Here is a 108,436-nt window from a genome sequence, read left to right as displayed (position 1 = left end):
AAGAGGTAGGCCTCTTGCTTATCCAACTTTGGGAACTAGTGAAGTTGCAGGGCTTTTTTAAGATTCAGTTTACTGATAGCAACTCCACCGCAGCCCCGAGTACAAAATGAATTGCTAATCTGATGAAGCCACCGGGATGTGGGGATTTTGGACAAGAAACCACAGCACTGGCAACAGAGACAAGGAAGGCAAAAGTTGTTTTCTTCATATTATAGCTTAATTCAGAGCTTAGGGTAGAAACATATACCAGGCCATTGTAACATTTTAAAAGGCACACAGTTTTCTAGCCATACAGGCACCTGCTTTTCCAAGCCCTTTGAAACAGAAGCTTCTTCCATGGCCAGAGCCCAGGCCAAATATCCCATTTGCCCAATGGCACCTCGAGAACAGCAACTGAACACTGCTGGGTTCTTCTTTTCCAGACTATGGATAAACACACCATACCATGAAAGCACATGAAACGCATATGGCTTTCACACACAAACAACATTGGGAACTATAGTTTGCCCCTCGGCAGTGCTACAATGTCCAGCAGAAGAAGAGTTTGGATTTGATATCCCACCTTTCACTCCCTTTTAAGGAGTCTCAAAGCGGCTAACATTCTCCTTTCCCTTCTTCCCCCACAACAAATACTCTGTGAGGTGAGTAGGGCTGAGAGACTTCAAAGAAGTGTGACTGGCCCAAGGTTACCCAGCAGCTGCATGTGGAGGAGGGGAGACGCGAACCCGGTTCCCCAGATTACGAGACTACCGCTCTTAACCACTACACCACACTGGCACCCTTAACAAACCTCAGTTCCTAGGATTCCTTGATGGGGGTGGGGATCCCATGTGCTTGAAATGTTTGGTGTGGCTCTGACCTAAGTTTTAGGACAAATCTTTCATTTCCCTGACAGATGGGGAAACCCTGATATTGTAAGCCTATAAGCTAGGAGCTTCTTTCCACCGATGCAGCAATTCTCCAGCTCCCTAAGACGCCCTCTGCAGACTCTCCAGGAGGGATATTTCGGTGCACAGCAGCAGCAGCGGCCCAGCCTGGTGAGGTTCAATTGTTTGAAGCCAGCAAGCAGATGGGAAGGGAGTATTCCCGCGGCAGGGCGTTTGGCCTACTTTATCTCTGCTCTCAGGAAGCAAAAGCGCAGCCCAGGGCTGAGCCTGCCTGAATAAAACATGGAACAGCAGAAGCTGGCAGGATGCCTCCGCTCATCTGATGCGGCGGGAGGGCCACCCTTCAAAGGCTTCCCATCATCGCCATCACCCCCCACTCCTCCCGCATCCCTGGCTGGGGGTCCACTTTTTGTCTTTGGCCAAGAAGGTGCAGGTAACTCCGGGAGGGGCTCAGTTCCTAGGCAGTTTCTCGTGGCAGGCAGGCAGTATGCTTAGCAAACAGCCTTGGCGGTGTGAAAACTCTTAACTGCGTAGGAAGCAATGATGGCAGGTGATCTGATAGGGTGGAAAGCAAGGGGGCCAACAGCAGGGGGCACCGCAGAGCCAATGACAGGCACTGCCAAACAAGGGTGTGTTCACACTACCACTGACCCTGTTAAGGTGTGGGTGAACATATCAGAGGACACAGCGATTATTCAAACAGCTCTTGTTTATTCACAGGCCAGAACAGAACTGAACTAAAGGGTTCAGCCAGCCTGCTTATATAGAGCTCCACTACAACGTAACAGTAATCACTTTCTGTAACTATCCAATCACTGAACGTCACTTTCAATCCCTTATTTGCATATGTAGACCTGAGTGAAAACTATCTACAGTAACCCCATGCTGGCCCAGGGTGAGGACTTCAGTACATAACAGACCCTACACCCAGTGTGCTGCCATGGCTAGTTTTTAAAGCCACATTCACACGGTGTTTGCCACAGTCCACATCGGTCCTGTACTTTCTTGACAAATACTGTTGTCGGATTTGTGTGTTTTCCCTTAGACCAGCTTCAATCCAGCTGGAAAATTTAAGCCCCGCTCACTTTGGGTTTCCTCACAGTGTGAATGTTTATTTGAGACGGCCGTTGTGCATGCACAGACGACAGCTTCCTTTGTGCAGTGCATCCCAAACACCTGAAAGCAAGCCTGGTGGGCGTGGTTTGGAGTAAATGGCCAAACTGGGACCCATGCTGGGCCAAATTTGGCCCATGGGCTTGGGGGAGGGGTCCTACCCTAGGTTGACCCATTGGCCTGACTGTAAAAGGCAGCACCTTATGTTCTAGCTAAGAACAGGCTAGAGTGACAAAGAGCTGTCTCTTCTTGTTCTAGAGAAACCTCAGTTTGTGGGGAAGGAGGATGATTCACATAGAGAAAGACAGTCTGATCCTACATTTGCCTGGCATTAGTCACCACCACCAAAATGGCTACTTTCAGTTAGAAACAGGACATTCCGCCTTAGCGTCATTGTGACGAGGGTACCTTGGTTCCATGGCAACTGGTGTAAGCAGAAAATGAAGACCTCTGGGCGAATATAGGAAGTGGCCAAACGCTCAAACACAAATGTTAAGAATGGCCAGCAAGGCTGCTTTTAGGAACTAACAAGGAATTTCTAGAGCTGCCCAGCTACAGCCGCCTAGAAAAGTGTTCCTTAAAGAGATACCCAAGGTGAAAGAGAGTTCATAGATTTCTCCCAGGTCAGTCCTGAGTTCGCCTAAATTTCTGTATTTCCCAACAAAATAAGTTTGTTTCTCTGCTCTTTTTTGACCCTAGCCATGGTGGAAATTCAGGACAGCCTTTAGGCGGCTATCCTACACATTCACCTTGGAGCAAGCAGCCTTTAACTAAATAGGACTAACTTCTGAGTAGGCCTTCATAGGATTGTACTATTAGTATATTTGTAATAAATGATTGGCAACGTCTCCTAAATCTTCGCGTACGTAAATAAACAGGGGTGCACAGCTATATACACATACTGTATTTTTCGCTCTATAAGACGGAACAGACCACAAGATGCACCTAATTTTTGGAGGAGGAAAACAAGAAATAAAATAATCTGAATCTCAGAAGCCAGAACAGCAAGAGGGATTGCTACGCAGTGAAAGCAGCAATCCCTCTTGCTGTTCTGGCTTCTGGGATAGCTGTGCAGCCTGCATTCGCTCCATAAGACGCACACACATTTCCCCTTACTTTTTAGGAGGGAAAAAGTGAGGCTTATAGAGCAAAAAATACGGCAGGTCGGCTTGTTGTCTAATCTAGGTTGACTGGGCCTCACCTCTTAGCAACTACAACCTGGTTTGCACGTAACATTAAACCCTGGTTTAAATCAACCTTAGTGAGTGAGTTAGTCTTACATCCGAATCCAGGCCATGGTTTATTAATTATAGTTTGTTAAGGAAAATAAGAACAAAGAAATGTAGAATTGGAGGGACCACTAAGATCATCTAATCCAACCCCCTGCAATGAAAGAAAAAATTCCCCAGTGTGGGCTTGCACTCACAACCCTGGAATCCAGAGTCTTAAGCTCTACCAACTGAGCTATCCCAGAAGCTTGTTGTTGGCTTACTTGATCTTAGCTATGGGTTTATATGTGAACCTGGACTATGCCACACCAGGCAAATACAGTTTTATGCTTCCTGTGACACAGCAGGACAACTCACATTTCAGATTCTCAGGATGGCCCCGTTCCGTGGACGTTGTTCCTTAACCATGATCATTCCTAAGAACAGATCCCAGAAGCAAAACCAGTCCTGCAGCAACATCAAGAGTGACAAAACAACCGTGGGCTTCCTGCTTGCTTGCTTGCTAGCTCCCCGAAGCCATCTGGCTGAGCTCTGAAGAAACAGGAAGCTGCAGTAGATGGGCCTTTTGGTCTGATGCAGGAGGGCTGTTCTTATGTTCCTACATAATGGAGGCATAAGCATTTGTCAAGAATGAGTTGACCAGTGAAGACAAACTCTAGGGGGGGAGAGAGTATTTTGTCAAGCGAAATACTCCCCTCTGAAGAGTATTTTCAGCGACCAATCTCAAGTCCTCAGCCTTTGGGTCAAGATATGCTCGAAATGGTAAATAAACAGCTTGCCTCAGCTCACAGCCTCCACCATGGCTTTATTAAAAAACATCATGTAATAATTATAGATTCTTTCCTTAAGGTTCTGTGATTAATGGGAGTAATTGACTCACTAAGAGGCCCCTGATGTAACAGCAGGCTCCAAGACTAGGCAGCTCAAATGAAGATCAGGTTGTTTTTCCTACTTTTGCTGACATGGAAATAGGAAGATTTATTTTTTTTTGCAGCACTTGAGTGACGATACAAGATTTTATTACTTATTTTTTTCTTAGGAACATAGGAATGCTTTATTCTGAGTCAGGTCACCATTGGTCCAGCAATTACCTACATGGTTTGGCTCCAGGTCTCCGAGATTTCAGACAGCGGAATGCCAGTCACTGAACCTGGAGCCCGCTCCCCCCCCCCATGTACAGTGGTGCCTCGCAAGATGAAATTAATCCGTTCCGCGAGTCTCTTCGTCTTGCGGTTTTTTTCGTCTTGCGAAGCACAGCTATTAGCGGCTTAGCGGCTATTAGTGGCTTAGCGGCTTTAAGAAAAAGGAAACAAACTCGCAAGAACTCGCAAGAACTTGCGAAGCAAGCCCATAGGGAAATTCGTCTTGCGGAACGACTCAAAAAACGGAAAACTCTTTCGTCTTGCGTGTTTTTCGTCTTGCGAGGCAGTCGTCTTGCAAGGTACCACTGTATACAAAACATGAAATCACCACCCATTATGAGATCCCCAATTAACACACTGTCAGGAAACAACAATAGACTCTGCTGCAAACAAAATAAGAGGCTGCTCGATCGGGCCAATGGCCCATCTTAGCACAGCATCCTGTTGTCACAGTGGTCACCCAGGTCCCTGTAGGAAACCCACAAGACCCAAGCACAAGAGCCCTTTCCCGTCCTGTGGTTTCCAGCAACTGACATTCAGAAGCATTGCAGCCCAAGACCAATGAGGCAGAGCATAATCATCACGGCTAGTAGCCATTGATAGCTTCCCACCCCCCGCCCCCAAATTTGTCCATTCCTCTCTTAAAGGTAAAGGGGACCCCTGACCATTAGGTCCAGTCATGGCCGACTCTGGGGTTGCGGCGCTCATCTTGCTTTATTGGCTGAGGGAGCCAGCGTACAGCTTCCGGGTCATGTGGCCAGCATGACTAAGCCGCTTCTGGCGAACCAGAGCAGTGCACGGAAACGCCGTTTACCTTCCCGCCGGAGCGGTACCTATTTATCTACTTGCACTTTGACGTGCTTTCGAACTGCTAGGTTGGCAGAAGCAGGGACAGAGCAGCGGGAGCTCACCCCGTCGCAGGGATTCGAACCACCGACCTTCTGACCGGCAAGTCCTAGGCTCTGTGGTTAAACCCACAGCGCCACCTGCGTCCCTCTCTTAGTCACTGACTCCTGTGGGAGCAGGTCCCGTGGTTCAGTTACACGCTGCTGAAATGTAAACAAAATATAAAGTTTTCCCCAAGGCCAAAGATGCCTCTTGTAAATATCAGTAACTTGTTGTTGTTGTTTGTTTGTTTGTTTGTTTATTATTTATACCCCGCCCATCCTGCTGGGTTTCCCCAGCTACTCTGGGTGGCTTCCAACCAAATATTAAAAACAATACAGCATCAGACATTAAAAACTTACCTAAGCAGGGCCGCCTTCAGTTGTCTTTTAAAGGTAAAATAGTTGTTTATTGCCTTGACATCTGCTGGGCAGGCGCCACTATCGAGAAGGCCCTCTGACTGGTTCCCTGTAACCTCACTTCTCACAGCGAGGGAACCGCCAGAAGAAGGCCCTCGGCACTGGACCTCAGTGCTAGACGATGGGGGTGGAGATGCTCCTTCAGGTATACTGGACTTCAGGTATACTGGACCGAGGCTGTTTAGAGCTTTAAAGGTTAGCACCAACACTTTGAATTGTGCTCGGAAACGTACTGGGAGCCAATGAAGATCCAGTTATATGGTCTTGGCGGCCACTCCCAGTCACCAGTCTAGCTGCCGCATTCTGGAAGCAGCCTAAGCAAACAGAAATTATTTATTGGACAGTAGACAGCCCATGAATTTATATGAATTATATGGATTTGTATAAAAGTGTACAAAAGAGATAAAGGGACAAAACTGGGTTTCTTCCTATTTTTATTGGTTAGTTTCTTTGAGGTATGTTGATTGCCTGACCTTTAAATATTTTGGTGGGACTTCGCAGGGTGTGTTCTGCTTGGTTTAGCCATGTTTTGGCTGGAGACAGTTATCATTTGAATTAATTTTTTTGGTTTATAATTTAGAATACTCCTTTAAACATCCTTAAAATATCAGTGACTTCCCTTCTTCTCTTTCCATGGTTCATTTTGCATATCATAAATCCCTGCATATTTTACATAAACTACAGTTCTTACCCGATACGGGTAGTTTGGACTAAATGAGCCCAAAATATTTAGAATACCCTCTAACAGAAGTGGCTTTAGAAAAGAGTAGGTACGTTCATGTCCCACACTGAAGCAGCAAGGCTGAATGACAAGGCCTCACCCAACACCATGATTCTATAAAGGACAGGTCTATCGATGACCACTACCCATGAGAATAATATTGTTTCTCCTGTGTCGGTTTTTAGACTGCAAGCTCCTCAGGGCAGGGACCTATCCTCGCGTAATCTGGCAAGTGAATGGACACCAATACCACTATATACAGCGCCAGAAAGGGAGTATCAGAGGTAAGCTGCCTCTGATTTCAAGATACTAGGGACTAACGCCTGAGGGTTAGCTGGTTTCATCAGCCTCAGTGGTGATGAGAGCAAGCCCTGAGCTCAGTGGACTTTGATGCTAAGCTCCTTCCAGATTCCATGATTATTCACATTTTCTTTATCCCCTGGATTTTGTTCACTCAACAGCTTGAGGCAGAGAAAGATCCTGTGGTTCCTGGCTACCAATTTTTATTTTTATTTTGTTTATTGCATCCTGCATCTCAGAAGAATAATCTTCCACCCTCATTACATCACTTGTGTCAAAGTGTTGTTTCTTTTGAAGTTGCTGTTTTAAATCTCAGATGTACAGCTTCTTTGACTTGCGGTCTCTCTCTAGAGAAAGACAAGATTATAATGAAAAGCTGGCAGCTGGCAACAGAGGTACATCTGCTACCTTTTCCATCTCAGGGAGGCCCTTTCCCGCTTGGGGCCCTAGCAGCAAATGCACCCAGGGTTAGCTGATGTCACAGCGCCACCTCTCGGCCATTTTACTTTCGGCGGTTCCTTGGGTTTTAAAATCAGAATCTGTTTTTTATTTTTTAAGGAATACGTGTTCCTGTTTTTATGGGCCTGGGATAGTTTAATGCCTTTAAATTGGCCCCTTAAAAGCTCTTAATTGTCATTTCATGTTCACAGGGATTGAACAGCAGTGAAAGGTCAGCTCACTGCCTCTCCCGGTATGCCCCACGGAGGACCTTAAGGTCCATAAATAGCAACACCCTAGAGGTCCCGGGCCCTAAGGAAGTCAGATTAGCCTCAACCAGAGCCAGGGCCTTTTCAACACTGGCGGAACGCTCTGCCTCATGAGACCAGGGCCCTGCAGGATCTAATTTCTTTCCACAGCGCCTGTAAGACAGAGTTGTTCCGCCTGGCCTTTGGCTTGGAATCAACTTGATCCCCTTGCCCTCTTTACTTTTTCCTTTCTCTTTCTGTGATGGAACTCCTATTTGGGAACTTCCCTGGCTTTTTTCTGGCCCACGTAAGACCAGTCTGGATAGTTGGCCTTGGTGAAGATTTGACATTTTCATCCCCAAAAAGTTTTTTATTTCAGTTTCTACTGAAATGAGGCTGCATTTTAATGTTGTTTTTAAGTTGTATTGTAATCGTTTATATACCTGGTGTTAGCCACCCTGAGCCCGGTCTTGGCTGGGGAGGGCAGGGTATAAATAATAATAATAATAATAATAATAATAATAATAATAATAATATACCCAATGGTTGACTATACTCTGCAGGCAAGCGCCTTGTCAGAAGGCCTAGCCTGCAAAATGTGGGAATGAGGCCTTTAGTGTTGCTGCACAGCAGCCTTGGGAATCCCCTTCTCCTGATTCATAGGCAGGCCTAGTCTCTGCTAACTTTTCAGCACTTCCACTTTCAAACAGGCTTTCAAGTTGGGAATATTGGAAGTCTGATTTTACAAACCTTTCGATTAGTTGAAGGAGCTGTCTATTTAAAGTTCCAGAAATGAGATGCTAGCCGCTGCTTGTAAACTGTTAACGACTGGGGGGGGACGGGACAATCTCCTTTGTTAGAGGAACTGAAAAGAAATAGGTTACTTTGGGGGGAAGGGTTATATAAAAAAAAATTATAATAAATTTAAGGGAGGAAGCAGAACTCAAAGACGCTTTTTGGAATGCTGGTATAATTACATACAATATTGGAATGAAAAAACATTAATCACCAAAAGGTTGAAAACAATGCTATGTTGAAATAAATGAGGGATTCTTCTAAAATTATTTTGAAAAAGCTGGTGTTTTACCTTCCCTGCCTCCTCTTAACTCCCCCTGACTGCACGTATTTTATTTAACAATAGCAATAAGAGCAGCAATGTGCACGTGGAACTTAAAACTACAATCCTGCACACCAAGGGTGAGGGACCTCAGGCCTGGAGGCTCTCAAGGCCTCTCTCTCTAGCCCCCAAAGGTCTCCCCACATCTCACTCCTCACTGGCTTTCCTCCCTACCCAGACAGTGCACTGAGCTTCTGCTGGATGGAGATGGGTGTATAAACTTGAAGCTTTTGCATGGCTGGAATGTAGCCCACTGTACAGAGGCAACAGTCAATTACATTTCCCCACTCACTTTTCACCTTTGAACCTGCCACTGGCATGTCCTTCCCCACCCAGAAGGTTGCCTTTGTTATGAGAAAAAACTGCTCCTTTTCCCTTATGGGAATAGAGTCCTTTTGTAGGTTCTCTATCCGTAGGAGAAAAATAACAGAGACCAACCAGAGAATATTGAGAAGCAAAGCAGCTAGTAAGCCTGATCTTTGTTAACTGTTGCAACAGGGTGCTCCCACACACTCAGAGGGAAGGAGGGACCCAGAACAAAGGTGTGCTCACCCTTATATGGTTGTTGTTGTTTAGTCATGTCCGACTCTTCGTGACCCCATGGACCAGAGCACGCCAGGCATGCCTGTCTTCCACTGCCTCCCGCAGTTTGGTCAAACTCATGCTGGTAGCTTCGAGAACACTGTCCAACCATCTCGTCCTTAGTCGTCCCCTTCTCCTTGTGCCCTCCATCTTTCCCAACATCAGGGTCTTTTCCAGGGAGTCTTCTCTTCTCATGAGGTGGCCAAAATATTGGAGCCTCAGCTTCAGGATCTGCCCTTATATAGACTTTTTAAATTGCCCATCATTCATACATACATACATACATCATACATACATCACAGGGGGTGTTCTAAAACAGATTCCTGAATGTGTTGTTTATCTCCTGTCTGCCATTTACCTGATTGCATTATCTGGCTTTTGGCCATTCTTTTGTTATTATAACTACTTAATTCCTGAATCCAGGTCACAGGTCACAGGCTCACCCTATTCACGCCTTAAATGTGCTCTTAAGGCAGAGAGACAATGGGGAGATTTCCCATTTCCTTCAACCTTGCAGAGAAATATTTGAGGTCATTTTGGAAGAGAGAAAATGGTTTCAAGACTTTTCTGTCACACAATGCACAGTAAAAGTATGGACCCACAGAATGCAGTGATGGCCACCCATTTGGATGGCTTTAAAAGAGGAATAGATAAGTTCATGGAGAGCAGGCTCTCAGTGGCCACGGAAGCGTTTCTGGGTACCAGTTGTTGGAAACTGCAGGAGGGACATGTTTTTGTGCTCGGGTCCTGCTTGCAGGTTTTCACAGGCATTTGGGCGCAGGCCTTTTGTTGAAGGTGCAGGCCTTTTTATGGTGGGGGGGAGAACCTCAGTTTGCTATGTATTTTATTGATTTGGGGGCTGCTCCTCTCTGCACCAGGGACGCGGGTGGCGCTGTGGGTTAAACCACAGAGCCTAGGACTTGCCGATCAGAAGGTTCGAATCGCGACGGGGTGAGCTCCCGTTGTTCAGTCCCTGCTCCTGCCAACCTAGCAGTCCGAAAGCACGCCAGTGCAAGTAGATAAATAGGTACCACTCCGGTGGGAAGGTAAACGGAGTTTCCGTGCGCTGCTCTGGTTCGCCAGAAGCGGCTTAGTCATGCTGGCCACATGACCCGGAAGCTATACGCCAGCTCCCTCGGCCTATAGAGCGAGATGAGCACCACAACCCCAGAGTCGGCCACGACTGGACCTAATGGTCAGGGGTCCCTCTCTGCACCTCCTTGGCTACACCCATGTCTGGGTGGCCATGGTGAGAACAGGATGCTAGACTGCATATATGGACCGCAGGCCTGATCCAAGAAGCCTTTCTTATGTTCTTATGATCCGGACTAAGAAAAAGAACGACCTGGCTGCATTTTAAGCTAGCGATAGGGCCTACTTCTGCACACTCTATGAGAACTGAGCCTAGGTTCATATGTTGCCTCTGCCAGCCCCTGCATGAATACCTGCATAACAGTCACCTTTCTTGCAAAGCAGCGCACGGGAACTTATGGTCTTCCCATGACAGCAGGCTGGGGCAACTGCGGTCCCCTAGATGTTGCTGGATTTCAGCTCCAGCCGGCATAGCCAGTGACGGAAGTTGCAGCTCAGCAACCCGTTTCCCTATCCCTGCTCAAAAGCAATGATGGTGAGCACCAGCAGTATTATTATTGTCGTGGAAAGCGACATTTGCTATTGTTACACATCCCTGAATGAATGGCTAACACCTAGAAGGTCTTCCAGGCCGGAAGCTTTGCGCCTCTCGTTTTATAATTTCCCTTTGGAGCCTCAGCAGCAACCTCTCCTCTCTTTTCCTGGGGAAAGCTGTCAAGACAGAGAGGGGGCTCCACTCCCCAGCCCCCTACTCCTGCCTGGATGCCCTGGGAGTTGGGGTGTGGTGTGGTGGGGGGTGTAAGAAAGTCCCAGTCCAAACCCCCGTGGCACGGAAACGGGGCTCCCCCTCCTCCTCCTCCTCCCGGAGCTGGACCGGAGAGGGACCCAGGAGTCCTGAGCGGGAGACCCCTCCACGCTCCCCCCCCCTTCACTCTCGACTACAGCACAGCCTTGACATTGGCGGCAGCAGATTCGCCCACGGCCGCCGGCCGGGAAGTCTGACCTTGCAAATTGGAAGACGACGGTGGGGGGGGTGGAAACACCGGGGTGCGTGTGCGGCGAGGCGGGGGGGGATCGGCAGGTGCCCCCCACATACACAAACACGGCGGGCGAGCTGGGTGGCGAAAGTGCGGTTGCCAAGGAGCGGCTTTACCCAGCGGGGCCTCCCCGCGCAGGAGCTGCTGCTGCCGCCGCCGCCGCCGCCGGAGCCTCCTCCTCCTTCTCCATTGTCCGGGCCGGGCCGGGCTGGGCCCATGGGCCCTGCCGCCACGAGAGCCGCCCAGCAGCCGCCCAGCAGCCGCGGGCGGGGGGCCTGAGGCCGAGCGCGGTGAGAGAGCCTGCGGGCGGGGAGGAGGGGGGGAGCCGCGAGCGGCGAGGGGAAGCCGCCCGGCAGGCAGGCAGGCAGGCGGGCGGGAGGACGGGCGGGCGGGCTTCTCCCGCGGAAACAGCGAGGAAACGGGGGCTGCCGCTGCTTCTGCGTGGGTCTCTGTGTGCCTTGCAAAGCGGGGGAGAAGGCGGCGGGCAAAGCATTGCCGGGCAGGCTGGCATTTCCTCCGATATCCCCCCCCCACCGCTCCTGCCCCGCCAACCCACAAGCCGCCGCCTTCTCCTGCCCCACATCCGACCCACACTCCCCCCCCCCACACACCTCCGATGCATGCAGGAAGTGCGCGCGCGTGGGAATGAGAGAGAGAGAGAGCGCGCGCTTGACAGCCCCCTCTCCCTACCATTGCAGCAGGTATCCGTGCAGCCCCCCCCCCCAGGGGTGATGGGTTTGCTGTGAGCCGCCCTGAGATCTACGGGCGAAGGGCGGTCTACAAATCCAGCACATCAGAATAAGAATAATAATAATAATGGGAGCAGCGTTGTTGTCCAGCAACATCTAGGGAGGGCAGCAGCTCTCCCTTTCTTTAGTGCCCACTGGGACAATGTGCCCAACAGCAGGGCAGCAGGGGATGTGGCATGCAGACTTCTCTGTGCCCCCCCCCCCCGCCGCTCTCTCACCAGCACCATGAAGATAGAGAGAAACGCCTTGGAGGTGGCTTGACAGCTGCTTTGCCCAAGTTGCCCCCTCCCATAACAGCTGCTGCCTTGCTGTTGGGGGAGGTGGCATGGGGTTTGCATGAACCAAGGGCACGAGTCTGCTCTTTTGCCCTGCCCACCTATGCTTTAAGATGCCACAAAGGTAAAGAAGGTCCGGGGAGCGAAAGGTGGGTAGCCTGATGGCCGCCACCCGTTGCCTTCCTGGTACACCACAGGGTTACTTGGACAAAGGTGGTGGCATACTGGGTTGCCGTCTTTCTCTGCCTTCTCTGCTACCCACTCATTCTCCCATTATCTCTCTGTGGCAGAGGGTGCCTTGGAGATAGGGAAGGTGGTGTGTGATGGGAGCAGCTTCATGGCCACCTGCCCTCCCTCGTTCTTCTCCTGTAGTTATCGTTCTCCTTATCGCTGCTGGCACAGCGTGGGGTGAGAGAGGTAATGTAAGGTTTGCAGTGTGTAAAGCAAGGTCAAGCCTCTCTATCTGCTTTCCTATCCTTTCTGTGCTAATTCTTCTTCCTTGCTCCTTGCTCCTTGCTCCAAGCAGAGGATGCCGCAGGTGAGAAAGACAAAGTGGGAGTTATCAGGGCCAAAAGGTGTGTTGGGCTGATTGGCGTCCTTCAGTGTTCTCTTTCAGCCCTTTTCTGTTTATTCCTGGTGCTACAACAACAGCACGTGCACAAACAAACACAGAGTGTACTACTAAAGGGAAAGAGCAGTTGGGGGATATTGTTTTTGTTTGCACATTTTTGTGTTTTTATATTGTAAATTGTGATCCTTTGGATGGAGGGCGGTATAGAAAAGTAGTAAACAACAACAACAACAGGTGCAAAGAGTGGTTGGAGGCTGCACACACAGGCAAAGCTTGGGATTTTCATTCCTAGTACAGTCTGATTCCTGTTGTAGAAAGGAAGTCAGTGCAAGCTGGGTTGCCTGACACCTTTCCCATTATTTTTCATTTCCTCTCCAGCTAGGGGACAGCATGGCATGACAGAGGCAATGTGTGAAACAGAGCCTGAGCAAGAAGTGGCAAGTGACAGGCTTTCACTTCACTTTTTGATGTTGCTCTCAGTTGTACAACTGTGGGTAGTATTAAGTCGAGGGCCATTCCATGTTGCTAGCCAGGCTTTCCTTGTCTTAGTTGTCATTCTCTGCAGCTAAGGTAAAGGTAAAGGGACCCCTGACCATTAGATCCAGTCATGGCCGACTCTGGGGTCGCTTTATTGGCCGAGGGAGCCAGCATACAGCTTCTGGGTCATGTGGCCAGCATGACTAAGCCGCTTCTGGCGAACCAGAGCAGCGCACGGAAACGCCGGTATCTTCCCGCCAGAGCGGTACCTATTTATCTACTTGCACTTTGACGTGCTTTCGAACTGCTAGGTTGGCAGGAGCAGGGACCGAGCAACGGGAGCTCACCCCGTCGCGGGGATTCGAACTGCCGACCTTCTGATTGGCAAGCCCTAGGCTCTGTGGTTTAACCCACAGCGCCACCCGCGTCCCTGCAGCTAGTTTACATTAAAAGCTGGGGTGAACAAAAGCCTTCAGCTGGTGCTGAAAAGGAAGAGCATTCTACATTGTGGTGCTTTGCCATCTACCCCACTTCAGAGTGGGCCTTGGAAGGGGGATATGTTCATGGGGAGAAAAAGGTAGCCCTTTAGATACCTGGCTATTCAGAGCTTTAAAGCCGAGAACTAGAAATAGATTGGGGCTGGTCGAGTTGTTTCAGAACTTCTGATACATGTTTCATTCTGCCAGTTGCTGTTAACATTCTAAGCCACTGTATTTCATCCCAGCTGAAATTCCAGAGTAGTCTTCAAGGGCAGTCCAGCATGTAACACATTTCAGTAGCCCACATGGAATGTTACCAGAGCCTGGATAACTGTGGCCCAGCTTGTCTCTTACACAGCTGGGGGGTAGTGGGAGGATACCATGAGTAGTTTGGTTAATGCTAATACCCTCAAACTCTTTCCCGTCCCCGCCACTGCCAGACTCCTGCTGCTTTAAAATTTAGTGGTAGCAGCGTGCCTAGCAGAGAACAGAAAATACAAGTGAGAAGGATCCCTGTCTAGAGGGCTTACAGCCTGCCTTGGATGGCGTGGAGAGAAAAGACGGGAACGGATAATGGGGTAAAAATGGCTTTGAATGTTGCAGGACCTCACAGGCGTGAAGGTCACAAAAAACAAAATACGAAGGGAAGGAAACTGGCCCCATGCCTTAGAAATAGAGGTGGACACAACAGAGACTTGCTACATGGTTGTGGCTTATTGGTGCAGCCAATTGGTGGTATTTTTGGAGCTCCGTGCCTTACCTTTGCAATTTGCATGTTTACCATGCCAAGCACTATTAGAAGTCCCCTGCCGACAATGCTATGTTAGTTGACTCTGTGAGGCTGGAATATAGAGAAGTCAGCTGGCAAGAAAGTGAAGAGGTTCAGGAAAAGCTTTGCTGAAAAAGTGGGCTTTGAGGAGTAATTTGTAGGAGGAGTGGAGAACAGCTAGACCAGGGATGAGAACCTCAAGGCTCTCCAAATGTTCGACTGCAGCTCCCATCAGCTGCAGCCAGCATGGCCGTCTGTCAGGGGATGATGGGAGTTATAGTCCGGCAACATCTTGAGGGCCACAGGTTTCCTGTCCCTGAGCTAGACAGACAGAAAACCGGAACCTCTTCTGCTCCCTGCACAACCAGCAGAAATTCCTTAGATGGGCAGCATCAGGCAGGGTAAGTAGAATAACATCCCACGTCCCTAGTGCCCAGATGGCTGCTGCCCACATTTTTCCTTGCGTGCTTTAGCAATAACCCTGGAGAAAGAGGACGAGGTGTAATACCTGGTTAGGGAAAAGAAGCAGTACAGTTCTGTGCAAAATTTTGCACAACAGTCTCTGATGTGGTTGTCACGTTCGTGCCAGTCTGCCTCTGGGAATTGGCCTGGTCCCCATGTGCATTTTGTGCTAGATCAGTCTGGGAGTGGAGCAGGTCCTGTTACGACGTGCTAGAAGCCTGTTTGCGAAGCTCCTGGCTCCTCCCGGCGCAGGAGTTTTGGGTCGGGGAGGGGGAACAAACCGTTGGTAGGTATCCGGGTGGGGCACCAGACCTGACCTCTCCGCTCTTGGTTCCCCCTTCCCTACAGAGCTAGCAGGCGCCATGGGGGTGGACTTTGATGTGAAGACGTTCTGCCACAACCTGCGGGCCACCAAGCCGCCGTACGAGTGCCCCGTGGACACCTGCCGCAAGATCTACAAGAGCTACAGCGGCATCGAGTACCACCTCTACCACTACGACCATGACAACCCCCCGCCCCCGCAGAGTGCCCCTCTGCGCAAGCACAAGAAGAAGGGCCGGCACGGCCGGGCGGCCAACAAGCAGTCGCCCAGCCCCTCCGAGACCTCGCAGTCGCCGGGCCGAGAGGTCATGACCTACGCGCAGGCCCAGCGCATGGTGGAAGTGGACCTGCACGGCCGCGTGCACCGCATCAGCATCTTCGACAACCTGGACGTGGTGTCCGAGGACGACGAGGCGCCCGAGGAGGTCCCGGAGAACAACAGCAACAAGGAGAACACGGAGACGCCGTCTGTGGCCCCCAAAGCCGGCAAGCATAAGAATAAGGAGAAGCGTAAGGACTCCAACCATCACCACCACAGTGCCTCGGCGGGCAACATGCCCAAGCTCCCAGAGGCCGTGTACCGGGAGCTGGACCAGGACACACCTGACGCCCCTCCTCGCCCCTCCTCGTATTACAGGTACCACCTGTGGGTTGGGGGCACCCTGTGGAGCTGTGGTTCGGAGGGCTTTGCGGGGTCGTGTTTGGGTTTTGATTGTGTCCTATGTAAGCAACTTCAGAGATTCTTCTTCTTCTTATATTATGTGGTATGTTGTTGGCATCCATCTGTCTCGAGAGACAATGGAGTTCGCCTCCTGGGGTGAAGTCAAACCACTAACCCTAACCCTAAACATTGTGATATACTGACCTATCACAATGTCTGAAATAAGGATGGAGCTATGTACAGGCATTGTCCGGCTTCACCGTTTCACCCACATTGTGATTTTTTCATAGCACACACATCATGATTTGCAGTATTTTGTACCGGGTTAAAAAACTATGGAACCGATATCACGATATGGACTTCAAACTTGTTTTGGGCAATGTATCGATATATCACCCAGCCCTGCTGGAAAATCACAGCGCCTGCTGTGACTGCGGAGAGTGGTAACTCATAGCTGCTATCTCGCGTGTTGTTTTTGCTACATTAACAGTATTGAAGTGACCTCCCTGATCTGGTCCAAAGGAAAGCAGAGCAGTATGTTTGACACCAGCGTGGCTGCAGGAGTTGCAGTAAGGAGGTGTATAGGGTGCCATCCAACCGCCTTAGGGACCCCACTCAGGATTTGTGTGGGTTTACTCCATGGGTAGGCAAACCAAGGCCCGGGGGCTGGATCCAGCCCAATCGCCTTCTCAGTCCGGCCCGCAGACAGTCCAGCAATCAGCATGTTTTTACATGAGTAGAATGTGTCTTTTTATTTAAAATGCATGTCTGGGTTATTTGTGGGGCATAGGAATTCATTCATTCCTCCCCCCTTCAAAATAGAGTCTGGCCCCCCACAAGGTCTGAGGGACAGTGGACTGGCCCCCTGCTGAAAACGTTTGCTGACCCCTGGTTTACTCCTTAGCCTTTTCTTCTCCTGATGGTATCCTGCAAGGCAGTGGTGGTTTAGGATCAGAGTTTTCCTTCTCCTAGATGGGCTAGGTGCCCCCTTAAGTGGTGTAGTAAGGGTAAAGGGACCCCTGACCATTAGGTCCAGTCGTGGGCGACTCTGGTGTTGCGGCGCTCATCCCCACCACGGGGATTTGAACCGCCGACCTTCTGATCGGCAAGTCCTAGGCTCTGTGGTTTAACACAGCGCCCTTCTTAAGTGGTATACAATATTATTAATCCTCTCCATCCAAGCTGAGGTTCTCAAATGGGGAGGAGAGCACTTTAAGGAGGTGCTGCTGAGCATTTCTCAGGGGGCCTCTGCACTTCCCTCTCGGAGGGCATCTCTTGGCTGCGCCTTCTTGCAGCTTGGAGACCGAGGCAGCCTGTGTCCCTTGGGCAAAGGAAGAGTTCCTCCCTTCCTAACAGGAGCAAGGGGTTGCACCTCGGGAGGAGAATCTGGAACAGCAGTATTCCTACCCGGTGGCCACAGAATTCCCTGGCATCAGGGGGCAGGGTAGAAAAAAAGTGCTCTTGCCTGGAGAGACGCCTTAACTCCCCAACACCACCTCCCTACCCCTGGCTTTTGAGAGGTACATTATGCCGAAGTTGGAAGACTTTGTCTGATTGCAGCGGTGTTTCACCCAGTCTGGTTCACTCACCTGTAAGTAGTGTGGAGGCTTGCATGAAAGGATTTTCACAGAGTGACGTGATAGGTTTCTCTCCGCACTCCCCAGGTCAAAGAAAAAAAGGGCTTGGATGGCTGTGACCAGAATTCTCAGCATAGAGGAAGAGGGATGGCAAGCAGAGCTCATGCTGGTACTCACCTGATTCTGCCAGGAAGAGAGCACTGAAGCAGCCAGTCGTGGCTCAGTCAGTAGAGCACGAGACTCTTAATCTCAGGGTTGTGGGTTCGAGGCCCACATTGAGGAAAAGATTCCTGCATTGCAAGGGGCTGGCCTAGATGACCCTTGTGGTCCCTTCCAACTCTAGAATTCTCTGCATAAAATGGTGGAAGTGAACAAATGACAAGTGACTCTCAAGGTGGAACAAACTGGCAACACTTAGTATTAAGCTGCCAGTCAAAACCTGTCCTGTTGTGCTCCTGCTTTCAGGCCTAGGGGTAACAGGTCTCCCTCTGTAGGTCAAAGCAACCAAACCTTAATGTTTTTTAAACAGACTATGTAGCTTCACAACTGGGCCAGATGCAGGTCAACACCATAGCTGTCAACCTTCCCTTTTTTTGCGGAAAATTCCCTTATTTCCAGCACCGTTTCCTGCTGCTTCCCGCTGCTATCCCAGATTGTTAGATATCCCGTAGACTGTCCCCGGGACAGGTGAGGCTGCTGATCCCTTATTTTCGAGGCTGCTGATCCCTTATTTTCAAATCTGAAAGTTGACAGCTATGGTCAACACACAAGTTGCAGAGTTAGGCAGTGTAGTTAATTCTTGATTTGAGAAAACGGCACACAGCTCAGCGACACATCCTGACAGGACTAACAGAGCAGTTGCCAGGGCTGATAGTCAACTTCTTTACCCCATCTTAGTCTCCTCCCTCTGCCAGACCTTTCCCAAGCAGCCTCAAACTATGTTGGGGCACCTGCAAAAACTCTTCCGCCCTATGCATCGCCCTGTGTCTCCTTGGAGACAACGAGGGAGAGGAGCTCGTTGCAGCAGGAGAGGCAGATCCCTGGGATTCTCCTGCAGCCTCTTGTTCCCTCTGTGCTTCAGCCTCTGAGTCTGAGCTGCTCCCTGTCACAGGCTCTCCTTGCTCACTAAAGCCTGTTGCTTCTTCAGCATCCAACCATTCCTCCCTCCCATTCTCCCTCGGACCTCTCCTCTGTGTCCCACCACCAATCCCCAGGCTCGGAGCCTTTCTCCTCTGGGGCTTCCCTTGGGGGTGGGGGCGTCTCCCAGCTGGTGCCTCCCACCTCTCCTCATCATCTAGCCAGTCCCTGACATCTGGCACTTAAAGGGCAGGCCCGGGTGGAAAGATGCAAGTCACAGCCAACAACCCTATAGTCGCTGTTCTCAGTTGTAAAGGCGCTCAGTCGTTCCCGGTCACTGAGCTGTGTGCTTTTGTCGCTTTCCTTCCCCGCTCGCCCCAGATACATTGAGAAGTCGGCTGAGGAGCTGGACGAGGAGGTCGAGTACGACATGGACGAGGAGGATTACATCTGGCTAGACATTATGAACGAGCGCCGGAAGACGGAGGGCGTGAGCCCCATCCCCCAGGAGATCTTTGAGTACCTGATGGACCGGCTGGAGAAGGAGTCCTACTTTGAGAGCCACAACAAGGGGGACCCCAACGCCCTGGTGGACGAGGACGCTGTCTGCTGCATCTGCAACGACGGCGAGTGCCAGAACAGCAACGTCATCCTCTTCTGCGACATGTGCAACCTGGCCGTGCACCAGGAGTGCTACGGCGTCCCCTACATCCCCGAAGGCCAGTGGCTGTGCCGCCGCTGCCTGCAGTCCCCCTCGCGGGCCGTGGACTGCGCCCTGTGCCCCAACAAAGGGGGGGCCTTCAAGCAGACGGACGACGGGCGCTGGGCCCACGTGGTGTGCGCCCTCTGGATCCCGGAGGTGTGCTTCGCCAACACGGTCTTCCTGGAGCCCATCGACAGCATCGAGCACATCCCGCCCGCCCGCTGGAAGCTGACCTGCTACATCTGCAAGCAGCGAGGCTCGGGCGCCTGCATCCAGTGCCACAAAGCCAACTGCTACACCGCCTTCCACGTCACCTGCGCCCAGCAGGCTGGGCTCTACATGAAAATGGAGCCCGTCCGCGAGACGGGGGCCAACGGGACCTCCTTCAGCGTCCGCAAGACGGCCTACTGCGACATCCACACGCCGCCTGGCTCCATGCGCCGCCTGCCCGCCCTCTCGCACAGCGAGGGGGAGGAGGAAGAGGAGGAGGAGGAGGACGGGAAAGGCTGGAGCTCGGAGAAAGTGAAGAAGGCCAAGGCCAAGTCCCGGATTAAGATGAAGAAGGCGAGGAAGATCCTGGCCGAGAAGAGAGCGGCTGCGCCGGTGGTTTCGGTGCCCTGCATTCCTCCCCACAGGTAGGGTGCCCTCTCTCCCCCCCCCTCCAGCCGCTCGTTCCACATCCTTAATGAGTTGGAACCACATCACAAAGCGGCGAGGTTGTTGTCTGGGTTACTTGGGGCTTTGCAGGCTGGTCTGTACAGCGCAGGCAAAAAATAATCCCTGGGTTTTTATTATATGTTATTATTTGTATATTTTCCCTATATGTGTAGATCCCAGGGCGGTTCATGGCATGAAAGTACAATATAAAAAAAACACAAAATACATAATAAAATAAGAACAGGAGCAAACCAATAATACCCCACCCATTTAAAGGGGCATCGGATGTCAATCAGTATTTGGGGCGCCTAATCTAGAGGCGTGCTATGTACAAAGTGTCTTGGGCCGCATCCGCTTGAGACCAAAACGTGTTTGGTGCTTTTGAAAGGGCTGCTTTTTTATTTACTACGTTTGCAGTTCGTCTACGTTCAAGGTAGTGTTTTAGCCTCAGAATAACCTGTGGGATAATCTCCAGAGAGGCTGGCCTGTCCAAGGTCGCTGTGCAAGCTCCACATCTGATCAGGGGCTTAAACTGGGCTTTTCTGAGACCCTGCATACATTGCTGGACTCCGGCTCCCATCATCCCTGACCCTTAGCCATGCCGGCTGATGGGAATTGGAGTCCGGCTTTTTCTGGAGGGCCACAGGTTCCCCGTTCGCTTCTCAAGCTACTGCGCACATGTCTCTGTACGAGGGTGCAAGTTATTTTATTTTTTACCATCATGGGAGTTATGTTCAGTAAGTTTGCATGCGACTGTTCAAGATTTAATTTTTTAAAATAATTTAATATATCTTTTTCTGCTAAAGGAGATGCACTTTGGGAATAAGTGGAGAAGGGCTACTGCTAATGTTGCCATGGACAAACATTTCAGGAGTTAGGGGCTGTGCTTTTTTTCTGGGGCTACTCAAGGGTACCTTATATTTCTTTTAAAAAAACACACACTGTTTAGGGGTGTGTATTTATTTTATCCATTTTACGAAAATTCATATACCGCTCCGCCGTCATGAAACCCCTGTTCGGATTACTATCAATAAAACAACAATTTAAAAACATTTTAGAAACTGTCCATAAACAGCACCCCGTTTTTTTAAGCGGTAAGGTGGTGCTCCTCTTTCTTCCGTCCTTTTCAACTCCTCTCTCTGTAAGTAAATAATAATAATAATAATAATAATAATAATAATAATAATAATAATAATAATATGTTATTTAAACCCCGCCCATCTGGCTGAGTTTCCCCAGCCACTCTGGGCGGCTTCCAATCAAGTGTTAAAAGCAACACAGCATCAAATATTAAAAACTTCCCTAAACAGGGCTGCGTTCAGATGTCTTTTAAAGATAAGATAGCTGCTTATTTCCTTCACATCTGGTGGGAGGGCATTCCACAGGGCGGGTGCCACTACCGAGAAGGCCCTCTGTCTGGTTCCCTGTAACCTCACTTCTTTCAATGAGGGCACCACCAAAAGGCCCTCCGAGCTGGACCTCAGTGTCCAGGCAGAACGATGGAGGTGGAGATGCTCCTTCAGGTATACCGGGCTGAGGCCGTTTAGGGCTTTAAAGGTCAGCACCAACACTTTGAATTGTGCTCGGAAACGTACAGAAGATTGTTTATGGCCAAAGAAACTGTTCACCCAACGGTTTGACGACAAGGTCGGGCAGGACTCCATTCTGTGTTCCCTTGGGACCCCGTTTTTGAATTTGTCTCCCCGCTGCGGGCAAAACGGCAAGGCAGCAAATTACGCCAGGCTGAACGTTGCTTTCGCTGCATGGTGAAAAATGCTCTCCTGCTGGACGGCGGTTCTGCGATCCTGTCCGTTGGGAGCAGGAAACAAGCCCGGCAGTGGTGGGTGTTTCCTCCACTGTGTGTCACCACATCCCCGTGGGGGAAAGCCTCCCCCTTGTTGCTTTGCTTGTAGGTTTCTCAAGAGTTACGAGGGCGGCTGCGGCTGTTAACAGAACGCTGGTCTTGATGGATGCCGGTCTGTTTTGCCGACAAGGCAAATCTTTAAATTAATTTGTTGCTGCATACTTCTTGAGCACCTTTTCCAGTGTACAAAATGCTTTCAAATATGCAGAATTCCATCCCACCACAGCTAATGAAACCAGCCTTGTAGCAAAGGCAAATTGCCCGCAGATCTGTACCTTAAGGTTCCTTGGAGGATAAGGCTGTCAATAGCTACAAGCCTTACTGGCTAGATGCTCCCTTCACGTTCGGAAGCAACATGCTTCTGAGTCCCAGTTGCACCAGCAGCTAAGAAAGCTGTTGCCCTGATGTTCTGCTTTGCAGGCTTCCTGTAAGAGAGCCAAACGTGGCGTCGTGGCTGGGGTGTTTGACTAGGAGCTGGGAGGTAAAGGTAAAGGTAAAGGTAAAGGGACCCCTGACCATTAGGTCCAGTCGTGGCCGACTCTGGGGTTGCGGCGCTCATCTCGCTTTATTGGCTGAGGGAGCCAGCGTACAGCTTCCAGGTCATGTTGCCAACATGACTAAGCTGCTTCTGGCCAACCAGAGCAGTGCATGGAAACGCCGTTTACCTACCCGCCGGTGTGGTACCTATTTATCTACTTGCACTTTGACATACTTTCGAACTGCTGGGTTGGCAGGAGCTGGGACCGAGCAATGGGAGCTCATTCCGTAGCGGGGATTCGAACCGCCGACCTTCTGATCGGCGAGCCCTAGGCTCTGTGGTTTAACCCACAGTGCCACCCGCGTCCCTAGGAGCTGGGAGACCAGGGTTCAAATCCCTACTTGGCCGTCAAGCCCGCTGGGTGGCCTTGGGCCAATCACAGCCTCTCAGCTTAACTTAACTCATAGGGTTGATGTGAGGATAAAATGGGGAGGCAGAGAACACCTGTGCCCCCTTGAGCTCTGCGGAGAGGAAAGGTGAGATGTAAATGTCATAATCAATCAATCAATAGAATAACATTACTATTTTCCAGGGCAGGGGCTCCCAGTGGTTCTGTTGCTGCAGCCACCAGCCACTCGTCTTCCTGACTGCAGAGAAGTGCTCTTGTCCCATGCAGGGGCGAAGAGGCAAGTGGCAACTGTGGCTCGGGGTTAAGCAGAGAGACAGTGAATTGGCGGCTTAGGAGAGATTTGAGGCCAGGTCAGATCCAAAAAGTTGTCCACTAAACCTCAGTCATCCCATGTGCATCCTGGCGCTTTAGTTGGCGGTGTGATGTATTCAGGAAAGGAGTTCCACACCACCAGATTCTTGATTTTTTTCACTCTCAGACTTTGGAGGCCAACGATGGGATGCCAAGCAGGCTATTTTAGCCATGGAGAAAGTTGGTGGGTGGATATTGCCCCCTGTTCAGGATCTAACTGGGCGCCACATCCATTTCACAAGCTGCCCCAGGCTTGGGCAAACCAATTTAACCTCATCCTTCACCTAGCTCAGGGCTGTGGGACCTTTGGCCGTCCAGATATTTTGCAGGACTACAACTCCCATCAGCCCCAGGCGTCATAGTTGATGGCGACAGATGATGGGAACTTGTAGTCCAGCAGCGTCAGGAAGGCCAAAGTTTCCCTGCTCGTGACCTAGTTCCTTGGCTGCCCTTCCTCTGGTCTCCTAGCAGTGCACGGATGGACGAATTCTGAAGCAGGGCAGAGTGAAAAGGCCACTGCAGAACTCTCATTCACCAGCAACATAGCAACAATAACATTAGCGCCACATCTCTGACGTTTATAGTTGATGAAAGTGGTGGAAAAGGCTGAGATCTAGCAACATGGCCGAGGCTGCTCCACGACCTTCCAGTTGCGTAGGAGATTTGAACCCAGGTTTCCTTTTCCCCCGTCTCCAAACCCCGCTGTCGGTGTGTTCTGTAATACAGTAACGCCGCTTAACTATTTTCCTTAGGCCTGTGGTATTTTCCTACAGGCCTGTGGAACCGCTGTGCCTCTCTGGCCTTGCGACACGACCGCTTGACCCTCCCCGCTCTGCCCCTTCTCCCCCTGCAGGCTCAGTAAGATCACCAACCGCTTGACCCTCCAGAGGAAGAGCCAGTTCATGCAGAGATTGCACAGCTACTGGACCCTGAAGAGGCAGTCCCGCAATGGAGTGCCCTTGCTGCGCCGGCTCCAAACACACCTGCAGTCGCATAGGAACTGCGAGCCCGGGAGGCCGGCCCCTCCTCCTCCTGTGTCCAAGGCTGAGCAGGTATGTCTTGCCTTGAGGTTGGGGGCCAGGGCGAACGTGTGGGGAGGAGGAAGAGTGGGGCGTGACTGCCAGGTGCCTGCAGGGCCAAGAGCAAGGCCTCTGGTGCCTGGCCACCCGCTTGCCATCGTTTGTTGGACTTGAAGGAGCATGGGGTTGTGCGGGAGAAGCTTAGGCTGATTTCGCGGCAAGGCCGGGCAATGCGCTCCCCAGTTTGCATGCAGGAAGGAAGGCCTCGGCTGCCGCAGCAAGACATGGTGGGTGCAGGGACCTACGGATTTCCTCTGGCCAAGGGCGAAGCTAGCATGAGCTTAACCCATGGGTAAGCAAACTAAGAACTGGGGGCCGGATCTGGCCCAATCGCCTTCTCAATCCGGCCCGCGGACAGTCGAGGAATCAGCGTGTTTTTACATGCATAGAATGTGTCCTTTTATTTAAAATGCATTTCTGGGTTATTTGTGGGGCATAGGAATTCATTCAATTTCTTCCCCAAAATATAGTCCGGCCCCCCACAAGGTCTGAGGGACAGTGGACCGGCCCCCTACTGAAAAAGTTTGCTGACCCCTGGCTTAACCCAAAAGGACCAGCTTAGCATGCAAAAAGTCCCAGGCTCACTGGGCAGGCGGGAGGGTGGAAAGCCCTCTTCCATGACCATAGAGTTGCCGCCATTCAGGGTAGACAGTCCATGCAGGGCGCTCTGACTCTGTGCAAGGCAGCTCCGTGCATCTTCCTTCCTTCTGCCAGGAGGGAGAGAGAAGGCACCGGGCCTCCTCTTGCAACCCTGCCAAAGGGGTCTCTGCCCTCGCCGTGCCCCGTTCCGCTCTGGCATTTGCCACTGCCCCCCCTCCCCTCAGCTCCTGGCAGCAACCCAGGGCGGAGCCAGCTGCCGCTCTTCTTTCGAGAGCCGTGGAAACCTGGCAGGGGGCAGGGATGCCCCTTCCTCTCATAGACTCTGATGTTCCTGCAGCGAGATAACACAGAGGATAAGAACTGGGCCCTGAAAGAGCAGCTGAAATCCTGGCAGCGCCTCCGCCACGACCTGGAACGAGCGCGCTTGCTGGTGGAGTTAATACGCAAGCGGGAGAAGCTCAAGAGAGAGACGGTAACCGCGGCGGGAAAGGGAGATTGGGGCGTCCTTTTCTGGGGAGGGGAGGGAGGGAGACACGCTTGGCACGGACTGGCGAGAGGGAAGCGTTGGACCTCTGCAATGTAGCCAAGCGGCATGACAAGAGGGGAGCACAGGGCTTTCCTAGGGGAGTTGCAGGATGGGGTGGTAGAACCTTTCCTGAAGGGGTTGTCTGAGGGGTGTTTGGGGAGGAGGTGTCAAGCTTCTCCAGATAATAATAATTGTATTATTTATACGCCACTCATCTGGCTGGGTTGCTCCAGGCACTCTGGGCAGCTCCCAACGAAATATAAAAAAATGCAACAAAACATCAGCCGTTAAAAACTTCCTGTGCAGATGTGACTTGTCGGCTCTAGTGCGAATTCTGCTCCCCTCTTGTTCGTGCCTAGTTCCCGTTGTCCCCAGAGCTCGCTCCCAGGCCGTGTTCCGACATGGCAGGAGCGAAGCAGCGCCAGGATTGCCCATGATGCACCTCTGCATTCCCCGGGAGGAGTGGGGGGGGTGGTAAGGGTGTATTACAGCAGCGTATTAGGGGGTTCCACAAGATCCACAATGGCAGGCCAACGGTCGCCCCATAAGTGAAATTCTCTTACAGCGCAGAGTTTGAGGGGGACTCCCAACTTCTAGCAAGCCCCAACCAGCACAGCCGGTGGTCAGCGACTTGGTGGGGTGGGTGGGGAGTTGTAGCACCTGGAGGGTCACCGGTTGCCCCTCCCCCCAGCCCCTCTGCCCTGGGAGCTGGTGCTTTCTAACCCCATGCTACTTCAGAGGTCCCCGGCTGAGGCGCAGCGGACTGTCCCAGGGACCCGAGAGCTCAGTGTCTCCTCCCGCTCTGTGTTTCAGATCAAAATGCAGCAGGTGGCCCTTGAGATGCAGCTGACCCCTTTCCTCATCCTCCTGCGCCGGACGCTGGAGCAGCTCCAGGAGAAGGACACGGGCAACATCTTCAGCCAGCCGGTCCCGCTGTCTGAGGTAACAGAACTCTACGAAGTAAGAACCCCTCCACCCCCAATTTATACTTTGCTCTGTTCCCATCCAGCCCTGGCGCTGGGCCTGTCCTGTCCTGTGCCCCCAACAACCCCGACCCTTCCTTCGCACGCCCACAGGGTTGGGCCGTTGTATGTGCGAAAGGCACCAGAGGCCCCGCTGGCTGGGCAAGTAGCTCAAATGTACTATGGTCCAAAGCTTCCTGACAGGGTTAGACGCCGTTTCCAGGCCTGGCGTCAGTAGATGGCCTCCTTGCACCTCCGTGCTCTGGGACGGCCCGCTGCTGGCACCTGCCCTGGGCCCTCTTTTTCAAAACAAAACAAAACCACCCCCGCCCACTCCAGTTGGCCGCCATCTTTGTTTTTGGTAACAAATGAGAAGGTAAATTCTAACGCCACCGTGAGAGGGGTGGGTTGCAGTCACTGTCACCACCGAAAATTGCTTCGGGAATTGTCCGTTTTGCAGGGTGAGGAGTGGAGGGAGGCCGGTGTGTTGAGTCACCCAGGTCGCCAAGATAAAAGCCCCGAGGGTTTCCCGTGAAGGTGCAGGGAGGGGGTTACAGGTTGGCAATTTGACAAGGGCCGTCTAGACTCAAGCTGGACTGTTCTATTCCTTTTGATTTTGTATGGGGTTATGTGACTTCTCTTATAGAAGAGGATATATTTGCCCTACAGGCTGGTCACCACCAGGGGAAATAATGACACCATTGCCCAGCTAGATGTGGCCAGACCGCTTTTAGAGCTTCTACACACACTCAAACTGGAGATAGAGGTTCGCAAAGTCCTCGTTCTGGTCATGCAGAAGGCAGTGAACGAGTTCAAGTCTCACTGTTGCTTGTTTAAGTAGGACCAAGTCATGGTTTAGCGTTACATTCCTAACGTGGCCGGTCCTTCATACTTTTCCTCTGAAAGCCGTGCTGCTATCTAAGGTCAATGCATCATTCGTTTTAAGGAATTAAGAAGATCGGAGTACAGATCTTTGTTGTTTTTAATTTCAATAAATACAGAAAGTAGAAAAGCTACGAAGGAGCAAAACTCAGCCTTCAAGGGATACAGTGGTGCCTCGCAAGACGAACGCCTCGCAAGACGGAAAACCCGCTAGACGAAAGGGTTTTCCGTTTTGGAGGCGCTTCGCAAAACGAATTTCCCTATGGGCTTGCTTCGCAAGACGAAAATGTCTTGCGAGTTCCTGCGGGTTTTTTTTCCTCCCCCCCTTTTCTAAGCCGCTAAGCCGCTTATCAGCTGATCCGATAATCCGCTAAGCCGCTAAAAGGCGCTAATAGCGCTAATCCGCTAAGCCGTCAGTGGGCTTGCTTCGCGAGACGAAAAAACCGCTAGACAAAGAGAATCGCGGAACGGATTCTTTTCGTCTTGCGAGGCACCACTGTACATTGTCTTCATCAGAAAGAGGGAACAATTCAGTCCAGATTTAGATTCTGCTTCTAGGTTGGGCAATTGGGAAGGCAAAAATACGCAAAATCAGCACCACTCCATCAAAGTGAATTATCTACTCTGCAGCCAAAGTGGTTTTTTGTTGTTGTTTTTAAAGTTTCATTTTACATTTCCCTTCTGACTGTTGATGAAAAACAAGTTGTTTGAATAGATCACTGCAAATAGCTTACTGAAAATGTCTGGTTATCAGCCCCCTTTTTTTGCGGACACTCTCTTATTTTATTTTTTTACTGACCCACCTCTTAGCAGTACAAACTTACCATCAGACCAGGCTTGCTCTATTCCGTCCAGTACAGCATAATTATATTAAAACACCCTGTTTTTCTGTCACACGGCTTTGTTATATATGGGAGGAGGATGCAGGAACTGTCTTTGCCTAGGAAGAGGAAGAGGTTTGTCCCCAGCCCTTAGTCAGGGTGGTGCCGGGCCTGGCAATAGGGTTTTTGGAGAACCTCCTGTGATGCAGAGAGAGTTGTATGTTGAGATTGAGGCCTATTGAGAAAGGAAATTGAGAGGTAATAGGTGGGGTAACCAGGTATGGCGAGGAAGACTGCAGGCAGACATTTTTAGGGGACTTGCAGCACATGCAGAGGAGCAGAAGTTGGGAACAAGGTCCCAAACCTCTGCCAGCTTTGCTTTTGCTTCCCCTTGCAAGCCACCCGCCTTTCTAAATGTTCGCTCTTCTTTTTTCGGAAGGTGGGGGTGGGAGAACGCCGTTCATGGACCCTTCGGGGAGGGTGCCCGACTTTGTGTGCCCGCGCTGAATGGCAGTGCCCCTTTCTCCGTGGGGAAATTGCTCCAGATTGGGCGAGAGGCTTTCGGGACTGCTTCTAACTTTTGTTTCGTCTTCTCTTGGAGCAGGGAATCCCCCACCCCGGGGCGGCGCTCTCCCCCATCTCTTAGCCATTCTGCTCTCTCTCTCTCTCTGCCCGCTGCAGGTCCCTGACTACCTGGACCACATCAAGAAGCCGATGGACTTCTACACCATGAAGCAGAAGCTGGAGGGCTATCGCTACCTGAACCTGGACGAGTTCGAAGAGGACTTCAACCTGATCGTCAGCAACTGCTTGAAGTACAACGCCAAAGACACCATCTTCTACCGGGCAGCCATCCGCTTGCGGGAGCAAGGGGATGCCGTGCTGCGGCAGGCGCGCCGGCAAGCGGAGAAGATGGGCATCGACTTCGAGACGGGCATGCACTTCCCCATGGCCGCGGACGAGGCCCCTCTGCGAAGCACCGAGAACGGTCGGTATAAGAAACATCCTCGGCTAATGCCCAGAGATTAGGATGGTGGCTGCCCGGGTAGGGGAAGGAGTGCCAGAGCTGAAAGCTGCCTGGGCAGAAGCTAGCATTGACTCGGATTAGATCCACCGGGAAGAAAGGGGTGTCTGAAGAGAAAGCCCCTGCCTTCTCTCCCCAGTGAGGTTGCATCCGTTGCCGAGATGCCTTTATCGCAAAGCACAAAAAGGGTTTTGTGGGAGGGCTGGAGCTTCTGGCAGTGTTGGCTGCCTGCCCTAAGGACATGTAGAGGGAGGGACCCGGCTGGTACCATCTGAGCTGCTGCGATTTTAGAAAGAGGCAGGCCTCCTGGGGAGGAAGTGTGGCGAAAGGAGGGGCTGAGCAAGGAGAGCCTCACAGAGGAAGATGGAAGTGGTCCGAGTGCGAGAGGAGGGGTCACAGGGGTCACAGGCTAACCAAAGGAGACTTTTCCAGAGCTGCAGGGGCTAAGAAAGTGGGAGCTTGGGCCAAAACTTCCCCTTTGCAGCAGCCCACCAGCTTTCAAAAATTGCGGTTTGGTATATTGACAAGCTGCCAGAGGTGGCTTGCAGAATTTCAACTACTAGAATCCCTCTTGGCAACTTTCCTCTTCCTCTCCCGTGCAGGAAAAGCCCCAAGACAAGAGGTTGCCTAGTGGCATTTGGCTCACTTCTTTCTTCCTTTTACGGGGCACAAGCAGTAAACAATGCTCCAATGTGTATCTAGGCCAACAAACAAGGGGGTGGGGGTGGGATTCATTTTCCTCCAGGAAGGAAAACGTTGTGATGTGCTTTCTTTAAACAAACCATCCTCCAGCGGTCTCTCCTCTCTCCCATCTATCCTCTCACCCAGCAACTTACAATTACCCTGAGCCTCTACGGTTGTTTGTTTGCTACCTTGGCTTTTAGCCAAAAGGACCCTATGTTGTCTTGAATCCTTTTAGCACTGAGCCCTTTGTATTATAGGTTAGACTCAAGAAACTGCCCTCCTCTTTGCTTTGTGACAAAGAGGATGCAAAGATGATGATGATGATAATTTATTTATACCCCACCCATCCGGCTAGGTTTCCCCAGCCACTCTGTGCGGCTCCCAACAGATTAAAAACTGAATAAAACATCAAACTTTAAAAATTTCCCTAAACAGGGCTGCCTTCAGATGTCTTCTAAAAGTCAGATAGTTGTTTATCTCCTTGACATCTGAGGGCTTCTTTAAGAGCTGTTGGTACTGGTCTTGTCTTTCGGTCTTTAACACCCCTGTCTGAAAGATCTCTTTGGTCTGTCCCCTAAAGGAAGTATGCAGACGACCGTGTTTTTCATAAATATCTTCATTGTTTGTTTGCTTTTAAATGGCAATATTTAAATTATTCCTTTTTTCAAGAATTACGGACCAGTCTATTTCCAGTCCATATCAGTTTCAGCCTTTCCTAACACCCCAGATGTTGATGGACTACAACTCCCATCATCCCTGGCCATTGGCCATGCATGCTGGGACTGTTGGGACTTGGAGCCCAAAACATCTGAAAAGCACCGGGCTGAGGAAGGCTGGTTTTCATGTGTTCAGCAGTAAATTCCTTCCTTCCCATCTCCATGCAGATCTGCATTTTTTAAAAAAAGATCCCTATCAACACGTGTACTTCAGATGTAGCTTTGAATGCATTTTCTCACACACTATTCTAAACATATTTTGTCTCAAAGGGACATATTTCTACATGTATTTATTTATTTATTTTAAAAAGCACTTTTATCTGTATCTTGGTACTTTTTCAAGTCGAGAACTGTGCTGCAAAATTCATAAAAGTGCAAAATCTGAAGGATCTAGTCAGATCTGCACATCAGAGAGGTTAACCACCAAAGTCTGGTATATCTGTTCCTTACAACTTCATATGTTCCTCACTTTTCCACATCATTGAAACTATTGGTGAGGCTTTCACCATGCCTTAAGATATTGGCAGCCAGGAGCCAGATAAGAATTATGTATGGGGCAGTGGTGGGTAGCTACAGTCCACAGCGGCCATCCTTATAGCTAGGCTGTTAACAGTTGGACTCGCTCATGCCAGAGTGCCCCAGAGACAGATGGTCCAACAAGCTACCGTATTTTTTGCTCTATAAGACTCACTTTTTCCCTCCTAAAAAGTAAGGGGAAATGTGTGTGCGTCTTAAGGAGCGAATGCAGGCTGCGCAGCTATCCCAGAAGCCAGAACAGCAAGAGGGATTGCTGCCTTCACTATGCAGCGATCCCTCTTGCTGTTCTGGCTTCTGAGATTCAGAATCTTTTTTTTCCTTGTTTTCCTCCTCCAAAAACTAGGTGCGTCTTATGGTCTGGTGCGTCTTATAGAGCGAAAAATACGGTACTTTTCCATGTGCTTGGCTGCTGGAGAGGAGGAGGAAACCGAACACATCTTAAGATTTATAATCAGAAATCTGGAACCTAACAAACTTCCAACAAAAGGAGGCAGGGATAGAAGCTACTTCAATTCCCAAGGATTTGAAATGCACTTAAAACTGCATGCATATGGAATTGTGGAAGGCAACCACCCTTATCCATGATACTTTCCTGCTCTCCGTTTTGCCCCCTTTTAGGGACTGAGATGCTGCATAACAATGTCAGGCCTGGAGAACCTGTGGTCCTCTAGCTGTTGTCCCACCCCAATTCCCAATATCCCTGACCGCAGGGGCTGATGGGAGTTGTAGTCCTGTAATGGCCAGAGAACTACAGGTTCCCCCATCCCTGCCTCCTTTCTTTGCCTTCCGGGTTCTGGTCTCTCCTGGGTCCATCGGCGGAAGCCTCCTTCTTATCCTGGGCTTTGTTTCCTTGTTGGCGCAGATGAGGAGCGGATGCTGCTGTCTGAGAAGCAGAAGCACCTGCCCCTGGAAGACCAGCTGGGCCTGCTGGTGGAACGCCTGGCCGAGGTGAGCGCCGGGAAGCAGAGCGTGGGCCGCTGCCGGCGGGCCAAGATGATCAAGAAGGAGATTGCGGCCTTGCGGCGCAAACTGGCGCACCAGCGGGAGTCGGGGAGGGATGGGCACGGCCCCCTGACCCGCATCATCCTGCCGGCCCATAACCCCTGCGAGAAGGACACGCAAACCGACAGTGCCGCCGAGGAGAGCAGCAGCCAGGAGACCGGCAAAGGTGGGTGGCAGGGCCTGGGACCGCATGGAGCAGCCAGTTCCCAGCCAGCCAGGGGTTGCTTGTACCACAAGCAGGGTCCTCCACGAGTGGGAGGGGCTTGGCCAGGGGAGCAGTGCAGCACCTCCTCCTCATGAGGATTCCCAGAAAATATTGCACTTCAGTTGATGATCTCTCGGGTCTGTGGAAAGGGGCACGGCAAGCAGACCTGGGCTGAGGTTCAAGGTATAACACCTAGGGCTGGGCGATATCTTGTTTTCATCATGATACAGTGGTACCTCAGGTTACATATGCTTCAGGTTACATACGCTTCAGGTTACAGACTCCGCTAATCCAGAAATAGTACCTCGGGTTCAGAACTTTGCTTCAGGATGAGAACAGAAATCACGCCACGGCGGCAGGAGACCCCATTAGCTAAAGTGGTGCTTTAGGTTAAGAACAGTTTCAGGTTAAGAACGGACCTCCGGAACGAATTAAGTACTTAACCCGAGGTACCACTATATTGGGCTTGCCAATCAGAAGGTTGGCGGTTTGAATCCTTGCGACGGGCTGAGCTCCCATTACTCTGTCCCTTCTCCTGTCAACCTAGCAGTTCGAAAGCACATCAGTGCAAGTAGATAAATAGGTACCGCTGTGACAGGAAGGTAAATGGTGTTTCCCTTCTGTTCAGCAGCTGCTGTGGGTGACTCCCATCACACTAGAGGGGGCTGCTCAGTGTATAGGGGGAGCAATCCCTTCGAATGAACCCATTCAGCTTCCAAGGACGGGCGGTGGGGATACTGAAGGGAAGTGCTCATGTTCATCTTCTGAGTAATATCACTGCTTGCCCTTCCAGGCCTTGGCCCCAACTCATCCTCCACGCCTGCGCATGAAGTCGGCAGGAGAACGTCGGTGCTTTTCTCCAAGAAGAACCCCAAAACGGCCGGGCCCCCGAAGCGTCCAGGGCGCCCGCCCAAGAACCGCGACAGCCAACTGGCTCCGGGTCACGGGAACAGCCCCGTGGGCCCCCCTCAGCTGCCAATCATGGTGTCCCGGCGGCCGCGCAAGAGGAGCCCGCGGCCCAGCTCCACCTCGGACAGCGACAGCGACAAATCGGCAGATGACGCTCCAATTGGTGAGTGAGGAATGGGGCCAAGCTGAGATAGTGTGTGGTGTTGGGATGCGTCCGGGGAGACGGGGGCATTTGGCAGGCCCCCAGCTGACTCCAGCCACCGGCCGGCAGCCGGTCGAACTCTGGTTTCCCTTGGAACAGCATCAAACAGCGACACAAACCTCAGAAACCTTTAGAGACTTGAGCACGCTCTAATCAGCAGAGTGAATAACTCTTCACAACAGAAGTGGCGGACAGAAGCATATGCAAGCGTTTATTCAGCATTAGAACAGGACAAAGAAAACATGTCTGCTCCCTTTCGTGTCCAAGCAAAAAGCAGCACAGGCAAAAGCTATATACAATGGAAGTTCCCAGCAGACTGTGCTGGAAGTAAACAGACATGTGACATACAACAACTCCACATGCCTGTTCTAAAGGTGGAATGGAACTATATCCTAACACATGGACGGTCTTCTTTCCACAAGTCCCCTGTTACGAGTGTAGATACTTAGATTGGAAGGGAGGTGTGATTTGCCTCAAACTTGGCATATGTGCAAGGAAGGAATTAAATAACGCAAGCCGTTTTTGTTAGATTGCGCCCTGCAGGTTTCATTCAGTGCCACATAAAGTGGCCACAGTTTGATACGAGAGTATTGCCTGTGTCAAGTTAGCATCTTGTCCCAGTTAACAAAGTGGTAAAAGTAATGTCAGCGGTGAAAAGAGAGGGGCTGGGTCTTCTGGGAAGCCGATGGGGCACAGAGGCTGAAAGTATATGCACCGAAAGATATAAAAAACATGACGGAGGAACAGGGGAGGGGACAGAATAGATAAAAAGAAAAGCTTGTAATGCAGTGTTTCCAAACTTGGGTCTCCAGCTGTTTTCGGACTACAGTTCCCATCATCCTTGACCAATGAGCTTGCTATGTAGGGATGATGGGAGTTGTAGTCCAAAAACAGCTGGAGACCCAAGTTTGGGAAACACTGCTGTAATGGATCCATCTGTGCTTGAATCCAGCTTTCACAAATTGTAGTGTAACGGTTGGCCAGGTAGAAAGCCATTGCATTTGTCAGCTGGAGAATTCAGTTATAGGCATTATATCGGAGCCTGTTGTGATTTGCCATCCCCTCCCCACCCTCTGCAGACCTGCCGGCCAACGGCTTCAGCAGCGGCAATCAGCCGGTCAAGAAGAGCTTCCTAGTTTATCGCAATGACTACAACCTTCCACGCAGCAGCTCTGAATCTGAGTCCAGCAGCACAACCAGCAGCAGCGCCGCCTCGGACCGTACCAGGTACCAGGAGATCCTTCCCATTGCATGCAGTGGTGAAGCTGGGCCTCTTTCATCTCTTAGCCTAGGTGCACAGTGCAGAATAATGGATAGTCACAGGCCAGGCAGTTTCCCAGGTGGCAAGTGTGAACTTTGTAAACTGCCCTTCCAGTTTTGAAGGGAATCTTGTCAGACACATGCACCACCATGCCACAAGGTCTTAGCACAACCGCTCGCCGGGTATACATTGATATGTTCCGGATAATGGTGGGCCAAACGCAGAAGAACTGTGCCACAAGAAAATGGCTGATTTAGCAAAAGTAGTGGCTTTGACAAGGTTCTAGGCACTAGTCATTGTGGTGTAGTGGTTAAGACAGTGTGGTGTAGTGGTTAAGAGCGGTGGTCTCGTAATCTGGGGAACCGGGTTCACTTCTCCGCTCGTCCACATGCAGCTTCTGGGTGACCTTGGGCCAGTCACACTTCCGTGAAGTCTCTCAGCCCCACTCACCTCACAGAGTGTTTGTTGTGGGGGAGGAAGGGAAAGGAGAATGTGAGCCGCTTTGAGACTCCTTCGGGTAGTGATAAAGCGGGATATCAAATCCAAACTCTTCTTCTTCTTCTTCATGGCCATGCATCAGGCACTGTTTCAAATGAAGCAGTGTACACAACACACCTTTCAATGCTGCTTGCGTTGTATGCCTCTATAAAAAGAAATTTACGCACATTTCAAAGCTATGAGCGACTAGTAGTCAAGTTGCCTGCATGCTGTTTCCAGTATCTGGATGGCCGCGGCAAGAAACCGGATGTGGGATTAGGTAGGCATGTGGTCTGCTCCACGAGGGCTTCTCTGACGTATGCCGCAATGAGAGGCTGAGGACATTTTCCTCACTTGCCATGCTTGCCCAAAGTTCTAGTGGCGAGATCAATCCTGGCATCGAACGCAAGAGGTTCCTGCAGTACAGTCATATCTCGGGTTGAAGTAGCTTCGGGATGAGTATTTTCGAGTTGCTCTCTGCAGCGACCCAGAAGTAATGGAGCGTGTTACGTTTGGGTTTCGCCGCTCGCGCATGCGCAGACGCTCAAAATGACGTCATGCGCATGCGCAGAGGCACAGACATGGGTTGCGTTCGCTTCAGGATGTGAACGGGGCTCCGGAACGGATCCCGTTTGCACCAGAGGTACCACTGTACATCCTTCTTGGACTTCCCAGGGAACGGGTCTCATTCCTTCCCCCTTCCGCATTTAATGCGGAGGTAGCAGTCACCCAGGCTTCTGCAGAACATGGAAAGTTATCGCTGCTTCTGCTTCCTCCCATTTAGCACAACTCCTTCCAAACAAGGCAGAGGGAAGCCCTCTTTCTCCCGCGTCAATTTCCCGGAGGACAGCAGCGAAGACACGTCGGGAACAGAAAATGAGTCCTACTCAGTGGGAACCGGCCGAGGGGTGGGCCATGGCAGTGAGTATTCGGGGCAGCGTTTCCTCTGCTTTCCTCTCTGGAGATGGGGCTGGTGAGAAGGATGGCAATTACACCCTCTCCCCTCTCGTTCTGTCTTTCTGCAGTGGTGCGGAAGAGCATCAGCCGATCGGCCGGCTGGCTGTCTGAGGATGAGGACTCTCCTCTGGATGCCCTGGACCTGGTGTGGGCCAAGTGCAGGGGTTACCCCTCTTATCCGGCACTGGTGGGTTTGATGAGCACGCCTACATACGCACTGAGGAGGGCAACTGGAAACCTTAGTAGGGGTGATGCACCTTTTGAAACAATAGTAGAAAATGAGGTTATGAACCAAGCAAAGCTTCAACGACAGGTCTTGTGAAACAGGAAGTTTATGCAGAATAGAAAATGCTACTTAGTGTAGAAACCAACAGAAACACAATATTCAGTTGTTTTTTAATGAACTTTTCTAATTCTTGCGGAGAAAAAAGAGGGTAATTTTGTGTGTATAAGAGAGAGAAAAAACTCTGACTCCCATCAGCCCCAGCCGACATGGCCAATAGTCAGGGGTGATGGGAGTTGTAGTCCAGCAACATCTGGATGAGCAAGGGTCCCCCAGCTTCTGCCTTACTACCTTCTGTCAGTGCTTTTTTTGTTGAAATTTGAACTCAAGATTTCAGCCTCCACATCCTTAAACCCTAAGCTGTGCAACCATACAACCAGTTTGTTAGCAATGATATACAGTGGTGCCCCGCAAGACGAACGCCTCGCAAGATGGAAAACCCGCTAGACGAAAGGGTTTTCCGTTTTGGAGGTGCTTCACAAAACGAATTTCCCTATGGGCTTGCTTCGCAAGACGAAATGTCTTGCGAGTTCCTGCGGGTTTTTTCCCCTTTCCCCCCCTTTTCCTAAGCTACTAAGCCGCTTATCAGCTGATCCGCTGATAAGCCGCTTAACAGCTGATCCGCTAAAAGCCGCTAAACCGCTAATAGCGCTAATCCGCTAAGCTATCAATGGGCTTGCTTCGCAAGACGAAAAAACCGCTATACGAAGAGCCTCACGGAACGGATTAATTTCGTCTTGCGAGGCACCACTGTAGATGGACTACTTGCCTAATCAGTACCTTTTAGCATAAGCCTGGTGTTAACGGAGACATTAAATGGTTGTTGCATTAGTAATTTATTCTAAACGCAACAGTTAAGTTTTAAGATTGCACACTTCTCTAATGTCTCATCATGTTACTACGCACGACACAGAGCCTTTGAAATGTTTCTTCAATACCCATAAAAGACAGAAACCTGTTTTAAGGGGAGAAGGGGCAGGAAGAATTGCGGACAGCAAAGGTTTTGGGGGAATCCCAGTTCTGTGACTGCCAGCAGCATACGTGTGCAATTGCGAGCGGTGAACAACTCCGGCTGTGTAACGTGTAAAGGCCATATTGGTCCTTAAAGCCTCAATGCTGAGTTGCCCAATCTGTTTACTTGTCACATTTCCATCTCCTCCAAGCAGCTCAGGGCAGTCAATTTGCATGCTGTGCGGGTTAGGCTGAAATATAGACTTGCACATGGCCAGCTGGTGAGTTTCACAGTTAAACTGGGGCTTGAACCTGGGAGTTTCCCCACTCCAGCACTCTACATAGCAGCCTTTCCTTGTCTGGTGTGTGTGTGTGTGTTCACGCTCAACGATTTCTCTATTGCAACATCTGTGAAGTTGCATTTCTCTTGATGTCTGATCTTCCCCTGTTGGCAGATCATTGACCCCAAGATGCCACGGGAAGGGATGTTCCACCATGGCGTCCCTATCCCCGTACCCCCCTTGGAGGTGCTGAAGCTGGGAGAGCAGATGACTCAGGAAGCCCGGGAGCATCTCTACCTGGTCCTCTTCTTCGACAACAAGCGTACCTGGTAAGGGCCCACGACGGAAGTTTGCAGAGATGGGGGGCTGTCATGTCTGGACCGAAACCTGGTGGATAAAGTTGGGGGGTCTGCCCCATACCAAGAAAGGATGAGGGGGGCAAGACTTGGGAGAACGTGGAAGCCCTCTCCCTCCAGGGGTGGCAAGCACCCCTAGTGACTTTGGGTCGCTCCGTTTCCTTTGCAGGCAGTGGTTGCCCCGCACCAAACTCGTGCCCCTGGGTGTGAACCAGGACCTGGACAAGGAGAAGATGCTGGAGGGCCGCAAGTCCAACATCCGCAAGTCTGTCCAGATCGCCTACCACCGGGCCATGCAGCACCGCAACAAGGTGCAAGGGGAGCAGAGCAGCGACTCCAGCGAGAGCGACTGACCCTTACCGGGGCTCCCGCCCAGGCTGCTCGCTCGGTGCAGCTGGACTGTACGGGAGGAGAGGGGAGCAGGGAGCTCCAGCCTCGAGAAGCCCGGGCCCTTGGTGGCCAGGCTGCGGGAGCTTGCGTAGAGCAACCAACGGCCCCTCCAGTGTGCTGAGCACACCCACAGAGCACTGTGCCCTCCGTGTGGGCAAGCCTACCTCTTGTGCCAGCCTGCCGTTCCTTCTTCCATGCCTGGAATTGCCCTGACCAGCTGCGTGAGCGACACCCAGCTGCCTGTATAGCTCCCAAGGACAATACCCCACTGTCTGGGTCCTGAGGTCCCCTGGGCCTTTGTAAAATACTGTACAATAGTGGGAGAATGTAAATTATTTGGGCTGCTCCATAAACACTCACCAACACACAGACCCTGGCCCCTCCTTTCCCTGCATCATAGTACCTGCCCTGGTCCATTAGCCTTTCCTCGGCCCAGTCCTTCCGACACTCTGCAGAGCAGGGCCGCTGTCTTCTCACTCGCACATTTTGATACTATAGCTTTTTGGAACCTGGCTCTGCCTGATCCCACCCCCCCTTGCCCTGTAGGCCCCCGGCTCTTCTTTCTGCTGCAGCCGGGTGGGCATTTGTACTTGTATTTATTTTGGAGGAAGAAGATCTCTATCAATTCTTAGAAAATAAAATGGCTCTTTTGGAACCAACGGTGTCTGTTTTCTCTTACTTACTTACTTACTTACTTACTTACTTACTTACCAGAAGAGATGAGGGAAAGAGTTTTGCTTTTACATGTTCTCCTGCCTCCTGCCTTTTCTATACTTTTGTCCATTCTTGATCTGAAAGCATGGAGTTGTGTAGCTGCAGATTCAACTCTACTGCCAGGGTAAAAACACCACTGCTGCCATTATTTTCTGTTCATTTAGCACTAACAATATGTGCCCAAGTGCTGATGTGATTTTGGTAACCTCATTTGCTTTTTAAAAAGTGATTTCGGTAACCTCATTTGCTTTTTGAGAGCCAGTGTGGTGCAGTGGTTAAGAGCGGTAGTCTTGCAATCTGGGGAACCGGGTTCGCGTCTCCGCTCCTCCACATGCAGCTGCTGGGTGACCTTGGGCCAGTCACACTTCTCTGAAGTCTCTCAGCCCCACTCACCTCACAGACTGTTTGTTGTGGGGGAGGAAGGGAAAAGGAGATGTTTGCCACTTTGAGACTCTTTAGGGTAGTGATAAAGTGGGATATCAAATCCAAACTCTTCTTATTCTGTTTTGAATATTGTGTTGTGAGTCGCCCAGAGTGTTTGGGGAAACCCAGCCAGATGGGCGAGGTATAAATAACAAATTATTATTATTATTATTATTATTATTATTATTATTATCTCCACTGCGGGACTTTAATATAATGTATTGAATGGGGTAAGCAGAGAGAAAGGACTTCCCCAATCATCTGTCCATGTTGTGGCCATATGGATAAAATATATCCATTATCTCAAACTACAGATAAGTACATATAGTGTAACAGGCAGAGTGCAATGTCTATAGATATTACTATAGTGTTGAACTAGGCGGGAGGGGGCAGAAAGCAACCTCTCCTCCCTTCCATTTTGTGGCCGTTTCTCCTGAGAGGCCTAGCTCGCGGCGCCCGCCCAACTCCCAGGCGCAGGAACGGGGCGCCTCCCGGGCCAGTACTTCCGCCCACTCGAGCCACAGAGTATACCCCAGCGGCCTAGAGCGGGCAGCGCCGGAGCTCCGTCTACCCCTGCGCGATCCCTCCTCCGAACTTGGCGGAGCGCGAGGGGGGCGGGGAGGCGGGGGGGGGAGGGGAGGGAAACCAACAGCAACTCTATGGTGATTTTGCGGGCTTCTTCGGAGCTGCTCTGGTCTGGCGCTCGGCTGCAGCAGCTGCAACGGCGGCGGCAGGAGCGGCATCCCCGCGTCCACCCCGAAGGCGGCGGCGGCGGCGGCGGCAGCTGCAGCAGCAGCAGAAGGAGGAACGGCATGGACTCCCGCCCGGCGCCGCTGCCTCGCGCTACCCCCTGGCGCTCCCTGCCTTGCCCGCGCGCCCAACTCCGCCTCGACCTGGTGCTCTGTGGCGGGCAGACCTTCCGGTTAGTGCGCCCCCTGGCGGCTCCCGAGCGCGGAATGGCAGCCTGTTAAGAAAGGGTGTCCCGTCCCCCCCCCGCCGCCAATGTCTTGCTCCCTCCCTTGTATTGTTATCTCCAAGGTGCCGCTGTCCCGCTGCCCCCCCCCATGCCTGTTCTCCCTCTCTCTGGTTGCCACCTTCTCTTTCTCTCTCTCCTCTTTCTGCAAGGCTCTTGTGCAGTGCAGTCCCCCCCCCCCCCTCGTTGGCATGGAGATGGAGATGAAGCTGCGCGTCCGAAAGGCACAAAAAATCCTCCATATATGTATAAATATGGCCAGCTCTGCCCTCTTGCCGATGGCTCTGCATTGCGCTTTCAGCAAAGCACCATTGTGTCTCCCCCACGGAACCTCACCTGCAAATTCTATGCATCCTGGCCACAGGCTTGCAAGGATGGGTTGCTTACTTATTATGGCAGCTGCTCTTTTTTTAATAATTCGGAAGGGCAGAGATAATCCGCTTTGGATTATTTAGACTGGCGGGCTACAGCACAATTCTAACCAGGGCTGTTTTTTTCTAGAAAAGGGTGCCGGAACTCACCATGAACGGCAAGGAATGGCGCCCACCTGAGAGGTGCCAGAACTGAGCTCCTGTGAGTTCTCCCTGGGGAAAAAGCCTTGATTCCAACAGTGTCTACTCAGAAGTACGACCTATTGAATTCAGTGGGGCTTACTCCCGGGTAGGTGAGGTTAGGATTGCAGCTTTAACTCCACTTCTCTCCTGCTCCCCACAACCATCTGTGGAAAGCAGCTGTGATCAGCGTTAAAACGGCCGTACCTTGGTTTTCGAACAGAATGTGTTCAGGAAGTCCGTCCGATTGACTTCCAATTGCGCAGGTGCCCAGAAACAATAGTGGAAGCCACACCATATGTTCGGCTTCCAAAAAAATGTTCAGAAACCGGAACACTCACTTCCGGTTTTCAGTCGTTTGGGAGCCGAAACGTATGAGTACCAAGGTGTCCGACAACCAAGGTACAACTATACAATATATAAAAACTAGGCACCAGGGTTAAACCAGGGTTGCAGTCGCTGAAACGAAATGCCTAGTTGCCATTTGGGGGCCAAACGGCTTGAAAGTCGTATTTTTCAATACGACTTTTTGCTTCCTGACATTCATCTATCTGACTGCACAGATAGAATTCTACAGGATGTGTTGCTAGTGTGTGAAAACCATCAAGATCCAAGGATCCCCAGGCATGCATCTTCAGGTGGTGGAAACATCAGGCACCATCCCGGCACCTGAGCGTCTTTGCTTGGTTGTGAGTGGCTGATAGCCAGATGCAAAATGTGCCTGGCGCCTGGTGAATTTCGAATGCTGGCTGTGATATGTCAGAGGGGTATATCTGTCTGTGTGGCAGAGTGCATGCAATGCTTGAGGAAGTTTGCAAGTTCAAATCTTGCTAACCGTGATGGCTCCGCTCTCCCTCCACTGTGGGAGGCAGTAAGTCACCAAATACTAGTTGTTTGGGAATCACAAGTAGGAACAGTGCTATGGGCTAGGGACCTGCTTGTGGGCTTCCAGTGGACATCTGGCTGTTAGTGGCAGCCCCCAACTTGGATGACTCTGAAAAAGGATTGGAGGAGAGGGCTATCAGCAGCTACTAGCTACAGTGGAAATGTTCTACCTCCATTGTTGGGCAGTGGTGCTTCTGAATATCAGTTGGTGGAAGCCACAGGAGGGGAGAGTGCTTCTGGTTGGCCACAGTGTGAACAGGATACTGGACTAGATGGGCCTTTGGCCTGATCCAATAGACCTCTTGTTGTGTTTTTATCCTCCAGCATCTCCAGGTAGAAGCTGGGAAACTGTGAACCGTTTGTGAAACGGTGGGAAGCTACAGCCTACCACTACAGAGCCAGATGGTCTCAGTACGTAGCTTCCAAAAGTCTGCATTATTGATCAATAGTGTTTTGATCCAGTTCTTTTAAAAAACCGCAGACATCCTGCTTCTAATCAAATGCACGACTTCATAAAGTAGAATAAGCAAATCTTTCTCAGTTCTTTAAATTCCTTTGTGAAGGATCACAGGAGCCCAGAACATCACCCATCTAGGATGTTTTTATCCCTTTGGGCTGCTACAACTGGGAGGATACATTGCTGAATAGAAAGTTAATAAGGGAGCCATTTTTTTGCAGTTTGGGGGGACGTATTTCATGTCAGAAGAGCGTGCGTGTGAAACAAGGTGTCGTGTACAGTAGTACCTCGGGTTACAGACGCTTCAGGTTACATACGCTTCAGGTTACAGACTCCGCTAACCCAGAAATAGTACCTTGGGTTAAGAACTTTGCTTCAGGATGAGAACAGAAATCGCACGGCAGCAGTGCTGCGGCAGCGAGAGGCCCTGTTAGCTAAAATGGTGCTTCAGGTTAAGAACAGTTTCAGGTTAAGAACGGACCTCCAGAACAAATTAAGTTCTTAACCTGAGGTACCACTGTAGTTGGTGGAAGTGTACTGTAGGATAATGAAGCATGGCTCTATGGTTCTGTGGCTGTGAGGTTGTGACGGGCCTTGTGACTCCAAAGATACAGGTCTTGCCACCTTCTGGAGCATAAAGGGAAAGGCAGAGGAAGGCCTAGGTTAGCTTCTCCAAACCAGTCGGTCTGTCCCTGCTGCTAATTAGCCTTGCGTTCCTCTCAGGTGGTCCGAAACCAGCCCTGGCTACTGGACTGGTGTGTTGGCAGGCCGTGTCTGGACCCTCACCCAGTCAGAAGAACAGCTCTGGTACACGCTTCATGAAGAGGAGAAGGAGGATGGCAGCAGAGAAGAAGACGGCCTCTCTGAGCCACCACTGAAGAAAGGCAGGAAGCAGGCACAGCCCGAAGCCATCCGGGCTGGTACCAGCGAGCGTCCGGGCGGCCATTTGTCAGGAGAGCTGGTCCGGGGGATGGATGGGCTGACTCCCTCGCAGATCCTCCAGGATTATTTCCAGCTGCACGTCAACTTGTCTGCGTTGTACCAGGGCTGGTCCTATGTGGACTCTCACTTCCGAGAAGTGGCCATCAAGTTCCCAGGTAGGTGAGGTTCAGGGCAGCATTGCAACTCAATTAGCTGTGATGGCACGAGCGAAGGATAACTTATGTGATGGAAGAGAGAGATGAGAGGGGGCAGTTTTCCCAGTTAGTTCACTAGCACATCTCAGGATTTGGAGGTAGGTGGCCTGGGTCTTTTTGCTGTTTCCTTTACCTGGGACTAGGAATGCGGGTGGCGCTGTTGGGTAAACCACAGAGCCTAGGACTTGCCGATCATAAGGTCGGCGGTTTGAATCCCCGCAACGGGCTGAGCTCCCGTTGCATGGTCCCTGCTCCTGCCAACCTAACAGTTCGAAAGCACGTCAGAGTGCAAGTAGATAAATAGGTACCGCTCTGGCGGGAAGGTACACAGACACAGGGGCCAGAAGCCAACATTAAGGCAGCAATTAAAGTAAAGGGACACGGGTGGTGCTGTGGGTTAAACCACAGAGCCTAGGACTTGCCGATCAGAAGGTCGGTGGTTCAAATCCCCGCGACGGGGTGAGCTCCCGTTGCTCGGTCCCTGCTCCTGCCCACCTAGCAGTTCGAAAGCACGCCAGTGCAAGTAGATAAATAGGTACCACTCTGGCAGGAAGGTAAACGGCGTTTCCGTGCGCTGCTCTGGTTTGCCAGAAGCGGCTTAGTCATGCTGGCCACATGACCCGGAAGCCTCCCTCAGCCAGTAAAGCGAGATGAGCGCCGCAACCCCAGAGTCGGCCACGAGTGGACCTAATGGTCAGGGTCCCTTTACCTTTACCTTACCTGGGGCTAATAGAGCTACGTCAGGATTGCATCGCACGGTACCAAATGCACACATTTTCACACAGAAGCAGGTGTGAGGCTTGGACTCACAGTCATTTTAGCTTCATTTCCCCCTTCTTATTTTAAGGGAATAACATGTCTTGTCCTTCTGGCTGCAGCAAGGTCTTTGGATACATGCAGACAAGCACTGCTAAAGAGGGGATCTATTGTTCTGATCGCTATATGTAGCCCTAGTGTTTGCAACGGCGACTTTCCACTGCTGCATTTGAAAAGTCCAGAAATCTTGTGTAATAATAATAATAATAATAATAATAATAATAATAATAATAATAATAAATTATTTATTTATATGCCGCCCATCTGGCTGGGTTTCCCCAGCCGCTCTGGGTGGCTTCCAACCGAATATTTAAAACAATACAGCGTCAGACATTAAAAATTTCCCTAAACAGGGCCGCCTTCAGTTGTCTTTTAAAAGTAAAATAGTTTTTTATTGCCTTGACATCTGCTGGGAGGGCGTTTCACAGGGCGGGCGCCACTACCAAGAAGACCCTCTGCCTGGTTCCCTGTAACCTCACTTGTCACAGCGAGGGAACCGCCAGAAGACCCTCGGCGCTGGATCTCAGTGTCCGGGCTGGATGATGGGGTGGAGACACTCCTTCAGGTATACAGGACCGAGGCCGTTTAGGGCTTTAAGGGTCAGCACCAACACTTTGAATTGTGCTGCAAAGTCACACTCTTTCCAGCGCCAAAAAAAAAAGTTAAATCACATTACTTGTATAAATAATGCCAACTAGGTACGTTTGCTCAGTTTGCTAATTTGAGAGTCTTCTGCTTTTAATGGAAGATTGGAAGGAGGTCCCGGATTCCCGTTTCAGGCCAACAAACCACAAGCCTACTTGGCCTCATTTTCCCTCTCCGCAAGGTATATGCCTCTTGTATTTCACAATTTGTCGCCTACATGTCTTCAACCCTAGTTTGTTGCCTCAGGGACTAGAAACTTGGGGGGGGGGTTGGGGGGTTAAAACACACTGTACCTGATAATGAATTTGACAGGGTTGTTGAGTGCATACAGCCCTTAGCCACCGAGAGCCATCAGTCTGGGGACACCCTTTTATATGAAGTGTGTGTGTGTGTGTGTGTGTGTGTGTGTTTCAAGCTCTATCAGTTAGGTGGGTGTTTGTTATAATAAATAAATAAATATTTATTTATTTATTTATACCCCACCCTTCCCGGTTCAGAAAACCAGGCTCAGGGCGGCTAACAACAAATTTAAAACACTTAAATTGATGCAACAAAAAACAGCATAAAATACAGTATAAAACGTGAATAATAAATTCCTAATTCAAAAATCAATTTAGGGGGAAAATCCATCCAATAAACATTAGATGATCACCAGGGGTAGCTGGCTAAATTAGTCCTATTTGCACCAGCGAGGAGACCAGGGGAGAATTAGCTGTGGGATCCCAAAGTGGGTAATCTTCATAAAAGGGGAGGGGGAGGGAAGGAAGGGGAATAAAAGATCAGGCTAAGTTCAAATTGAAATCCAGGCGGAATATCTCTGTCTTAAAGGCCCCACAGAAGGAAGTTAAATCCTGCAGGGCCCTGGTCTCATGGGACAGAGCATTCCACCAGGTCGGAGCCATCACTGAGAAGGCCCTGGCCCTGGTGGAGGATGATCTGACTTCCTTAGGGCCCAGGACCTCTAAACTATGATTATTCATGGACCTGAAGGTCCTCTGCGGGGCAGACCAGGAGAGGTGGTCCCATAGATATGATGCTGCCTCCCTCCCTCCCACCCTCTTTTCTTCTCAGGGGTGCGGGTGCTGCGACAGGACCCCGTAGAATGCCTCTTCTCCTTCATCTGCACCTCCAACAACCACTTGTCGCGCATCACCAACATGATCCAGCATCTGTGCCAGGTCTTTGGGCGCCGCCTCTGTCAGCTGGACACCAAGACGTACCACGCATTCCCTTCTCTGCAGGCAATGGCAGGTAAGGATGCTCTCCAAGAGGAATCTGGACTCAAACTGCATGTTAACAACTGAGCATGGAATATGGTGAAATGCTATGAAATCTTTGCCTCAAGTAGCTTTTACCCGCTGCCTTTGTTGGTGCTGCTTCTTGAGTATCTGGAACAATGAAAGATGGCGAATTTATTGACGGCTGCAGAAACTGAGGTCACTAATGTATGGAATTAACCAAAGGGGCCTTCTGTGGAGGATTGACTGACATTCTTTTGAGAGACTAAAAGGGGAGCGGGTGGTGCTATGGTCTAAACCACGCAGCCTCTTGGGCTTGCCGATCTGAAGGTCAGCAGTTCGTGAGCTCCCGTTGCTCTGTCCCAACTCTCGCGAGATCTCGCTGGAAGCCGCCATTGCCATCATGTGACCCCACCGGCAGATGCTTCAGCCCACCTCATGGGTGGGCCAGCACTTGGGAGGCAAAGTGTAGCATGGTATTAACACCTAGATCAATCTGAAGAGGAACAAAATTTCCCGTTTCAAAAAATGTGGGCGCTCCGAAATCCATAGATCAAATTTCAGGGCTGATTATTCTGTGAGAGACTGAAGCTTCCTGGGATAGCTCAGTCAGTAGAACATGAGACTGTTGATTTCAGGGTTGTGGGTTCGAGCCCCGTGTTGGGCAAAAGATTCCTGCTGGACTAGATGACCCTCGTGATCCCTTCCAACTCTACAATTCTGTGATTCTATGATTGATCAATTACATTTTCACCACTGAACCTGGGGTACACAGGGATCCTGGGAGCAGGTGGCGCTGTGGTCTAAGCCACTGAGCCTCTTGGGCTTGCCAATCGGAAGGTTGGCAGTTCGAATCCCTGCGATGGGTTGAGCTCCTGTTGCTCTGTCCCAGCTCCTGCCAACCTAGCAGTTTGAAAGCACGCCAGTGCAAGTAGATAAATGGGTACTGCTGCGGCAGGAAGGTAAATGGCATTTCAGTGCGCTCTAGCTTCCGTCACGGTGTTCTGTTGCCCCGGAAGCGGTTTAGTCCTGCTGGACACATGACCCGGAAAGCTGTCTGCGGACAAACATCTGCTCCCTCAACCTGAAAAGTGAGACAAGCACCACACCCATAGTCGCCTTTGACTGGACGTAACAGTCCAGGGGTCCTTTGCCTTTTTGCCATATTGTTGATTTAAGCAGGATAAATCTCCTGAGGGTCAGGAAAGGATAGCCTATAACAAATTCCAGCTGGATACACAGAATTAATTTTGTTTGTTTATTTGTGTTTTATTGAGAGTATTACAGTGAGTTAAAGTAAATAAGAAAGAAAAGAGAAGAGAAGAAGAAAAAAATACATTGAAAGCATTAAAAAGGGAAAAAAAACAATAACAAAATAACAAAAATATAAAATTAAGTTTGCAGACTTATGTAGTATATATGTAAATAGATAAACTTATTGTTTCCCTCAAGTATACGTTGGTTCATCAGTCATTATGGTGTCAATAAATAGGTTCCAAAGATACAAGGGATTAATATACAGTGGTACCTCGGGTTACATATGTTGGGATACTGCCAGGGAGACAGAGTCCATCATGACCCCACGTCGTCTCCGTTGCGATCCATCGACCTCCTGTAGACACGCAGTATCATTCAATTAGCAACACGAGCTCCAGAAATAGCTTGCCACATTCCAGAGCTGATGCACGCTCTATCAGCAGAATTCGCACAGCGAAAGATGCACGCAGGAGAGCATTATTTACAACTTTATTCAGCGTTGGTCAGAACAAAGAGAAAACATGACTGCCTGCTTCAATGTCTCAGGCACAGAGAGAGAAACGAAAGCAAAGACACAACAGAAACATCCTGTGAACAGGAAATACACAGGCTGTGACACAAACATCCTGCTCCCTTTTAAGGTGGAACGGAAATATCCTAACAACATATGCTTCAGGTTACATAAGCTTCAGGTTACGGACTCCGCTAACCCAGAAATAGTACCTCAGGTTAAGAACTTTGCTTCAGGATGAGAACAGAAATTGTGCTCCGGCGGCGCGGCGGCAGCAGGAGGCCCCATTAGTTAAAGTGGTGCTTCAGGTTTAGAACAGTTTCAGGTTAAGAACGGACCTCCGGAACGAATTAAGTACTTAACCCGAGGTACCACTGTATTTGTTTTTGGGATGTGGAGCCTGCATGTTACAGTGGCATCGCTTCGTAGCTGACCTGTAAGCTGTGTGCTCATCTTTTCTTTTAGAGGACTGGTTAATTGACCAATGTTGTGTTAGCCATTTCTTTTAGGAAATAATAATGGCTGCCGGACATTCGTCTTTCTCTAGACGACCGTAGCGTTTCTTCAAAAGGCTGCCATCCTTCTTTGGGTGTCCTGTTGCAGGAGCAGACACAGAAGCCCGGCTGCGGGACCTTGGTTTCGGATATCGGGCGAGGTTTGTTAGCGAGAGTGCCCGCGCTGTTCTGAAGACGCTTGGTGGAGCTGCCGGCTTGCACCAGTTGAGAGCCGTTCCCTATGAACAGGCTCGACACGCCTTGTGTACACTACCTGGAGTGGGAGCCAAGGTGAGTACAAATTAGGCACCTTATCCCTCTGTTATTATTGCCCACCTAGTGCCTCCGTTAACATCTTTTGGGTGCCAGGTAAAGAATTGGGGATTCCCCTGCAATAGGATGTTGTTTAGCTACTAAGCGTGCTACCAAAGGTTCCCGTGGCTTTTACAGGGTTTGCTTCATTCTGCTTTTATGGCGTATTGTATTTTTATGTTGGTTTTTTTAACCAATAATTTTTTATTATTTTCATCAAACATACACTTATAATACACATACGTCACATAATTACCTTTAGCTCTGCTGAGCTTCTGACCTCCCTCCACCCCTTCGGCAAGTATCTTGTGTTTTCTTACATCACATATTCTATTTATTTAACTTTATATTTACCATACATTGTAAGAGTTATTCCAGTCCTGCCAGTGCCTTTAAGGTTTTACAGTTATCTCTTATGTACACCATAAATTTACTCCAACTTTCTTGAAACTTCTGTTCATCCTGGTCTCCAATTCTTCCCGACAATCTGGCCAGTTCTGCGTAACTCGCCATTCCACAATGGTAGGTATTACTTTTGTTTTCCAATTCTGGGCCAGCATAGTTCTTACTGCCACTGCGGCATACATAATTTTTTTTTATCCTTTTTTAAAATTTCCTTCTCCATCAACCCCAGTAGAAAGGCTTCGGGCTTTTTTGGAAAAGTATATTTGAAAATTTTATTGAGTTCATTGTAAATTAATTCCCAGAAATTTTTCACTTTATCACAGGTCCACCACATGTATTTTTATGTTTTCAATGCATTGTAAGTCAATTGGAGACCTTCATGTAACCAGCAAACGAACAAGTTTGAAGATGGTGTTGATAATTTTAACAATAGTTGTATTTTATTTTATTTTATTTTATTTTATTTTATTTTATTGTTCTTTCCGAATGTTGTTCCTGATTTGTGTTATAGTAGGGAAGGAGAACTGGTGGAGGAGGGGGGCCACACATCTGGCAACCAATGTGCCCCTTTGGTTTCATATAATACATGGGTAGACGAGTCTAAAAAGCCCAGGATGCAAAGTTTCACAGCCCTCTAGCAGCTATGGTGGCTCATTTACCAGAAGTAATGTACAGTATTTAGCCTTAATTCTGGAAGCGTATAAAGTATTATTTATTTATTTATTTATTTATATATACATACATACATACATACATACATACATACATACCCCACCCATCTGGCTGGGCTTCCCCAGCCACTCTGAGTGGCTTCCAACAAAATATTAAAATACAGTAATGCATCAAGCATTAAAAGCTTCCCTAAACAGGGCTGCCTTCAGATGTCTTATAAAAGTCTGGTAGTTGTTGTTCTCTTTGACATCTGGTGGGAAGGTGTTCCTCAGGGCGGGTGCCACTACCGAGGTTTCAGGGCGGGTGCCACTACCGAGAAGGCCCTCTGCCTGGTTCCCTGTAACTTGGCTACTCACAGTGAGAGAACCGCCAGAAGGCCCTCTGCACTGGACCTCAGTGTCTGGGCCGAACGATGGGGGTGGAGACGCTCCTTCAGATATACTGGATTCTGACCAAACTAAGCCTCCCAGAGTTGAATATTAATATATTTGAAATTTGCTTCTCATTCTTGTGCTGATGTATTAAAATGATAGGCCTTAAGGATACTTCATTTCGCTGATTAAAGGGGAACAGAATTAAAGTTTTATGGCCATATTGGGGGGAGTCGTACTGATGTATATCTTGGCATTGGTTGCCAGCTGTGAAATATATTGGTATTATTTTCAAGTTCTCCTACCCCACTTATTACTGCTGGTTCTTGCTGTGTGCTAATGTTGTGACGTGGTTTTCAATTTATTATGAATGGCACATTGTGAATTTATACGCTGGGGAACTCCTTGGGCAGGTTTGATCCTAAAAGGCAGCTTACAACATTTTGAAGGGAGTGAACGAATGAATACATAAATATGGCACAAGGGCTGTAGCGTGGGAGGGCAGGGGACTGTTTGAACTTTGACACACAGCTGCCTGTTTGTAGCTGTGTGTCCTCCAGCAGTGGCAAACAAGAGCCGCTATCGTGGTGCAATTTTCTTCGCTTCCCTTTGCAGGTGGCCGACTGCGTGTGTCTCATGTCTCTGGACAAGGCGGAGGCCGTGCCGGTGGACACCCATATATGGCAGGTTGCCAAGCGCTACTACGGCCAAGAGCTCGGCATGGGAGCCCGCAGTGTGACTGAGCGGGTACACCGAGAGATCGGTGAGGGCCAGTGGGGTCAGGTGCCTGCCTCTAGTGAACCCTTCCTGGATTTCGGTTCAGAATGCAACCTCAGACTTGCATTCCACATTGGGACCCTTGCCACAGCGGGTGGCGCTGTGGTCTAAACCACTGAGCCTCTTGGGCTTGCTGATTGGAAGGTCGGCAGTTCGAATCCCCACAACAGAGTGAGCTCCCGTTGTTCTGTCTCAGCTCCTGCCAACCTAGCAGTTCAAAAGCACACCAGTTCAAGTAGATAAATAGGTACCGCTGTGGCAGGAAGGTAAACGGAGTTTCTGTGCGCTCTGGCTTCCGTCACAGAGTCTCATTGAGCCGGAAGCTGTTTAGTTCTGCTGGCCACATGACCCGGAATGCTGTCTGTGGACAAACGCCGGCTCCCTTGGCCTGAAAGTGAGATGAGCACAGCAACCTCATAGTCTCCTTTGACTGGACTTAACCGTCCAGGGGTCCTTTACCTTTACCTTTAGGTCCCACTGCTTGCTGCTGTATACTGCCGGCATAACTTTAAAACAAGGTGACGATGACAAAGTGGGCAGCAATACCCACTACTTCAGAAAAGCGCCAGAAAATACACAATTTGCTCGCTCGAGGCCCAGAGGCTTGCAGAGGCTCCATCAAATAGAGGGGTTAATGGTTTGCTGAGATGCCACTCAACTGTGGCTGCTCAGTTGCAACTTCTCAAACTCACTCTCGCCTTCCTCCCAAAAAGCAGTGGGCAGCAGAGCCCTTTCAGTTATGGAACAAGTTAGAACCAATCATTGCCAATTGCTGCAAGTGCTCACTATGGTCTGTCAGGGAACTCCTCTCCTAATAATAATAATAAAAAAATTTTATTTATATCCTGCCCTCCCCAGCCGAAGCGGGGCTCAGAGCAGCTAACAACAATAAAAGTAACACAGCATTCTAAAATTAATTCATTTTAAAATCAATTCAAAATCAAATTAATGGCAACCATTGGGCTAGAGTTCTGTGAGGATTACCAAAGGAGGGGGTCAGACTGCCCTGGCCAAAGGCCTGGTGGAACAGCTGTGTCTTGCAGGCCCTGCGGAAAGATGTCAAGTCCCGCAGGGCCCTAGTCTCTTGTGACAGAGTGTTCCACCAGATCGGGGCCACAGCCGAAAAAGCCCTGGCTCTGGTTGAGGCCAGCCTAACCTCTCTGTGGCCCGGGACCTCCAAGATATTTTTGTTTGAAGACCGTAAGGTCCTCCGTGGGACATACCAGGAGAGGCAGTAAAGAGATTAGGGCTCTAATCTTCAGAATGGGGGTGGGAACATCCGTGTAGATAGGAAGCATTCTGGCCAATGCGAGCCAAGGGAGAGACATCACCATGTTTTGGCGGTAAAACACCTGCTTTGAGTGCAGAAAGTCCCATGTTTTATCCAATCCTGGAGAGGCAAGGAAGACAGTACGCAGCTAGATGGACCCAGTGGGTCTTGCTTGGTATAAGGGAGCTTCCTTTGAAGAATTGGTTGTGTGAATCCACTCCCTTGTCAAGGCAGCTTGTTGCCTTCCAACTCACTAAGGCTGCCCTCTTGATTGCTCTGCCTTCAGGGAATTTCTTCCGGAGCCTGTGGGGACCATATGCTGGATGGGCACAAGCGGTGAGTAAATGAGTGGAAAATCCTCTTCTTTTTCTTCTGCGGCTTTGTGCAAGGCCATGCGTGAGAAGGGAACACACAAGAACAGCTAGATCGTCCAACTGCAGGAATTGGCTTTAAAGTAATTCAGAATTGTAAGAATCTTAGCTTTCGTTGATTTTTTTTAAGGGCATCAGAGAGAATGGTCAGTGTCTGGGGATTATCTCAGAAGCAGAAACAGTTAAGTAAATCTGATCCAGCTTTTCTTGCCACAGCGACTTGTAGGGGAATAGTTACTTCATGTAGGCCAGGGGTCAGCAAACTTACCGCGCCTCGGGCCGGTGTCTCCAGTGCCGATCACACGGCAGGCCGGAGGGCGGGGGGAGTGCGTGCCCATATGCATGTGCATATGCTATTTCCGGCGCATTTCCAGGTCGGAGGAGCACCAGAAATAGCTTGTGCACATGTGAACGGGCCTCCTCCAACCTGGATGTGCACCGGAAATAACGCTTGCGCATACGCAGATAACTCTTGCGCATGCGCACAAGCTATTTCCAGTGCTCCTCCGACCTGGAAGTGGGCAGCTGCACAGCGCCGGTAGGAGCAGGTGGTGGCAGTGGGTGGCAGGGGTTGCTGCGGGCCAGATAAACGAGTCCCTCAGGCCTTATTCTGGGCTATGTTAAAACATAATAATAATAATAATAATAATAATAATAATTTTTTATTTATATCCCGCCCTCCACAGCCGAAGCCGGGCTCAGAGCGGCTAACAACAGTAAAATAATACAACATTCTAAAATCATTTCATTATAAAAATAATTCAAACCTTTGGGCTAGAGTTCTGTGCGGATTGCCAAAGGAGGGAGTCAGGCTGTGCCCTGGCCAAAGGCCTGGTGGAAGAGCTCTGTCTTGCAGGCCCTGCGGAAAGATGTCAAGTCCCACAGGGCCCTAGTCTCTTGTGACAGAGCCTTCCACCAGATTGGAGCCACATAAGAAGAGACCTGCTGGACCAGACCCAATGTCCACCTGGTTTAGCATCTTCCTTCCCGTAATGGCCAGCCAGGTGCTCCTAGAAAGCTCGCAAGCAGGGCTTGGAGGCGATAGCTCTCCCCGCTCCTTCCCAGCGGAGGAAGAGGGGTGCAGGGGAGCACACCGCCCCCGGCAGCGTGATCCCAGTGGGGTGCCATCACGGCTGCCCTGCCGCCCGCACTGGGTGCCATGCCCCCGCAGGTGGCATGCCACACCCCTGGGATGCGCGGCAGCCCCTTTCCTTCCTGATCTCCTCCCCCCCCCCCCGCAGTGCTCCGCCACTGCTCCCCAGTCATTGGTATTTTTGTGGAATACTTCCTCTGAACATTAGCCAACATGGAGAACAGCCATTGACAACTGGGACCAGCAAGTTTTTGTCCCATGTTTTTGCTGTTCCAGGTTCCTCTCCCTGCATGTCACCTTCTTCCCGACTCTTCTCTGCCTCCTCTATTCCTCGCTTTCCCCACCTCCCCCAAGTTGTCTTTCCCCTTTTATCCACGCGTGCGGGAGAGATGTGGTGGCTGTCTCTTTTTCCTGTGTGCCTCTGCAAGTCCAAGGATTCTCTGGAGCCTGCAGTGGACCTCCCTCTTGTTTCCGAGTGGAACGGTTCGCCATCCATAGCGATCAGAACACCTTGCTTGAATTGGCCATTAGAAGGAACAATAGACCCACCCTCCCAAATTACCCGTTTCCCTTTTCAAGCCTTCTGACTCAGGTGGCCATCCCTCGGTTTTGTGTCAGTATGGTCTCCAAATTAATCAACATGTTGCGTGAAGAAGTTTCTTCTTTCAGTCTGTATATACAGACAAAATAATACACAGCCCAGTAGATGCTAATCTAAGGTATGCTTACCTGCCCTGTTTTAAACTGGTCTGAATGGTGCATTTGTGCACACAGCCTTTTTGCCTCTAGGCCTGTTTTTGTTTTGTCTTGGCCTCAGTGTAAAATTGCGAATTTGTGTATACCGTATTTTTTGCTCTGTAAGACTCACTTTTTCCCTCCTAAAAAGTAAGGGGAAATGTGTGTGCGTCTTATGGAGCAAATGTAGGCTGCGCAGCTATAACAGAAGCCAGAACAGCAAGAGGGATCGCTGCTTTCACTGCACAGCAATCCCTCTTGCTGTTCTGGCTTCTGAGATTCAGAATATTTTTTTTCTTGTTTTCCTCCTCCAAAAACTAGGTGCGTCTTGTGGTCTGGTGCGTCTTATAGAGCAAAAAATACGGTAATTGACATTTGCTTCTTCTGACACAGCTGGCAAAACTCTTACCTGGCTCACACAGAAACCTGCTTCCTCCTCACTAGGGGCCCTATTTCCAAACCACCTTTTGTAAACATTTGTTTCCCCCCACAATTCTGACTCTCTGCCCTCCTTCTCCAGGTTCTTTTTTGCGCCGATCTACGAAAGTACCAGGAAACTTCCGATCCGGATGCCAAGCACCGCTGTGTCAAAGTTGCCAGGAGCACCCTTCCCACCTTGACGTCGTAACCTCTCCCACAGCCTCCTGTTTTGTGTGCCTGGCTTGGGCAAGAAAAACTGGAGAAAAGCTGGAGAGGCACGGGAACATCCACACCGAGAACAGGAGCTGCCAGAGAGACAGGCAGGCTGGTGTGCTGTGGAGCTCTCCTCTTAGTTAAACTGCTGTTGTCTTTTTTCCACCAGGGGTCTCCTGTGGTGGTTGTAAGCTTGATGTGTAACCGCAATGTATTATAGAATAGAATCCTCTTTTTTTGTTTTGTTTTGTTCCTGTGGCTTTGGTCATTTGCTTTGGCTTTGGGGTACAGTATTAAGTGTGGCATAGGCCAGTTTCTCAGTTCAGGCCAGTTCAGAGTCCCTCCTTATCAGAACCAGGGTCTTGGTTCTATAGACCTAGACCTAGGAGTTACCTCACTTCAAAAAGTATTTCTCCACATAATGGATGTGTGACAGGTAGACTTGAAGACCAGTTGCTGGGGGCTGGAGTCTCATCGATATCTGTGATCTCGTTGACATTGGGTGGGGAGCTAGCTGGTGGCAGTTTCCCCAGATCCCACCATGCCTAGCAATTTCGGTGGGCCCTATTAAACTTTAATCTAGGTGTGGTTTAAAAGTTAGGCTAGAGTGTCCTTTGAAATGAGAAGATTTTAAGTCGTGTGCGCGCGCAAGGGAGCAGAGATCACGCTTTTAACTCCACGGCGCTCTCATTTTGTACGTAACTCGTAAATGTACATGTTTGTATATACATACATACAACGGTGTCTTTGTGCATGTGCCCTGCAACGGCAAAACCCTCGCTGCTGGTTGGATTAAGGAATTCCCACTACTTGCCAGTTTGTGCAGCAAAATACACTTTCACTCTGCTGGGCCTGAGGAACAAGTTTGTAATGAACTCCAAGTCCCCTTGCTTCCAGAGGGACCAAGGCTGAAACTGCAGGCATGCTTACCCAGGAGTAAGCCCCATTGAACCCAATGGGATTTACTTCTGAGTAGAGGCATACAATTGTGTGGCTTATCGGGACCAGTTTTAGTTGAACTGGGGTTATTGTGTTTTGCTGGTGATTAGCTTTCTAGGGAGAGGACTAGCCACCTGCTGTTAAGGTGGGGATAGTGGAGAACACCAGGTTGTTTGCTGGTATTCCAGACACTAAAAATGGCTGCCATTTGGGCCGAAGCCCAGCCCAAGAAGCTCCCATCTTGCCTCCCTTCTGGCTTCATATTATATTCCCGGTTCCAACCGCTGAAGAAGTACCTTTTGGCCTTGAAAAGCAGGCCGTCTTCCCCCTCCCATCCTATATGCATCCATAAACATCTACCAACACATTCACCCCTCTGGCTTTTGCATCAACATAGTCTCCATCTGAAGGAACGTTCGTCTTGTTTATTTAACAGGCCCAAGTTGAGTTTTCTTGCTTTATTCTAGTCTGGGCTTTTAATTCACCTCATTTTTTTCTGCTCAGTGAACCTAAAACCTCTTGTTCTATTAAATATTATCATCCCCTTTCTTTTCCTTCTTCCACTAATATGGAATGTTGTTCCTGAATACATTCACTGCAGCTCAATATGTTATCTCTTTGTTTTTCTTTCTGAAGTGTCCTTTCCGCTCAATTTTTTGTTTGTTTGTTTTGGTAAAACATCCTCCATTTCTATAGTGGAGTTTAAAATCATATTTTGTAACCTGTATCGTGCGAATGCTCTATGGCCAGAGCTAAGCCCTTTAAAATCCTGCTGATTTCACTGGGAGAGACTTAAGCGTGCTTGTTTCTTCCCCATCAAAATCCATAGGATTTGAAAAGCTGGCTCACGGGCCTGTGTTTTGTTTTTTTTAATCATCCAGCGATTTGACCTACCGTTCCCTATCCCCACCCCTGCCTTTTTCGTCTTGACTATTTCTAGATTGTAAGCTGCTTTGGGCAGAGACCTATTTATTTCTACCCTTTTATAAAGTGCTTAGCTGACTTCGAGGTGCTGTAACAATAACAATAAACAAGTTGTGTCCTCCTAAAACTCTCCTCTTCTAGCCTTCTTTCACTTTTAGAAACAGATCTAGACACTACCAGGTGTGTGCAGACCCCCCACCCATGGTTGGTTGCTGGGTGAGGGGGCATCAGCGGCCACTCCCTTCTTTTCCCCCACCCCTTTGCCCGCAGATAGGGTAGATGAAGACATGTGCGCTTTCTTCCTTTTTAATACAAGAACAAGCAACAAAATAGAAACTTCGAGTTAGAAAGTCCTCTTGAACCAAGAGAGTGCAGAGACAGAGAGAACATGGGCGCAAAATGTGGAGCTGTGAGCATCAAGAGCAGGCAGGAGAGCAAGAGGGGAAGGGGACTAAGCCAGTCTTTTCCAACTTGGCGCTTCTCCAAACGTTGTTGGAGAACGTTGACTACAGAACTCCCATGACCCCCTAGACATTGGCTGTGTTGGATGGGAGTTGCCGTCCAAAACATCTGGAAGGCACCAGGTTGGGGAAGCCTGGACTCTATACACAGTGGGAAGAATCCTGGTTCTGCCAGTTGGGTGGTGCAAAGGCCAGCGTGGATGAAGACAGACCCAGCGCTTCAAGGGCTGCCTCAGTGGGAGCGTCATCTATGGTGTGAGCTTCCCTTTTTGGCAACTGGCGTTGCAAACGGCCCAACAAGCCGAATCCTGCATCGGCGAGTTGCTTCCTGAGCCGAAACGATGTTTCAACAACTGTTCAATCTTGCCTTCCCCCTTCTACTCCAGACAGGCTGCCCCAAGGTTCACCGTTGTTTTAGAAAAGCAAGAGGCATACGTGTATCTCTGCAAGCGCGCTCCTTCTTCCCTGACCCCCCCCCCTGCAAAAAAGAAAAATACAAAACACAAAGCATTTAAAAAACAGCTGCAGGGTTGCTCTGGAGGCCGATGGTACGGTATGGGCCGTGGGCAGTAGCTGACAAGGTACCCAAACACAGTTCCCTTTTCCCCATAGTTCAACCGGAACCATACGGAAAGTCAGCTAAACTGTTTCTCTCCCACCTATGCCTGGATATATTTAAAACGTACATCTGTGTCAAGGGTAGCTGTGGTTCTATCAAACCACCACTCTTAAAAAATAACGTGTCCTCGCCCACAGACAGGCAAATGACACCAGAAGATTGAAACGGCATTTCAATCTAGCTTCACGTTTCTCAACAGCGGAAATGCACTTATCGGGAGGTGCACCTCAAGATCAAATTGTGAAGGGTCCACAAGCAGCTTTCGTTTTCCTTCGTGACATGATTAGGGTGATCTAGAGTTATAAGCGCTGCAGGCTCGCGCTTTGTGAACCTGCTTGTTGGCTGGAGGTGATATGATTTGAGTAGGGGACTAGGTTAGGGTTTTTATGGGGGGGGGGTGAGGCATCCTCAAGCTCCACCTTGACAGCTGCTGCAGAGGGCCTGAGCAGACCACTGTGTGGTCTTTCCTAGACAACACTACATGATTGGGCAAGGAGGAGGACGACATTGTCAGCTTGGGTAGGGGGTCAGCATAGGGCACAGACAGAGCTGGCTGGCTGCGGCCAGCATTTGGCTGCTCTGTGTTAGAGAGAGAAGAAGGAAAAGAAGAAGAAGAAGCATCTTCAGAGAAGTGTGTGGCTTATGAAGGATCAGGCCCCATGTCCAGGTTCAGGAGGGCGTGGCTTAGCAAGGGAAGCTTTCCCTGCGGTGGGGCTCAGCCACACTTAATTGGGAGGGGTGTGGGGCAGTCCCAAACCCTTCCCTGGCTCCACATAGCACAGCAGAGTGGGGCTTTGGCCACCCGCCCCACAGTGGGTTGATCCTGGCACCGCCATCTGTGTCCTCTGTCCACTGGGGAACGTTCAGTCCCGCATCTGACGGTGAGAACCATTCCCCAAGGATTCCTCGCTGCTACTGGAAGCTGAGCCTGCCGAAGAGAAAAGGGACTGTCAGGACTGGGCTAACTGGTACTACAAGCACAACACAAAGTCAGCGAGGCAAAGCTGCCTAGCAGCTGTCTTCTGGTCAGCATACTACAAAGGATAGGCTTTTGCACTAGGTTATATATAGCACCTTAATACTTTTGTGTTTACAGGGAATCCCAGCTGTGAGCAAAACCTCATTTTTCAGCAGTCGTAAAGGGAATCCCTAACAGACCATGCCTAAGTTGCTATTGCCATGCCACCCAAATGGCTTCTCATTGACTCTGGCCAAACTGCAAGGTGAAGCGAGGGAGGGGGAACTGCCCCCAAAGGTTAATCAATATACCCAATTTAAGTGTGTGCATATTGTGTTCAAAGCATGTAAACTCTTTTTTTAATAAAAAGAAGTGTGCAAAGCAGTTAACGTGTTTAATTTTGATATAAAGCGCGCGCGCGCGCACACACACACACACACACACACACGGGAAAATACAGTTTAGTTTCAAAACAAGCTCCTTCACCGACATCCTACTCCCAAATCCTCCCATTCCTTCTCCACAAGCCCACCCATCCTTCCCAGACAAATACTAAATTTGCTGAATTTCGGACAACAGTAATTGGAGCAACAAAACATTTTCCTTATTTCCTAGCTCAGGAAAGGCCAGGCAGTAGCTCCCTGGACAAAGCGAACAGGAGTGAGTTTTCAGGGGCACTAGGAAGGAAATGGGAGTTGCCTTTTCCCGTTTTCTGACATTGCCATCACTAGATGGCAGAAGCTATAAATGGCGGGAAAAGAGGGAGTTACAAAGACAGGGAACTTGTGGCCTTTCAGGTGCTGGACTGCAACTTCCATCAGCCCCGGCCAGTAGCTAGGGATGATGGGAGTTGTAGTCTGGAAAAACGTCCAAAGGATCCCCAACACTGGAATAAAACCTTACAAAGGGTGAGGGAGGGAACATTAAGTCAAGTGTGAGGGTATCACAGAGAAGCAACTGTGAGGGAAGCTGTTGATGCATAGCCAGTTCATGAGGCCACAGAACAGCATATGCCTGAATACAGGTCATGCGCCTTTGAAACTGCTAGCCCTTACAACTATTTATACCAATTTACTGCCATTCTGTCCCAAATAATAAATGGGAAAAGAGGAGAGGAAATCCTCCAGCTCTGGAGAAAGTGTGTTTGTTAACAGGAAGGCGGGGATGGGATTGGGGTCAAAGGGATACAAGCTTTCATGTGTATTTAACTTGACATCACTCACTGCTTTCAATTTTGCCATTCAAGTTCCAAATGCAGAATGTCAACACTGAGGCGAAATTTTACCTCAGAATTCCAATGCCTAGGATTTGTCAGTGTATCCGGGGGGGCGGGGGGAATCAAATAGTAAGGTCAAACCTTGGCAGATACCAGACACAAATATTAACCACCAGCCATTAGTGAATATCAAGATTCACCGACAAAGGTCTTGAGGAGAAAACCTGTTTCGGCTCTATACTGGTGTCACCACAGTACATGGAGGGCAATACCCTGCAGCACCAAAGGCCATTCCCAGCCTCTCACCATTGCTCTCCTGCATGGCTTGACCAGGCCCATCTTGGCTGGTTCCAAGCTGTAGCTTCCTCATATGCCTCACCACAGCAGTTGCGTTGAAGGCTTGCTGTGTAGGACAAAAAAGAAAAGCAGATTGCTGTCAAAGATGGGAGAGATGTACACCCCATTCCCTTAAAGCACATCATTTCCCCCAAAGAATCCTGGCAGCGGCAGCGGTGTGACGCGGCAGCTAAAAAAGCCAATGCAATTCTGAGCTGCATCAATAGGAGTATTGCATCTAGATCAAGGGAAGTTATAGTGCCACTGTATTCTGCTCTGGTCAGACCTCACCTGGAGTACTGTGTCCAGTTCTGGGCACCACAGTTCAAGAAGGACACTGACAAACTGGAACGTGTCCAGAGGAGGGCAACCAAAATGGTCAAAGGCCTGGAAACGATGCCTTATGAGGAATGGCTAAGGGAGCTGGGCATGTTTAGCCTGGAGAAGAGGAGGTTAAGGGGTGATATGATAGCCATGTTCAAATATATAAAAGGATGTCACATAGAGGAGGGAGAAAGGTTGTTTTCTGCTGCTCCAGAGAAGCGGACACGGAGCAATGGTTCCAAACTACAAGAAAGAAGATTCCACCTAAAGATTAGGAAGAACTTCCTGACAGTAAGAGCTGTTCGACAGTGGAATTTGCTGCCAAGGAGTGTGGTGGAGTCTCCTTCTTGACAACCATATGTCAGGAGTGCTCTGATGGTGTTTCCTGCTTGGCAGGGGGTTGGACTCGATGGCCCTTGTGGCCTCTTCCAACTCTATGATTCTATGATTCTAACTGTAGTTTACGGCTGCTGGGATTTGTAGCTCTGTGTGGGGTTAAACTGCACTTCCCAGAATTATTGGGGTGGGGGGAGTCACGTCTTTAAATGTATGGTTTGTATGCAGCCTGTGTGGCAAATGAGACAAACAGAAAATGAGAGCCTTTCTTCTTTTCCCTAGCTGTTGGCACCAAGGAAACTCGAGACTGCAAATATCTATTCTCAGCTGTGTTCACTATAAAAGTATATTTGCACCATGGACCTAAATTAGCTCAATAAGTTGCTTCCTTTCTCCAGGGCATTCCTGGGATGGGGATAGATAGGAATCTCAAAACAAAATTCTAAACAGCTTCAACAAATTGGAGTTCCTAGGAGATTTTGAGGGAGGTTACCATCCCCATCTGCTTAATTTGTATGCCACAGTCCCACAAAATTGCGCCAAAGTTCACAACAAAGCAAATGAACAGTAAGTGTAACGATTCACCCCAAAAAACTTAGCAGGAACAGTTAGAAATAATCATAATATCAATGCATACAACTGTATATTAAATACTAAAAATATGCAAGAGACTCTCACATGCCACAAGTGAATATCATTGGTAAAGGTTATACTAAGGCAAAGAGCAAACATATATTCTGGCGGACAAAGGCTTTGCGTTCACATTGCAGTCTGATTTGAACAGGGACAGATTTAAGGTTCGTGGGTAAAAGCACCCACCGACTGCTTCTCTGTAGGACATGCCCTTACCTTCCACTTGCTCTTGGCAAAATTCTTTTTGATCTGCTCGCTGACTGACTGGTGGATGTTCTTATCTAGTGCGGTGTCACCAGCAATCCTGGAAGGAAGAGCAGATTGGTTCTTATTAACATACCCCATAGAAGTGCCTTTGGCCTTTAAAAGCCTTCTACGGTCCAGGACCCCTATACTTAAAAAGGTCAACCTTTCACCATGTCAACCCACCAAGATCCCAAGATCAACATCTATACAAGGCAATGAAATGCCAATAGATGCCTCCGCCATTCCAAGCGATGTGAGTTGATAATAAGAACAGGACCTAAGGGAATTCCTGTTCCGATCAGTTCCCCTGGTGCCAACTCTGAAAGCCTGCAGGCCAGCCTTCTCCAAACCAACGGCATCCAGATATCTGGGGCTACAATTATCATCAGGGACGACGGGAGTACAATGAGAGGCGTACTCTCAAGTGGGTCCAAGATCACAGCATTATATTCCCGCTTTCTTCCATTGTATTTTTTTTTTAATGCCGCTTTTCATAGTGGCATTGATTGTCTCCCATCAATTAGGAGGGAGGGAGAGAAGTCCTACCATCAGGCTTGCAAACTGAAAAGAAATGACACACATGGAAAGGCGAGTGGAGGGAAAAGGCAGAGGGGAGAGATCGGTTCTCCAACGCTGAATAAAATGGTGAGCTATAAAAGGGCATTCACATCCAGTTCAGACCACGCTCATCTTCTTGGCTGGTATTCCTACTCAAATTGCAATTGGCACCCCTTGTTCCTTTGACCAATGAATGGTAGCCAACGTGCCCTTCTTGCTTCTGCAGTCCCAGGGCACTGGACAGCTGGAGCTTAATGATCTTTCGGACAGGGGGGAGGAAGAAAAAAGCAAACTTCCTGCAGGTGCTCCTTCTCTGGCCAGGCTGGTCTCCCCCTTACTTGCCTTTTACAACTGGTCAACAGGAGCCAAGAGATTCCCCCAGCTTTCTCTTTTTTTCTCTCTTTTTTTTTATAAATTTTTATTAGGATTTTTTTTTTAAGGGTTACAGGAAAAAAAGAGAAAAAATCTAAGTAACAACCAAAAAAGAAAAAGAAAAAAACAATACATAAAAAACAAACATCATCCAAAAACAGAAAAGAAAGAAAAGAAACAAGTCAAACCTTTACATCACTTGCTTTCATTCGCTTACTTCCTTGACCTCCTCGCACCTCCCATTTTTGTATTCTAGTTCAGTTAGAAATTTCAGCAAGTCCCTTCCAACTTTGTTTTTATCTTAATAATTTATCTTAATATACTGTGATTTTGCATTCTCTTCTTTCACCTAGATCCCCCAGCTTTCTCAAAGCCAGCTAAATGGATGATGGGGTAGAGATTCCTCCTTACCACGGGTGCTGTAGTGCCTGCTCACAGGTGAAGCGTTTCTTAGGGTCTCTCTCCATTAAATGCTGGATGAAATCTTTGGCTGAGAGGAGAAAGGAAGTGAAGGGCTGAGTTAGCAAGCAAGCTAGTGAGCGGTGCCACTGGCCTCCTCCCAGAGCACAGATCCACTTGATTCCATTTATTATTATTTTTAATTAATGAGAGTTATCTACCAACTTATTTATTTTTTTAAAAGCCCACTAAGCTGTTTAGATAAAGTGGTCTAAAATATCTGTAAGAAAATACTGAAAAAACAAGCAATAAATTTTATCAAATCAGCAGTTAAAAAAACACAATATACATAATATGTGCCTTGGTTCTAGCACTGGCATTCAGAGAAGCCACCATTTCCTTTCCCTCACCTGATTCTGATATGTCATCCCAGTAGGGGGAGTCAAATTCATATTCGGCCTTCAGGATCTGCTCAAAGAGCTTTGTGTCGTTCTCATCATAGAAGGGGGGATAGCCACACAGTCTGAGGGGAGAAAGTGGGGACAGGGCATGTGTGACACTCAGAAGGCATGGCAATAAACAACAGGGAGAGTTGGAAATAAATGTATAGGCTGTGCAGGAGCAAAAGAATGTGGGGAACTGAGATAAATGGACTGGAAAGTGAGGGGAGAGAAGAAGAAAAAAGATAGAAGGTTAACTTCCTGACCAGGGGATTAGAGGGGTAGAATCACTGTCGGGGCCGGCCCACCTATGAGGCAAGGTGAGGCAACCACCTCAGATGGCAAGGTTCACTTGGGCTGCAGAACCCAAAATTGATCTTTTCTTCCCCTCCGTTTTCCTGAAGTTAATCTCCCCTGACCCCTTGTTCCCTGGTGGGGAGAGAGGGAGCCATTTCTGGGTCCACTGGCAGAGAGAGGGGAAGCCCTTTCTGGGTCCGCCTCAGGTGCCAAAATGTATTTGCCTGGCCCTGATAACAGCAGTTGCACCGTTTTTGTTTGTTTTACGATGGCTTTTGTGCTTTTGTAGCCAGAATGAAGTACCGTACTTTTCCATGTATAAGTCAAGGGTTTCTTCTGATAAAACAGTGTCAAAAATTTGGGGTCATCTTGTACATGGGTAGTGCAGAGTGGTGACGGGGGATTTGTCGCTTCTGCGAGTAGGAGATTGTGAGTGGTGATGATGCGGGTGATTGGTAGGTGCGGCAAGGGCTGCTGTTGATTGGCTGCTGTTGATTGGGCGGGCAAATGGCAGCTGCTTGCGGCGATCAGGCAGGCGATTGTTGGGTTATGCGACGTGTGCGCGTTGCAGCGTTGGACAGTCTGGCGAGCGCTTTTTGGCGTTCCCACCCCCAAAAAAGCTCCAAAACTCTGGGCATTCCCCCCTATCAAAAGCTCAGCAACTCTGGGCAATCACCCCCCCCCCATTTTCTAAATTTCGAGTCCCCCAAAATACACAGGGGCGTGTTATACACAGAAAAATACAGTAATAATCCCCAATAGGGGATGTACCCTCTGTGGGGGTAAAGGGTTAGAGGTGGGTCTGATGATTGAGTTGTAGGCCTTCGTGGGGGACAATATTATGAAACTTCAAGCTGTCCGTGAAGGAGAAATGAAAGGCCCAAAAATGAACGTGCAAAAGTAGCTGTGTGGTGCCAGAAGCGCCGTGGAAGGAGAAGAGTGGAAGGGAGTGTCCAGTGTTTAGCTGACTAGGACTCCCTTTGCATATGTGAATTCAGGAGCAATAGGAGGCAGGTCATCTGGCTCCAGTCCCACCGCCATCTCAATTCAACTCAGTACGTACAAGATGTAAGCGATGACTCCAATAGACCAGCAATCCACCGCTTTGCTGTAAGGCTTCTGTGCCAACACCTCAGGAGCTGGACCAGACCCAAGGGGGGAAAGAGGAAGAAAGTGACCATTAGAGATGGGAATTCCCTGTTGCCCAAATGTCGTTTGGGGACAGATGGGGAAATGCAACCCTTGTACAGTGGTACCTCGGGTTAAGTACTTAATTCGTTCCGGAGGTCCAATCTTAACCTGAAACTGTTCTTAACCTGTAGCACCACTTTAGCTAATGGGGCCTCCCGCTGCCGCCGCGCCGCTGGAGCACAATTTCTGTTCTCATCCTGAAGCAAAGTTCTTAACATGAAGCACTATTTCTGAGTTAGTGGAGTCTGTAACCTGAAGCGTATGTAACCTGAAGCGTATGTAACCCGAGGTACCACTGTAGCTAAGTTGCAGTCCAGGTTGACCCAAAATACAACAGCATGAACAACAAAACATTGGTGAAACAATTGACAATCAAGCCTTTTGCCCACAAGCTGGTTTCTCCAAAATGTATAGTTAAAAAGAGGGCTACCAGAGGAAGTTTTAAGTGTATAGATGCAGAGCTGCAAACTCAACCCTTGGAATATGATATGGTGAGGGACAATCCTGATGGGATCACTATGAATTCCTGGCTGAGCTATCAGAATTAGCTCCAGATGAAATAGGTGGTCCTCCCCCGAGAATCAAAAAAATATACTAACACCGTCAAATGGGTTCCCACCGATAAGAGGAATGGAAGCATTTTTTTAGATGAAATTGGGTACCTGGACAAAGTGGAAATGACAAGCACAGAGCCTTAAAGGAACTGGGGCTAAAACTGATGCCATGGAACAAAGAAGGTTGGCATTCAAAGCAGAATAATAAAGAGCTATTTTTGAGCTATTTTATATTATTCTGCTACAAGAAACATGGCACAATGACTCTATAATGCTTAATGGATACAATTGTCCAGTACAGTGGTACCTCGGGTTAAGTACTTAATTCGTTCTGGAGGTCTGTTCTTAACCTGAAACTGTTCTGTTCTCATCCTGAAGCAAAGTTCTTAACCTGAAGCACTATTTCTGGGTTAGCGGAGTCTGTAACCTGAAGCGTATGTAACCTGAAGCGTATGTAACCCGAGGTACCACTGTACTTCTTTTCTATAAAAAAAAATGTTTAGGGGTATTCTCATTTTGACTCAAGAAAATAACCATTTTGTAGTTCAAATCGGGGGGAAATAAATACAGTAAATGGACAAAAGTACAAAGATTCACAAAATGTTTAGGGGTATGCGTACCCATGCGTCCCACCCCAGAAAAAACAGCACTGCAAATGTCACTCATTGACAGCCGCTCCCTCAACAAAAGATGGCAGGGCCAGTGGCGTGTTGAGCATGTTTCAGCTCCGCCAAGTTGAATGCAACTTATCCCAGGCTGCCATTCGGCCTATGAATGGGAATCCTCTGTCCTGTCAAGTCCCAGCAAAAGGACTGTTTCAGATATTTCAGTTTTAGTACCCCTTTGCCGGAAATAAAGCATGAAATCCAAGAGTAGATCCTCATTCATTTATTTTAAACAATCTATCTATCTATCTGATCTGAATTTGCAACTATAACAGGAGAGGGGAAAGATAGAAATATCTCCCTCTGACGTATGAAAATGCTCCACCAATAGTAATTTAAACATATACTGTACGTTAACGTAAGCAGTCCATATAGTACAGTAGATCATGTATAATGAACGTATAATAATAATAATAATAATAATAATAATAATAATAATTTATTTATTTATTTATACCCCGCCCATCTGGCTGGGTTTCCCCAGCCACTCTGGGCGGCTTCCAACAAAAGATTAAAAATATGTACATTGAGCACATGTTGGGAGGTTGTGGCCAATCATAATTTCACATGGCGAAACACACGAATGGTGCCCCTCTTACAATATACACTGGATTTACATGCTTTTTCCTACACTGAAGTGCTATCCATATTTAGAAAGGCACTTAATACGCCCCTCCTGTCAGGCAAGCTGGAGACAAAATGTAGCTGCACCTCCTCATAAAAACGCCCTCAGGGCATGCAGTGATTTTCTTTGTCAGCCAGATCCACTCTTCTCAATTGGGGCAGGGTGGGGGGTGGAATAAGAAACCTCTTTAGCTCACCCACATAACCTGGAGTCCCACATGCCGTAGACATGACACTTCCTGAGCCTTCTATCTTTGATAGCCCAAAGTCGCTAATCATGATCTTGGAATCTTCATCCAGACTGTAATAGAGCAGGTTTTCAGGCTAACAAGGGCGGAGAGCAGGGAGGAAAGAGGGAGATAAATATTGTCAGATTAGAGCTCCAAGTAACAATTTATTTAAAGCATATTTTTTTTAATCCCATACTTCAGCCCCCCCACAAAAAAGGTCCTAGTGTGGCTTACAGAACAGTAAAAAAACGAAGACAGTTCCTGCCCTCTATGCTTACAGTCTAAAAGACACGACACAAAAGGGGAAAGGGGTGAGGAGGGTAGAGGAAAACAACCAAACTCAGACACCAGTTGTTAAAGTGCAGTTCTTATAATGACCAGTTGAGACAGTTCAGGTAGCATGGTGGAATGCACAAATCCAGGCAGTAGGGAGAAAAGACCATTCTAAGCATCTTAAGAAAGAACCCCACACAAAACCAAATAATCAAGACAAGCTTGGTCCAAAAAAGAACACGGAACTGTCCTCCATTGGAGGTTCTTAAGCAGTGGTTGGATGACCATCTGTCATGGATGCTTTAGTTGAGATTCCTGCATTGCAGGGTCCCTTCCAACTCTACAGTTCTATTCTATGGACATAAGTAAATCAAATGTGCATACAAAATGCATGGATAGATCTGTTAAACTTATTTCTAAAAGCTGATTAAAGGTAGACTTATCGCAATAAGGTAAACATATTTTTTTTGGGGGGGGGGGACATTACACAATACATTATTTAAGATACTAATTCTTTTTCTCCTGGAGCTCATTAGCCCGTCACAGAACTAAATTTCCCTGAGGGAAGGGGGAAGAGGTCAAGCTGCAATAGTTAAATGGTAAGTGTGTAATGTTAAATGCCTGCCAATTGCTACAACCACGAGACTTGAGATTCTTGAAATCTTACGGCTCAAAGTGGAATTAGCAATTATGATGTAAAGCAAAGCTGGAGGGGAAACCTCAGAGGTTAGGCCAAGCAACAAAAACATCTAAATGCCAAAGCTAGATGTTTCTACCTTATTGCCTGAAAGCTTTTATCACTCAAAAAGAAGCAGCTAAGAAAACATCATTTCTATTTTTTTTAAATAATATTTATTAAAGTTTCAAAAAAAAGTTACAAGAAAAAAAACAAAGAAAAAAAACAAAAAATACAAAATACAAAAGAGTAAAAACAATTAAAAACAAGTCAACCTTTCCATGTCTTAACTTTCATTTACTTGTTTCCCTGACCTCCTCACACCTCCCTTTTTTGTATTCTAGTTCAATTAGTTATTTCAGCAAATCCTTTCCATTTTTACTTTTATCTTAATAATTTATCTTAATATATTATAACTTTACATTCTCACCTGTTAATGATCCATCTTTAAATACTCCTTTATAACATTACTGCTAAAACCCCATAACTTCATTCCAACATCCTTCTAACATTCCTTAATTTTACAATATTTCTGTAGTTAGTCTTTAAATTTCTTCCAATCTTCTTCTACCGACTCTTCTCCCTGGTCTCGGATTCTGCCAGTCATTTCTGCCAGCTCCATGTACTCCATCACCTTCACCTGCCATTCTTCCCGGGTGGGTAAATCTTGTGTCTTCCAGTACCTCGCGATGAGTATTCTTGCTGCTGTTGTCGCATACATAAAAAAAGTTCTATCCTTCTTTAACACCAATTGGCCGACCATGCCCAGGAGAAAGGCCTCTGGTTTCTTCAGGAAGGTATATTTAAATACCTTTTTCATTTCATTATAGATCATCTCCCAGAAAGCCTTAATCCTTGGGCACATCCACCAAAGGTGAAAGAATGTACCTTCAGTTTCTTTACATTTCCAACATTTATTATCGGGCAAATGATAATAAATGATAATAAAAGAACATAGAGATGGAACAGTCCAGGCCATCAAGTTATGTAAAATAATTCCAGACTAAGTGAGGCTGCATTTCAAATTGTATTTTAACCCGTATTTTAACCCATATTTTATCCCGTATTTTAATTAACTTTTTTTCCTTTTTCTATTACGTTTTATTGTAATTTTATTGGTGTTAGCCGCCCTGAGCCCAGTTCTGGCCGGGGAGGGCGGGGTATAAAAAAATAATATTATTATTTATTATTCTTTATTTAGTACAGAGCAGCATATGAGAAGCCACTTCATAGAGACACATTTGAGTGTGAAACGGTGCCAAGTTGCCATCTGAGAAAATTTGTCTTTTAATAGAATACCACCCTTATTATAAATACCATCCTTATCTGTTTCCTTTGGGCATTCGGACCTGTTTTGCAGGTTGAAAAAATCTCAGCCTGTTTTGGTTCTGTGAGCTAATTCTTATCTAATCCTTTGTGGTTACATCCTTGTAGTTGTGCCAGCCATTGATAATTAAGTGCTGTACAGGGATAGGGTTTGAAGGCCAAAAAACGTCATCCGTTTTGTAATCTCCCGTTCAAAGCAACTGCTACATAGCAAAGCCAGCCTTGCCCTGTGGAAAACAGTCGTCTGAGCTCTGTGCTATCATTGGGTTTTTAAGTTAGTACACCTTCTGTACTTCATTAGACCTCAGCGGCTGCTCAAGTGGTTGTATTGATTTGTCCAGTATGTAGGACATCAGGTTTGGGGATGTAGTCGTTTAGTCGTATCCGACTCTTCGTGACCCCATGGACCAGAGCACGCCAGGCACTCCGGTCTTCCACTGCCTCCCACAGTTTGGTCAAACTCATGCTGGTAGCTTCGAGAACACTGTCCAACCATCTCGTCCTCCTCTGTCGTCCCCTTCTCCTTGTGCCCTCCATCTTTCCCAACATCAGGGTCTTTTCCAGGGAGTCTTCTCTTCTCATGAGGTGGCCAAAGTATTGGAGCCTCAGCTTCAGGATCTGTCCTTCCAGTGAGCACTCAGGGCAGATTTCCTTAAGAATGGATAGGTTTGTTCTTCTTGCAGTTTCCCCCAAAATCTCGAATGGCCTAGAACACAGAGTTCATGATGCATAGATGCTAAAATGGAAGCCCAAACCAAAATAGAAAGCAGAGAAGATGATGGCTGGAGGCAGTAATGCTTCTGAATAGCAGTTGCTGGAAACTGCAGAAAAAAACAGTGCCTTTGTTAGTCCGGCTTATGGGTTTGCCACAGATATCTGGTTGGCCATGGTGAAGACAAGATGGTGGACAAGATGGGCCATTGGCCTGATGCAGCAGGTTCTTCCTAAGCTCTTATGAGACATCTAAGTTTCAGTTCCAAAACCCATGTGCTAATCCAAGTGGGCAAGCAATGGGAGAAGCAAATGTTCACTTAGAGACATGTGAGGATGTGGTTGTGTCCATGGCCAAAAGAACACAGATGCATTGAATTCATCACCCAACAGGGGGGAAAATGGTTCTCAGTAGATCCGTACTAAGGCAGTAGAGGCCAACCAAATGTGACAAAGCAGTGTGCAAGCTTTCCAAGTTCTATCATAAATAGAATGCACACTATATTAGATAATAATAATAATAATAATAATAATAATAATAATAATAATAATAATAATAATTTATACCCCCGCCCTCCCTGGCCAGAGCCGGGCTCAGGGTGGCCAACACCAGTAAAATTACAGTAAAAACATAATAGGGGGGAAAAGCACAGTTTAAAATACAGGTTAAAATGCCATTTAAAATGCAGCCTCATTTTAAAAGTAGCCCATAAATCAAAAGCATAAGGGAAGGGAAACATAAGGGTCAGACTGAGTCCAAACCAAAGGCCAGGCGGAACAGCTCCGTCTTACTACAGGAAAAAAGCAGCCCGTCCATTTCCCCAAGACACAAAAACGTGCAAAACTAGAAAGTTTGTAATAAAGCAATTGGTTGAAATCTGCTGCACAGAATGGCAGAGGACTAGGAGAGGTTACTAAATGAGACCAGTAATGGCAAAGCAGCTTCCATGAAAGTTGGCTTGTTTGGCACAGCCAGCCTTCCCTTGTGACACCATGCAGGCATTGGGCAGTACAGATAGTGTTCTAGGGTGCAAGTTCATTTGGGGCTTCAATGAGGCCCAGACAGGCATAGTGCAAGAACTGAGCGCGCACCCTAGAATTCTCCACAGGGCCTGCCCTACCATTAGGCGGAGTGTAGGACAGAGTACAGCAAGGTGCTGGAGCACAGAGATGAACAGCCACCAAACTTGTTCTTCCCTCTTTTGCTGAATGATCCAAGGAGTACTATACTGGGAAGAATTATTCTCTCTTTGTCCTGAGCCTGCCGAGGTGAAAAGAGACATTCTCTCCTCCCCGCTCGCTAGCGGCAACAACATCCCGATTTGTATTTTTCATAGCTGGAGCTAGCAACAACATATGGTGGTTCAGCCTCAAAAGGCCAAAGAGCAAGTAAAGTCAGGAAGGAGACTTCCTCAATTGAGCCACGAACCGTGTTTGTGACCCCACTTCTGGAAGAAAACATGAAGCGAAACTGTGCCGTCCATTCCGTAAAATAAAATTAGGCGAACAGCAGTATCTATGTACATATGTAAGCACACAGCTGCCAAGCTCACAGGGAAATCAAAACACATCAAAAAGAGCAATCAACTATTGGGGCAGTTTCGTTCAAAACAGTGCCAGCCTAAATCATTGGGCTGTTATAGATGCCCAGGCCCAAAATTAAATGTGCCTGTGTTGCATTTTCTAGGCAATTTCCCACTCATATACATATATTGAATTTGATGGTGTTGTGGTCACTGTTCCCACTGTTCCTTTGACTTGGAAAACCACCACACCCTGCACTCCCTTTCCATAGAATTCTTTCTACAGATTTAAAATCCATGGATTATAATTATCCAATTGTTTCTAATATTCCCACTGTGTCCTGTTTTTTTTTTAATACTGCCCACTCTTAACTCACCCACCTTCAATCTGAGGCATTCAGAATTGGCCTAAAGAAGAATTCCCTTTTTTATGTAAGTCTTTATTTTTCCTTTGGGATTGTTCCTATGCTATTTTTGACTACTTGAACGGCTCTCCATTGTCTCTGCATGTTGATTATCAACTTGTATCCTGTCCTCAACTTTAAGGGCATAGAACCATTTCCACCATGACCACGGGACCAGTTATTCCAGAATCAGAACTTCTTTAAGGGACAAAATCAACATGTTGTGAGAGTAGTGGACTCTCCTAATGTTTTTCTCAGCAGAGATTGGGAGTTTAACCCCACATTCCTACACCAATTCTCTGATACAAAATCACTCTTTCCACATAGCTTCCTGAAGTTGCTCTTGAACACAGGGCCCAGACTCTGTGTGTGTGTGTGTGTGTGTGTGTGTGTGTGTGTGTGTGTGTGTTGTGGGGTGTTGTATTCTGAAATATGTCACTGACAAAATAACAGTGGACTTGCAGTGGATTCATACTGGACCATCCATACATCATCCTGCTTTGTAAATTGTTATGCAACGCTTCCCTGGCGTTGCCACGCTATTGCCATCTGGAGGGGCAATCCTGTGCTATGGGGCAAGAAAAGAGGGAAAGAATAAAGCCCAGGAAATTTGTGGCATAAGAAGTTACAGGATATCAGCAGGACGTTACGGGACACACACCAACAGGAAATGAAGTGTTATGTCTGCCCCAAAACGTTTACAGGCAGGTAATAACAGTATTGAAAGCAGGATCATGTATAACTGCCCCAAAATCTGCAGAATAAGAAGAGGCTCACAGGGTGAAATGCAGACAGGCACAATAAATGAATGTCCACTTGCCCCTTAACAGCAATGAGAACTTTGTGGGGAGGAGGAATGATTTGCATCAATGAATGGAGGTGGGGAAGAAGGCTATAATCTCCCTCCTCTTCATTGCAGCCCCAATTCAGTTTTTCCCCCTTGCCTCCAAGGCTGCTTTCAAGGGACAGGAAAGAGATCTAATCAAAAACTACTGGTGTCACATGTTGTTTAGGTCTTAAACCACAAGACAATGGAGGAAGTAAGCTCTTAATACTTGGCTGCTAAATACAAAAGCTGTATTTCTAGTTTAAAGTACCTACAGCAGATTAGGGACCAGACTACTCAAGATGCTATTCACCACAACTAGCAAATGAATAGCAGGTATGGGGTGCCTCCTATCTTGGGCTGAGGCTTTGGGATGCGGGTGGCGCTGTGGGTTAAACCACAGAGCCTAGGACTTGCCGATCAGAAGGTCGCGGTTCGAATCCCCGCACCAGGGTGAGCTCCTGCTGCTCAGTCCCTGCTCTTGCCAACCTAGCAGTTCGAAAGCACATCAAAGTGCAAGTAGATAAATAGGTACAGCTCCGGCGGGAAGGTAAATGGCGTTCCTGTGCACTGCTCTGGTTCGCCAGAAGCGGCTTAGTCATGCTGGTCACATGACCCGGAAGCTGTACGCCGGCTCCCTCGGCCAGTAAAGCGAGATGAGCGCCGCAACCCCAGAGTCGGCCACGATTGGACCTAATGGTCAGGGGTCCCTTTACCTTTACCTTTACCTTTACCTTTAAAGGGGGCCTTTGACTCCTGCTGTGGTCCCAGTCCAGAGTGGGCATGGGATGGGAGGAGGCAAACAGAAGCTTTCCTTCCAACTCGTGGAGAGGGGGGCATGGGGCCCCCAATCCAAATTGGAGCAGCAACAAGAGACAAAGGATTAAAGCGCCCCCAACTATGCCATGCCAAGGTCCTAGTCCAGACTGCAGCAGAGGGAAAGTGCCAGCTATTTTTATTTTGGAAAGGCCACCCAAGCAACTGCTAATAGGATGAATTGTCTAGTCCGGCCTTCAGCAAACAGACAGTTGTGCAAACGCACATCTTAACCCCGAGGCAGCTACGACAGAAATCCCCGCACAGGTACATGCCCCTACCTTGAGGTCGCGGTGTACGATGCCCATGTCATGCAGGTATTTGACAGCGTCGAGGATCTGCCGGATGAGTTGGCTGGCATCTCGCTCCGTGTAAAACCCCTTCTCCACAATCCTGTCAAAGAGCTCCCCGCCTGAGACCCTACATTGGGGAGGCAAAACACAGGTGAGGCCTGCTTTCCTCAAGAGACCCCTTTAGGAAGAGAATGGTCAGGGTGAGCTCTGCCCACAAGCTCCACCAAATGCTGCCAGGCTGTGCCAAGAGGCTCCTCCCTTCCCCTGCCCATAGCTGGGACTCCTGTAATTTCCAGCCTTCAACTCACAGCTGCATGATGAGGTAGAGGTGTCCTCCGCTCTCGTAGATGTCGTCCAGAGCCACAATATTGGGGTGCTTGATCCTGCAAGAGAAAGAGGAGCTCCTTCAGCAAGAGGTCCGTGGATTATCATCACTCTGTCTTATTTAGCCTGAAAGGCTTGCTTCCCAGCTTCTCTGTCGGGCAAGGCTATTTTCACAGACCCCATGGCAGAGGCAACTTTTGCAGGGGTTACTTTCTGCCCTGCCCTGCCCCGCCCCACCCCACCCCGCCCATAAGCGATATGAGCATGTGGGGAGCACCCTCTAAACCAGGCACAGGCAAACTCGGCCCTCAGATGTTTTGGGACTACAACTCCCATCATCCTTAGCTAACAGGATGGGTGGTCAGGGATGATGGGAATTGTAGTCCCAATATTTCTGGAGGGCTGAGTTTGCCTGTGCCTGCTCTAAACACCTGTTTTTAGAAGAAGAAGAGTTTGGATTTGATATCCCGCCTTTCACTCCCCTTCAGGAGTCTCAAAGCGGCTAACATTCTCCTTTCCCTTCCTCCCCCACAACAAACACTCTGTGAGGTGAGTGGGGCTGAGAGACTTCAGAGAAGCGTGACTGGCCCAAGGTCACCCAGCAGCTGCATGTGGAGGAGCGGAGACGCGAACCCGGTTCCCCAGATTACGTGACTGCCGCTCTTAACCACTACACCACACCATACATGATCTTTTTCTTTTATTCAGTCCCTTTGCCTTCAGATCGCCAGAAAGGGGAAAGGAACAGCACATCCGAGCCCACTGCAATACAGCTTCTTGCCCAACAGCTGTTGAGCAGGGTAGCGAGGTAGCAGCGAGAGTCGCCAGTGAAATACACTCGGAGTCGAGTGTGGATTTCATGCTCTTTTTTCAGCTCATAGTGGTGAGGAATGGAAGTTTCCCCAAAATATCTGCCTTATATACATTATTTACACAATGGGCCGCACGTGATTGGCTAATTCCTGGATTCTCCTATAGGCCAATCAGGTTGCGGATTCACTTCCACCAGGAGCTGGATTGAGTGGCTGCTGCAGACCAATCATACTGCTGCATTGTTCTAGGACCAATCAGACTGCTGCATTCTGAATCCTATTGTTCTAGGACCAATCAGACTGCTGCATTTTGGATCCTATTGTTCTAGGACCAATCAGACTACTGCATTTTGATCCTATTCAACTCAGTACATAACAGTTCCCTGCACCATTTTGGAGCCCATAAGTGTGTGTGTGTGTGTGTGTGTGAGAGAGAGAGAGAGAGAGAGAGAGAGAGAGAAGCATTTTAAACATTTATTTCTGGCCTTTGGCTCACTGACATCCTATAGGCAAGTGGGGAGTTGCCTGTACCTTCGTTTCAAAACCAAGGGGGTGGGGTCCAGGTGGCAACTCCCACCTATTTTATTTCTAGCGTTGGCCAGAACCAGCACCGGCTGTGCAATATCCTTTCTTCCGAGGGTCTCCACTGTACAAATTGGATGGGGCACTTTTGACCCTCTATATGTTGCTGGACTCCAACTTCCACCAGTCCCAGAGAGCACAGCCAATGGTCAGGGATGATAGGAGTTGTAGTCCAACCATACTGGGAGGCCAAACAGAGGTTTCCTCATGCTGCCTGAGAGGAACAGGCTGACAAGCTACTTTAAAAGAGAGAGAAACAGAGAGATAATGTCCCCGTGATAAGCTAGTTGCTGTGCGACAGAGCTATGCAACAAACAGTCCCCTGAATCAAATCTTGCCTTCGCTGTGAACCCAGCAGGTGCCCTTAAGCAAACTACTGCTCTCAGCCTCAGGCCACAAATACATACACACACACACACACACACACACACACACACACACATCTACGATAAGGGAATAATAGCAAAATCTACATTGCAGGGTTGTTGTAAGGATTCCCGAGCTAATGTATGTGAAGTACTTGACTGAAGAAACGTATGGGAAGGGTCAAATAAATGCTATATACAGTGGTACCTCAGGTTAAGTACTTAATTCGTTCCGGAGGTCTGTTCTTAACCTGAAACTGTTCTTAACCTGAAGCACCACTTTAGCTAATGAGGCCTCCTACTGCTGCTGCGCCACCAGAGCACAATTTCTGTTCTCATCCTGAAGCAAAGTTCTTAACCCGAGGTACTATTTCTGGGTTAGCGGAGTCTGTAACCTGAAGCGTATGTAACCTGAAGCGTATGTAACCCGAGGTACCACTATATATATATTACATACTGGGAAGAATGAGCAGACAAGCCAGAAACAGCTATTTAAATATATACGAAAGAAAGAAAGAAAGAAAGAAAGAAAGAAAGAAAGAAAGAAAGAAAGAAGTATTATATTTTTTAAGAAATGCAGGGTGTTGCCATGCAGACCAGTTTGCAGACATTAGGTGGAGCTTTATTTTTAAGAGGGCTTAAAATGAGTGGGTCGGCTTCAAAAGATTTAAAAAACAAATAATTTTGTAAAGGTACCGATCTGTGTCACTCACTTGTGATGTCACTGGTAGTAGTCAAGAAGAACCTACAGGAGGGGAGACTCATGAAAATTCATAGGGGACTGTGGGTGAGCTGCACATTTAAATGTGCAGCCATTGTTTTTGGAGACAAAGGAAAGCCACATCCTCCTTCACCGCTGAAATAATAATGTATAGCAATTTGGTATAAAAGAAAGAAAGAGGAGGTGGAATTCAACATAGCGGTAAGTGGGGTTTACATGCATAGAACAAGGTCCATTAGTGTAATAAGAATTCCCTCCATTCTAAGCAATCCCTAAACCTACTCAGGGGTTCTCCCCACAGAGCAGCTTTAGGGGGGGGGCACAAAGGGGGAGGAGGGGCAGGGATTCCTGTTGTGCAAGCAGACCTCTTTCCTTGCACACAACAGCTTGGATGAATCCCACCCATGGGAAAATAATTAAAGGAAACCAGTAATCGAAGCCTCCCAACATCACAGACACAGGGGCAGAAGCCAACATTAAGGCAGCAATTAAAGGAAAGGGATGCGGGTGGCGCTGTGGGTTAAACCACAGAGCCTAGGACTTGGCAATCAGAAGGTCAGCGGTTCAAATCCCCGCGACAGGGTGAGCTCCCGTTGCTCGGTCCCTGCTCCTGCCCACCTAGCAGTTTGAAAGCACGCCAAAGTGCAAGTAGATAAATAGGTATCACTCTGGCGGGAAGGTAAATGGCGTTTCTGTGCGCTGCTCTGGTTCGCCAGAAGCGGCTTAGTCATGCTGGCCACATGGCCCAGAAGCTGTACGCCGGCTCCCTCGGCCAATAAAGTGAGATGAGCACCGCAACACCAGAGTTGTCCATGACTGGACCTAATGGTCAGGGGTCTCTTTACCTTTACCTTTAAAGGACAAGGGAAAGTCATCAGTGATCCCACTGCCGTGCTCAAGAGGAAGTAGCGAATGTAATAGCAGAAGTGATCAGCAGAAAGCTTTAAATTAAAGTCACCCTAAAAAGGCTCAACAGCACTGGACAGGCTGTTGCTGGGGGTTTTGCTCTATATATACACTATATTTGTGCTAGTACAGTGGTGCCTCGCAAGACGAAAAAAAGAATCCGTTCCGCGGGTCTCTTCGTCTAGCAGTTTTTTCGTCTTGTGAAGCAAGCCCATTGACGGCTTAGCGGCTTAGCGCTATTAGCGGTTTAGCGGCTTTTAGCGGCTTAGCGGATAAGCGGCTTAGCGGCTTAGAAAAAGGGGGGGGGGAGGAAAAAAACCCCGCAGGAACTCGCAAGACATTTTCGTCTTGCGAAGCAAGCCCATAGGAAATTCATTTTGCAAAGTACCTCCAAAATGGAAAACTCTTTCGTCTAGCGAGTTTTCCGTCTTGCGGGGCACCACTGTATTTAAAAACAAAACAACTCTGAAAAAAAGAAAGAAAGAAAGCCATGGGACTGCAATAATTGGGGAATGATGTCATCTGGATCCTCCGTAAAAAGCGAATGAACAAAGGGTAGCAATTCCAGGCTAACTCTGGAAGCAACCTTAACACCCAGATCATATTCTAGAGCTGATTTTCATTAGTAGGAGACAGATGGTCACTTTTTATGTGTACAGAAGCTCTTTCCTTTAACCTCACCTCTTCCCTACCCTTCTGCCTTAAGCAGAAGAGTCACTATTGAAACGGGTTCCTTGAGAAATCACTCACTAGTTCCTGAAAAATACAGTGGTACCTCAGGTTAAGTACTTAATTTGTTCCGGAGGTCTGTACTTAACCTGAAACTGTTCTTAACCTGAAGACCACTTTAGCTAATAGGGCCTCCTGCTGCCGCCGCGCCACCGGAGCATGATTTCTATTCTCATCCTGAATCAACGTTCTTAACCCGATGTACTATTTCTGGGTTAGCGGAGTCTGTAACCTGAAGCGTATGTAACCCGAGGTACCACTGTACTTCCTTTGAGTGAGCGTCCCACTTCCCAGTTTCAGTGGTCCACATTATGGTCATTGATGTTGGGCTGGTTGGGAAAACCTGCCTTCGTTTTGTTGGACCTGACACCCCAGAAGTCATAGCTTTGGACCCAGAATCCCTGTGGCCCAGGGTTATTGCTAAGGCACAAATTTGCATATAATTTGTATGTGCTCATGTATATGTATAATATAATAATAGAATGGCAGGTAGCTGGGGGGTCTCACGAGCATCGTGCCCTGCATTATATGCCCATCAACTCCAGCCAGCATGGCAAATGGTCAAGGATGATGGCCGTCAGAGTTCAGCCACGTGTAGAGGGTACAGTGGTACCTTGGGTTACGTACGCTTCAGGTTACAGACTCCGCTAACCCAGAAATAGTACCTCGGGTTAAGAACTTTGCTTCAGGATGAGAACAGAAATCGAGCAGCAACGACGTGGCTGCAGTGGGAGGCCCCATTAACTAAAGTGGTGTTTTAGGTTCAGAACAGTTTAAGGTTAAGAATGGACCTCCAGAACAAATTAAGTTCTTAACCAGAGGTACCACTGTACTTGGTTCTCCACCCCTGTACTCAGAGGATGGGAAGTGCAGGTTCCAACTCTGTAATGGAGACTCCAGATGTGGCAGCCACTTCTCCAGAATTTCCCTCTCCAGTGCTCGTGACAGAGGTCATAGATTAGTTGCCCTCGCTGGACATGAGAGAGTCACAGGAACGAAAACGTGGCATTCTCTGGGCACAAGGAGACACTGTTCAGTGCCAACCAGCACTATTTTCAGAAAGGCTGATATCCCAGGCACAGATATCAGTTGTAGGAAATTATGCGCCCATGGAGATGATGCAAAGAGCTGTTGACACGTGATCAGGCTGGCAGGCCAGATGTATGAGTGGAGAGATTCCCTGCACTTAGGGCGCACTCATGCGCAGACCTCTCTGCAGCTGAACTCACACGAACCAAGGCACGCAGCATTAACTACTCGCATTGAGGTCACATTCAAATGAGCACTCACCTTATTTTTTGCCAACAAACTTGGCTCACAGTCTCACTGGGCTTCTTTATTTTCAGCAGGCAGCAACTATACCTTTTCAACCCTACCTATGCAGCCAGAACAGCTGGAAACTTGCTTACTTTTTTTTTTAATGGAAAAATTTGGGATCCTGAATTCCAAGCCCAATACCAACATTCATTGTTTTTGCAGAACATACAGTGGTAGCTCGGTTTTTGAATCTCTCCGCTGACGAACGTTTCGCTTTTCGAATGCCGTAAACGCCGGAAGGAAATGCTTCGGTTTTCAAACAAACCTCGGAAGTCGAACATGCCACGTGGCTTTCTGTATTGAGTTTTCCGAATTGAGGCTTTCGTATTGAGTTTTCAGACGTTTCAGAACTCGAACTGTCTTCCAGAATGGATTACGTTCAAAAACTCAGGTACCACTGTATATACATTTTGCAAGAGCAAAGCAAATGTGCATGGCTGTGCATGACATCCAGAACAAAGCCATTCTAAGCATAGGTTTTACACGTGGCCGAGCTGCAGACAAGAAAGTAACACCAACCCTGTTATGTACTGAAGTTCTCACCCTGGCCACCAGGGGTATTGTGTATATAGTTTTCACTCAAGTCCACGTCAGTTAATTTAGGCAGGAAAACCTGGGTTGTTGTTGTTACAATGTTGACAGCCGGCTGCCTATAAAAGCAGGCCGGCTGAGCTGTTTGCTGTTCAGCTCAGTTCCAGCTTACAGTAGTACCTCGGGTTAAGTACTTAATTCGTTCCAGAGGTCCGTTCTTAACCTGAAACTGTTCTTAACCTGAAGCACCACTTTAGCTAATGGGGCCTCCTGCTGCCGTGACGCCGGAGCACAATTTCTGTTCTCATCCTGAAGCAAAGTTCTTAACCTGAAGCACTATTTCTGGGTTAGCAGAGTCTGTAACCTGAAGCGTATGTAACCCGAGGTACCACTGTACCTATAAAGGACTACTTGGAGAAATCTCTGTGCCGTCTGCTATGTCCACCCACTATTTAATAAGCCCTTGCTAGCTCATACTGCTATTGACACTTGGAGAAGGAGCAGGAAGGAAGCAGAGCCTGCGAGGAAGTCATGTGGTCTACCAACATGTAGCTACTAAAAGAACAGGAAGAAGGAAGGAGGAAGAAGAAGTTGCCTTTCTGTCTATCACCCCACCCCACTGGTTCAGGTAGATTACTGCAAGCGCCACTGCTTTGATCTCAATGCCACGCAAACAAGCCCTGGGGATGTGGGGGTAAGCAGGGATGGGATGGCTGTTTCCACCTTGCTCCGCTTTCCAGGGACTGTTGGACGGGGTCACTGGACCAGAGTGGAGGACTTTTGGTTTGACCCAGCAGTGGCTGTTCTCAAAGGGAGGGATGGGGGACGAGAGGGAGCACCACTCACTTGTGTAGCACAGCTATCTCATTCTCAATGCTGCTCTCCTTCCCTTCCAACACCTTCTTTGCGATGCACTTGATGGCTACCAGCTTCTGAGTCGACTTCTCTTCGGCCAGGACCACCTCGGAGAAGGCACCTCTGGAAAACAGAAGGGGAGGGCAGGGAAATGAGATGGTGGAGCAGGCCAGCCCAGCCCAGCAGGTGTGTCCCATTCTTAGCCAGGTATGCAGGTCCCCTAGTTCAGAGGGCCTGGGGGTTTCAAGGCCATTTCATAGAAGACACTCTCCAGTAGATGCAGGTGTCTATCAACAGGGGTGGCCCAAAGGTGATTATTGGGGTACACATGCCCATTTCCTTATTTATCGTTTTCATCCGGGCTTTATGCTGCGTACCGCCCAGAGATCTTCGGATGAACGGTACAGTCATACCTCATGTTACGTCTGCTTCATGTTACGTTCTTTCAGGTTATGTCCCGCGGCGACCCGGAAGTACTGGCAAGGGTTACTTCCGGGTTTCGCTACTCGCACATGCGCAGAAGCGCAAAAATGACGTCACACACATGCACAGAAGTAGCAAATTTCAACCCGCGCATGCGCAGAGGGGCCGCTGCATGTTGCGCTCTTTTCATGTTGCGAACGGGCCTCCGGAACGGATCCCATTCGCAACCAGAGGTACCACTGTAGTATAAAAATTTTATAATTAAAAAAAATAAAGTCAAGTGTTTTGGCTGGGGGAAATGACTGCGGATCTTCAAGAGTCATCCGCCCCCCCCCCCCGCCCCCCGTCACGATGCAGCAGACCCAAGCTTATTTCGGAATTCAGGGTGTGCCGTTTGCCTCCTAGGTGGGTCATAAGGAAAGGGTTAAAATGAGTGTGATGTGATTGGCCAGTGGAAGCTGATAGGAGGAGTTAGGGTTAGAAGGGGAGTTGTGTGAAAGTCAGTTGAGAGTTGGGAGTTGAAGAAGGAAGAGGGAGGAATAGTCTGTGGGTTGGTCTAGTTGTGTGGTGAGAGAGTGAGAGGAATTGTTAGGTGGAGTCAGATAGATAGTTAGTTGGGATAATCAGTTTGAACTTGTTAGGAATGAATAAGACAGTTAAGGAACTAATATTAAGAAACTGCCAAGAAAAATTAACTGAAACCATAAGCTTGTTCATGCCTATAAAATAAACTTGATTATTTATTAACGCTACCAACTGACTGGACTCCGTGTGTCCCCGTGAGAAATGGGTTGGTGGCAGCGAAGAACACAATCACAGGGTCAATAGACCATCAAACATCCCGGGGGGCCCTGTGTGATCGCCACACAGGGGCATCTAGTTCCTTACGTTTTCTGATCGAGATATGTTTTAAAGCCACACGCAAAATAAGGAACTTTAAGCAACTTCAATGTCGTGCACAGGAATACGGCATGGATGGAGCTCCAAACAGCGAAAGCTATGGGGTGAAGCCAACCCATAAACACAGAGGGGGCGTGGGTGTGTGCGGGCAAGGCCCCTGTCATCTTCTGACCTGACATCCTGCGAGCACCAGGCCCTCCCCATCACACCCAGCTGGATCTCTCACCCAGCCGCTGTCACCACAGCAACCTGCAGAATTTCAGCTATTTATAGGAGAGCATGTGAGAGATGGGACCGGGCTGGCAGGAGAGAATGTGCCAGGAAGAAAGGGGTGAGAGGAGGAAGGGAGGGCGCGCTGGGTAAAGAATTTGGGAGGAAGCGCCAGGTAGGAAGAAGACAGAGACTGGGCACACTGTGTTCCAGCAAGGGAGGGGGTGAGTTTAAAAGCAGAACCACGCAGGTTGCACCCCTGTAAAAGCAAACTGAGCCAAGTCCTCCAGGATCTACAGATGGATTAGAAAGAGAAAGGGATTCATAGCTTGGCACCCTGGCCACTGTCCATGCTGCCTGGGAGTCGTAGTTCAGTGAAATCTGGGCAGCAGGAGGGTGAGGATTGGGCTACAATAGGAGGAATTTCCACAGATTCCTGGTAAGGAGTGATACAGGATCTGGAGACAAGAGGCATGTTCCCTTCTACCTGAGCAGAGAGCTTCTAAAACCTGTATCTCTGTGGTGGTGTCCCACTGCACAGGTGTGTATGAACACCCACACCCACACCCACACACACCATACTGGTTTCTTGGCTGGCCTTGGCTGTGCCACCTTCAGAATAAGAACACAAGCTGGCAAACAAAGGGCACTATCTATATTCCCCTCCCTGCTTATCACCGGTTCTTGCGATTAGAGCCCTTTGGCTTTTCAGCCCCATCTAGGGCAGGGGATAAAAGAGAACGGGGAAATGGCACAGTTTCAGAGCCGAATGGGCTCCGTCTCTGGCCAGGAAGGAAAGGGTTTGTTATCTGTACAAAGCGGCACTCGGGGCCCGAGCCAAGGAGAGATGGGGAGAGGCAGGTTCTGAGGAATCAACTGCTGCGAGGACAGACACAGCTCACAACCTGCAGCCCCCTTCCCCTCCATGGCACCATATGCCACTTGGCATATGCCAGTGAGCCTTGTTGCCCCGCCAGAGAATCTCCACCTGCCAGCTGCTTTTTATGGGCCAGGAAAATTCATAGGAGGATAAGGCTATCGGTGGGTACACATGATAGGTACCTACTGCCTCCACACAATCAGAGGAGGACCTGGATACCAGTTACGTACATATTTGCCCATCCAACTCAACACAAAGACTGGCTGCAGCTCCCCACCACTTCAAACGAAAGTCTCTCACAGCCCTACCTGGATTGGTCAAGGGTTGAATTTGGGACTTTCTGTGGACTATGCAGAATTAGATAAATTAACAGGAAGGATTCAAAACCCGCGTGACCAGAGATTCTTAGAAGACTGGAGTAAATATACAAGCTATTTGAAAAGTAATAGTAATGAACAGATTACGCTAGAAGGATTGCAAGAAGTTTTGTAAGGAGGACTATTTGAAATGTTGCAAGAAAGACTATGAGGAGAATGATTAGTTAATGATAATAAAGAGTAATAGAGAAATTAAGAAATGCAGAATAAGCGATAAAGAATGAAAAATCATCAGAGGCGTTGACGGAAGTCTAAAACATTGTATAAGATAAGAAGTTATGTTATATGACTGTTGGAAATGATATGTTTAAAAAACTAATAAAAATGTATATATATGTATATAAAAATTGGGACCTTCTGCATACAAGCAAATGCCCCACCTCCTGAACTATGGCCCTTCCCCAAGTTGCTAGAGGAGCATCTTCAAGAGCAGGCTATTACCCTCGCACCATGCTTGTGAGGTTCCCAGGCGCCTCTGACCGGCCACTGTGGGAAACGGGATGCTAGACCAGACCCTTCCTATGTTCTCGTGAAAAACAAAGTTATGCCACTTCATATGATGGCTTGCGAAACCTGCTGTCCAATCTGGCTACTCCCACTTCCTCCTGACTCTATTAGAATAAGTCAACACCCTTCCCCCCCCCCCCCCGCGCCCGCTGGAGCTTGGCTAATTTAACAAACATAACAAAAATCTGATGCCGCTGTTTTGCTTGCCATTATTCGGCATTATCATTTCTCCCTAAGAATGCATTTTACCACTTTTTAAATCATCCTGGCTGAGAGTACCCCCTGCACCCCCCCCCAAAAAAAGGGTTGCTAAAATATATTGAGGAGCTGGCTAATCTAATTTAGGGATAGGTACATAAAAGGAGGTTGTGACCCTGAAGCATTTGTTGTGTGCCCATTGCAGCAAAAGCAACTGAAGAGTTTTGTGGCACCTGAAAGATTAGCAAGTTTAGGATGGTAGAAGCTTTCCTGGACTAAATCCCACCATCAGATGTGGTGGGAAGGGCTGACCTCAGCTGGCACATGTGTGTGCTTAGGAGTGCAGATCAGGGGTAGAGCATGTGATGCTTTGCATGCAACATTTCCCGGGATCAGCCACTAGTGTCTCTAGGTAAGGGCTGGGAGAGACCCCTGCCTGAAACCCTGAAAAGCTGCTGCCAGTCAGTGCTGCCAATATGGTGCTAGATGTTCTAGACTTTGTATGAAGGAGGTTCCTCTGTGTTTATGTATGTGTATACAGAGGGGGTGGTAGGTGATACATTAGAGTCAAACGGCCTTGAAATGCACGAGGCAGAATCACAGAATTGTAGTTAGAAGGGACCACGAGAGTCATCTAGTCTAACCTAAATGGCCTCGGCCCAGCATACCTGAAGGAGCATCTCCACCCCCATCGTTGTGCCCGGACACTGAGATCCAACGCCGAGGGCCTTCTGGCGGTTCCCTCACTGCAAGAAGCAAAGCTACAGGCAACCAGGCAGAGGGCCTTCTTGGTAGTGGCGCCCGCCCTGTGGAACGCCCTCCCATCAGATGTCAAAGAGATAAACAACTACCTGACATTCAGAAGACATCTAAAGGAAGCCCTGTTCAGGGAAGTTTTTAATGTGTGACATTTTAATTTTTTTTAATCTTTGTTGGAAGCCGCCCAGAGTGGCTGGGGAAACCCAGCCAGATGGGCGGGGTGCAAATAATAAAATTATTATTATTATTATTATTATTATTATTATTATTATTATTATTATTATTATTATTTATTACCCCCTGCAATGCAGGAATATTTTGCTCTATTGACTGACCTGACAGAGCAGAAAGGGCAGCCTGTGCCAATTCCATATAAGGTCCAAACCACACTTATTAAAAAGGATGCTTAAGATGGCCTCTTAAGGAGAGGCTTGATGGGGAACCCCATCTGGAGAGAGAGCACATTCTGCTTTGGGACCCTGCATGGCTACTTTTCCTTCAAAACAGACTGAGCCTCCTCTTAAAGATACCTGAATGTGTCATTTGGCACTAAAATGGACGCAAGATAAAACACGGTGCCTGTCCGCAGAAGCAGTAATCTGAACAGGTAACTTAGGGAGGGTGGCGTGACTTGTCACACGGAGGCCTGCAGGAGAAGAACCCCACAGGGATTGTGAGGGACCAGAGAAGTTTTCCTCCAGAGACTGGAGGATGGTGACTTCTGAGAGAGTTCTCACCTTCTAATCCTTTCTGTAATTAACACATTAATCCCTCTTAGGTGTCTTAGCCAGTCTCGGGTGATGGCCTCCTTTTACTTTGCAAGCCAGTCAGTCTGAGCTCCTTTGCTGCTAGGCAGCTCCACCAGAGGTGTCAAACACAGTCCTTGACCACAGGGCTGAGGTTCATTGCCCTTTATGAAGCGGGGAAGTTGTGGAGAGAGAGAGGGAGAAAGGGCTGAGATCATAGAATTGTTGAGCTGGAAGGGAACTTGAGTCTCACTTAGTCCAACTCCCTGCAGTGCAGGAATACGCAGCTGTCCCATACAAGGACCAAACCTGCAACCTTGGTGTTATCAACACCACGCTCTAACCAAGTGAGCTACACAGTGACATCAGTTCTGGTCCTGACAGCAAATTCCTGAATCAAGCGTGTGCTCTATGGCACCTTAACTCTTGATTCAAAGATGCCCTGTGCCATCATCTTGCATCCGCCACTGGTTTGTAGATCTTGAAGTTCTTCCCTCTGCCCTATATGAACCACCACCACCAGTTGCCTTGAACATCTTATAAAAGGACTTACCTTTTTGCCCAGGGTTTCCCCCGACCCATAAGATTGGATAGTGATGTATGGAAGTGAGAGTTGGACCATAAAGAAGGCCGATCGCCGAAGAATTGATGCTTTTGAATTATGGTGCTGGAGGAGACTCTTGAGAGTCCCATGGACTGCAAGAAGATCAAACCTCTCCATTCTGAAGGAAATCAGCCCTGAGCGCTCACTGGAAGGACAGATCCTGAAGCTGAGGCTCCAATACTTTGGCCACCTCATGAGAAGAGAAGACTCCCTGGAAAAGACCCTGATGTTGGGAAAGATGGAGGGCACAAGGAGAAGGGGACGACAGAGGACGAGGTGGTTGGACAGTGTTCTTGAAGCTACCAGCATGAGTTTGACCATACTGCGGGAGGCAGTGGAAGACAGGAGTGCCTGGCGTCCATGGGGTCACGAAGAGTCGGACACGACTAAACGACTAAACAACAACAACAACTGCATACACAGCACACGCCATACAGTGGTGCCTCGCAAGACGAAATTAATCCGTTCCGCGATTCTCTTCGTCTAGCGGTTTTTTCGTCTTGCGAAGCAAGCCCATTGACGGCTTAGCGGATTAGCGCTATTAGCGGTCTAGCGGCTTTTAGCGATCAGCTGAGAGGCGGCTTATCAGCGGAACAGCTGATAAGCAGCTTAGCGGCTCAGGAAAGGGGGGGGGAGCGGAAAAAAACCGCGGGAACTCGCAAGATTTTTTCGTCTTGCGAAGCAACCCCATAGAGAAATTCGTTTAGCGAAGTGCCTCCAAAACGGAAAACCCTTTCGTCTAGCGGGTTTTCCGTCTTGCGAGGCGTTCGTCTTGCGGGGCACCACTGTATATCTATCTATCCATCCATATATAGACATAGACATAGACAGATATATAGATGATATAGATATAGATATAGATATAGATATAGATATAGATATAGATATAATGTAATATATAACGTAAAGCAATTTAAAAAGCCTTTAAAATAAATAAAACACATCCACACCCAATTAGATTTCTCAAGCACGAAGTCTTTCTATCCTTGCCTTATATCACAGCCATGTATGAAGAAAATATGGACACATATAAGGAAGTGGGGGACAGGGTGGGGAGAGCAAAAGGCTTTCACTTTGTTTCTCGCCCAACAGAAAAGTTCATTCATTTATTCTGCTGTTGCTCATGAAGACGCACAGATAGCTGAGTTGCTTTGCATCCAAGGGTACTGGAGAAAGGAGAGGCTGAAAATAGCTACCTAGTTAACAGAGAGCCCTCGCCACTTGCCAGACCTGAACCTTGAAAACCTTAAGGTAGTACCTGTGAGCATGTGCTACCTGAGGTAAAAACCCCTCCTTGCAAAAAAATAAAAAATAGGGTACTATTGACTGGCCACATACTTCAGCAGCAGCCCAGGTCTCCTGTCAATATTGACTGAGCCCTGTGCTAATATTTGAGGCCACAGGTTTCCAAAGCACATTTGCCACCTGTTGGCCCAGCCTTGGTACAAATTCAAGGTGGAGTGTGCCTAGCAGTTTAGGATGGGGCAGGGGAGAAGGTGCTTGCCACTAATGGAGCCTGGACCCTGCATCTCACCCTACACCTGTGAAATATACTCAGAGTCGCAAAGTGATTTCATGCTCTTTATTCAGCTCATAGTGGTGAGGAGGAATGAATGAAAGTCCCCTCAAAGTATCTGCTTTATATACATTATTTACACAGTGGGCTGCACATGATTGGCTAATTCTGGAATTCTACTGTAAGCCAATCAGGTTGTGGATTCACTTCAATCTGGAGCATGATTGGGTGGTTCCTGCCAACCAATCATACTGCTGCATTGTTCTAGGACCAATCAGACTGCTGCATTCTGAATCCTATTGTTCTAGGACCAATCAGACTGCTGCCTTTTGGATCCTATTTGACTCAGTACATAACAACCTGGCTCCTACATTTTAGACAGTCTCCTACTGGGGCATGAGAAGTTAAGAACCGAAGAGGAGCCCCTGCTGGTGTGGCACCCTGTTCTCAAGGCAGGAAGTCCCCAAACAGGAAATGAGCTATCAGCCTGCTTCCCCTGCTCAAGTGGAACACAAGGCAGAAATCAATAAGCAGCAGCAGCCTCATGGACTCTTAACACATTTTTCAAAAACTGATCAGATAAACAATACTAGGGTTATTATCTCTCATGGGTGTAGCACAAAATATAAGGAAGTGGTTGTGTTTAGATATCATTATAAGCCATGGTTTATCTCGACAAGAACGAGCCTAACACTCCCTGTTCTCTTCATGTGCTCTCTTTCTCATCCAGCATAGCCAAGAGAAGACGAATGGAGGCCTCTAATTTCAATTAACCGCAGTCACTGTTATGCTCGAACCCTAAACTGTGGCTAATCTTAACGATGGCTTGGTGAAACGAGACAGCTTCATAAGCTATTGCTTATGAAGTTGGCTGCTTTCAAACAAGCCATAGTTAAGGTTTGTTGCACAAGATGTGGTTAACAAAATTAAAAAAGCAGACGCAAAATATTCCAAGCCCCTTCTTGCAGCTGTTTCAGAGGAGAAGCATGAGGCCCCAGGGGAGGGTAAACTCACTCCCACCACAGTAAACCATGGCAACCAGTGTGACTCTGAAGCATTTTTTAATTCCTGTTTCATGTAGACAAGGTCAATTAGCTTAGGCTAACAGCCTTGGAATCTTGATGATAGAAAACAAGCTCTTAGAACATCAGCTGGCAGCATCTACTGCTAGGAGATTTTCAGAAGGTGTACAAGGGTCCTTCCAATTGTTTAGTAACAGAAAGAACAACAAAGGCACCCTTTTCCCGAAAATGAAGAAAACTAAAATGAAGAAAACAAGCTGCTATTTTGAACTTGGCTCAAGTTGGTGGGCCTTGAGGTTTTCATGAAAATAAAGTACTGTAAATCCCCTGCCTTAGAGGAGCAGCCCTCACCAAGATATCCCTAAGAACCACATGGCTGTGTGGTGTAGTGGTTAGGGCGCCAGACTAGGACCTGGAAGACCAAGGATCAAATCCCCACTCATCGCTGAAGATGGTGACCTTGGGACAGCCACTGCCTATCAACCTAACCTACCTCACAGGGTTGTCGTGGGGATTAAATGGGGGGGGGGGAGAACCACGAGCACCAATTTAAGCTTTCCTTGGTGAAAAAGGTGGGATGTAAATGCAATAAACAAACGAACAACGACTCACGTGCCCAGCACCTCCCGGAATTCATAGATCTCCCGGATATCTTCTGCTCGTTTCTTCCAACTGGGCTCCTCCTCTTCCAAGGGCATGGCTCTTATTGGGCTGAACCTCTGGGCTGCCCTATGCCCAGCTGTCCCAGAGCAGAGGGGCGGGCAGGTGGAGCAAACTCAGGGCCTAGAGAGGAAGAACAGGGATATTGGCATTAGAACAGGACTGCAAAGTAGTACAGTCATACCTCGGGTTGAAGACGCTTTGAGCTGAGCGCGTTCGAGTTGCACGGAGTGCGTTACTTCCGGGTTTCGCCACTTGCGCATGCGCAGACGCTCAAAATGACGTCACACGCATGCGCAGAAGCAGCGAAAAGGGACACGTGCGTACACAGACGCACCGTCGCTAGTTACGTTTACTTCTAGATACGAACAGGGCTCTGGAACGGATCCTGTTCGTATCTAGAGGTACCACTGTAGTAGCTACTACTATGCCATAAGAGCCACTATCCTGTAATATCACATACGAACTTTAACTACTGATGAAGCCCAGGACGGCGAAACAAGGCCAATATTCCAGAAATTCTTGTCGTAGACTCTGTGAAAGGATTCTGTGGAACTGCTACAACCTTTCATGTGGATTGTTTGGACCTTATGAACAGACAGGTGGAATAGACACCATTACATGGATGGACCTGATACGTGAACTGACTAGAGAAAGATCTGATCCACTGGGTCTTCTGCTTTGTTCGTTTGTTGAACTTTATGAGTTACTTCCATCGAAATATATGATTTGATACATGAATAGTATACCTTATTTATCTAAGAACACAGCCAGTTACGTCTCGTGTGTTTATTGAATCTTCCTGGAGCTAAGCACTACCTAGGAGGGGAGCAAACAGGGGCCAACCTGAGTGTTGCAGGAGTGTTACATATTCAGTTTGGTTCTGCACATCCCATGCATATGAAGGAAGAGAGTTCACCTGCCTCCCTCCGGCAGAAGGCTCTCACACTGTTCAGCTGCTCAGCATCAACAAAGCTGGGATCGGGAACCCAAGATGTGCGACACCACAGCCTTCCCCAGCCAGATGTTTCAGCCTACTGTTTTCCGTCAGCCCCAGGAACCATTGCTGGTGCTCAGGACTGATGCAGTCTAAAACATCTGGAGGTCACCAATTTGCAGGAAGGCTCTTATATCATCTTTGGTGAAGCAGCTCAGTTTAAAATTAACTGATTTACACAGGGATCTCAGAATTCAGATTACAGAGTCATCCCCCCCAAGGCTTAGCCCAAGGGTCTGCAATGTAGTGCCCTCCCTCTGGATGTCTCTGGACTCCAGTTCTCATCATCACTGACCATGGGCCTTGCTGGGTCTAGGGCTGATGGGAGTTGATAATCCAGCAACACCTTGAGAGAGGCACCATATTGGCTCCCCCTGGCAAAGTCTTTCAAGGAGGGGGCAGTGGGGTGGGGTGGGGTGCAGTGGCCAGACACAAGGGCTTCTTCTGCTTCAGCTCATCTCGCCCTCCCTCTTCCCAGTTCCTCTTCAGTTTTGTGCCCTTCAGCATATTGCTCAGGCTTTTAAGCCTGTTTGGTAACATTGCAGCTGTCGCCATGACAACAGCTGTAGCTCCTGCAACACCAAAAACACAGCTCCTTCCTCTGCCTCAACCTCCATCTCCCAAGGGGCCAGGCTTGCCCCTACTTTTGCACACTCATGCGCAACACACAAACACACACACCCTCAAAGCAGCCTTCTCCAACCTGATGCCCTCTAGATACGATTTGGAGTGCAACTTTTCCTCAGCCAACATCTAAGTTGGCAAAGGCTGACTTACGGCCTAGCCTTCGTGCTGCGACGTGAGTTACCGTGTTCAAACGAACTTTAAAGTGAGCAGCATTTGGAGGTTTCTGGAGAGGCTAAGCGGGAGGGTGTCCATTTCCCTTGAAAGATTTACTCTGGGCTCATCCACATTCCCACTTGCCCTGTGCCCTGAGCGGTTTTCTGCTTCCGCCCGCTCCTTTCCCACGGAAAACCCATCATTTAGTGCTAAATCGGAGCAAACGTCAATCCGGAGAAAACCCGAATTGCCATTTGCTCTGACTGAGTGCTAAAGAGTAGCTTTCTCTGAGGGAAAGCGGTGGGAGCGGAGGAGGAAGTGTGGACAAGGCCTCTGGTTTACTTCTGCTCCTTATGCCTGGTGCTGAAGACAAGGGCTGCCTCCAGAATATCAGTCTTTTCAAGGAGGGATTTCCATCGCATAGCAGGCACTTGGGTTTGCGCACTTGAAACGGACTAAAACGTTCCATGACTCTGGGAGCAATAAACTCACCTGTTAAAGATTGGCCTTTTTTGCTGTTAGGAAAGTGATGGGAAAGACATTAAAGGGAAGCTGCACAAGCAATTCAAGGTGAAAATGGCTCCCTGCAAACAAATCAGATCAATAAAGACTGGGCATTTTCTAATGTCTGCTTCGCACAAGCAAATCAGGATTAATGCTCAACAAACATGTTGCCTGGAGGAGCTCTAGGTTATCAGTCAAAACACAATAAAATCTACTGGGTTGCAGCCAACTGAGGCTGTGTACACACTAATACTTTAAAAGCACATTTAAGGTACAGTCTTTACCTCAGAGAATTCTGGGCACTGTCATTTACCCCTCACAGGGTTACAATTCCCAGCTGCCCTTAACAAACTACAGTGCCCATAATTCTTCGAGGGGAAAGAATGTGCTTTGAATGTGTTCTAAAAAATATAGTGGATAATACAGCCTACGTTGTACTCGGAGGAAACCTACTGAAATTAATGGACCTAAATTAGTCATACCCACTCATTCCCAAGCGCCTACTCAAAGTATGATTTAACGCTGGATGTGATCTACTGTTCGCAAACATTTTGAGAAGAGAATTACGTAATGCTGTTCCCTTCCTCCAGAGGAAAGCCACATTCACCCAAGTCATGTGAGGCCACCTGAAGTTCCTCTTGGCTCTGTTTTCTGAAGTGAAAACTGCTCTGCTCACTGTAGCAGACAGAAGCACATCGGGGAGAGGAAGTCAAATCTTATTTCTGTAGCATTCACCCAGTCAAATGGGGTTAGGAAGTTCATCCTCTTTTTTTTTTTTTTTTAAGAGAACATTTGTACCTCTGTTCTCTTCCCGGTTTAGGTCATATCTTCTCACCCTCCCTGGGAAAGTTGGCATGTTAGGGATGGAGAGGGAAGGTGATGCTACTTTATCCTTCTCCAATTGTCAGAGTATCTGAATATCCGTTGCTGAAAACAATAAGAGGGGAGGGGGCTCTTGTGCTCAGGTCTTGCTTGTTGGCTTGTTGGCTTCCCAGAGGCATCTCTGGGAAAGATGGGCCACTTGGCCTGATACCAGCGGGCCTGTTCTTGGGCTACCCTTGCCATATGATGAAGGGGTTGATGCGACTGGTAGTCCAAAACACCTATCTGGAAGGCACTAGGTTGGTGAAGGCTGTGCTATGTTATCTTTCCATGAGGGGGGCAGAAAGGTTTGTTAAAAGCACAGGGAAGCATTCAAAACATGCAGTTCTGAACTGGTACAGTGGAACCTCGGTTTTCAAGTGTCTCAGAAGCCAAACATTTCAGTTTTCGAATGTCAAAAACCTGGAAGTACAGTGGTATCTCGGGTTAAGAACTTAATTCGTTCTGGAGGTCTGTTCTTAACCTGAAACTGTTCTTAACCTGAGACACCACTTTAGCTAATGGGGCCTCCCACTGCCGCTGTGCAATTTCTGTTCTCATCCTGAAGCAAAGTTCTTAACCTGAGGTACTATTTCTGGGTTAGTGAAGTCTGTAACCTGAAGCATCTGTAACCCAAGGTACCACTGTAATTGCTTCTGTTTTCAAACGCACCTCGGAAATCGAACGGCTTCCGAGGCATGTTTCTCAATTTTCTCAACTGAATTTTCTGACCACCCATTGTGCCTCAGTTGTCGAACGTTTCGGAAGTCAAACGGTCTTCCAGAATGGATTACATTCGACAACTGAGGTTCCACCGTACCTCAGGGGGTCTGAACCATGAGTTTTTCTTTAATATGCTGTCTGGTTCTGGGTGGACAACACAGGTGTTAAAGAGGCAAGAGGCCCCGAGGCAGCTCACGACATAAATGAAAACAGATATAACTAAGAATATATACAAGAAATATGAATACTAGGAAGCAGCTGAATAAGTATTTAAAAGCACTGAGAACACTTATAACTTAAGAAAAATAAAAGTGTGGATACCTGAAGACCCTGCCACAACAGACAATTAGTGGCCAAAAGGACTGTCAGAACAAGGGGGCAGGGAGAGTATTTTCCTGCCAGCAAAAGGAAAGCAGAGAGAGAGGGCCAGGCTATCCTGTCATAGAAGGGCATTGCACAATCGGAAAGCAGTTGCCAAGAAGGCCCTCTCTTGTGTCCAAACAGGGTGTAACTGTCACCATGGCCAGAGCAGACATCTCCAGGAACAGGCGGAGCTGGCGCACTAGTTTTAAATGTGCCCACATGCTCCTGGTAGTTGGTGAAACTGATATAACTGCCTGCGAACTTCAAGGATTGGAGTCACTGCCTTTCCACACTACCTACAATCAGGTCAGCTGTTCATTGATGGAGCTGCATCCACTATGTTCATTGATGGAAGTGCTGAGGAATTCAAACAAACAAACAAACAAACAACAAAACCAGTGAAATTTTGAAATCGATTGTTAAAAGCAGTGCAGTTTTTGAAAGGTTCAGTCTGCCATCTTGGGACAAAATGGTATCCAAATCCAGACCAAAAAAACTGCTCCTTGATCTCAGGAACCACCATGGAAAATTTGATTAATATACCCTTTGTTATTTGAAAATTTAACAAATGGGGGGTGGGGGGGGCAGAGAGAGAGAAAGAAAAGCAGAAGATAAATAAATGAATAAATGAGAGAAAGAAAAATAATATATGAACAACAAAAAACCATCAGCTCACATTAAGCATGCAATAACTAAGTGCGGTCATCCTTAGTTAAACATATAGGTTAATATAAATAGGTATCCACATGAAACTGATGCGTACAAGAAATATGTTCAAATGTAGCCACAATATCTTAAGAGGTGTGCAAATGCACAGACAAACAACTTTCCAAAATATATTGTTATGAGTTTTTGAGTGCTGGACACCCTAAATTCCTGGATTCAGTAAATGTTAGAATTTAATCAATGCTTGGAGTGTTAAAACTGGATGCCAGGCACAGGATTTAGCAAGTATTACAATATAAGCCAGGACAGCTTCCCATGGCAGGAAATTGCCTGGGAGACGAGCCATTAAGAAGAACAAAGGAAAGGTAAGGAGCCATTCGGAAAGCCAAAGCAGAGTTCAAAAGCAGAGTTTCAGAACTGGCTGTGAGGTGGCTTAGGGGGGAAAGGTTACAGTCTGCAAAAGCCAGCAAGCTGCCAAGAACCACAGCTGGTGTCTTTCTGAATCCAAGGCTACCACTAGGGGAGAAGCAAGACTCTCTTGGAGTGTCAATGCTGGGAGGCCCTGCGTTGTAGCATCAGGTTGCATCATATCATAAAGACACCACAGACGCCACACTGTGCCTCGTTCCCAAAAAGGGACCCTGAGTAAGTATGCCCAAAATCCCGGGAATCCACACCACTCAGAGATAGGGGTGACGTGCAACAATGTAGTAGACAAGGCTACCAATGGCTACTAGCCATGATGTCTATGTGCTACCTGCTATAAAAGGTAAAAGTAACCATTAGGTCCAGTGGTGGACGACTCTGGGGTTGTGTGCTCATCTTGCTCTATAGGCCGAGGGAGCCGACGTTTGTCCGCAGACAGTTTTTCCAGGTCATGTGGCCAGCATTACTAAGCCACTTCTGGCAAACCAGAGCAGCACATGGAAACACCATTTACCTTCCCGCCAGAGTGGTACCTATTTATCTACTTGCACTTTGACGTGCTTTCAAACTGCTAGGTAGGCAGGAGCAGGGACCGAGCAACGGGAGCTCACCCCGCTGTGGGGATTCCAACAGCCGACCTTCTGATCGGCAAGCCCTAGGCTCTGTGGTTTGGACCACAGCGCCACCTGCCATGTTGGAGGCAATATGCCTCTGAATAACAAAGATGGGGTTTACAAGTGGGGAGAATGTTGTTGCACGCCTCTCCTGCTCGGGGGCTTCACAAGGGCACCTAGTTGTCCACTGTGACAGCAGAATGTTGAGCTAGATGGGACATTGGTCTGATCCAGCTCTTTTCCAGCCAGATCCAGACCCACACCAATGATGTCCAAACTCTAGAGGGACACTCTGCCCTCTAATAACAGGGATGCGGGACTTTTTGCCACATGTTCTTGTTGGACTGCAACTCCCAACCAGGTCTAGCTAGCATGGTCAATAGTCAGGGGTGATTTTAGTGAGTCGTTCCTCATCTCTTCATCATATAGCCAGGCTTCTCCCACCTGGGCAGAAATATTTGCTTCACGGCTATCCTTAAAAACGGCAACATTAACAGCTCATTTTACATCAGCCTGCATTTAGATGAATTGACACATGATGCCACCGAATGACACTTCCTCCTACCAGGAGAAACGGCAGCACTATGCCCCAGGCAACCTAAGTGCGGAATCATCCAGCTGAGATAGCTAAGTGCCAAAATGCAACTCTGAACCGCAAGCCAAGTGCAGCACCTACAGAGCTTAACATGGAAGGTGTTCGTGAGTCAGTGTTGTATAATTGCAGATTCCTCTTCACAAAACTGCCTGGAGTTGAAGCCTACACCCGTGGTCAGCATATTTATTATTATTATTATTATTATTAGTCCCATGTTGACTTGAGCAAGTGCTGAAGGACCAACATACTGGTTCCACTCCCATTGCACAGTAGAAATGTCTCAGTCTCTCCCAACGTGTGCTTGTGTCCATGTGCAAAAAGTCTGGGGGAAATGGATTTGTTGTACTAGGGTGAAAGAGTGGTTTAAAAGGGAAAGGGAAAGGGACCCCTGACCATTAGGTCCAGTCGTGACCGACTTTGGGGTTGCGGCGCTTATCTCACTTTACTGGCTGAGGGAGCCGGCGTACAGCTTCCGGGTCATGTGGCCAACATGACTAAGCCGCTTCTGGCGAACCAGAGCAGCGCACGGAAACACCGTTTACCTTCCCGCCGGAGCGGTACCTATTTACCTACTTGCACTTTGACGTGTTTTCGAACTGCTAGGTGGGCAGGAGCAGGGAACGAGCAGCGGGAGCTCACCCCGTCACGGGGATTCGAACCGCCAACCTTCTGATCGGCAAGTCCTAGACTCTGTGGTTTAACCCACAGCGCCACCCACGTCCCTAAAAGAGTGGTTTACTTCGCTTTAATTGCACAAATCTACGTTTTGGCTTGAATCCCTCCTGCAAAACAGAGACAGAGACAGCTTGAAGGCAGCCTGCATAGGATGCAGGCAAATCCAGGATGCTCTCATAGGGTGAGGGATATGTAATGTGTTAAATCACCTGGTCCTGCCAAGCCAAGGCACAGGCGAAGGCAAGAGAGTTCTCTCCTTCTGTGTGATAGTTAATTACAACTGCTTTGCACATCTCTTGGCATTCACATAAGAGAGAGCAGTTGAGGTGCATAAGAAGGGGAGAACCCTGTAACTCTCTGGATCAAACCTGTGTGTGTGTGTGTGTGTGTGTGTGTGTGTGTGAGAGAGAGAGAGAGAGAGAGAGAGAGAGAGAGCGCTTTTCAATTTTGCTGTTGATCACTCCTGGGAGGAAGAGGTTAAGGAGAAAACAGTACACATGCCCAAGGAATGCAAAGAGACACCACTGGGTCAGAGATCTTGCTGCAGGGGGCCGGAGGGGACAAACTGGGATCTCAGGCTGCCAGTTGACCAACGCTACCTTTAACCAAGAGTATTGCAGCACTTTAAAGACTAACAAGCTTTATTATGGTATAAACGACCGTGGAGTAAAGTCCGCTTCATCAGGCTTTACATTAGGTAAAGTAAGAAAGACAAGGCAAGCCAGACAACTTCTTTTCCCCCCAGCCAGAACTCACCGGAACTCAGTTCTGGCACATCTCAGGTGGTGAGAGGTTGTCACTATAAGAGAACGAGAGAGGAGTTCGTGGTGAGTTCCAGCACCTCTTTTTCTAGCTAAACAGCACTGCAGGCAACTAAAGACAGCTTTGCATATGAAGAACTGGCAGGTGGGCAGCGACATCTGATGGAAAAGGTGCCAGTCTTGAAGGTGTCACAGGACTCTGTGTTTGGCTTTGCTCCAACAGACTAACACGGCTGCTGCCTGCCTGGAAATTCATACCCTACAAGCTGCTACAAGGTTAAGAGACAAGGACCTGGCTTCTCTGAATGGCAGCCGCTCTGTAAGGTCTCAGGCGGAACCCTACTGCCTGACATTTTAAAAAAAGAAAGAAACTGGAGTTGCAGGGGATTGAAGAACGCAAGGACTTTAACATGGAACTACAGACTCAGCTTCCCTTGTAATAATAATAATAATAATAATTTATTTATACCCCGCCCATCTGGCTGAGTTTCCCCAGCCACTCTGGGCGGTGTTGTAGCTACTCTACTGCACCCCCATCCCAGGGATGTGAAACCTGTGGCCCACCAGATGATGTTGCACTTCCATGAGCCACAGTAAACATGGACAACGGGGTGAAAACGGAGTTGCAGTTCAACAACGTCTTAGGCTTCCCATCAGATCCCCCTGTATTTTCAGACCAAGCCACGGGGGAAGGCCAGAGACGTCAATAAACTCTCCATCGAAAGCTTTGTATCTGGTAAATGGAGCATTGCATACGCAGAAGAGGCAGGCAGGAAGAGATTCAGCGCTACCCCAAGGCAAATGCCATCATCGCAGGGATGTAAACAGACAGGCGCACACCCCTCTACAGAACAAGGCATAGGGGTCATTACACAGATACACACAGAGTGATAATGCAATATTCTAGACCAACACACCCCTCGCGTGCCCCATTTGCATTTGCCCACCAACTGCAGCATTCGTGCTAATTGTTTGCAGCAGAAATTGCTGACAGCATGTTCCCCTTTAGGGGTAGGAGTGTGGTGGATAGGGGTGACTGCAGGGAAATACAATGCAAAAGTGCTGTTTGCCTGTATCCGGAGGAAGCAGAAAGGGAGGCTGCTGCAGTGGCTAACAGGCTGCCCATGAATGGAAGCACCGAGTGGAATGGAGCAACTGGAAATCTGCCTGATTCTTATTATTTTTTAATCACGCTGGATGAATCATCTGTGCTGGTATTAAAAAAAACTCAGGTACGCAATTATTATTTCCCCCCCAGAAAAGGAAGGTGAGAGGAGTTTTTTAAATGGTATATGGTGGGGGAGTGTGTGTGTGTGTGTGTGTGTAAGGAGAAAACACGACATCAGCACAGTCCAATCAGTGCCCATGATGAGTGTGCAATTACAGCAGATTATCCATAATAATGCTACAAAGTGGAAGAATCCTGTTTTCACCAAACACCCAAAGTAGTGTGATTTGAATTTTGAGGAAATGAATAAAAAAAGAAGCAATACTTGGTTGGAAAAGGCTGGCTTGCCCAAAGAGACTAAATGGGCTCCCCTCCCTTATTATTGGTAGTTTTTATATATTCATTTTAAAAATTTCCACTTTCTCAGCTCTCCCTTTTACAACAAGTGTCGCCCCCCCCACTTGTTCCACAACACCGTTCCACAACAGGTATTAAAAGGATATATATATATATATATATATATATATATATATATATATATATATAATGTATGTATGTCCATATGCATGGGTTAGAGCTTTGCAAAGGTAGAGCGTTAAAGAATCATTTGGAAAGATCCTAAATTCAACCATATGAGGACAACCGCTACATGGAAACAGGCACCAACAGAAACAAATACGTTCAACAAGTAGGCAAAGAGACAGCCACACGGGTAGCTTCACATATGCACTTGTACCTTCACATGGAAGAACTACAATAGACCTACCGATAGAGACAGGTTCATGCCTACAAAACAATTGCATAACATCATAGACAGATGCAGGCAGGTGACAGTGATAACCACACGCTTAGCATCATCATGGCTTGACACATGTACATTTGCTTGGAGATAAGCGCACATCAATGCACAGGGAAGAGCAAGATCTATGCCCATTTGTTCACTCAGACATGCATCATTTATCTTTTTTCTCTGTACAGACAGAGAGCCAGGGCAGAGGCCGGCATATTTGGCAACGTGTCTCTCCTCCCCAGGTGCAGAGAGGCAAAGAAAGACATGTGCCACTTTTTATGCAGCGGTTCCAGACATGGCATCCCGCTCCAAGGCATGCACAGTGCGCAAGTATGTGCATGGGTCAGATACAATCGCACACAGGCAGAAGTGCAGAGCGTTGCGCAGACAATGGCCGCAGCGACTCAGGCACACCTGTGCACCTATTCATACGGGTTCGAGCCATTCATACACCCTCTCCACGCACCGGACACACATTCGCACAGGCGATTATGCAGATCCCTTCTGGAAAAAGAGAGAGAGAGAGAGGAAGGATTGCACAACGCTGATCCTGCTATGCATGTTTACACTCCTCCCCCTCGGGCCAGCATGCCGAGGACTGGGAGCCTCAAGCAGGTGCAGAGAAACGGCCAAGTGCCGAGATGATGTGCTGCGGAGTGAGCGGCAGGCAAGGCACACGCGCAACGCCAGGAAGGAAAAGGAGAAGTAAATCGCACGGGCAAATGCAGGCAGCCAAGGCTCACACAGAGCAGATCTGACGGGGTGCAGGTCGAGATCCACGCCGACCTCCCTACCCGCCCCCGGGCGAGCATGCATGCTCAGCAGCGGTAGAGGGGCGCGGGCGCAGCAGGCAGAGAAAGGCGCACGGCTGCAGCCAGGGAGACAGACAACGCCGCCGCCGCCGCCAGCCACCCATTCATCCGTCTCCAATCTGTCCCCGGCCGGCGCAGTCCCGAGACGCCCTCCTTACTTACATGGAGGGACCTGCGGTGGCGGTTCCGCCGGGGCTGTCCCGCTTCGCGAGCTGAGTGCGCGGCAGCGGCTCCCTCGGGTCCTCCGCGCCCCGCCGCCGCCGCCGCCAGCCGAGATGGGGGAAAGGCGTCCGTCGTCGCGCCCCTCTCCGCCTTCTCCTCCCCTGCTCTGTGCGCGCTCGCCCTCCAACCGCCGGCGATGTCACCGCGAGAGGGCGGAGCTGGAGCCCGCACGAAGCCAATCCGAGGCTCGGGAGGCGGGAGCTGCCTGGCGACGGGATTAAACCGAAGTGAAACGGGGCTGGATGGGGGAGAAGGCAGCGCCGCCGCTCCATTCATAAATACGCAGCGCAAGAGCGCAAGAGCACGCACGCTCACACACCGCGGCGCTCTGGGCTACCTGATTTAGGGATGGTACAGGCAGGGCCTCGGAGAGGAATTTTATCGCGGGGGGGGGGTGTGTTAAAAAGTTGGGGGGGGTGTCCCCTTCTCCAGGAGTCATTTAGTTTTTATCTGCTACGGTTTGTAAAACCATGAGCTGCAGCCCCTAAGGTCAATATTAGGGTACTATGGAAGACGAGGCGGGGTGGAGTGGAGCGCTTTGTTAATTTGCTCTTATTCTCCTTCCACGATAAATATAAATAAATAAAAGTATATGAGATAAGGAAGCACATTTGATTTAAACATCTCGGTTTATGCTACAATGCACGCAAGGAGGAATTCGCATCGGAACATCCTTTCCTATTGCAACGCAGATGAGATCCTCAGAATATGTTCGAAACAAATAATGATAATAATTGCTTTTTACTCTTTTAAAGAGAGCTTTTCTGCACCTGCTTGAGGCTCCCAATCCTCTGCATGCTGACCCGAGTGGGGTGGACTTCTGAGTAAAAACATGCATAGCAGGAAACCTGGCGAAGTGCAGGTCGAGATCCCAGCAGCTTAGGAAAGGTGTGTGATCAAATTGCTATTCCAGATGTTTTTCTCTGTTTACCACCAAAACACCTCTCTACCTTAATCACACTGAGATCCAGTTTTGCCCATTAAGACATCAGAGAACAAGTCTTTGACGTTATCTATGCAACAGCACTTCAAATACAGTGGTACCTCGGGTTACAGATGCTTCAGGTTACAGACTCCGCTAACCCAGAAATATTACCTTGGGTTAAGAACTTTGCTTCAGGATGAGAACAGAAATTGTGAGGTGGTGGTGCAGGAGGCCCCATTAGCTAAAGTGGGACCTCAGGTTAAGAACAGTTTCAGGTAAAGAACAGACGTGTAGAATGAATTAAGTTCTTAACCAGAGGTACCACTGTATTTGAAGAATGCTGTAGTGTCCGCCAGTCTCCTGTATGCTAAATATACCCAGCTCTTCCAACCTTGTCTCAGAGGACTTTCTCGAAGCAGGCTACCTCGAAAGGAGTAGTATACTGGAGGAATTTTAAACATTTGCCAGGATATCAAAGGCACAGAGGGACTCTGCATGTACAAGGTGTACAACCCTCCCAAACACCTTAGGATAAACACCCACTCACACCTTAGTTCAGAGGAGACTTGAAACCTGCTCTGTCAGATCGGGGACAAGAAGACAGTCACATACATAGGTAAAGGTAAAGGGACCCCTGACCATTAGGTCCAGTCGTGGCCGAGACTGGGGTTGTGGCGTTCATCTCACTTTATTGGCCGAGGGAGCCGGCGTACAGCTTCCGGGTCATGTGGCCAGCATGACTAAGCCACTTCTGGCGAACCAGAGCAGCGCACAGAAACTCCATTTACCTTCCCGCCGGAGCGGTACCTGTTTATCTACTTGCACTTTGACATGCTTTCAAACTGCTAGGTTGGCAGGAGCAGGGACTGAGGAACGGGAGCTCACATCCTCACGGGGATTCAAACCGCCGACCTTCTGATCAGCAAGTCCTAGGCTCTGTGGTTTAACCCACAGCGCCACCTGTGTCCCTGTCAAATACATAGGCTGCACAAAATTCTAAAATAAACTTTTAACAAAACAAAAAGGTGCTATAAAAAACTTATCTAATTTATCTAAACTCTGTAACAATTTTATTAACAATTTTATAAAAATGCAAGACTTCCAATGAAAAGAGAGCAGGGCTACCTGCCCCTGTTTTTTTCCTCTGGCATAAATTATTACATCTTCTCTTGACGATTAGACAGAGGTTCCCTTAAGGGAGATGACAGGGAAAAAGAGTTGAGCAGCTCTGTTCAAATTTCACCATCCATACTGAGCAGCAGGAATTGAACCATTGCTCCAAATGCACATGAAAACAGCTGTTTTCCATTGCTCTTCCCATTGTTTACCAGTCTCTGCTAGTTCTGAGCTTTTAGCTTTCCTGACACTGGCCCTACAGGCCAGGCTTTTCACCTGGTTACTTGGTTACCTGTCGTTCCTTACACTTCTCAAACATGTGCTCTCTATTTCCAGCTCCTCATTAAGCTGCGGGGGCCACCCTGGCTTTCTTAGATGTCTCGCCATTCTCTCTCATTGGAATGGTTTGAGATTGTGCCTTTGGTAACTCCTCCTCCAGAAGATGTCGCCCAACTTTGAATCCTTTCCCTCTCAGTATATCTAGCTGTGGAATTTATTTATTGCATTTATATCCGCCTTTTTTCTCTAAGGAGCTCAACCCTGTTCTTACAACCCTGTGAAGTAGGCCCAAGATTTCCCAGTGATCTTCATGGCCAAGTGGGGATTTGAACCCTGGTCTCCCAGGTCTTAGTCTGACACTCTGACCACTACACCACATTGGCACTCAAATCCTATGTCGTATTTTCCTGAACTTGTTAAAAACAAAATCAGCTTTCCCGAAATCCAAGGTACACATTTGATCCTTAGCTTTGACTTTTCACAAAACGAGTTCCATCATTACTTGCGGCCACTTTCCCCCCCAAATTTCCTGCCACTCCCATCTCGTTGACTAACTCTTCCCTATTAATTCAGATCAAGGACAGTCAACCCCCCTAATTCATTCCTCCACCTTCTGGAAGCGGAAGTTTTTGTCAGCAAGGTCTGGCAGAAATTTGTTGGGCAATTCCCTGATTAGTAGAGCTTGAAGCCTAGCTGATATCGGAGCAGTTGAAGTCAATTAAAGTCTTGCTTCCTTGAAACGTTTCCTTGTAATTTGTTTCACCATCCCCATCCTTTCCTTGGTTCAGTGGGCTTTGAAAGCCACAATGTGGCTTTTATTTCTTTCTCTCGAATTTTTTTTTACCAGTTCCTCTTTACAGGCTACCCTGCTCATCTTTCCCTGAAGGCGGTACACTTAAAAAAAAAACAGCATATCTCCCCCTCTTTTCTGCTACATCAATACTTTTTGAATTAGTTATATCCTCCAGCTGATCTAATCTGATCAGAGAGTTGTCTCCACCAAACTTCAATTATACAGTGGTACCTTGGGTTACATATGCTTCAGGTTACATACGCTTCAGGTTACAGACTCTGCTAACCCAGAAATAGTGCTTCAGGTTAAGAACTTTGCTTCAGGATGAGAACAGAAATTGTGCTCCGGCGGCGCGGCAGCAGCAGCAGGAGGCCCCATTAGCTAAGGTGGTGCTTCAGGTTAAGAAAAGTTTCAGGTTAAGTACAGACCTTCGGAACGAATTAAGTACTTAACCCGAGGTTCCACAGTACCTTCCCAGTAGTATTGACCTTTCTGTCCTAGGAGTCTGGGCTCACCTGCTTGTATTTCAAGAATACATCCAGAGCCTTGGCTAGCCTGCTCCAAAGTCTCCCGTGCTATTTTAGGGTGGGGTTTGCTAGATCCCCTTCAGCTTCTGTCAATTTCTCCTATAGCACTCAAATTTATCAGTAACATCCTCTTGGGTCCTATCCAAACCCTCGGGTCCTTGACAAAGTTTACACCCAAACACACCAGCTGCTCTCGTAGTCATGGGTTTATTGACACTCTGGAAGAATTCCTAGAGAGGCACCATGTTGACACAAACTGGAAGAGACCGCAGCGTGTGAAGAACTCATTCGATCCTTTCCCAAATGCCAGACCTTCCTCCGGGCTTCTCCGCCACTGCCCTTTCCAGCCCCCAATACCATCTGTTCCCAGAGTCGCCTCACGTCAGGGACCGATGAGGCTTGAAACCTCCTTTAGGCAGGCACAGCAGGAAGTGTTTGAAAGTTGCTGGTACGTGAAAGGAGTGGGGTGGGGGGGAGAAAACAGGCCCCAAGTGCGTTTTTAAATACAGGCATTCTATGCTTAATTAAGACAGCCGTCAGCTGCCCATTAAACTTTCAGGAGGTAAAGTCAGCGGAGGTGGAAGAAGTCTTCAGATGCAGCTGGTGAGGTGTGTCCAAGAGGAAGCCCAAAGCCTTGCTTCAACCTCCTCCTACTGCTGTGTTGGAATTGTGCTATGATGCCAGCTGGAGTTTGAGGCTCCCTTGCGCAGCGCTGCAATATGGCATGACTACAGCAAGGGTAAACACATACTTGCAGCCAGTTGTGTAAAGCTGGGAGCAGGGCGCTGGGTCCTCAGCTTCCTGGCCCCTCCCCTCCAGGCCGTTTTGACAGGCCAGTGGGGCCTGTCAATCACCTGACACCCCAATGCCATATAAAGGGAGCAAGAAGAAGGTGAAACTTAGGCTCTTAGCAGGCAACAGAGGAAGAAAAGGCAGTGCTGGCCTTGCCTGATCTGTATGCCCTCCGAAGCCTGGCTAGATATTATGCAGTTGGCAGGGTTGAGAGTTCTCGACATGGGTTCAGCCAGATGATCTCTGCTCTGCCCCCTCCCTTTCCCCCTCCCTGTGGATCTGAGAAGTCTGCCCTTAAGGCAGCTCCTGCTTGTTTCTCTTTCCCACAGGGGATGGGGAAAGAGACCCTGATGTTTTACTTCTTCCCCACTCGCTTTCTTAGCTTCTGGGCCTTTCCCCAGGATGTTGCCAGGGGAGCCAACACACAGGTCCGGAGAGAATGGAAGATGGCTCTCTATACCCAGCAGCTTTCCACAGTGGGTTCTAGCTGCTATTCCCATGAGTGATTTTCTTGTGCGGCTGGGATAGGTGCAGGCCCAGCCAAGGCCACTCCTGCCCAAATGCCAAATCCCACCTGCCTTGCTCTGCCCCGCAGGGAACGTACTGCCCTAGGGCCTCTTCCAATCAGCCCTTGCATCGTAGAACCCAGGGGACCCCTTTACTCGATTCCCACACCAAGGCCAACCCCTCGGTAGGTACTTTAGACATTCAGAGAAAGGGGAAGCAGGGGGGAGAAGACATCACACCACCAGAGGAAGAGACTGAGCAGGACGGGGAGCAGAGGAAAGCCGTCAGGGCTGCCTCTCAGGCTCACAAACACCAACAATCCTCCACAGCGCAGGGACCTTCACTATTTGTCACAGGCCAACGGGGAACAGTCTGGCTGAGACCCTACGGGAGACAAGCAGCTCCTTCTGCTGCTCACCGTCACGCACTTCAGGCACCTATTTACACCGCCTAGGGGTCAGGTATTCCAGTTTCTGAGCTTCACTGGCCACTTTAACTTGGGTCTGTCCCAGATTAGGGCACTGGAGTGTTGTGGCAAATTGTTCCCAGCTGAATGCCATTCAGGCGCTTGGGGAATTCTGGCCACCCGCCTATGAGGTTTCGCCGTCTCTGCAGCCTCCGAAGGTTCGTATGCAGCGTGGCGAAAGTGGGGCAGAAAATATGAAACAGAATCCGAAGCCATCCGCCTCCACAAGTTTAAACGCTGCAGACAAGAGTCCCGGAAGCGTCTGTGCGATGCTCAGACCCGACTCGTAGGTTCTGTCCCGTTCCCCGTCTCCAATGCCGCAAGCCGGCCCTGCCGATGTCCGAGGAGGAACTACCAACTTTAGCAGCAGTCAAGGCTCCCCCTGCCCCAGCTCACATGCAGCGAGTGCTCCTAGCCACACGCAGGAAGGAAGGGTGGCAAGCAGGCCAAGTCCAGCCTGCCCAGGTCCCTGGCTGCAACAGGATGCTGGTAAGCTGAATGGAGGGAGCTGCTGCAGTCCATATTTGCAGCTGTCGCCTCCCTTAAAGCTGGGGCCTACACCGTGGTTCAAAATGGAGGCGCTTGGGCCCAGGGGCTCCCGGTTAACACTCCCCCGGGATGCGAGGGCTTAGCCATCAAGCAGTTTCAGAATGCTCTCGCGCTCCTTGAGGCTCTTCCAGGCCTGGTCTTTCTCCTTCTTCGTCGGGGTGCGCTTCTTCTGGCGGGCGGCCATGATCTTGCGGAAGGCGTCCATCACCTCATTGTCAGCCATGCGCACCCGGTGGCGCAGCTCCTGTCTGTGCAGCTCCTCCTTGGCCAGCCTGCGAAAGGGTTGCAAGGGGTTAGGGGGTTTGCGGGATCTGCAGGTTGCTTTTCAGCAACGGGAAGCAGATTTGCAACAGGAATATAACATGGTAATTAAAGAAAAAAACTTACTGATATTTGACACACAGCAGTATTTAAATACAGTCATACCTCATGTTACGTTTGCTTCAGATTAAGCATTTTCAGGTTGCGTCTCGTGGCAACCCGGAAGTACCGGAAAGGGTTACTTCCGGGTTTCGCCACTCGTGCATGCGCAGACGTTGAAAATAACGTCACACACATGCACAGAAGTGGCGAATCGCGACCCGCGCAGACGCAGGTTGTGTTCTGCTCACGTTGCAAACGGGGCTCCGGAACGGATCCCGTTTGCAACCAGAGGTATCACTGTAATCTGGTCACTGGTGCCATTCACATGCCCAGGAAAACAAAACCATATTCGCCTGGGGCTGAAATGAGGGCAAATTTAATAAATAATAATAATAATAATAATAACAATAACAACAACAACAACAATACAAGTTGCCACCAGGCAGGCCTTCCTGAGGAGATCATCCCACAGACAGGAGACTAAGGCAGGAAAGGCCTCTTTCTGACACCCTCCAGGTCTCCCTGGAAGGTGGCATGTAGAGAACGGTCTCTGATGATGATCTGAGGGTCCGGAAAAGCTCCTATGGGGAAAGGTGGTCCTTAATGTAAAGGGGCCTCAAACTGGATAAAACACAGGGAGGTTTCAACCACACCATGGAAACCCTAAGCTGCAGCAGTCTGCGCTTCCATCTTTATCCAGCTCTGGTCCAGAACACCAACCCCCCAGGAGGAGGAGGGCAATAAAAATGAAGCAAAACACATCTGCATGGCCAAGAAGGCAAAGGGATGAGGCCATTAGATTCTCCACCCACATCTGTTTTTTTAAAAACGGTGAATTATTCTAACCGGTTTCAACCTTGCATTTTTACAACGTTGCCACCCACCCTGGGGGCTAGGGGTGAAGGTTGGGCAAGAAATCATTATCCTCTTCTTCCCACCTGAGCAGCTCAACTTTCTTGGCTCGGTTGTGCGCGCTCAGGGCTTTGAGTTCAGCCTGCCTCTTCCGCAGCTCGGCCAGCACCTCATCCTCCGAGTCCTCAGCAGGCCGGTCCTCCGACTCCAGCAGGCCTTGAGCAATCAGCTCTTCTTTGATGCGGCCTTCCAGAGACTTGGT

General features: G+C 48.6%; 4 protein-coding genes across 10 annotated transcripts in view; 2 read left to right on the top strand and 2 right to left on the bottom strand.

Annotated features, from left to right (window-relative positions):
* Nucleotides 1-2,426: 2,426 nt before the first annotated feature.
* Nucleotides 2,427-38,850, top strand: BRPF1 (bromodomain and PHD finger containing 1). Of its 3 annotated transcripts, none has more exons than XM_081852356.1 (15): nt 2,427-2,623; nt 6,582-6,680; nt 15,341-15,950; nt 19,010-19,966; nt 23,944-24,142; nt 25,089-25,241; nt 26,109-26,237; nt 28,642-28,948; nt 31,784-32,089; nt 32,922-33,200; nt 34,319-34,466; nt 35,762-35,898; nt 36,003-36,121; nt 37,624-37,778; nt 37,975-38,850. In XM_081852356.1, the coding sequence occupies exons 3-15, from the start codon at nt 15,355-15,357 to the stop codon at nt 38,156-38,158; spliced, it is 3,669 nt and encodes a 1,222-aa protein (XP_081708482.1). In that variant the 5' UTR covers nt 2,427-2,623; nt 6,582-6,680; nt 15,341-15,354; the 3' UTR covers nt 38,159-38,850. The 3 variants fall into 3 exon arrangements, with proteins under 3 accessions (XP_081708482.1, XP_081708480.1, XP_081708481.1); XM_081852354.1 differs by having other exon boundaries at nt 26,109-26,255; XM_081852355.1 differs by having other exon boundaries at nt 2,428-2,623; nt 25,107-25,241; nt 26,109-26,255.
* A 1,102-nt stretch (nt 38,851-39,952) lies between these two features.
* On the top strand, nt 39,953-56,924 carry OGG1 (8-oxoguanine DNA glycosylase). Its single transcript, XM_081853589.1, has 7 exons — nt 39,953-40,254; nt 42,922-43,295; nt 45,867-46,046; nt 48,405-48,586; nt 50,671-50,818; nt 52,389-52,438; nt 54,822-56,924. Exons 1-7 carry the CDS (start codon nt 39,992-39,994, stop codon nt 54,927-54,929), a joined length of 1,305 nt encoding a protein of 434 aa, XP_081709715.1. The 5' UTR covers nt 39,953-39,991; the 3' UTR covers nt 54,930-56,924.
* A 165-nt stretch (nt 56,925-57,089) lies between these two features.
* On the bottom strand, nt 57,090-101,105 carry CAMK1 (calcium/calmodulin dependent protein kinase I). Of its 2 annotated transcripts, XM_081853748.1 has the most exons (13): nt 100,946-101,105; nt 98,009-98,051; nt 90,001-90,171; nt 81,238-81,369; nt 74,413-74,487; nt 74,093-74,231; nt 67,224-67,350; nt 65,056-65,131; nt 63,666-63,778; nt 63,268-63,346; nt 61,897-61,984; nt 60,358-60,454; nt 57,090-58,805 (listed from the first exon to the last, which is right to left on the bottom strand). In XM_081853748.1, the coding sequence occupies exons 3-13, from the start codon at nt 90,084-90,086 to the stop codon at nt 58,741-58,743; spliced, it is 1,077 nt and encodes a 358-aa protein (XP_081709874.1). In that variant the 5' UTR covers nt 90,087-90,171; nt 98,009-98,051; nt 100,946-101,105; the 3' UTR covers nt 57,090-58,740. The 2 variants fall into 2 exon arrangements, with proteins under 2 accessions (XP_081709874.1, XP_081709873.1); XM_081853747.1 differs by lacking the exon at nt 98,009-98,051.
* A 3,728-nt stretch (nt 101,106-104,833) lies between these two features.
* The window catches only part of TADA3 (transcriptional adaptor 3), a 16,716-nt gene continuing 13,113 nt past the window's right edge, over nt 104,834-108,436 (bottom strand). For all 4 annotated transcript variants that reach the window (XM_081853595.1, XM_081853592.1, XM_081853593.1 and 1 more), the window contains 2 exons: nt 108,261-108,436; nt 104,834-107,231 (listed from right to left, as the gene is read on the bottom strand). The exon at nt 108,261-108,436 is cut by the window's right edge and continues 10 nt beyond it. In XM_081853595.1, the coding sequence (XP_081709721.1) occupies nt 107,039-107,231; nt 108,261-108,436 (369 nt within the window). In that variant the 3' untranslated portion in view covers nt 104,834-107,038. The remainder of the gene's footprint in view (nt 107,232-108,260) is intronic.

The sequence above is a fragment of the Podarcis erhardii genome, assembly GCF_964252035.2.
Source record: "Podarcis erhardii genome assembly, chromosome: 2".
Taxonomy (NCBI): Eukaryota; Metazoa; Chordata; class Lepidosauria; order Squamata; family Lacertidae; genus Podarcis; species Podarcis erhardii.
This window is presented reverse-complemented; position numbering and strand designations above follow the sequence as displayed.

Coding starts and splice junctions, on each gene's coding strand:
- BRPF1 (XM_081852354.1), top strand. CDS start 15,355: ATGGGGGTGGACTTTGATGTGAAGACGTTCTGCCACAACCTGCGGGCC. Junction 34,467..35,761: donor GCCGCCTCGGACCGTACCAG/GTACCAGGAGAT, acceptor CCTCCCATTTAG/CACAACTCCTTCCAAACAAG. Junction 36,122..37,623: donor ACCCCTCTTATCCGGCACTG/GTGGGTTTGATG, acceptor CCCTGTTGGCAG/ATCATTGACCCCAAGATGCC.
- OGG1 (XM_081853589.1), top strand. CDS start 39,992: ATGGTGATTTTGCGGGCTTCTTCGGAGCTGCTCTGGTCTGGCGCTCGG. Junction 46,047..48,404: donor TTCTCTGCAGGCAATGGCAG/GTAAGGATGCTC, acceptor GTCCTGTTGCAG/GAGCAGACACAGAAGCCCGG. Junction 52,439..54,821: donor ATGCTGGATGGGCACAAGCG/GTGAGTAAATGA, acceptor CTCCTTCTCCAG/GTTCTTTTTTGCGCCGATCT.
- CAMK1 (XM_081853748.1), bottom strand. CDS start 90,086: ATGCCCTTGGAAGAGGAGGAGCCCAGTTGGAAGAAACGAGCAGAAGAT. Junction 65,132..67,223: donor TGGGACTCCAGGTTATGTGG/GTGAGCTAAAGA, acceptor GGTCTGGTCCAG/CTCCTGAGGTGTTGGCACAG. Junction 63,347..63,665: donor GGATGACATATCAGAATCAG/GTGAGGGAAAGG, acceptor TTCTCCTCTCAG/CCAAAGATTTCATCCAGCAT.